The sequence below is a fragment of the Bos mutus genome, chromosome X, assembly GCF_027580195.1.
Source record: "Bos mutus isolate GX-2022 chromosome X, NWIPB_WYAK_1.1, whole genome shotgun sequence".
In the NCBI taxonomy this organism is placed as follows: Eukaryota; Metazoa; Chordata; class Mammalia; order Artiodactyla; family Bovidae; genus Bos; species Bos mutus.
Genome location: NC_091646.1, coordinates 107,326,109 through 107,470,287, shown reverse-complemented (window position 1 = coordinate 107,470,287; position 144,179 = coordinate 107,326,109). Strand labels below are relative to the sequence as shown.

The 144,179-nt window shown below is 46.6% G+C and overlaps 2 protein-coding genes and 1 non-coding gene across 3 annotated transcripts; all 3 read right to left on the bottom strand.

Annotated features, from left to right (window-relative positions):
- Positions 1 to 6,937: 6,937 nt before the first annotated feature.
- Positions 6,938 to 7,010, bottom strand: TRNAW-CCA (transfer RNA tryptophan (anticodon CCA)). The gene has a single exon. It is a non-coding gene; the product is annotated as a tRNA-Trp (tRNA).
- A 2,707-nt stretch (positions 7,011 to 9,717) lies between these two features.
- Positions 9,718 to 32,175, bottom strand: PRPS1 (phosphoribosyl pyrophosphate synthetase 1). The gene is made up of 7 exons (XM_005902501.3): positions 31,904 to 32,175; positions 19,869 to 20,052; positions 17,996 to 18,094; positions 16,752 to 16,876; positions 13,601 to 13,774; positions 11,360 to 11,519; positions 9,718 to 10,774 (listed from the first exon to the last, which is right to left on the bottom strand). Exons 1-7 carry the CDS (start codon positions 32,023 to 32,025, stop codon positions 10,682 to 10,684), a joined length of 957 nt encoding a protein of 318 aa, XP_005902563.1. The 5' UTR covers positions 32,026 to 32,175; the 3' UTR covers positions 9,718 to 10,681.
- Positions 32,176 to 52,480: 20,305 nt separating this feature from the next.
- Positions 52,481 to 123,959, bottom strand: FRMPD3 (FERM and PDZ domain containing 3). Its single transcript, XM_005902507.2, has 14 exons — positions 123,812 to 123,959; positions 119,732 to 119,834; positions 116,073 to 116,118; positions 105,656 to 105,760; positions 100,890 to 100,997; positions 97,623 to 97,754; positions 95,468 to 95,587; positions 87,849 to 87,985; positions 87,421 to 87,547; positions 85,162 to 85,251; positions 82,944 to 83,123; positions 72,070 to 72,214; positions 57,012 to 57,833; positions 52,481 to 55,434 (listed from the first exon to the last, which is right to left on the bottom strand). The coding sequence occupies exons 1-14, from the start codon at positions 123,957 to 123,959 to the stop codon at positions 52,481 to 52,483; spliced, it is 5,217 nt and encodes a 1,738-aa protein (XP_005902569.2).
- Between the last annotated feature and the right edge of the window lie 20,220 nt (positions 123,960 to 144,179).

The following is a 144,179-nucleotide window of genomic DNA, read 5'->3' as shown; positions in this document are numbered from 1 at the left end:
CAACCCATGAGAACAAAATTACCAGTACCAACTCCTTAGTGTTCCCCTGCAAGGCTTTCCTGGTGGCTCAGACAGTAAAGAATCAGCCTGCAATGCAGAAAACCTGGGTTCCATCCCTGGGTCGGGAAGATCCCCTGGAAAAGGGAATGGCGACCCACTCCAGTATTCTTGCCTGGACAATTCCATGGACAGAGGAGCCTGGCGGGCTACAGTCTATGGGGTCGCAAGGAGTTGGACATGACTGAGTGACTAGGCAGGCAGGCAAGAAGGAGGAGAGCTCACACTTACTGTCAGGAACTGTATCAGGCACTTGACGTAATTGATATCCTTTAAGAGTCACAACAGCCCTCACACTAACCGTGGTAATACCTAAGCTGATTGAGGGTTGGTTGGCCTCTGTGTCAAGCGTTGTTCTAAGCACTTCACATGAGTTGTTTCATGTAATCCTCACAGCACCCAGACATAAGGCCCTACTGTTATTACCCTTTTCTAGACCACACAGTCAAGTGGGAGAGCTGGGATTTTAAGTCATGTTTGGGGGCTTCCCAGGTGGCACCAAGAGTAAAGAACCTGCCTGCCAACACAAGAGACATAAAAGACACGGGTTCAATCACTGGGTAGGGAATATCCCCTGGAGGAGGGCATGGAAACCCACTCGAGTATTCTTGCCTAGGAAACCCCATGGAAGAGGAGTCTGGTGGGCTACAGTCTATAGTGTCATACAGAGTCGGACATGACTGAAGTGACTTAGCACAGCTTGACCCCAAAGCCCACATTCTTAGTCACTAAACTTTTGGTAAATAATGGAACTCCAATTTGAACCCAGGTCTGTGAAGAAATTGCAAACCTAAGGTGCCTAGGTGAGGAGGTCAGATGAATAGAAGTTGTGTGAAAAACTCTACCAGCCTGTGCATGAGGGGAGAGGTGTGAGCACACACACACACACACACACACACACACACACACACACACACATACATGCACTCATGCTCGCATGCTAAAGAGAGCTACAAACCAGTCAAGGTGGATCACCAGCTGTTGCTCCTTCTGCTGGACCACCATGTAAGAGCCACAGAGGCAGTAGCTACTCCAGCGTGGAGAATGTGGTTGAAAAGGGCTGTGAGGAGACTTGTGGGGGTACTGGTAATGTTCTTCTTCTTCTTTTTTTTTAATCTGGGTGCTAGGTGGGTTCAGTGTGTGAAAATTCATTAAGCTGTAAACTTGTGAATCGCACACTTTCCAATATGTTACTCATCAATACAAAGTTATGGTTTTTTCCCAAAGGCAAAAGGAGGTTTAGGAAGATGAAAATTAAAGTGAAAGTGTTAGTCACCCAGTTGTGTCCGACTCTTTGCGACCCTGAGGACTGTAGCCCGCCAGGCTCCTCTGTACATGGAATTCTCCAGGCAAGAATACTGGAATGGCCATTTCCTTCTCCAGGGGATTTTCCCGACCCAGGGATCAAACCTGTATCTCCTGCATTGCAGGCATATTCTTTACCATCTGAGCCACCAGGGAAGCCAGTGTAGACTTAATTTTGCCGATTCCTTCAGCTAAGTACAACTGACAACTCTGGACAGTATGTATGAAAAAAACCACAAGAGACTTTGAAAGATGGAGAAGGCAGACAGGCTAGGGGTTTTTAGACTCAAGCAATGACACATGGTGGTGAGTTTCCTGAGTTTTCTTCTTGCCTCATTTTTTCAGCCTTGGAGCTCAAGAAACTGACAACCTGGAAAGGCTAATGGTTGCAGATTAAAAAGCCCCAGGAAAAGTCATCTCTCTCTAGGAGAGGGACAGCTTAGCAAGATAGAACACTTTATTTTCATCTTTTTACTTTCATTTATTTATTTATTTGGGTGCACCAGGTCTTAGTTGCAGCATGCAGGCAGGTAGGATCTTTAGTTGGGGCATGCGAACCCTTAGTTGCAACATGTAGGACCTAGTTCCCTGACCAAGGATGGAACCCAGGCCCCCTGCATTGGGAGCACAGAGTCTTAGCCACTGGACCACCAGGGAAGTCCCAAGACAGACCATTTTAGCTAAGAAGCTCTCTAGTGTCGCTGAACACATCCACCAGCAAAGGCTGAGTAGGGAGCAGAGATTTCAACATCAGGCTCCCAAGCTCCCACCTGAGTCCCTTACCAGACAGGATGCCAGAGAAGGCAGAGGAGGGAGCTAGGTGGTAATTTGGTCCCTGCTTGGGCATCAGTGGAGACCACGTGGGGAGCCAGGACTTCTACACCCACAAGGCGGTAATTTGACTACTACACTTCCTTCCTGGCTGGGTGGTGTCAGATGCTCTAGTAAAGAGTTAAGACTTTCTCTGTCACCCAGCAGTAATAGAGCCATACCCTTTCCACCTGTGATGTCTATTGAGGCCAAGTGGGGAGCGGTAATGAGGAATTCCTATGCCCCCCAGCCAGGAGGTATCAGTGGAGACTGGAACACCCAACCCTGCCCACCAAGAACAGGGAGGTTCCCTACACAGTTGTCTGTGGAGGCTGAGTGGGGACCTGTGTTTTGACCCCCAGCTGGCAGTCCTGTGGTGGTGCCCCAATCCCCTCCCCTTTTTGTGCTAGAGCCCTGTCAGAGGGAGCTAAGCTGAAACAGAAGGCTTAGAAAAGATCCCCCTAAATTTGATCAGACACTACAGCAAAGAGGATCTAGGGATGGCAAGTAAGCACAAGAAAAGATGCTTAACATCATTAGCCTAGGGAGCACAAATGACAACCAGGAGACATTACCACACACCACTCAAACTGGCTAAACACAAGGCGAAAATCCAAATGGTGACAACCAAAGGCTGCGGAGAAACTGGACCATTCGTACACTGCTTCTGGGAACGTTAAAATGGTGCAGCCGCTGTGAAAACCAGTTTGGCATTTAAAAAAAAAAAAACACGAAACATGCAACCACTATAAGACTCAGCAACTGTGTTTCTGGGCATTTATCCCAGTGAAATAAAAAACTTCTGTTCACACAAAAACCTGTACATAAATGTTCGCAGCAGTTTTATTCTTAATAGCCCCAAACTGGAAACACAGATGTCCTTAGATGGGTGAAAGGTTAAACTCTGGTACATGTATACCATGGAACAAACTATTGATAACATGCATTTTGTATTAATAGCCAGAGAATTAGGCTCAGTTTAAAAAGAAAAAAAGTCTATCCCAAAAGGTTACATGCTGTGTGGTTCTATTTACATTACACTCTTGAAATGATAAAATTATGGAAATGAAGAACAGATTAGTAGTTGCCAGGGACAAGGGAGGGTGCAGGGGTGGGAGGGAAGCGGCTGTGAGGGCTCCTGGTGATGATGGCACTGTCTGTATCTTGCTTGTGTCAATATATTGATTCTGTTGTATATTACACTCTAGCTCTGCAAGCTGTGACAAGCAGGAGAAAGTGGGTAAAGGGAGTATGGGATCTCTGAATTATTTTTCACAAATGCATGCGAATCTGTAACTATCTCAAAATGAACATTTTAATTAAGAAGAAAACAAGGATCCTGTTCAGCATGGACACAAGGCTCTGAAGCCTTTGCCCTCCTTTGCAATGAGTCTCTGATTGCCATTCCCTAGCTGGGTTGGTGATGTAGCCTTCTAAATCTGGCCTTGGACCCTGTTAAACTGTTACCATAGATTTTCTCTAGTTCACCTGCTGTTTCCGCTCTTGCCTCACTCATGCCTACCTCCCAAATACACCAAAATCATCATCCCTGTCATGGAGCAGCAGATTATGGGTGAAGGCTTTTTACACACGTCTCCCTAATGGTCACATGCTGTTGTAAACTGTAATTTTAAAAATATCCACCTTTCTTTCCTGTACAGCCTTCTATGTTGGCTTCCATTTATTGTTCTCTTTTAGATAACCTATAATCCAGGTTTTTACCTTGTGCATTTAAAACTCTTTTTACCTTTCTTCACTGTTCCCTAGCTTTCCTCCCGTTACATATCCTCCTCCCACTTTTCCTTATCCTTTGGATTCAAATATCCAGGATACTTAAGGCTGGCCCGGTTTGCAGCCCCACTGCCTCATAACTATCTGGAAAAGGCATTTGGGCAAAAATATATTGATGACCACAACCTCTCCACAGGCAGCCCCATCCTCCACGGTACCAGCATCCACCAGGTTCTGTTGCATTTTGCTGCCCAAGAGTACAAATTGGTCTTCTCTCTACCAATACTTCTCTCGCCCTGGCCACCCTCATCTCTCCCTTGGACAACTGCATGGCTCCATAACTGACCTTCCTCCACACTTAGCTCCACCCAATCCATTCTTCACATACTGCCAGTCTATTTTATCTGTCTGGATCTGATCCTGTCAGGTCCCTCTTCCAACTTTCAGGGGTTCTTCTCTGCTCCTAGAATGAAGTTCACACTCCTTAGTATGTCTTACAAGTAGGATAGCATGTGATAGCTGACTCATTTATCCAAACCAGGACAGCATGGAGGGGGTGCTGTTACTAAGTGCCCTGGGAAGACAGGCATCCAGTCATTCTTATACCATCCGTTATGATCTGGTCTTCCCACCCCCGTTACTCATTACAGCTCCCCATCTTACCTGTAAACACACACACATACCAGCCCCATTCTTGTGTTTTTTTTTTTTTGGCTACCCTGGGTCTTCATTGCCATGCAAAGAATTAGTTGCCCCAGGGCATGGGGAATCTTCCCCAACCAGGGATCAAATCCACATCCCCTGCATTGGAAGAGTCTTAACCACTGGACCACCAGGGAAGTCCTCCTCAGCTGCATTCTTTTTTGCTATTTTTTTGCCTGAAAGACCCTTCTCCCCAAACCCCTTTGGCCAACTTGTAAGCAACTGCTTTAAGTCAAAATGTTTTCCTTGAGGAAGCTTTCCCTGACTTCCACCACTGGCTCAGGTGACCCTCTTGTGCTCCCATCGCACTTGGCTCTTCCCTCATCATAATCTCTATCACACCAAGTTGTAATGCCTTATTTCACCCTCTAGACAAGTGCTTCGGGTAAATAAGAGTTTCCTTTCTGAGTTCTAAGCATCTAGCACAGCACTTGGAATGTGCTTACACTGTGTGCACTTTCCTGTCTGCTGAATGAGTGAGAATTGAGCACCGTGTTGTCACCCTGACTGCTGGCGACATAAAGGGAAAGAGGGGACCTGGAGAGCTCTAAGCTCTTAGCAGGTGCTTAGAGCCCTAAGCAGGTTTGGCTCCCCCTGGTGGCAGCTGAGTAGTAGTAACAGGCCCCGTGGGAGACGGCTGCAGGAAAAGGATGGGAGGGGGAATCCTCCTCAAGCCAGGCTTCAGCAGCTCTCCCCATGGCTGCAGCCCTCCTGCATAGTAAGTCCCCAACCCCTGTCATCAGAGGCCCTACCCCAAGAACTTTGAGGATGAGAACTACAGTTCAGTGGAGTGGCTCCAGGCTGACTTACTGCTCTGTGTATTGCCCGGGTGAAATGGACAAGGCTGACTGTCCTGTTTTTACATTCAAACCATGAATCGAAACCCCAGTATGTGTGTGAGCTCATGGCAACTGTATGGGTGAAGTGACAAGACCTGGCTGGAACAGCAGGTGTGGAGGTGAACTTGGAGAATACAGACACAGAACTGAGCCAGTTGAAAAAACGAAGGACAGAGAGGAATGGGAAAAAGGCTTCTTGTCACTCTGCAGGGCTTCAGACATTTTTGTTTCAAAAGGAGCCTTCCCCTCCGTTTTTTTTTTTCAACATGTCACTCTTTACCTTTTAAAATTTTTACTTTTTGGCCATGCTGTGAGAAATGTGGGAATCAGTTCCCTGACCAGAGATCAAACCCATGCCCCCTGCATTTGGCTGTGTGGTCTTAACACTGGATTGGAAGTTCCCCTTCCCGCCCCTTCTGTTTTTCACAGGTGGCTGCCTAGCTACTGAAGAAATGTGCTGGGGAAAAGACCTCGGGGAAAGGGAAAGATGAACAGTCAGACTCTGATGGCTGGCTTTGGTCTCCCTCGGGGCATGGGGCTGGGGACAGTGAGCTGTCACTGGGGGGGCATATAATAGATCAGCAGCAAAGAGGATCAGCTGGAAGAGGAGCTAGCCACAGGGACTCAGCTGGAAGAGGAGCCAGCCAGCTTTCTGAGGCTCTGGGGCGGGTAAGGTTACCAAGGGTTGGGATGGAAAGTTTCCCTGCCCCTCTGGGTTTCCTTTCCTTTCATTCTGGAATCTAAAAACCAAGGGAACATACTCAAAAACACAGGGCCTAAAGACCTTCATGGCATAATCAATGTCCTTAGGAACATCAGAGACTAAGGGCATCCAGGCAGGAGAATGGGGGTTGGGGGAATGGAAGGTGGTAGACAGGCCCTCAGTGCTGAGACAGGAAAGCAGCCTCGGGAAGGGAGAAGCAGCAGGGCCTGTTCAGCCCCTGCAAGGCCTTTGCAATCTTAGAGGCCAATTCAACTTCCTGAAAGCTTTAAGGAAAGAACCCTACCCTTGCTTCTTTTAACCTCTGTAGGTTGATATCACCCTCTGTATCTCCCGCCCTTCATTTCAATCCTTCTCATTAACATACACTCGAGGGAGGGAGGGGAAGTATTTATACTGATTCATGCTGATGTATGGCAGATACCAACACAACATTGTAGAGCAATTATCTTCCAATAAAAACAAAAACAAAAACATACACTCATGGGGATTCCTGGTGGTCCTGTGGTTAGGACTCAGCTCTTTCACTGCCGGGCCTGGGTCCAATCCTTTGTTGGGGAGCTAAGATCTTGCAAGCCACAAAGTGCAGCCAAAAGAAAAAAGCATACAGTGGGCCCACCACCATCCAAATGAACCAAAAGAAAGTGAAAGTAAAGTCGCTCAGTCGTGTCCGACTCTTTCCCCGTGGACTGTAGCCTACCAGGCTTCTCCATCCATGGGATTCTGCAGGCAAGAATACTGGAGTGGGTTACCATTTCCTTCTCCAGGGGATCTTCCCGACCCAGGGATCGAACCTGGGTCTCCTGCATTGGAGGCAGACGCTTTAACCTCTGAGCCACCAGGAAAGCCCCAATGTTACCTCAAATCAGTCTCCTGGTTATCAGATTTATGAGAAACTGACTTTACACTGCAATTTCCTTGAGATTCGACAACACCCGGCCTTACATTCAATTTTATCCCTGAAATAAGTTTTTCTAACAACAGGTTTTTCTTAACAGCATAAAGGTCTGAGGCAGCTAACATCACTTGTCCCAGCAGAAATCACCCCAGAAGGGCAACCCAAGAACCAATGGCAAGGCCTGATGGATCCTAACTCTCATGTGTGCCTAGTACAAGGGATCTGAACATACCTATTAGCATCTTAACTCCCCTGCAGTTGTCCTACCAAGACCTAGACTTTGGAAAAGGTGATTTTTTAGAAGAAATATTTGAACCAAGCAAGATTTTACAGAACATCAAGTCATCAAAAATCTGTCATAATTTGGAGAATTTGCTTTATTTTTAAACAAGGCGTGTAAGACTTGCAAGAAAAGCCCAAGAGAAAACAAGCCTCAAAACCTAGCCAAAGAATAAAGCAGGAGGAAGAATCTTTAGCTGTAGCTCCGTTTCAATCATGACTGTCAAAAGAACCTGTTTCAGGCTTCCCTTGTGGTCCAGTGGCGAGGACTCCACGCTCCCAATGCAAGGGGCCTGGGTTTGAACCCTGGTCAGGGAACTAGATCCTACATACCACAACTCAGAGTTCACATGCTACAACTAAAGATCCTGCACACTGCAACAAAGATAGAAGATTCTGCGTGCCACAACTCAAACCCAGCACAGCCAAACCAATAATTTAAAAACCCGTCTCCTACAATGGCAGGCGGATTCTTTACCACGGAGCCACCAGGGGAAGCCCCTTTGCAATCCTTAGAGGATCCCAGACACAGGGCCCTCCTATAAGGACCTCTTTTGGTCCTTGATGCACAGGTTGAAAAAGGCCTGTGCCTTTTTTCATGGTAATGAAAATGAATCCCTGGCAAAGGCGGGGCAAGGGAAAACCAGACACAGAGGAGACTGGGGCTCAGGGCTGCAAGAGCCAATCATCAGGGCTGAAGAAGCATCCATCTTAAGACTGGAGGTGCAGATTCAAGCCAGGGTAGGGGGCTGGCTCCAATTTCTGACCGCGGACATAAGGGCTATTCTTGCAAATAGGGTACTTACACTTTTAGTGGTCTCCAGTCCAAGCAGTGGGGCCTCGGGGTGGCAATACAGTGCTTTCTATCCTGCCCCCACAGCCCACAACGTGACTTCTTTCTGGAGGTCTCTTCCCCCTCCCCCACAACCAAGAGCGAGATGGTAGGAGGGCAAGTTAATAGGAGAGCTTTTTCTTTAATTTCAACTTTTACATGATTCTAATAACCCTCAGGTTAAGGGCTACATACTATTGATGGGCAAGTTAAAAAAACTCGAGCAGAAAATGCTTTTATTTCAAATCTGGAAAAGCCCCAACTTGAGATGAAATAAACCTCTGATAAAGACATTAGGTTTGAGAGTTGCCCAGTTCAGCCTTGGTCTAAGTAATCTCCTTTTCTCTGGTTCTAAGGGTAAGGGGAGGTGAGGGCATGTGAAATTAAACCTGGTGATGTCTTTTGCTCAGAAGTAATTACAAAGCTATTAAGGCTACAGTTTCTTCTAAACTGTGCTTTCCTTGCAACTCCATTCAGCTTTTGTGCCTCCTCCCTGGCCCCTCCAGGCCTGTTCCTGCTACTGTTCTCCAGTTAAGAACTGCTTGCCATCCAGGACACTTGGGACTCTCTCACTGGAGGGAAAAAACAGTCCTGGCAGTACTTCAGGCACTGCTGGGTGTCACAGGGAATTGAATCTTGACCTTCCCTCAGGCATAGGAATCAAAGATGGGGGCTAAGGGCCTTTCTTGAGGGCCTCAAAACCTCATCCTAGAAACTGGATTGCCCAAGGCCCAGAGAAGAGGGTCTTGATGTCAAAAAAATTCTGACCTAGCAAACCCTGATTCACTGAACCAATACTTCAAGAAATAGCAGAATCAGCAATTTATGGCATCAGTGTTCCACGTCAGCTGGCCCCAGAGCAAAGACCTGAAATAGAAGAGGCCTAGAGGGTCAGAGGAACACATTTCACAGCTCAATTTGGTTCCCTTTTGAATCACTTTTTCCAAAAGATCATTGTAAATACCCTGATATTCAATATAAAACAAAAACAAAAGCCAAACCAGGCTTCAAAGACAAGGCAGCACCCTTCACAAAGCTCTAGAAGCATTTAGTTTCCCAAAAAGTCAGTGCGCTTATTTGATGATGCACACACACACTCACACACAAAACCCTCATGTAACATTTTGGAATGCATTATAATTAGAAGAGCTGAAATTAAATGCTAAATGTGTGTCAACTACAGATGGAGGGAAGTTTTAACCACATTCGGCAAAACTGGCTCAAAAATGAATAAATTATAAAAACTACTCTCTTCCTCTAAGAAAAGACCTAATTCCTATCATCAGGATTAAGAACCAGAGATCCAACAGGCATATACAGCCTACAACTCAGGTATAATGCGAAGAATTACACTATACCTAGTTCTCAATTAACCCCAGGCATCTTCAATTCTTATAACTGAAGAAAAGTGCAGCTGTGTCTATTCTTGGCTTAACAATACAGTTAACAGCTTGGAAACAAAGAAGTAAGAACCATGATTGGGCGGCCAAGACACCTAAACCAAAGCTTCAGCAGGGAGACCAGTACAGATATAGACCCACAATCAAAGAGATAACTTTATTAGTTTCTTCTACAAGAGACAGTAATACCAACTTTTTTTAAACAGAAATCTCAGGTCATTTGAGAGGCCAAATAGATCCAAAGAAGAAAGATGATAAACAGTTAAATTAATCAAAAGGCACTACACCACAGTGGTAGTGGGCTAAGGAAGATCAAGCTACAGCAAAATCATCTCATGTTAATGTTACAGATCATAGAGCAGGAATTGAGTTTGCTTTCCAGAAAATGATGGCACAACAATCACTTGGGACCAAGTGGATAGAAGATCAGGCCAAATGGAAAGGAATAGGGACAAAAAAGAATCCAAGTAACAGAATCCAAGCAAAGGGTGATGGATCAGGCTTTTTCCTCCCAAGAAGCATTTGCTCTATGGTGGGCTGCTTCCCCTCAGGGTCCTGCCCTAGGGCTTCTCCAGCCTACAGGGGCTCAGCAACCAGATCTGGGTTCAGGTTGCCCTAGGTTCTTTTATAATTTAGTACAGACTTTAGAGAACTTATCACACATTGCAGGGGGGTGGGTGTGCTGAAGCATTCACATACAAAGTAGTCTGAGCTTCCCCAAACATATTTGGACACTCTACAAAAAGCTTTCCAAAGTCCAACATCTTGTAGCAGCCGAACAGTTAAAGCTGCAAGGCTCACAAGATCAAAGAAGCCAGGATGAGACAATACAGGTAGAAAATCCCAGCGGCTAATGTCACTCTATATTTCTCTAACGTATTTGGTTGACCAAGAAGTTCATTCAGGTTTTCCCATAAGCTGTTAAGGAACAACCCAAATGAACTTTTTGGCCAACACAATAGTAGTAACGCTCATATAACTGATGAGGGATGTAGAAAGCTACACTGCAACAAGCTGGGTCTTCTGCTGGATTTTTCATCAAATACCAAAGAAAAAAACAAGGGGTGAGGCTCACTTTATTTTTGAAAAGCCTCAGGAGTTATTCTATTATAAAGGGACATGGCTGAACAGATAGGAGACGGATTCTCCATTGTGAGTTCTCCTGATGGCTTCTGCGAGGATCATGGAGATGTCAATCACCTAGGAAGGCAAGGGGAGCATCGGGTTAGTATACAGACAGAGATGATTGACTGGTCATTGCAGACACTGATGAGCAGCCCAATGAGGGTCCTTCCTCTTAAGACTGTGCACTGTGCTGTTTCCCCAAGTGAGCCCACAACCAGCTGCTCTTCATACTCACATTTTAAATATAACCAACCGCTTAAGAAAGAGTCAAAATGCTAATGGAGGAAACACTCTTGACTCACCAAGATGGCGGTGGGCTGGCATTTAAAAACCAGTTTGAAGGTTTCACATTATGTTTGCAGGGGCTGACAGACAAGAGTGACACACACAAACGGTAAAGCATGGACCTGATGTGCATCACAAACACTGGGAGAGTCTGTTAGAACACAAAATTCTGGGTTCCATCCTCCAGAGAGTCTGAGGTCAAGCTGTTTGAATTTTTAGACACATGATCCTTCCTTTTGGGTCACAGATCCTAATGGTTAACCCTTGAGAGCAATGGAGGAAATCTTCAGAACCCACCCAGACACCTAATTCAACACATGTAATCACCTCCTAAATACTCAGGGGAGTCTTGTTTTGCAAGAATCTCAGTCTCACCTGTATTTTGGAGCAATGCTTCATCTTATCCTCCTGAGGTATGGTATTGGTGACTACTACTGCTTCAAAGCATGCATTATTAATACGAGAAATGGCTGGGCCAGAAAAGATTCCATGAGTCAGGATAGCATAAACCCTGGTGGCTCCAGCTGAGAGAAGTCTAGAGGAAAAAGGAGAGTTGATTAGGAGTAATCTTACTTGTTACTATAAAACCAAAGTTAGTGAAGAGGAATGTTTTAGTCAGCTTGCACTGCCATAACAGAATACCACAGACTGGATGACTTACACTGAATTTTATTTCTCGCTTGTTTCTGGAGGTTGGGAAGTCTAAGATCAAGGGGCCAGCAAGGTAGGTTTTGTTCTGAGACCTCTTCTCTTGGTTTGTTGGTGGCCATCTCACTATGTGCTTATGTGATCTCTTTGTGTGCACAGATTGAGAGGAGGAATGAGGTTGGGAAGAGCTCTCTGGTGTCTCTGCTTATAAGGACACCAATATCATCATGAGGGCCCCACCCTCATGCCCTCACCTAAACCTAATTACCTCCCAAAGGTCCCATCTCCAAATACCATCACACTGGGGGTTAGGGTTGAATTTTCGGGTGATACAGTTCAGTCAATAACTTATCTGAATAGGTTTGGATTAGTGTAAAAGGACTGTGGCACAGACAGCTATGCTCAACAAAATCTGTCTCTTCTTTCTAGTACACAGCTGGACACTTCCCAGCCTCCCTTGCATAGTTAGGTATAGCCAAGTGACTTACTTCTGGCTATCTAAATGTGGACAGATTCTTATAAAAAACTTCCCATGGATGATCCTCCATGCTCTTTTCCCTTTCTGGCTGGCCACAATGGAAATGTTAAAGATGCAATGCCATAAGACTGAAAGGGGCATACTTGCACTGGAGAATACCATGAACAAGTAACTTTACTGTGTTAAGGGAGCTGATCTGTTATGAGCAATTAGCATTATCTTACTAATATGATAAAAGGAGTTTTATAAATGCATACTCCAGGATCCAAGCCAGGAAATCACTCCACATACAAGTTTTGTTTTTAGCACACACATACACACACACACACATATATATATATACACATATATACACACACACACACACACTGGAGAAGAAAATTGCAGCCCACTCCAGTATTCTTGCCTGGAAAATCCCATGGATAGAAGAGCCTGGCAGGCTACAGCCCATGGGGGTGCAAAAGAGTCAGACACGGCTTAGCAATTAAACAACAACAAATATATATGAGATTTTTAAAAATTATGAGAAACAATGCTGTCCATAGTGACTTGGATTATAAGCAATGGGTAGCCACTTACAGTTTTAAAGGAGGCATGAGTGGAATCTAGTTTTAGGAAGATAAGCCAGTGGGGCAGCAATGTGAAAAATGGACTGGGAGGTAAGAGACTGGTGAATGGCAGCAGAGAAGAGAGGCAAGGTAGTTCAGAACAGTGCAGGCAAACGATGAGAAGGAGTAAGAATGAAGGAAGTAGCAGCAAAATGGTCTAGAGGTAAGGCCAGGGCTTTCAGCTTAGATAAAATATGAAAATGGGAATGTATTTCTGTCTGCTCAGGACTCTGGATTTCTTACCTTAACCTCTTTTAAAGAACTATCAAAAGTAGATTACTCAGGGAATTCCCTGGCAGTTTGGTGGTTAGGACTCCATACACTTTCACTGCCGAGGGCACAGGCTCAATCCCTGGTCAGGAAACTGAGATCCCACAAGCCACAAAATATGGTCAAAAAAAAGTACAATACTCAGAGAGATAAGATAGTTTTTTGGAAATACAGTGGTGATAGTTGCACAACATTGTGACTATAACTAATGTCACTGAGCTGCACACTTAAAAATGATTAAAATGGGGAATTTCCTGGTAATCCAGTGATTAGGACTCTGTTTTCAGTGCTGTGAGCATGGGTTCAATCCCTGGTCAGAGAACTAAAATCCCACAAGCTGCACGACACCGCCCCCCCCAAAAAAAAAAGTTAAAATGTCAAATTTCATGTTGTATACAGTCTAGCACAATAACAAGGAAAAATAAAACTAAGAAACTAGAGAAAAAAAAGTAAGAATACTCATCAATTTACATGCATTGCAATTCAAGCCTAGGGTGACAAAACAGTCAGTTAGAATTCCCTAAACTGAGTTGCAAAGAAAATCAACAGGCTTAGGGCAGTCAGGCAGTAGTTTTTCACGTCCAGCGCCCAGCCCCACCAGCAGGCACTCACTTGTCAGCTGCATGGCAGATTGTGCCACAAGTGTCAGCCATGTCATCCACGAGGATGGCCACACGGTCCTTCACGTCTCCTACGAGCACCATGCGGTCCACTTCATTGGCCTTCTTCCGTTCTTTGTGAATCAAGGCAAAGTCCACATTCAACCGGTCTGCGATGGAAGTCACTCTGCAACATAGGGTATTCACAGGTAAAACCTCACTTAAAACCACTGTGTGTGTGTATCTTAAGACAAAGAAAGGAACTAAAGGACGGACTTATTTTCTAGGTGAGAATACTCCATGAAACTCAACAGGTCCCAGGGTTGGAAGAAAGTAACTGCAATTAATTGGCATCACAAATTGGGTTTCATAGACTAATGCCTCCATACTCCAAGATGTAGATGCCTCCCACATCCTAAGAGCAGTTTATGAATTATTAGTCAAACTTAGATTAAAATTCACTCTGGGTTACAGTAGGAGATAGACAATTCTCACCAATCCCAGGAAGCAGTATAATGAATGCTAGGGCATGTTCATTTACTGGACTGGCAGCAGAAGTGGAGAGATATACGACTTGGTTAACTAATGCCAGGAGTGTAGATGGTCCCATTATGACATGCAAATGTGGTGAGAAGTGAACCTGAATTTGGGGGGAGAGAAGCAGTGCCCAGCCTGTTCTGTTGTGCCCTCATCACACTCAGTTCAGTGATCTACCAACTGTCATTGTCAACTGTACCTGGACACCAAGCTTGGGAGTTCCTTTAATGACTGCTAGAAAGAAAGTTATACCAATTAAGCAGGCAAACTGGGCATCTTGCTGTACAGACCAAAGGATTTCCAAATCAAAACAGAATTCCTTTTGTTTAAATTACAAGGTAATACAAACCAGACTAGAAGGTGGGATAGAAGACAAATCTGTCTGGTGACAAAGTACCACGTAATCTCTCAATCAGCAATGACTGCTGCCTGTGACATCTGTGGCCACATTCCACCCTGCCATCTTGTTATATGTGAAGAGGCCTGTGCTTTGGGCTTTGTTTTTTAATGTAGTGCTGATCCAACCAAGTATCAAGTCCTATTTCCCTTGTGACTATGCTCACATATTTTGAGTTTGTGCAAAATATGGGAGAAGCTGTGACCATGTAATAGAGAACAGACAAGACCTGGACCACAACCTAGGCAGCATCTGCACCTGACCTAAACGACCCATATCCTGTGTGCTCTCCACCCCCACTGTGCAGGCACATAACATCAAGAGCTACCAATCTGCTTGGAATGATTACTTAGATGAGGCAAATGCATGATCACTTAGTTCAAGCATCCTAAGCCATCCATACTCAGTGGCCAACAAACTCAGTGACCGACAAAGTGTAAAGGGCTCAAAAAAGTCACTCCCTATATCCTTGAGGGGAGAACTACATGCAAGTCACAACTGCACAGGCATTTCTACCTAGTCCCCAAACCCTGCCAAGACAGATGTGATAGCCACTCACTTTGAAAAGATTCCATCACTAAAAGAAAATTACAGGACTTCCCTGGTTAACAATCTGTCTGCCAATGCAGGGGACATGGATAGGATCCCTGGTCCAGGAAGATTCCACATGCCTCAGGGCAACTGAGCCCACGCACCACAACTACTGAACCTGTGCTCCACGAGAGAAGCCACCACCACGAGAAGTCCACACAGCACAACTAGCCCCCACTTGCCACAACTAGAGAAAGTCCGAGAGCAGCAATGAAGACCCAGTACAGTAATAAATAATTTAAAAAAGAAAACAGTAAACAAAATTATGGAGCAATAAACCATCTACTGAAGGCAGTTTTTCTATACCCAACTTTGGAAAGAAAATTGTGCTTGATTACTTATTTCAAATGAGACTGTTTGCTCAGTCTCTGTAGAAGATGATCTTCACAAGTATGACAACCACTGTGAGGGGATGTGTTTTAGGCTCTATCTCTAGTATTACAGATGGTAACTAGCAACAACAAGGGACTCGCAAAGCCATGCATCTGGCTGGAGAACAGAACTCAAGCTCTCAGCTTATCAGTTCTGTTGAAGTTCCTGAAATAAAGAGGTCGTTGAGAAATAGTCATTGAAAATTTGAATGGCTTTTGCAAAGATGTGAATTGGCATTTCCTAATCATCTGTGTTTTGTAGCTCTTCATTCTATTTCCACAACAAGAAGAACATGTGTCACACTTCTGAATGCATTACTAATGAGTGAGCCACTAAGGAAATGAAAAGCTCTTAGTCTGTACCACGTGAGCTGAAGCACTGCAACTAGCGATCCCTGGCAATCAGTTTGTTTCGAATGTTCAGCGCTTGGCTTAAATAAAATCACCACACTTTCTTTTCCGTCCTGCTTAGTATTCTAATTCAAAAGATCAAAATGGTTTAACCAACAACATTAAGAGATATGTAAAAGCTTGTGCATGAGTGCTAGGCTGCTTCAGTGTGTCCGACTGTTTGTGACCCTCTGGACTGTAGCCTGCCAGGCTCCTCTGTCCATGGGATTCTCCAGGCAAGAATACTAGAGTGGGTAGCCATGCCCTCCTCTGAGGGATCTTCCTGACCCAGGGATTGAACCCATGTCTCCTGCATTGAAGGCGGATCCTTTACCGCTGAGCCACAGGGGAAGTCCATGTAAAAGCTTACTTGTTCACTATCATCATGGGTTTTGATAGCAAGTGGCATTCATTAGAAAATCAAATTGCCTCCTCCTCCTAATGGGTCATAGTGCTGTCACTGACCCTGCAGTGCTGAGTCACTAATGGGTTTTGGTCAAGCCCATGATCCCAGACTATTTTGTGCCCCTCTGCTGCTATCTTATCTTTCAGGCAGTGACTCAGATCAGTAAAAGAGTGAGTAAAACCATATCCAGCCTGTGTCCTAAGCTATCAGAACATCCAAATACTTAAAAACTGTTGCTTCTCAGTATCTTGTAATCACCTATACTGAAAAAGAATTGGAAAAAGACTTTATATATATGTAGTCTTTATAGTCTTTTTCAGACCACTTTGCTGTATACTTGAAACTTAACACTGTAAATCAACTATACTTCGAGAAAAGAAAAACTCAGTTCAACAATAAAAGATCACTTTCTGACACAACTGTCTGAAAACTTTCCCCAGTACATTGGGAATAATATGAATTTCAACCATACCTCTTTGCTCCTCCAGCATCAGGTGAGACAATTGTGCAGTTCCTCCACTCAGAGATGTTCTCCCTTATCCACTTGAGGACCGCTGGCTCTGCATACAAATTGTCGACTGGGATATCAAAAAAGCCCTGCAGAAAGAAAGAACCTGGGTCAGTTTGGCTTGTTTTCCTTCTCTTCCATTTACAAATAATGAACACAAAGAGAATAGTAACTTGCCCAAAGAATATTTTACTGGAACATTCAAACTGATCCGAAAACATGCCTGGTATGGCAGACTGTAAAAGCAGACTCCTAAAGTGTGGGTTGTGCAAGAAAGCCCAGCCACAAAGTGAGCCCCCGGCTAACCCACAACTGACCATAGACACATGAACAAGCTCCTGAGGAAAACACCCAAGTCCAGCCAAGATCAGAAATACCCAGCCAATGTGCAGACCCACAGGGTAATACATACTTACTACCTTCTGCCACTCAGTGTTGGGCTGGCTTGTTAAGAGAGCCAAAGCTAACTGGTAAACCAGTTAGAGATGCTATGGTATATAAACCTAGTGGAAGGCATTTATAATAAATGGTCACAGTAACTAGTAGTCAGGAGATTTGTGTTCTAATACTAGTTGCTACAGATTTGTTGTACTTCACAACTAATCTGTCCCTCTTCTATAAAATGGCTGTATAATCATCTGGCCTATATCTCACTGAATTCCCAGAAGCCTCCAAAGATAATGATTTCAAAGTCTCTTTAAAAAGTATCAACTATAAGGTAGTATTCTGCTCCCCAAACTCTTTTAATGCTAGAAAGTAGGCTCCAACATCTATAGATCTAAATTTAATGATGACAATAACAACTCCCATTTATTTCATATCTTTCATGAGCCAGGTGTTTCACTATGAATTTTACATCTTGTTTGATACTCACGATAACAAAGCAGTGTGTATTCAGAGAAGTTAAATAACCTGCCCAAGGTTACAAAATTTGTAAGTGTCAGAGCCAGTATTCAAACTCAGATTGATGCCAAAGCCTACTACGCTCTTCCCAGAATCCCAAACTGCCTCCCTGTACAACCAGCCCACATGACTAAGACCATAAACTATGCTTCAGTTGAGGATGTTGAAAATGTCATCAATGTCTAGTTTATCTGAGCTGTACTTGGGCAGTTTTTGCTTCCCTGTGATTTTCAGCATTCAGTCCTCTCTAACCCCATGTCTAATCCCTAATAATCCCTAAGCTAATATTTAGCTCCCAATGATACCTGAATTTGAGAAGCATGAAGGTCCATGGTGATAATATGATCCGCGCCTGCTACAGACAGCATATTTGCAACCAGCTTGGCTGAGATTGGAGCCCGGCTCTAAATGGAGGGAAGGAAAGAGGAAAAAAAGCCAATCTGAAAAACAATTCATTTGCTCAGGAAGCATTTATTTATTGTATACCTATTGTGTTTAAGGCACTGAGCTAACAGAAAATTCATACAAAGTGACATAGCCACTGATTTTCACTTCATCACAATCTGGCACAAATAGGAAGTGGAATATCATTTTTCCAAATCAGGATACATACATCAGAAAAAACCTTCCCAATGTTTCACTTTCTTCATGTATATATTTTCAGCCTATTCAAGTCTTTCCAATGCTCAATTATTTATATTAGGCAGACTGTATACAAATTTTTTTGAAAGAATTGTATTAAAATCTCTTTTAAGACATACATACTCAAACCTGTACAACATCTAACATGTCAACATTTAAAGGCACATCAAAGGATGAAAAGTATAGTTTTATTTTATTAATTACACCACTCCCCTTACTCATCCGGAGGCCCAACTTCCAGTAACCTCAATCCCCTTAAATAACAGGTAAACACACCTGACTGCACCATAAAATAACAAGGCCCATGTCCTACACTCTACTCCTTCAGTCAGTTCAGTCCCTCAGTCATGTCCAACTTTTTGCCACCCCATGAATTGCAGCAAGCCAGGCTTCCCTGTCCATCACCAATTCCCAGAGTTCACTCAAACTCACATCCATCGAGTAAGTGATGCCATCCAGCCATCTCATCCTCTGTTGTCTCCTTTTCCTCCTGCCCCCAATCCCTCCCAGCATCAGAGTCTTTTCCAATGAGTCAACTCTTCGCATGAGGTGGCCAAAGTACTGGAGTTTCAGCTTTAGCATCATTCCTTCCAAAGAACACCCAGGGCTGATCTCCTTCAGAATGGACTGGTTGGATCTCCTTGCAGTCCAAGGGACTCTCTAGAGTCTTCTCTACCACCACAGTTCAAAAGCATCAATTCTTCGGTGCTCAGCCTTCTTCACAGTCCAACTCTCACATCCATACATGACCACAGGAAAAACCATAGCCTTGACCAGACGAACCTTTGTTGGCAAAGTAATGTTTCTGCTTTTGAATATGCTATCTAGGTTGGTCATAACTTTTCTTCCAAGGAGTAAGCATCTTTTAATTTCATGGCTGCAGTCACCATCTGCAGTGATTTTGGAGCTCAAAAAAAAATAAAGTCTGACACTGTTTCCCCGTCTATTTCCCATGAAGTGATGGGACCAGATGCCATGATCTTCGTCTTAGCAGCACTGTATTCTATTGAAATAAAAATATCTAGGCTTCTCCCAGGTATTGTACATATTAATAAAATTTGGGCACCAATGACCATGGACCAGCAAAGTTTTACCTGTATGCTTTATCTTCTAATACTCCAAAGAAGGTGAGGTGTGCGTGTGTGTATTCATGTAACAGACTTCAAGTTATACGAAGAGGTCACAACTATAACCAAGAGGGTCCCAGAGGATCTACCAGTTTAAAAAAATACTCTGCTCCATGGGAGCTTGTGCTTAGTCTTACTGATACAATGAAAAAAATATCACTGAGTTAGCCAAAAGTCACATATGTATGACTGGGATAAAACAGACAGACTGCAAATGTGTTGCTTTATACAAACCAATCACATCAATTGTTTAGAAAATCAGGTAATGCCTAAGATAAAAAAATAATATCCTCTAAACATACATTTGATAATTAAGGAAGGTTTTTTTGACTTTGGGCAAGTGCTCCTGCTTCTCCTGATTTAAGAAAAGAAAGAATTAAAAAAAAAAAGAGAGAGATTCCACTCCTACCTTATCCTTCTTATCCTGCCGGGCATAAGGGAAGCATGGGATGACTGCAGTAACCCGGCTGGCTGAAGCAATCTTGCAGGCATTAATCATAATCAAAAGTTCCATGAGATTGTCATTGATTTCACCGCAGCCACTCTGAACAATGTAGACATCTTCTCCACGAACACTTTCTCCGATTTCCACACTATAGGAAAAGGAAGGACAACAAAAACAGATTTTAAAGCACTATACTGTACATCTACAGTAAGGTCTAAAAGTCACAGCTTCCCCACTAGTATGCTATGAATGGATTACAGGAGATTCCCCTGGAGGAGCCCCTGTACCAGAAACCGTGTACTGCCTGTTTACTCCAGTGTACTATACCTGTTTTTATAGGTGACACGACATGAAAAAAATTGGCTAAGGTACTTAGTAATTGGACCATAATTTCAGTAAGCAGGCTGTATCTCATTTCATATGTGTGAATGCAAATTAGATACAGCATCTATGACTGTCATCAGTATATAATAAAGGAATCAGAAAACTCATACAAGGAATGAATCACTACTGTTTTAGAATGATGCCTTCTACAGAAGACCGTACCACGTCTACCACACTGGCAGTTCACTGAACAAATGTTCATATGCCAGTCACTGTGCTAGGTGCCAGGGACACGATGGAGAACAGACATGGTCCTTGCCTTCATTCTATGCTAACTGTACGCTGGTCCAATTAGTAAGTCTTATTTTAAAAGAATTCCATAGGAAGTTACTCTAATTATGGAGTAAAGCTATATTTTACTATAAAATAGTAAAATATTTTATTTACTATATTTAATATTTTATTTTATTTTATTTTATTACTTTAAATAAAATTTTATTTTATTATTATATATTTTATTATTTTAAATAAAATATTTTATTTACTATAAATATTTAATATTTATTTACTATAAAATGCAAGTTTTAATATTTGTACTTGGATCCTTACCAAAAATAACTTCTTAAAAATAACCTCAGTGATACCTCAAAGCAAAACCATTTCCCCAATTAATATCGTAGGTGACGAGGGGGAGAGGGGGGTGTGTGGGTATATGTACGTGCATGCTTGTGTAGCAAGTAGATCAGAACAGTTAATAACCTGTACTGATGAAGAGGAAAACTTCAACAGGACATAATTCCATTGTCAGAAGCTGATATCAGAGATAATTATTATTTAAAACTTATTTGTTCCCAATCCAAGTAACAGTTGTAAGGATCCTACTTTTTAAAAGAATGGGGTTACTTTATATTGTAAAGCAAGAAAAATAAAAGCAAATGGTAAAAATCAAACCAGAAACCAGTTAGAACAGGGATGCTGAAATTCACAGTAGTCCAAACAAAGACAAAAACATATTAGTCTGGAATATCTGGAGAGAAACCTTCAGGCACTGAAAAATGGGCAAAATGAACCCAAAATAAGCAGAAGGAAGAAATCAGACATAAGAGCAGAAACCAATGAAACAGTAAAACAATAAAGAAAAACCACTGAAACAAAAAGCTCTTGGTGGGGGGGGGAGGAATCAATACAATTGATAAACCTCTAGAAAGGCTGACCTAAAATAACTTTACAAGAGAAGCTTACCAAACATTTAAAGAATTAACACGAATTTGGGGGACTTCCCTGGTGGTCCAGTGGCTAAGACTCCAAGCTGCCAATGCAGGGGGCCTAAGTTAGATCCCTGGTCAGGGAACTAGATCCCACATGCCCCAACTAAGGCCTGACACAGCCAAATAAATAAATAAAAACTGATTTTTGCGTAATCTTTTCAAGAAAATAGATGAGAATACTTTGCAACTCATTTTATGAGGCCACTTATTACCCAGATACCAAAGCCAGACAAAGGCAATATAAAAAAAGAAATCTACAGAGGAGGAGGAAGACAAAAATGGGTGTGGTTGCAACAGGGCAACAGGGAGGATCCTTGCGATGACAGAATGGTTTTGTTTTTCGTTGACTCTATCAATGTCAATATCTTGTGGTTGCATTATACAACAGCAACAGCCAAGAAAACTACAGTTTGGAAAAACTAGAGTTGGGAACCTTGGGAAAACTGCATAATGGGTACACAGGATCTCTCTGTGTTATTTCTTACAATTCCATGCTAATCTAGGATGACTTCAAAATTCTATTTTAACAAAATGTGTATTGTTATACCTTGTGTATACTTGAGTAAATTACTGCAACCCTCAGTGAAAGCTGAGGTCATAAAAGTACTGGGTTGACCAAACAGTTCGTTCGGGTTTTTCTGTAACATTCTATGGAAAGAACTTTTTGGCCAATCCAATATATCTTAAAACAGGCACTTCTGTAGTAAGTCAAAAGAAACTAGTTCGATTGTATCAATATTTTCTGAGAAATGAGTTCTAGTTTGAGGTTAACTTGAGTAGTAGCTCATCTGGAAAAATATTTTCTCCCCAGTTTACTAGGCATCAGTCAAACCGTCTTCCTTTACATTCCTTGATTCACCCTTTCCTGCCTTTGCACACATATTCCCACTATCTGGAATGCTCTACCTGCAACTAACTCATTAATTTCTTAGGTCTCCAATCAAAATATCATTTCTGACCATCTTAATACAAGTGACTTCCTTAAGAACCTATAACATTAAAAATGACTTTAAAAATATCAACCAATTGCACTGTGTGAACCTTATGTGCATACTAATTCAAGCAACTGTTAAAAAAACCACATTACTGTTAATTTGTTTTAGGCGAGAAAATGGTATTGTGGTCAATGATATGTATGCAGATGATATGACAGAATATCGAGGTTTGCTTCAAAATAATCCAATTATGGGGAGTGTGGCGAGGTGGAATATTAGATGAAACAAGATTAGCCATGAATTGATAACTGCTGAACCAGTACTGGAGTTTCAGCTTCAATATCAGTCCTTCCAATGAACACCCAGGACTGATCTCCTTTAGGATGGACTGGTTGGATCTCCTTGCAGTTCAAGGGACTCTCAAGAGTCTTCTCCAACACCAAAGTTCAAAAGCATCAATTCTTCGGTGCTCAGCTTTCTTTATAGTCCAACTCTCGCAACCATACATGACTACTGGAAAAGCCATAGCTTTGACTAGATGGACCTCTGTTGGCAAAGTAATGTCTCTGCTTTTTAATATGCTGTCTAGGTTGGTCATAGCTTTTCTTCCAAGGAGCAAGTGTCTTTTAATTTCATGGCTGCAGTCACTATTTGCAGTGATTTCAGAGTCCAAGAAAATAGACACTCACTGTTTCCATTGCTTCCCCATCTATATTCAATGAAGTGATGGGGCCAGATGCCATGATCTTAGTTTTCTGAATGTTGAGTTTTAAGCCAGCTTTTTCATTCTCCTTTTTCACTTTCATCAAGAGGCTCTTTAGTTCTTCACTTTCTGCCATAAGGATGGTGTCATCTGTGTATCTGAGATTATTGATATTTCTCCCGGCAATCTTGATTCCAACTTGTGCTTCATCCAGCCCAGTGTTTCTCATGATGTACTCTGCATATAAGTTAAATAAGCAGGGTGACAATACACAGCCTTGACGTACTCCTTTTCCTATTTGGAACCAGTCTGTTGTTCCATGTCCAGTTCTAATTGTTGCTTCTTGACCTGCATACGGATTTCTCAGGAGGCAGGTCAGGTGGTCTGGTATTCTCATCTCTTTAAGAATTTTCCACAGTTTGTTGTAGTGTTGGAGAAGACTCTTGAGAGTCCCTTGGACTGCAAGGAGATCCAACTGGTCCATCTGAAAGGAAATCAGTCCTGAATATTCATTGGAAGGACTGATGCTGAAGCTGAAACTCCAATACTTTGGCCACCTGATGCAAAGAACTGACTCATTGGAAAAGGCTCTGATGCTGGGAAAGATTGAGGGCAGGAGGAGAAGGGGACGACAGAGGATGAGATGCTTGGATGGCATCACCGACTTGATGGACATGAGTTTGAGTAAGCTCCCGGAGTTGGTGATGGATAGGGAAGCCTGGCGTGTTGCAATCCATGGGGTCACAGAGTTGGACACGACTGAGCTAATGAACTAAACTGAACTGGGTGATGGGAGGAAGGTACCATCCTTGCAAGGTAGGAAGATCATTTATTCTACTTCTGCAGGTATGTTTGAAATGTTCTATAACTGAGTTAAATAAATAAAGTGACTCTCCCCAGGCATTCTCTCATTATCCTGGTTATTCTCTGCAGAACACATCACAGTTTCTCATCACCTTGTATTTTGCGCACTTGTTTATCTGTCACCCTTACTAGAATGCAAGCCAGCCCCATGAAGGCAGGAACCGGATCTGTCATGCCCAACCGGCCAGTGTCAATAACACAAAGAAAGAATGAATACCACTCAGGATTAGGATGCCCCTTGAGTCTGCTCACTTTAAGGCAGAATATGAACCTTCTGCACGCCTGCTGTTGTGAATTCAGAAGACAGTTGATTGTCCCTCACAAACTAACTCACCTCACACTAGAGGTAAGTGGGTCCAACATGTTTCTTCAAAAGGTTTTAACAGATCTGCTCATCCCTTTAACAGATACTCAGCTGACAGATATTTAATGGGGGTGGAACTACAACCTGATGAGTTCACCAGGATTTGATGGCTACAAAGAATTTTATGGTGGGATCCTGAAACAGTGATGCCAAGGAACATAATGAGCCAAACATCAATTTTGTGGACCCTAAGACATAGTTGAACAGACATCTATTAATCACCAAGATCAGCCTTAAGAAACAACTAATGTGGGCTTCCCTGGTAGTTCAGTGGTAAAGAATCTGCCTGCCAATGCAAGAGACTTGAGTTTGATCTGGGAAGACCCCACATGGGGTGGGGCAACTAAGCCCACGCACCACAACTACTGAGCCCACCTGCTGAAACTACCGAAGCTGCAAAGCCTAGAGCCCAGGCTCCACCACCACAATGAGAGGCCCGCGCACAACTAGAGCCCAGCACAGCCAAAAATAATACATTTTAAAAATTATTAAAAAAAAAAAAAAGAAAAGCAACTAAAGGGACTTCCCTGGTGGTCCACACTCCCAATGCAGGGAGCCCATACTCAATCCCTGCTCAGGGAACTAGATCCTCCATGGCACAACTAAAGAGCCCACATGCTGAAGAAGACTGAACATCTGTGTGCCACAACTAAGACCTGGTGCAATCAAATAAATATTTTTAAAAAAGAAAGAAAGAAACAACTAAATCTGTCGGCAACGTCAACTACGCTAATGCCAAAATTGCTTTCGGGAGACGCTGTTCTAAATTCAAATGGGCACGCAGGAGGAGACCAGGGAAAGCTTCCTGGAAGAACAACTTGCATGTTGTCTAAAAGTAGGCCCAAGAGCACTACTGTCCAATGTGGGAGTCACTGGCCTCGTGTGGTTATTGAGCACCTGGATGTGGCTACTGCAACTGAGGAAGGGAACTGAGATGCGAAGTAATATTAACACCATACCTTCCTGTAAAGACAGTAAAAAAATTTTAAATGTATTGATTTTTATATTGATTATATGTTAACTTAAAAAAATACCACTCAAATGGATAGAATTCAGTAACACCTGTGGAGCTAAGCCTGCTCTGCAAGTTCCTCACTGAGGAGGGCCAAACAAGAGGCCGAGGGAGTTTCAAGGTACTTCCAAATCTCCTTTACCAACACTGCCTGCCCTTTGAGAGGTTCCAGGCTAAGAGTCCCTTCTATGCTTTATGGTGCACAACTCTATGGTCCTGACAAAGTAGTATTTCAAATATCTGAGCAACTTCAAAACTCAAGAAAATTTTAGTCCTGCCCACTGTCATCCCCACTACATCATCTCCTTGTCCAAGACCAAGCTCTCCACTTCTCTGGGGGAGAATGAAAGTCAGGCACATTGATTGCCCATAAAGCCAATTGGATCTTCCATATCTGGTATAGGAAGCCTATGGCTCTCGTTTGAGTCAAGAACACTAAGAGAATCATCTGTGCTCCATTCACTCACCAGTCAGACTGCTGGATTAGGAGCCAGGAAAGAGCAGTTTGACAATTGATCTAAGACAGTATAAGGGACAGGCTAATTATCTACTACTCTAAAGCTGTCTTTTTATCAAATAAGGCCAGAAAGCAACATACCTAACACCATGGTGGCTTATCTCTTTTTAACAAATGCCTCCACTATCAAAGTCAATATAAAAAATTGCTTACATTGTTCATTATGTTACTGGGTATCATTATTTAAGGATCCCACCCAAAAACTTCAAAAAATTGTGTGTCTGGAAGTAGTATCTAAAGATTGTTATGAAAATAAAAATTACATAATTTACTGTACAAGCCTTTATGCCTTTATCCCTTTGGCTGCCAGGAAGCCAAGGGATACAGTTAAAGTAACACTAAATAAACTTCAGTAATCACTTTATGCCAAATTCTTCACATAGTTACTATAGTCCTTTGTTCTAATAGGCTTCTGCTGTACTTATCTAACTTTTTGTACCTGTGAGCATCATGAAACACTAAACCTTTCTTGAAAGCAGGCAAGGTATTAATTACAAAATTAAATTTTCACTGCCAACTTGTACCACTTTTGTATTATATCACCTAAGGATAATCAACCAACAGTGCGGCCGTTTCCCAAAGCCAAACTTAGGACTAGCACTTACCTTTCAAGCACAGGAGGATGTTATGACCAGACATGCATTTAATAACTAGAAAAAGTTATTTAACTATATGAAAAATAAAAGTAGCATATGTAAATTAGGACACTGTCCTTGTTTTACGGTATGCAATTCCAATCTCACTAATCAAGACCAATCTTTTCCTCCAGTTAGTACTATGATGTACTTTCATAAAGTCTTTTTCAAAAGCCCAGGAACTACACTTAGATTATACAGCTTGGTCAATGAACAGTTCAATGAATCCTCAAAAAACCTTAATATTATTCTTATGGTTTCCTCTAAGTCTCAGAGATAATAAGTTAGGCAGTGATGTATGGCAGAAGAATTGATGGTGTGCCTGAAACCTGTTTGCTTTTAAACCAGGTAGGAAGACCTGGTTTAGCAACTGAAAGGTAACACTTCTTGCTCTTTCCCTCTAGCTAATGGCTGCTGCTGCTGCTAAGTCACTTTAGTCGTGTCCGACTCCATGCAACCCCACAGACGGTGGCCCAACAGGCTCTTCCATCACCAGGATTCTCCAGGCAAGAATACTGGAGTGGGTTGCCATTTCCTTCTCCTAGCTAATGGCATGTCCTCCAAATTGGCTTTGGGCCAGTGATTCTCTCAGCTGTTCTGGGGAGGCCAGGTGACTAGCTCCATCCATTCCATTTAAACATAAAACAGAAAATAAAGTGAATTTAAAAATGCCTTTTAATTGGTGGTATTTTTAAGAAAATCTCAAGAATTTAGATGGGTGCTGGCACATGCAAAACAAGGATTAACTATAGGAAAATCCTAGGTAACCAAGGTTAGTCACCGCCCTTTCAGCCTATCTAGAGTAACCAAATAAAACAAAGTTATTTAACAATATTGAAGAGAATTGAATCCAAACATTCAGTATATATCTTTTTGCCTTTTCATACTGTTCATGGGGTTCTCAAGGCAAGAATACTTAAGTGGTTTGCCATTCCCTTCTCCAGTGGACCATGTTTTGTCATTGGAAAAGCCCCGATACTGGGAAAGATTGAAGGCAGGTGGAGAAGGGGACGACAGAGGATGAGATGGTTGGATGGCATCACCGACTCAATGGACATGAGTCTGAGCAAGCTGCGGGAGTTGGTGATGGACAGGGAAGCCTGGTGTGCTGCAGTCCATGGGGTCACAAAGAGCTAGACATGACTGAGTGACTGAACTGATTTAGTACATATAATAAAAAAAGAAAAAGACCCAGGGGACTTCCCTGGTGGTTCAATGGTTAAGAATCTGCCTTACAATGCAGGGAGTGCAGGTTAGATCCCTGATTGGGGAACTAAGATCACATGTGCAGCAAGGCAACTAAGCCCACGCACCACAACAAAGAGCCTGCATGCTGCAACTAAGACCCGACACAGCCAAAATAGTTCCGAAAAAGAAAGAAACAGAATCACATACAAAGAACCAACCAGTGGTTACCAATGAAGAAGGGAAAGGGGGGAAGATAAGGGTAGGAGATTAAGAGTACAAACTACTGTGTATAAAATAAGCTAAAAGGGTATTTGTACAACACAGGGAATATAGCCAACATTTTATAATAACTATAAATGGACTATAACATTAAAAAATTATTTATCACTTTGTTGTACACCTGAAACCTTATATAAATACTGCATGTCAACTACACCTCAGGTAAAAAACTTAATACATTCAGAAGTTCCAAAATCCAGATAAATATTGTATCAGCAAAAAAATTAAAGGACTTGCCCCAGAGGTGGGCAAGGTACCCTCTGAATCGTAGTTCCTTCATTCATAAAATGGAGATTGTAAGAGTAATCTCTTACAGCAGTGTTGAGGGGATTAAATGTGAAATGTGTATAAAGTACTCAGCATAGGAACTAGCACATTTTAAGCACTCAGTATTTATTATTATTAGTATCACCATTACTAATAGCAGAAACTTGTTCAACTTTTTTGGAGATCAATTTGGCAATAAGTATTAAAAAGCCTGAAAAGTAGTGTATACCTTTTAACCTAGTAATTCTAGAGATCCAGGAGTTTTCATTTAAAAGCATTAGATCAAAAATTATAAATATTGAATAGGGACTTGGTGATCTAAAATTATAGTAAAATCATGACAAGACTGTACAGCTATTTAAAACAATGGAGACTAAATATTAAGAGAAGTGTTCAAAATATAGTGCTGAGTGAAGAAAGCTATAAACAATATGCCATACTTTTTTGAAAAAGTATATAAACACACAAACACCTGGAAGGTCATAAACTCAAATGTGAACCGTTTGTCTTGGGTGGTAGAATTATTTGGGACATCTTTTATCCTATATTCCCCACATTTTTTGCAATACCATCACCATCCCTTACCAACACTGAGAATCTGTTAAGACAATGTTCCAAGAATTTTACTCCCATCTCATTTAATTGTCACAAAAGACTCTAAAAAACGTGTATGCTCAATCATGTCCAACTCTTTGAGACCCCCATGGACTGTAGCCTACCAGGCTTCTCTGTCCATGGGATTTTCCAGGCAAGAATACTGGAGTGGGTTGCTATCTCCCCATCCAAGGGTTCTTCACGACCCAGGGATGGAATCCGAGTCTCCTGCATTGGCAGCTGGATTCTTTATCACTGAGCCACCTGGGAAGCCCATATTTATTATTTTAAAGTTTTATAGAGCCATTCCCTTGGTCTTCAAACCTAGGTCTTCCACATTGCAGGCACATTCTTTACTGTCTGAGCCACCACAATACTCTGGGTAGATAATATTTTACAGGTGAGATTACTGAGGCAAAGAAAGGCTTAGGATTCAAATCCAGCTTCTCTGACTCCAGAGCCGGAACCCTCAATCTCTTTCATAGCTATCTGTGTGCCATACACCCACATATATGTATGCATGTTTCTCCTTAAAAACTTGACAGCAGGAACTCCCTGGTGGCACAGTGGTTAAGAATCTGCCTGCCAATGCAGGGGACATCGGTTTGATCCCTCCTGAGAAGATACCACACACCACGAGGCAACTAAGCCCATGTGCCACAACTACTGAGCCCACGTTCTAGAGCCTGGGAGCTGCAACAACTGAGTCTATGTGCCCCAACTACTGAAGCCCTTCTCTGACAACAAGACAAGCCACCGTGATGAGAAGTCTGTTCACAGCAATGAAGAGTAGTGCCCCCACCCCACTCCCCTGCCAACTGCTACTCGCTGCAAATAGAAAAAGCCCACTCACAGCAAGGAAGACCCAGCGCAATCAAAAATTAATTAATTAAAAAAAACTGGACAGCAAAGGATGATCCTGACTTCACGAGAAAACTACTCAGGAGAGCATCAACCCCTGAGATTGTGCCAAATTGCAGCAAAACAGTCTCATCTGAGGATGGGCTCTGCAGTTCCCCATCTAATGACCCATAGCACCCACTGTGGGTAGGGGCTATCCTGTCCATGACCTTTAGATCCCAGAGTCAGGGCAGCAATTACCACTTCTGCACTGCAGAAAAGCCAAAGGTTGGGGGAGGGAGGTGAGGGGAAGCTCCATCAGCAACATATTCGATTATGTTCAATGAAGATTTCAGAACATCTAAGGAGCCAAAAAGCTAATGATAAAGCCAGAAACAAAGCAACTGAACCAGTCAGCAATTTTCCACATTGTGCTTAATCTTATCCAGTGTTTCCAAGCATGTTACTGTCTGGTTATTTAAAAATGAAATCAGCCTTTTAGCTCAGTCTCAGTAGACTGGGACTCCAGACAATTTTAGAGAAATCAATCAGTAGACCACTAAACTGTTCTCCTCCTCCCCTCTCCCAATTTAGCCTCAGGTTCTGATGTGGTGCACTAGGCAGAGGGTGCACAGGGAAAATAAAGTCTTTGTATTTTTCCTGGAAGCATAGAAAAAAGATTTAATAGTCACAGTTCTCTAGGGAACAACAAAAAACCTCCAAATGAAAATCATTCTGGTCCCCTAGCTATACTGCCACTTGCAAAGTCTGGTCCCGTTTTATTACAGCCCATGAGTCATAATGGTGTGGTTAAAGCTAAAGACAGCAGCTTGGCGAGCCTTTCGACTAAGGTATTGTCTGGTTACAGAGGGCATCAGGGCTTGCACCATCATTTGCATCACAACCAATGGCATGATGATCAAGCATCCAGAAGGAAGCTGTCCACTACAGATGAATGCTTTTACCAGCAGGGTCTACAAAGGACAGGGGAAGTTACACTTTGGGAAGAGAAAAGGAAAACAAAAGCACTTAGGAAAAAATGTTCAAGGCAATCTTCACTAATTTAACTGACTCATTAGGTTTGGTGTGAATTTTCCCCTTAATAGAGGACTGACTGTGGGTACTGCTCTGACTTGATCAACAGGGTAACAACAAAACACAGAAAAACACTTATCAGAACCAGAAGATTCTAGATTTAGATGGAAGTGGTACTGAAAGGATTTGGTGACCAAGTTATCTCTAAGATGGCCCCAAGGTTCAGGAGCATGGTGGAAGTGGGGGGAGGGAGCAAATGTAATCAGCAAAGCAATGACAAAAAAGTCATTGCAATTAACTATGCATTTCCAGCCTTCCACTCCATTATCTTTCTTCTATTATCTTAATATTCAGGGATAAAAATGTTTCTTAAATCCCCCACACATTAGAAGAGGGCAAGTTCAGGATAGACTTTGGTTCTGAAAAATATGCTTTTGCACTGTTTTACAAACAGCTATGCTTGGGAAGATCAAGGATTCCAGAATTAAGGTTCCCTATTATTTTCTGGATGGCTCAAACCAAGATGCTGGCAATCGGGATGCAGTTAACGCATCATTTTATTCAAGCGACTAGATTTAACTTCGAGTTTAAAGATGTGAAAATTCAACACTCGCCAATCTAAGGAAGTCCTCAGTATTAATTTTGGCGCCCTCAGCACATGATGTCAAGTTCCCTCAACAGTAAATCCGATCAACACGGTTTCAAATTGAAAAGCTGCTTCTCAGACGCTAGGGGAAACACCACGAGGGTTCAGTACGCAGTAAGATCTCCCAAGCGAGCCGGTCTAAGAGCAGAAGAGAACCCAGTCTGGATGGCTCAACAGCTAAGCGGCAAAGCCACGTGTCCCCACCGCGGAGCCTAGGCGTTCTTCCCCTCTAGCCGCTCTAGGAAGCCACCATCCCCGCGTTGGGTCCTCCGGCGATTGGCGTCAAACCCAGTAGCTTCGCCTCCTGCTCCATCTTGACTCCACCCCACCTCACAGTGAGAATGAACGTGACCCTCCCGCGAGAGGTAAAATAACGGAAACAGCCCGTGAGGCACGCTCGTCACAGAGCTGCCCCTTCCCCCCAAACCCGGCCCTTTGGAACTCATGCTGTGACCTCATCCCCCTACCCTCGGTTGCCCTGGCCTCTCCGGCAGGTGAGGCCGGTCGGCGTCCCAACTTCATCCTCACCAGGTCTCCTGGTTGCTGAATTTCTTAGTCACCACCTTGCCCAGTTCCAGGCCCAGGCGGTCGGCAATCTTCTGGGATAGGTCCTGGTGGGAGCTGCCGCTGAAGATTTTGATATTCGGCATCTTGGCCAACTACCCTAGGCTCTCTTTGCTTAACGATCACTGGTGCTGCCTCCGAGACCCGAACCGAGTCGGCCCTGAGACTCAGTACTAAGCACTCGCGTTTCTACTCCGCCATCTTACATTCCCGCCCGGTGCGCGGCTCTAAATCGCCCAGCGCTGGGTAGGCGGAGTCAGAGAGGAAGTTAACACCCAGCCCTCTCCGATTGGCTGAGCGCTAGCGGGGGGGGCGGGTCCTTGTTGTAGTTCCGCCTACCCCCGACTGTCTCGAGGATTGACTGGAGGCCCTGAAGGGGGCGAGGCTAACGAATCGCCCCGCCCCCTGCAGCGAGGCAGTTGGGGAGGGCAGAACGCCTAGAAGCCCGGGTTCGGATGAGGGTGGAGGGATGCTGGTGACGCGTAGGGCCAGATCTTTCCTGCAAGCGGGAAATCAGCCACGCTTTTTTTTTTTTTTTTCCTTCAGCACCTGAAAGTAAGCCTGGCTCTGGTTTACAATTCCTTTTTCTTTTCTTTTTTACAGTTTCTTTTAAAAATATCTATTTCTCAGGATAGCAGCCGCAGTTCTGAACATGATTTTTATCTTTTTGTAAGGATGGAGCTGAACTTAAAGCATGATTGCCTCACAGACAGACGCCCATAGCACAGGCTCATCCAAAGGGCACACCGGTAATTTCACTATCCCCTGTGCCTGATAGACAAGTCCCAAGGGGTAAGTGACTGAGGGCAAGCTACCTGAGTCATCCAGAGACACTGCAAGAGAAGTCACATTTCGTTTTTAGCACTGGGACCAAGTACGTTCAAACAGGTGCTGGAGTATGGATTTTCCACAATATCTGGGTGATAAATGGTCTGATTTATCTGACCCTTGGAAAGGAAAGAAAGTACAGTATACTTATAGGACTTCAGATAAAGATCCCCGAAGGAGTCAGAAAACCTAGTTTTTGGTCCTATCTGCCTGATGTTATCCTCAGCATCATATTCTACCTGTTGCTAATGTGTTGTTTTACACCACTATTTTATTACTTGTGTGATGATACCAGCTAATTAGACCAAAGACAGCCTTTATTCTCACACCACATTTTCATTAAGCATATCCCAAACATGGGTTAGAAGTAAGACAAAACTCATGTAATTTTAGAATCATACAATTTTAGTTAGAAGTGCCATAATACTCATAACTACAAGCTGTAAAAATAGAAGGGACTTCAGAAATCATCTAGTCTACTAGCTTCATTTTACATACGGTTGAAACGGAGACCAGACATGGAAAGGAATTTGTCCAAGTGGCAAAGGCAAAAAATATTTCAGGCAGCACCCTAGCTTTCTCTTCCTGCCATTTTCAGCAGTGCCCACAGAGGACCTCTCCTTCTGATCTTTTGTTATAATGTTATGAGTTCAGAAATTCAATATAAGCCCAGGAGTACAGGAATACTTGAAGAAGGAAGTAGACTACAGGCAGAATATTAGCAGTGTTCCATCACAATTCATTCATCAAATATTTACTGAGTGCTTCATTGCATACAAGGCAGCATACTAGGCATTGAGGGGACTATAAAATATTTGCCTCCAGGGAATTTGCTCATTCAATATTTATTGAAATTTTTGTTGAATTCTTCTAATGTACCAGGCCCTGTTCTGGGCACAAGAATGCAGTAGTAAACAATCAGAAACCCCTGCTCTCATAGAGTTTACATTCTCAAACAATAAACATGTAAGTGAAGAAACTGTGTAATATATCAAGTGGTGATAAACCATATGGAGAAAAATCAGGGGAAATGTGCCATGGTGCTTGTGGAGGAAAGGGAGAGTCTAATTTCAAGTAGGGGAGTCAGAGAAGGCCTATCTGGGAAGGTGACATTTGAGCAAAGACCTCATGGAGATAAAGGAATGAGGCCTGTTGGTATCTGGGACAAGCAGAAGGCACAGCAAAAACTCTAGGGAAGGAGTGCACCTAACTTGTAAGACTAGTTAGTTAGTAGACTAAACTACTCACAGACTAGTAAGGAGATTGGTGTGTCTGGTACAGAGTGAATATTGGGACCACAGGGGTGGAGCACACCTGTAAGAGAAAATAAGATCAGTGAGATAAGAGTGATTGGTGGGAAGATGTCAACCATGTAGGACTGTGAAGATCATTTAAAGGATTTTTGCTATTACTAAGTAAGGGTTTTTACCAAAGAATGCCATGAGCTGACTTCTTTCTTAAAAGGAATAGAGTGTAAGCAACAAGCCTTTGACTGTGTGGATCACAATAAACTGTGGAAAATTCTTCAAGAAATGGGAATACCAGACCACCTGACCTGCCTCTTGAGAAACCTATATGCAGGTCAGGAAGCAACAGTTAGAACTGGACATGAAACAACAGACTGGTTCCAAATCAGAAAAGGAGTACGTCAAGGCTGTATATTGTCACCCTGCTTATTTAACTTCTATGCAGAGTACATCATGAGAAACGCTGGGCTGGAAGAAGCACAAGCTGGAATCAAGATTGCCAGGAGAAATATCAATAACCTCAGATATGCAGATGACACCACCCTTATGGCAGAAAGTGAAGAGGAACCAAAAAGCCTGTTGATAAAAGTGAAAGAGGAGAGCAAAAAAGTTGGCTTAAAGCTCAACATTCATCATGGCATCTGGTCCCATCACTTCATGGGAAATAGATGGGGAAACAGTGGAAACAGTGTCAGACTTTATTTTTTTGGACTCCAAAATCACTGCAGATGGTGATTGCAGCCATGAAATTAAAAGATGCTTACTCCTTGGAAGGAAAGTCATGACCAACCTAGATAGCATATTGGAGAAGGCAATGGCACCCCACTCCAGTACTCTTGCCTGGAAAATCCCATGGATGGAGGAGCCTGGAAGGCTGCAGTCCATGAGGTCGATGAGGGTCGGACACGACTGAGCGACTTAACTTTTACTTTTAACTTTCATGCATTGGAGAAGGAAATGGCAACCCACTCCAGTGTTCTTGCCTGGAGAATCCCAGGGATGGGGGAGCCTGGTGGGCTGCCATCTATGGGGTCGCACAGAGTCGGACACGATTGAAGTGACTTAGCAGCAGCGGCAGCAGATAGCATATTCAAAAGCAGAGACATTACTTTGCCAACAAAGGTCCGTCTAGTCAAGGCTATAGTTTTTCCAGTGGTCATATATGGATGTGAGAGTTGGACTGTGAAGAAAGCTGAGAGCCGAAGAATTGATGCTTTTGAACTGTGGTGTTGGTGAAGACTCTTGAGAGTCCCTTGGACTGCAAGGAGATCCAACCAGTCCATTCTAAAGGAGATTAGTCCTGGGTGTTCTTTGGAAGGACCGATTCTAAAGCTGAAACTCCAATATTTTGGCCACTTCATGCGAAGAGTTGACTCATTGGAAAAGACTCTGATGCTGGGAGGGATTGGGGGCAGGAGGAGAAGGGGACGACAGAGGATGAGATGGCTGGATGGCATCACCAACTCGGTGGACATGAGTTTGGGTGAACTCCAGGAGTTGGTGATGGACAGGGAGGCCTGGTGTGCTGTGATTCATGGGATTTCGAAGAGTCAGAGACTGAACAAGATAAGAAGCAGAGAGTCCAATTAGGAGATGACTTCCTAGTAAAGAAGATGAGACATTTATACAAATATTTAAGACACAGTACAATTTAATACACTACCTTACAGAACTCTGTGTTCGGGTAAAGAGCAAGGTGCTGTAACCTAGACCCTAAAACACAGTGGCTCAAAGAACACAGACTATTTCTCTCTTGTATAACATGCTCCCAGGCTGATGGGACCATTCTGCTCCATGCTATGTCATGAGCACATCCACCTTCCAGTCTGTGGGAAGGAGGAAAGAGAAGAGGTCCAGAGAAGGGATTTCTTTTTAATCAAGTCACGTGGAATTTCCCAGATGGTGCTAGTGGTAAAGAACTCGAGTGCCAATGCAGTAGACGTAAGAGACACAAGTTTGATCCCTGGGTTGGGAAGATACCCTGGAGGAGGGCATGGCAACTCCATATTCTTTCCTGGAGAATCCCATGGACAGAGGAGTCTGGCGGGCTACAGTCCCTGGGGTTGCAAAGAGTCAGACTTGACTGAAGGGCTATGGAAATTGCTCATTTCATTTTCCATCACATCCCTTTGGAATGAGCTTAGTCACATGGCAAGAGCTTAGTTGCAAGTCACACCTACCTGCAAGAAAGACTAGGAAATGTCTTATACTCAGGATGCAGAGGAAAAAGGGATTTTGGAGGTACAACTAGACATGCAACCCAAACAAAGTGATAATGCAGACTCTGGTAAAAAATGTCTCCTCTACCTGGGATATCCTGAGTCTTTCTGGCAGTGAAAGCACATGAGCTAGGCCTTGAAGGATGGGCAGGGTTTTGGCAGTGATGAAATAAAATTCATATTTTGTGTCAAGACAAAATTCTTCTCTGCCCATCTGGGACTCCTCCTTCCCTTTTAGTGTGTATTATTATTATTAACCAGACCTCTCTAGAAGATAAACTTCCTTCTCATTCTTGTGATGGGTCATGATGACCCACTACTCACTTTGTATGCACAGATCAGGATTATGTAAGCTGTCAATCAAACTGTGATTTGATGTATAACTCTATGTCTCAGGGAGGCCTGGCGTGCTGCAGTCCATGGGATCACAAAAAGTCAGCTATGACTGGACAACTGAAAGTGAAGTCGCTCAGTGGTGTCCAACTCTTTGCGACCCCATGAACTGTAGCCTGCCAGCCTCCTCCATCCATGGGATTTTCCAGGCAAGAATCTTGGAGTGGTTTGCCATTTCCTTCTCCAGGGGATCTTCCTGACCCTGGGATTGAACCTGGGTCTTCCACATTGCAGACAGACTCTTTACCATCTGAGCCACCAGGGAATCCCTGACCGGGCAACTGAACAACAACAAATGTCTCAGAAACTTATATAACTGCTTTGACCTGTGATGGGCAGAACAGTCCTTAGTGCTGTCTGAAAGACTGTTTCCCAGATTACAATCCTCAGGTTGGCTTGAATAAAATTTTTCATTCTTTCTTAGGTCGATTGTTGATTAATTTTTTTGCTGACAGCAGACAATGATTGGGAGGAGGTGGTTCTCCCCTGACAAGAAGAAAAGGTGAGGAAGTAGATGTGTTGAAGAAAGGTAAGTAGTCTGCCTTGACTAGCATATCAGGTACCATATTGATTTTATTCTGCAGGTGATGGGAAGCCATTTCCTATTCTGGAATAAGGGAATGACATGATCATAATTGTGCTTTTGGCAAGTTTAACTGTGTGGGTTAATAATAGGGAAGAGAAGATTGGAGGCAGGCAAACCAGCTTGGGAGGGTAAGTTAGTAATGTCCTTAATTGGGCCAGTAGCTGTAGGTTTAAGAAGAGGGATGAGAGATGTAAATCTCAACCTTTTGGATGTCATGGACCCCTTGGAGAACTTTATGAACACAAGGGATCTTCTCCCCATATAAATGATCAAAGAACCCTGGGCTTATTGGATTAAAACTAATAATGATCCCATTAGGACAAAAACTAAGTCACCTAATCAGAGAATTCCAGAATATAAATGTGTGTGGGGAAAATGCTGTTATCTTTATTCAATTTTTCTCTCTCTAGAAAGGTAAACAACCTTAGGGCATGGGGGATGGGAGTCTTAGTCCTTATTTTAGGTAAGGTAATCCTGAGGAGAAAGTTTAAAGGAGACTTGAATTAAAGTCATCCAGGAAAAAATGTCCACAGACCTTTAGGGATGGATGAACATGGCCAAATTTGTTGTTCAGTTGCTCAGTCATGTCTGACTCTTTGTGACCCCATGGACACAGCATGCCAGGCTTCCCTGTCCTTCGCCCTCTCCCTGAATTTTCTCAAACTCATGTCCATTGAGTCGGTGATGCCATCCAACCATCTCATCCTCTGCCACCCTCTTCTCCTCTTGCTTTCAATCTTTCCCAGCATGAGTTTTCTCCAATGAGTTGACTCTTCACATCAGGTGGCCAAAGTATTGGAGCTTCAGCATCAGTCCTTCCAATGAATATAGAGTTGATTTCCTTTAGGATTGAATGGTTTGATCTCCTTGCTGTCCAAGGGACTCTCAAGAGTCTTCTCCAGCACCCAGTTCTAAAGCATCAATCAAAGGTGCTCAGCCTTCCTTATGGTCCAGCTCTCTTATCTGTGCATGACTACTGGAAATTAGGTCATCAGAATAGGAACAATGTATGTGAGGCTGGCATAAGTATCCTAAAATACGAAATTTAGAAAAGAGTGTGCTGAGTTATATGTAAATGGTGATGAGTTCTGTAAGTTTGATATTATTCCAAAGAAATATGCTGAGATCCTTCTATATGTCAGGGCTTCTATATGGAGGGCGGAAATGCAAACAGTACACATTCTTTTCTTCCTAGCATGCAAGACAGATACAGAAATAAGGTTAAATATGGGGGGCAGGGGTGTGAGAAATGCAGTCAAGTTGAGAAGATGTAGGAAGAGTCTTGAAGGAAATGGGTCTCTTAAGATTAGTGAGGTTTGTTGCGTGGGAAAAAAGGATGGTCACATCCCAGGTCTGAGGTGAGTCCCTGGGATGGGCCATGAACTGTGAGTTCTTGGCTTCATGCAGGAAAGAATTCAAGAGCAAGCCATAGTAAAATGAAACTTGTTTTACTTAACAATATACATGCCACAGACAGAATGAGGTCTGTCTCAGAAAGTGAGAGAGGCCTTGGGAGAAACACATTCCACAGAGTGTGGGCCATCTCAGAAAGTGAGAGACCCTGAAATATGGGATGGTTAGTTTTTTTCCAACCTTTTATTTTATATTGGAGTATAGCCAATTAACAGTGCTGTAATAGTTTCAAGTGGACAACAAAGAGACTCAGCCATACATATACATGTATCCTGCTGCTGCTGCTAAGTCGCTTCAGACGTGTCCGACTCTGTGTGACCCCATAGATGGCAGCCCACCAGGCTCCCCTGTCCCTGGGATTCTCCAGGCAAGAACACTGGAGTGGGTTGCCATTTCCTTCTCCAATGCATGAAAGTGAAAAGTGAAAGTGAAGTCGCTCAGTTGTGTCCGACTCTTAGCGACCCCATGGACTGCAGCCCACCAGGCTTCTCCGTCCATTGGATTTTCTAGGCAGGAGTACTGGAGTAGGGTTCCATTGCCTTCTCCGATACATGTATCCATTCTCCCCCAAACACCCCTCCCATCCAGGCTGCCACATAACATTGAAGAGAGTTCCCTGTGCTATACAGTAGGACCTTGTTGGTTATCCATTTTAAATATAGCAGTGTGTACATGTCCATCCCAAACTCCCTAACTAACCCTTTCCCTCACCCTTGGGGTGGTTAGGTTTTATGGGCTGAGTAATTTCATAGCTAATGAGTTGGAGGATTAGGATTAGTCCAACTATTTGGGGAAAGGGGCAGAGATTTCCAGGGAATTGGGTCACCATCCACTTTTTAGTCTTTTATGGCTAGCCTCAGAACTGTCATGGCGCTGGTGGGTGTGTCTCTCTCTCTCTTTTTTTTTTTTTGGCACACCACATGGTATGTGGGATTTTACTCCCCCATCTAGGGATCTAACCCATGCCCCCTGTAGTGGAATTGCATGTGTGTGTGCTAAGTTGCTTCATTTGTGTTAGACTCTTTGTAACCCTATAGACTGTAGCCCTCCAGGCTCCTCTGTCCATGGGATTCTCCAGGCAAGAATACTGGAGTGGATTGCCATGCCCTCCTCCAGGGGATCTTCCCAACCCATGCAGAGTCCTAAACACTGAACTGCCAGGGAATTCCCAAGGGTGTCATTTAGGAAAGTTGATGTATTACAATGGGCATTTAATGAGGTTCAAGCTCTTCTAGTGGAAGTTGACTCTTCTACCATCTTGGGCTTACTTACTTCTAACCAGTTTATATTGTGTTCTCAACATCTAAGTCATTCTTTTAAAGGTTGTGCCCTGCCCCTTTCCTGTCTCAGGTTTATCAAAGGCCTTGGGGCAGGTAAATGCACAGATGGGGAGGTGAAGTAAGGGAAGGTATGTTTGGAGCTCAGGCAAGAAAGCAACTCAGAAGCTTATGATGGTCAGTTTTATGTATCAACTTTTCTAGGCAGTGGTCTTAGTTATTGTATCAAACACTAATCTGGGGGTTGCTGTGACAGTATTTGGTAGATGTGATTTATATTTCTAATGATTGTCTTTAAGTAAAGGAGATTTTCCTAGACAATTTGGGTGGGTCTGATTCAATCAGTTGAAATGTCTTAAGAGGACAATTTCAGTTTCCCTGAGGATAAAGGTATTCCACCAGTAGAATTCTAATCTCCCCTTCCTGGTGACTGGCCTACAAATCTCAGACTTGTCCAGCCAGCCCCTGCAATGGTGTAAGCCAATTCCTTATAATAAATCCCTTAATATACACCTCCTACTGGGTCTGTTTCTCTGGTTGACACTGAGTTATACACAACCAGGTTGTGGAGGGTTTTGAATGCCAGTTTCAGGCTGCTAAGGGTAAAGGACTAGAGTCCTGGTCCCCAAATAGGAGAGAAGGGGAGGGGAGAATTCAAACTATTTTGTTCTAGAAAGGGCTGAGAAATGTCCTCTTGCCTGTTTCATATTTCCAACTAACTCCAAAGCTCAGGGCTAGTGGGAGAATTTTGTAAGCACCTTCCTCACTGAGAGAGTCCCCTCCCTCCTCTATAGGGCAGGTCTGGTTTTGCTTCCTTCTGAGATTCCAGGCATTATGTTGTTATTGCCAGGCTTCTCTGTCCTCCACTGTCTCCCAGAGTTTGCTCAGATTCATGTCCTTTGAGTTAGTGATGCTATCCAACAATCTCATCCTCTGCCACCCCTTTCTCCAGACATTATAAAAGTGAAAGTGTTAATCGCTCCATCGTGTCCAACTCTTTGTGACCCTAAGGACTATAGCCTGCCAGGCCCCTCTGTCCATGGAGTTTTCCAGGCAAGAATACTAGAGTGGGTAGCCATGCCCTTCTCCAGGGGATCTTCCAGACCCAGGGATCAAACCCCTGTCTCACTGCCTTGGAGGCAGATTCTTTACTGTCTGAGCCACCAGGGAAGCAGGCATTATCCATCCTAAGTCACTTCAGTTGTGTCTGACTCTTTCGATACCATAGACTGTAACCCATCAGGCTTCTCTGTCCATGGGATCCTCCAGGCAAGAATACTGGAGTGAGTTGCCATTTCCTTCTTCAGGGGATTTTCGCGACCCCAGGGATCAAACCCTTGTCTCTTATGTCTCCTGCACTGGCAGGCAGGTTCTTTACCACTAGCGCCACCTGGGAAGACTGTAGCATTATTCAGTTCAGTTCAGCCGCTCAATCGTGTCCAACTCTTTGCGACCCCATGAATCGCAGCACGCCAGGCCTCCCTGTCCATCACCAACTCCCGGAGTTCACCCAGACTCACGTCCATCAAGTCAGTGATGCCATCCAGCCATCTCATCCTCTGTCGTCCCCTTCTCTTCCTGCCCCCAATCCCTCCCAGCATCACAGTCTTTTCCAATGAGTCAACTCTTCGCATGAGGTGGCCAAAGTACTGGAGTTTCAGCTTTAGCATCATTCCTTCCAAAGAACACCCAGGACTGATCTCCTTTAGAATGGACTGGTTGGATCTCCTTGCAGTCCAAGGGACTCTCAAAAGTCTTCTCCAACACCACAGTTCAAAAGCATCAACTCTTCGGCGCTCAGCCTTCTTCACAGTCCAACTCTCACATCCATACATGACCACAGGAAAAACCATAGCCTTATAGGAGGGTCTAAATTTATCCATTTATTCAGTCACTTCTTCTGCAGGGATTTCTTGGGCAGCAACTATGGGCAAGATAACAGTGGTCAGCCTTTGGATTACAGAAATGAATAAAACATGACCTTTTCCTTGAGAAGCTTTACAGATTCGTAAATGACTACTTTAACAGCAGGCAGAGAGAAAGTTATGGTTCTCTCCTCCCATCCCCTGCAAGAATATAAGGAAGGAGTCACAGTAGAGTCTCTTCTGGTCCTGCCAGTTCAATCCCAGTGCGCAGGGCTCCTTCTAAGCAGCGGCTTTGACCAGCTGGACTTCCTTGTCATCTTCAAGCAAACTTTCCTGCTCCTTCTGGGTATTAGCATTTCTTTCAAGCTATTTTCTCTTTTCTGTCTCCTGCCTTAGTTCTGTCTCTTTCCCTCTCGAGGCCAGTGTGGCCTCTCATTGTTCATATCCTCACCTTCACATTTTCAGCCAACTCCTAACTCAGTGCCAGGGTGATGGCAGGTGGGTGTCTCTCTTTTGTCAGCACACCAGAGGGCTTTCAAAGGCCACCACAAAGCACATTACATCTGTAGAGACAGCCCGATGTGCTGAGCCCACACTGAGTGCACCAACTCTCAAGAGTTAGCCCTTCTGTGGGCCCTGAACTCCCAATTTATGTTCTCTGTGTCTTCAGTGAGCACACAAACTCTTTGAGGCCAGAGACCATGCATCTCTCACAGCCCTTAGCACAGACCCTTAGAGTGGATGCATTTTAAAGATTTAAGAATTTGAACTGAAAATCTGAACTGATGCCAAAGATATATTACGAGGTGAGTAGTAACAGCTTTTCAAAAGGATTAACTTTAGTAGTCCTTTGAAAGAGCAAAAGGCATAAATGTAAGTCATGGTTTTATTAACAAAAGTCTTCTTTTTTTTTTTCCATGTGCCTTGTGGGATTTTTAGTTCCCTGTCCAGGGATTGAACTGGGGCCCTCAGCATTGAGAGTTCAGAGGGCTAACCACTGGACTGCCAAGGAATTCTCAACAGTTTATCTTTAGGTTTACTTTTTCTTTTCCTCTAATTTTTGGCTGCACCCTGTAGCATGTGGGATCTTAGTTCCCTGACCAGGGACCGAACCTGTACCCCCTGCATTGTCATTCAGTCGCTAAGTCATGTCTGACTCTTTGTGACCCCATGGACTGCAGCATGCCAAGCTTCCCTGTCCTTCACCATCTCCCAAAGTTTGCTCAAACTCATCCATTGAGTCAGTGATGCCATCCAACCATCTCATCCTCTGTCATCCCCTTCTCCTTTTGCCTGCAATCTTTCCCAGAATCAGGATCTTTTCTAATGAGTCAGCACTTCACATCAGGTGGCCAAAATATTGGAGCTTCAGCCTCAGTCCTTCCAATGAATATTCAGGGTTGACTTCCTTTAGGATGAACTGGTTTGATCTCCTTGCTGTCCAAGGAATTCTCAAGAATCTTCTCCAGAACCACAGTTCAAAAGCATCAGTTTTTCGGCTCTCAGCCTTCTTCATCATCCAACTCACACCCGTACATGACTACTGGAAAAAGGTGGAATCTTATCCACTGGATCACCGGGAAAGTCCAACAGAAGTCTTTTAAATCCAGTTCTGGGACTTCCCTGGCACTCCAATGGTTAGGACTTTGTGCTTTCATTGCGAAGTTTATTCCAGTCTATTCCTGGTCGGGGAAGTAAGACCCCACAAGCCATGCAGCAAGGCCAAACAAACAAAAACAAACAGACAAACAAAACGCAGTCCTGTTGCAGAAGATTTATCTCATAAAGCCAAGTTTGCTGCTTTACCTCAGGATTTGCCTGAACCCTTTAGATGGATTTCACTCTCTAGGGTTCTTGTGAGTTGGTTTCATGTGAATGTAGGCTTTATTGTACAAGGTCAGTATTCCAGGGAGTGAGAATCATCTAGGGATTTAAGAAACAGGAGATTTTATCCCCCTTGACAGAAGGGGATTAGATGAAAGCAGCAGGGCCAAGCTGGCTCGGTGGTCTGTTCTGGTGCTTACATTTTATGAGTTGCGGAGTTCTCCCAGTTTAATTACTGACCTGGGGAATGTTTGGGTGATGCTAGAAGTACTTGTCTTTGTCTAAAAAAATGCTTATATGAAAGAATGTAGGGAAAATGTGCTCTTTTAAAGCTAATAGGCCCTCTAGTTCAACCCACTCCTTTTATTAACGTATAGCAAGACACTGATACTCAGGGGAGGGAAGTGAATGCCCAAGGTCACACAGCTAGTTCTTGAAAGAGCTGCAAGTAGAACCCAAATCTCCTGGCTCCTAGTGCCGCTCTGTTACAGAGCCAAGCTAGCATGGGCTCAGGGCTGCAGAAACGGCGAGTCAGATCACAGCCTCTTCCACTGTTCAGCACGGGGAACATCTGCCTGTTTTTGACTCAGTTCTTTGAATTTTTCCAGGTCCCTGGAGGCACTGTACATTCCTGCTGTGCCAGGCAAGGAAAGGGGCAGGAATGCTTGTCCTTGTCTCGGTTTCCTACCAATTCTCCTGTCCTTGGGGGCCAAGAATCACGTCATTGCCATATGGCATTTCCCCCCTTTTCCTCTAAATTGTACTAGGAAGCAGGAATTTATAGGAAATGTACCATTTCCTAAAAATTGTACTAGGAAACAAGAATCTGCAAACAGCTTGCCCATACTGCAGATTTACCTTCAAATTTATATGAGGGAAATTCCCTGGTTGTCCAGTGGTTAGAACTCTGTATTTCCATTGATGGGGGCATGAATTCAGTCCCTGGATGGGGAACTCAGATCTCACAAGCTGTGTGGCTTGCCCCCCACCCCAATATTTTTCATATGAGGTAGGGAGAGGTGGGTGGGTTTCTGAATTTACAAGTAGACAGGCTGAGGGACTGAATGATTAGGATTCTAGAGAAGGCAAAGAGAGCTCTGTTTACCTCAGTGGCTTAGACCATCCCCACTGGCATAATGCCATAACCGAGAGAAGGGATTTCCAATGGCCATGTTACCTAGGTCACAGGCATGCATACAAATTCAAATATCACATTCATTGCATCCTGCACTGGTTATCACTAAAGCTAGCTTTATAGGAAGCCATGAGGCATGGTATAAATTGATTTGTGTGTTAATCAGATGGCTCCGAAACCAAACATAGGCCTGTAATACTAGTTTTTATGTGGGGAGAGGAAGAGGAGGAAGAGGTCATTTTGTAGGGGGGGAATGCCTAGAGGGTTATTACCATGTAGGGCATTGACCGGAGAAGGCAATGGCACCCCACTCCAGTACTCTTGCCTGGAAAATCCCATGGACGGAGGAGCCTGGTAGGCTGCAGTCCATAGGGTCGCTAGGAGTCGGACACGACTGAGCAACTTCACTTTCACTTTTCACTTTCATGCATTGGAGAAGGAAATGGCAACCCACTCCAGTGTTCTTGCCTGGAGAATCCCAGGGATGGGGGAGCCTGGTGGGCTGCCATCTATGGGGTCACACAGAGTCGGACACGACTGAAGCGACTTAGCAGCAGCAGGGCATTGACAAGCTAGAGGAATGCTTGAGGGCCCAGAGTGTCCTGGCAAGGGAGAACCAGGGGTAGGGAAAGAACCAGGGGGTGGGAACCAAAGCCAGCTTTGCCTTCTAAGCCGTCTTGCTGTGATCTGGGAGCTGAACTGCTTCCCCACCCCCTGCCCCCATGGGTCTTCAAAAATCATTTCTCCTGCTGCCCTTGGCCCACTGCCATAGGTTGGCAAACTTCTAAGGTGGGAGTGGGATGCACAGGAGCTAAACACAGGCACTGCAGCAAGAACTCGAAGCTGTCCTTGAGAAGCTGGCTAAGAATCTGAAATGGAAAGTTGTTTCCTGTGAACTAAGCCTGAATGTTGAAAAAAAAAAAAAAATGAGAAGCTCAAGTTTCCTTGAATTATAGCTGCTTTAAAGCAAAGAGGATGAGAATGGAGAGGAGAGGAAGGTGTCAGAGAAACAAGCTGGGGTACTGGCCAATGGCTGAAAAGAGCGTTGGGTCTGCCTGACAGGGAGCCTTGGGTCCAGGATGGGAGTGTGTACTGAGGGAGCAGGTGGGCTTCCCAATTTCAAAAGAAAGGCCCGAGAGGGCAGAGACCTCACACATGCCTTTTTGAGGGGAAGGTGGTTTTTGTCAGAAAATAATGGATATTTGAAGGAAATAGACACCCAATTTCCTAGTGGCAGGCTCTTGGTACAAGCTTAATTAGTTTCTGTGGACTGGCTGCAAACGGAGCAGTTCGATTTGTACTTGTTAAGCTCTACAGCTAGGACTTTTTACAGCTGTTTTTTTCAGTACCACCTCATTAATCCTCCCAGCTGCAGAGGGAGGCTGAAGACTCAGTCATCTTCGTTTTAGAGAAGAGATCCAAAGAGAAGAAATGATTTGTACTCCCATCAGATGACAAGTCAGCGGCCGGGCTGAAAATAGAACTGAGCCCTGATTCTAGGGGGAACCACTCACTTTACGCACATGGCCACCCTGCTTTGCCTGCTCATTGCAGAGGAAGAAATTTTGGGTGGCATAGAATCTGACTTCCCTGTCTGTACCCAGGGCTGTGGTTGGTGGTTTATTTGCAAAGTCGTGTCTGACTCTTAGCGATCCCATGAACTGTAGCCTGCCAGGCTCCTATGTCCATGGGATTTCCCCAGGCAAGAATACTGGCGTGGGTTGCCATTTCCTCCCCCGGGGATCTTCCCGACCCAGGGATCGAACCCATGTCTCCTGTATATTGCAGGCAGATTCTTTACCACTAAATCATGGGACTGACCCTGTGCTAAAGTGTGTCAGAGGCAACACTGGGGCTGAGAAGGAGACTTTGATAATGTACTCAATCTCCTCCTGGCACCCCTTCCTGGCACTCTGTCATGCCAGGTGTCTCATACCCAAAGAGGTGCCTGACCGCCAGGGCCCAGATGCACAGAAATAGGTGAGCCTTAGCTGTCCTCCCCTTGGGGCCTACATCACTATATAGTTCATCTGATGGACTCAGAGCGTGTCCAGCATTTTCACCAACGCACATCTAGGGGTAGAGAAGGGTGAACCTGGACGCTGGTGCAGTAGACATGGTAATGAAGCCAGAAGTATCAACCATGCGTCTCGTCTTTTGAAATGATATGTTTTCTTTACAGCAAGTTCAACTTCTTCATTCCTCTCCAAAGTTTTACATAAAAACATTGAAGATAGGGACGTCCCTGGTGGCCCAGTGGCTGAGACTCTGCACTCCCAATGCAGGGAGTGGTTCAATCCCTGGTCAGGGAACTAGATCCTGCATGCTGCAACTACAACCCTTTTCAGCCAAATAAAAAAATAATAAGTAAAATAAATATTTTTGAAAAGTTAAATATATCATTCATGTGGTATTTGCCTACAAAATCTTTGAGAAAAATGCCAGTGCATAATGAGTATGGGTCATACCCATAGGAAACTCAGATTCCCATTTGAGGAACATGGGGGAGGGATGTTCCCCTCATTTTGATGATGGTGACTTTTTGGACACAGCTGCTCTATATGACTCCACTGCTTCTGAGAGTCACATGGCACTGGGGCCGCTGGGTGAAGAGTCAGCTGGGCTTGCAGTATCCTGCACCTTCCACCCCAACCTTATCAATGACCCACACGCTGCCTGTACCTTGAGCAACAGTTATAGGCCATCCTCTGACGAGTGTGGCTGCGCCTGTGCCTCTGTTTTCAGGGGGAGGGGCTTTAAATTGGGCGCTAGGCTGAGTACTGCAGGGTAGCAGGTGAAAGCTTGGTCTGAGTTTGGAAACCAGCTAGCTTACTGCTTACCAGCTGTATGACCAAGGTAGTGACTTAACCTCTCTAGGCTTCAGTTTCTTCCAAGAAAAGTGGATATGCTTGTGGTATTTCTCTCTAACGATCTTAGAAAGTTTAAATAAGAACATGCATGTGTGCATGTGTGCTAAGTCACTGAGTTGTGTCTGACTCTTTGTGACCCCATGGTCTGTAGCCCACCACCAGGCTCCTCTGTCCATGGGATTCTCTAGGCAAGAATACTGGAGTGGGTTGCCATGCCCTCCTTTAGGGGATCTTCCTGACCCAGGGATCGAACCCATGTCTCTTGTGTCTGCTGCATTGGCAGGTAAGTTCTTTACCACTAGCGCTACCTGGGAAACCCGATAAGATCATGCATGTAAAGTACTTAACACAGTGCCCAGCATAGGATAGATACTCATACACGTTTGTGTGTGTGTGTGCATGCGCACACATTTAAAGGCAGGGATCAAATTTTTCTGTGCTGTGGAAGGCTCCCAACTTATTCATATTCCTTTCAGCCAAAGCAGTGAACATTAGAATGAGGCGTCAGTATGCAGAGGGAAGGACAGTCATCGCAGATGGGAGGGCAAGAAGCTCACAGTGAGCACACTGCTAAGTGGTAGGTCCAAAACCTGCAGCTGGAAAGGTCAGTGAGGGTGCCCGGCAGTGTCCCTGAGATACTGGGAGCATGGGCAGCACCTGCAGACTTACTGGTGTGTGGGCCGTGATCATGAGTGGGAAGCAGAAACCCAAACTGAAACAAGAAGTTCTGTACCTGTGAGAAGTCAGGCCTCCATGGTTTCCATGTAATGGTTGCTCCCAGCAGGTCAGGGCGTTGAAACCAAGAAACCCACCTGGAATCCAGGACATTTTGCCCAGACCCGAGACTGAACCCTCAGGGGTCATTTCCTCTGAAGACACACACACACACACACAGTCTGGCTCCCAGGCTGACAGGATGGGGCATGGGATGGAGTTAGTACTCCCATCCTAGTGGCTCTTTGGAGAAATTTGATCCTAAGACAGAAAACCATACCCCTTCCTAGTGCTGGTAGCCAATCCTCCCCGGTCCCTTTGGCAGTAGAAGTTCTGGCTCAGGCGGCCCCTTTCAATTCATTGTTGATGAAATTGACTATGATCCACAGTGTCTTGATAGCAGTTTGGGAAAAAAAATGTGATTGTGCCAACACCACTGGCATCCTGGGCCCACGCCAGTAGTGTGAACCCATTTTCCTCGAATGGCCTGAAGTTGGAAAGGCAGGAGGCAGGCTCTGGGGACTTGTGTCAGGTACAGGATGGCTGGAGAGGATCAGCTTCCGGCTCCAGCTCAGGCCAAAGATGGTGAGGAAGGTGCTTGTGGGGAGAAGCCTGTGCCACCCCCCACCCAGGTCTCCCAGCTACTGCAGAGAACCACCCCAGGTCAGGAGAAAAGGAGTCCATTGAGCACCTCAGGAGAGTTTGTGAAGCTTTTGGAAAGTAACTGGTGAAACTCAGCTCTGAGTCTGTGGTACACTTTTCCTAGTTGGCACAAAGGTATCTCATAGACTTGTGGGGACCTGTGATTACCACAAGGACCCAGAACAGGAGAAATAGAATCAGCACCCACCATTAGATATCTCTGAAAAACCAGAGATGTCAGGTCTGCTTAGGGTCCTGCTGCTTCTATTGTACGGAAATACCCCTCTCCCTAGAAATCGCCAGAGGCCATTGCAAAGTCTGTAATGAACGTGACTCCTCATCTTTGATAGGAGGATGCCAGGTTGCTGGGCCTCATCCAACTGCACTGACTAGGGTTAGCCATTCCCAGAGAGAGGACCTTTTTCACGAGGGTCAGAGGTCTGGCAGGACTCTCTCACGGCAGTCATCTCATTCAACACATTCATTCAACAAATGTTTATTGAACACCTACTATGTGCCAGGCAGGTACTGTGTGGGTGCACACCCAGACTATAGAACTGAATAAGATATGCTTTCTGACTATAAGGAGCTACCAGTGTGGTACAGGACCACAAGTTTCTGGACTGTCCAATCAGGTCATTTTGAGTGGTGGCCTCTGTTCACACTGGGACTGACTTCAAGAGTCCCAACATTGATGTCATGGGATGTATCCCTGGTGGGTATTTCCCCAAAGAGTTCTGCCACCAGGTCACCCTAGGTAGCCTCCCACATGCAGAGCCACCCAGCCTGACTGCTGTCTCTGGTTCCTCCTCCATGTGTGGCTTCCAAACCACTTTAGCCATGACCTTTGCAAACATGAGGAAAAGCATCTGTGTCCAAGCTTTGGGAGGAAGTGACTCATTAGGGCTGCTGTACACAGTTGTATAGGATGTACACTCGGCCAGGGAAGCAAGTGGGGCTGAAATTACCAAGCTATGTGTCCAAAGGCCTAGCATCACCCAGAGGACTGGATCTGCCTCCCCTAATTCGTCATGGCAGGTGGGTGCAGCAGGGAGAAACTTCCTAGTTGGCACAAAGGTATCTCATAGACTTGTGGAATCTGTGATTACCACAAGGACCCAGAACAGGAGAAATAGAATCACCACCCTCCACTAGGTAACTCTCTGAAAAACCATCTCTGCTTAGGGTCCTGTTGCTTCTATTGTATGAAAATACCCCTGTCCCTAGAAATTGCCAGAGGCCATTGCAAAGGATTGGCTAGCTTTAACTACAGGCTAGTTCTGAGGTAACTGGGTGCAGTTTCAGAGGGAGAGGCCCCATTTCCCAAAGCAACTTGAAAGCTGACCTGAACCTCTGTCTCCTAGCTCCCAGGCTGCCCAGTTCTCCCAGCACAGAGCACATGGTGTTTCTGTGCTGCCCTTGCTGGCAGCCACGGTGGCCAGTGGAGCCAAAGGCCCCAGGGTCAAGTGAAAGGAGCACAGTATCCAACTCCTGTGACCAACAGGAGACTTCTAAGAGGGGCAAAGGGGAGGCTGGAAGAGCAGGGTTCTCAGCTCTCCTTGTCCACCGGGGCCCAGATAGATGGGTGAGGGGCCCAGTGGGAGCATTCAGAGGGCTGCCAGCAATCAACAATTCAAGGACACAAGGACTCCCACACAGAGGCACTGCAAAGACTTATTGGGATAGTAAGATGAATAGATTTAATCATTCTTGTTTGAAAAACAAGACATAAATTAGTATATATATAGAATTTATATATTTTATGTAGTATATATACTATATACAGACATTAGAAAATGTGTCCTCTCCATGAGGTTGAGGGAGAGGTGAAGGATGGCGGTGGAATGAATGACACAGGCGGGACCTAAGTGGTGAAGAGGCAGGATCAAGAGGTTGGGAGAAGAGGGAGACCATGTCAGCAAGTGGGCTCACAGTGGTCGTGGGGGCAAGGGTTCCCCACCTGGCTGCATCTCTGGCCCATTAAACAACTTGGTCCTGTGGGAGGAGAGGCAAGGAAGAGCGGGGGGCGCTGGCTTTTGCAGAACGAGCTCCTCTAATCCTTGCCGGGAGGAATTGCCACTCAGGGGGTCTTTTATCACACTCGGGGGTACCAAGGATAGGTGGGGGTTGAGCACAGTGTACATCTTTATAAAACTCACATAAGAACGGGAGGTTTCACATGAGCCCCTCACAGAACGATGAATGAGGCAGACACAGGGCACGAGCATGTGGGAAATGGGGAATATGGAGAGGTGCATGAGAAGCAATCTATACAGAAGAAACATTGGCTTTCTTTGTTCCCTACAATGGGCAATTAGTAGGGACTCCGTGTCTTCACTCCCAGGAACACTGTGGGGGGACGGTGACGGCAGCAGATGTGTGTCAAGAAGAATGCGAAACAGTGTGAATTCCCTTCCAGATAACTCCAGGGGAGGGGAGAGAGAGAGAGAGAGAAAGGGAGAGAGAGAGGTGCAGGACTGCACCGGGTAAGGCGCTCAGCTTCTTTTCTTAGAGAGACAAATCCACAGGGTCAATACACAGCCAAAAGCATATACTCAGGATTAACATATCACGCTAGCTTCCAGAAGTTTAAGATATAGTCATCGACACCCCCCCACCCCCGACCCCCTGCCCCCCACCCCCCACCCCCCACCCCCAATCTGTAGCTAAGTCGGACTCCTAAGGACAGTCTGTCTGGTAGAGAGATGTTGAGAGGAGTCGCATGCTGGCAGCGACAGCCCCTGTGCTGGGCCGGGCTGGGCAGGGTGGGCTCCAAGGCCTGCACTGGGTCTCCCCAGGGCAGACATGGTCACCAGGTACCTTACCCAGGACGAGCGGGGTAATCCCAGATGCCTGCTCCCTAGTGGACTGAGCTGCCCTGCCCGTCAGCGAGGGACAGGGCACTTTGGGAATGGCTGGTGTGGAGCTACTGGGCCCAGGGGCGAGTGCTCCCAAGGCTGCCAGCCTGTAGAGCTGGCCGCCAACAGCCCAGAGTGGCTGTTTTCTGCAGACCCACCACCTGGGCACCAGCCCTCAGGGTGGCTCCTGCCAAGTGAGTGAGAGCTTGGGCACATCTGGGCTGTGTGCCCTCTCCCCTCTGCTCGCTCGGCACCGCCGTGGCCCTGGAGGGAAACAGGTGCCAAGAGGAGCTCGAGACCCACGGGCCTCTGGCTTCAGGCCTGCCTCCCTCTGACTCCCACGATGGAGCAGGAAGTGGACCTGACGTCACGTCTCAGCCCTAGAGAAGAGAGAAAATACAGCTCTGTGACGGGCGTAGTGACGGGGGGGCCGTGGCCCTCACAGTGACGCCCAGAGGCCAGGGAAGGGGCGAGGATACCCAGGGTGGCAGCTGCCTGGAGCCCTCAGGGACAGCCTCCAATCCAGGGACTTCTCAGTCCCTGGAGACTGAGGACTCAGGGGGGCCCTGACTGGCCCAGCAGACACATATACTCACCACAAGATGCAAAGACCACAAAGCTCAAACCTGGGGCCACGGTTGGAGAAGGGGGGCAGGCCTGGGCAGATGGCCTACTTAATAAGGGTCTTTAAGGAGCGGGTGAATGTGCTCATAACAGTCGCTGAAGTTGGGGAGCCTGGCGGGTGGCCCCCAGCTGCCCCCAAAGCTGTTGCTGCCTGCTGTTGCTGCTGCTGCTGCTGGTTAAGGTTCCGGGCAGTGGACTCTTCAGCTGCACGCAGCAGGAAGGTGTAGTTCCTCACCACTTCCTCCACCTTGGCCAGCAGCTCCTGGCGCTGGGCCTCAGAGCGCACGATGAACACCAGCCGCACAAAGGTCTCAATGAGGCTGCTCAGCACCTGGAAGCTGCCCGTGATGGCCGCCAGCATGTGCGTGGGGCTCTTGTCCACGTTGGCCACACGGCGGCAGGAGGCCCGGAGCTCCTTGAACTTGAGAGCCAGTTCCAGTTTGTATTCAGAGATCTGGGAGACGTAGGGCTTGGGGGCGCGGGCCTCAGGACTGGCCACACACTGCCGTAGGACCGTCAGCAGCTCGTTGGTGTCCAGCCGGGCGGCCAGGAAGCCGTCGGGCAGGCCATAGGCATGGGCCCGCAGGGCATTGATTTTGGCCAGGCTTCCCTCGAAGGTGGACACCCGCAGGTCGATCTCCTGGGTGCGGGATGCCTCGGGGCTGCTGCTGCTGCAGGTGGTGGCATCCAGCACCTGCAGGGTCCTGCTCACCACGGGCACTACCTGCTCATCCAGCTTCATGCCGGGCAGGATCTTCATGGGGATGGAGTACGAGAGCTCATCCTTGCCATCACTGGCATCATCTGCCATGTCACACTTGCGGTAGTAGAAGCAGTAGCGGATGGAGCAGCACTTGCCATTCTCACTGTCCTCATCCAGCTCTGCGGGCTTCCGGTACACCTCTTCTGGCAGTGAGAACACGGCCATCTGTCGGGGCCCTTTGGTCTCAGGGGCGACATGGACGTAAGAGGGGTCTCCCAAGGTCGGGGACTCCAGCGACTTGCTTTTGGGACCCATGCCTAGGGGGAGGCCCGCCTCTACCTCCTTGGCCTCCCTGGGCAGCATGCCCAGGGGTGGGTGCGGGTAGATGTCTGAGGTCAGTGAGGCCCTGTCACCCTGGTCCAGCTCACTGATGCTGTAGCGGCGCATCAGTTTCCTGTAGTTGGGAGCTCCGAGACACTCGCCCCCGGAGGCACACGTGGTCAGGCAAGAAACACCACTCTCAGGGTCCGATCGGCACTCTCGGGACTCCAGGCTGGTGGAGCGGATGCGCCTGACACTGGTGGGGGTGTCGAGGCTCAAGCCTGGGCCGGCCTCTGGCTGCCTCTGGGTAGGGGGGACCCTGTCCCGATCCTTCCCCCGGAGGCTGGGCACTGGCGTCTGGGGAGCCTGAGGCCAGGCCCCCCTGCACATGCGCTTGCAATCGCAGCTGCGCCTCTGCTCACGGGACATGCCAGGTCCCTGCTGCACAGGGCTGCTGCGGAGCTGGCAGCTGCAGCGGCCTGGCGCTGGGGGTTGCAGGTACTCGGCTCCTGGCAGCTCCCCCTGGCTTGGCGGCTTAAGGAGTTCCTCGAGGAACTCCAGCTCATACTGCTTCACCTTCTGCAGCTGGGCCTGCCGCTCATCGGTCTCCTTCTTCTGGCGTGTTGGGAAGGTGGCAGAGAATAAATTACGGAGCCGGAAAGGACCCCGGGAAGATTTGGGCTTGACAGGACCTTCGGAGGCTGACTGGCCTCCATCCAGGGTGGTTTCGATCTTTCTGGAGGGCATAGTGCTCACCTGCCGGTTGATGGCTTGAGGCCTCAGTGGGCTCTGGCCTCGTGTCAGGCAGCTGGGGCTCTGCAGAATCATGGGGTAGCCGACTCTGGGGACCAGGCTGGTCTCCTCAAGTTTGCTGCTTTGGGGGGTGCTCTCCAGCTGCCCCTTCTCCCCATGGCCAGAGACAGTGCCCTGTTTGTGCACAGAAGGCTTGGCACCCTCGGGCCCACCCTTGCCTGCCACCTCCCCAGTACCTTGCTTGCCTGCTGACTCTCGACTCGCTCGAGACAGATAGGTTTTGGGAGGGAAAGTTTGAACAGGCAGCCTGTCCTCTTGTGGGGAGAGGTGCAGGCTCTCAGCTCGGCTGCCTGTGGGTGCTCTGGAGCTGGAAGAGACCTCTGGGCTCAGCTGCTGCTGGGAACTGCGTGAGGTCTCCAGAGCACCGGGGCTCATTTTGAACTTCAGATTCTTAGTGGCACTGCCACTCATTGTGCTAATTTCTGGCCTTACTAGGCTGACCTCTGACCTCCCCATGCTGGCCTCTAGCCTTCTCTCTCCACTGCTGGGAGTGTTCCCCAAGGCTCCGGCAGGGGCAGGTAGGCTCTTAGTGTGAACCACCTGCTGGAGGGCAGCTGAGATGATGGCTGGGGTCATGCTGCCCTTTGGGTCCAGGATAAGCTTGGGGCTCAACCTGACCTCCTTGGGCAGATTCTCCCTTAGCTCAGAGACCTGCTCTTCACTAAGGGATGGCGTGGCTGCCCTCAGTGACATCTCTAGGCCTGCCCTAGTGTGGCCAGGCCCTTTGTCCTCAGGAACTGGGGACAGCAGGCTCAGATTCTTCGGCTCACTCAGCTGTGGGGACAGTGCTGGGTGCACTGCCAGGGCATATGTTCGTTCACGCTGTGGCTGGGCCTCCGATGAGGGCAGCTTCCTCCGAGCACCAGGGGGACCGGGACTCTGACCTGCAACCACTGGCTGGAGGGATGAGTTGGGATCCGGGCGCCCGAGAGAATAAGGGGCCGTGAGAACAGCCTGGGCCGCACAACTCTGGATCCGGAAGGGCAGGTCCTTGCGGGCCAGGAGGCTGTCCTTGTTGAGGTGCTGGGCCAGGAAGTAGGTGGTGTTCTGGTGCTGCTTCATGGCCGACATCATCTCCGACATGTCTGTGAGCTCTGAAGAATTGGTCTCATGGCCCGAGTCCAGTGATGATTCAGGGGTGATTGTGGCCAGCACAATCAGACCTGGGGGGACAGGAAGAGGGGTCTGCAGCACTTACTCAGGTCAAGTCCTTTCCGATCATATGTAGACGGTCTGTGAGGGTAAAGGTTAGTCAATAGGATTTCAAGCTGGGAAAATCCAGTCAGCCCTGGGGGGCCTGCAGGGCTGAGGGTGTGAAGCGGGGAGGGGAGGGGACAAAGAGAGGCAAGCTGGGAGAGGGGTGATGAAGGGCTGGAATCCAAAAGAGAAACAAAAGAGGCCAGAGAGAAGATCTGGGCAGTTTGATGGCAAATTAACATGCAAATCACAGGCAACATAACATGCTAATAATCATCACTATTTTTAGACTCAACAGCCTAGGAAATTTTTGTTAATTGTCCTGAAGAGAGCTGACAAAGAGAGCTCCCTCTCTCTGGCACTCCTCATTTGGCCAGGCCAGCCTACTGTCCCCGCAGCTGAGACCATTTAGCAGACCTTGGCCTCTCTCTGGCTACCACATGGGCCTCTAGCCTGGGAGCAGCTAGTGCTTGGAGCTCCAGACTCTGAGTAGAGAGTCACGCTAGGCCTAGGGGCCGAACACATAGGGGCTGCCCAACACCAAGGATGCTCTTACAGACAGAAAAGGCACACGCTCGCCCTGGTCAGCTAGGCTCCCTCTGACCCCAATAGCTTCACTTTCTGTCCACACTTGTCCTTGCCTCACATGCTTTCCCATATGCCTTCTTCCTCCCTATTTCTTTCCTTTCACTACAGCATTGACCTCTTTTAGGCATATGTGTATGGAAGGATGTACATGTGGCTATGGGTGCATGTCAGACATGTGGGCTTGTTTATAAGATGGATGTATGTGGGTCTATAACAGGGAATAACATGCATGTTGTATGGCTTGCCTACCAAATAATAATAACAATGGCTACAATTTACTGAATCCCTACAATGTACTAGGAAGTGTTTATGTACTTTGCAAGAATGATCTCAATTTAATCCTCACAACACCCCTATGAGATAGGACTGTTCTCAGATCCATTTAAGATGACGAAAGTGAGGCTCAGAGAAGGTTAAGTGGCTTGGAAAAGCAAAGGTGACACCGAAAAGTGGTGAAGGAGCCAGGACTTGGGTGCCTCTGACTGAGAGCCAAAACTCTGAGGTGGGATAAAGGCCTTAGCCCTGAGCAGTGATGGCTCCTGGCTCCTCTGATCCCAGGTCCCTACGTGGTTAGTTGGTCATTTTGTTTTTCTTCCAGACACATGCATGCTGGATGCTCTTTGCCTGTCTTCTATCTCTCTCACAATTTTGCTCTGATCCTCCATCCTGGCCTGGCTCCGTAGCTGTCATGGCCCCAATCCCTGGGGTCCATCCGCAAGACATTTCCAAAGCGATGGGATGGTGAGAGCCAGACCTGTAGTGGGGGCTGAGCAGTAGCTCCCTGTCACAGCATCATCGCTCCCCTGACCCTATCTGAACTGCCTCTGGGCCATCCACTGCCCTGACACACCACGCTGACTTTGACCTCTGCTTGGGAAGAAGAAATGTCACCTGCTGGCCCTGCCTGGCCAGGACAAGGAAGGGGAGGCAAGAGAGAGGAGGAACGGGCTGTTACCTGCAGTCTGTGGGGGTGGGGGATGTGGTCCATCCTCTGAGGCTGCCAGGGCTTCCAGAGCCTGCAGAGTGGACACCAGGGCATCATCTAGCTCCTGGGCATGATCTCGGACTGTCCGGGTCTGCACGCTGTCAATCAGTGTCACTGGAATCTCATCGTACAGGAGCCCCCGCAGGTGGCGTCCTTGCTCTTGGCTCTGGGCAGCCCGGCGCTTGGGGTCATCCTCATCAGAACTGTTGTCTCGGAAACCAGGAGGTGGGGCAGCAATGGCAGGCAACAGCGAAGTGCTCTCATCTTCTTCCTCTTCCTCCTCCTCACTCCCAGGGGGTGGGAGAGACATCAAGTCCACCATATTGTCACGAGAGGAGCCAGACCTCCCACCTTTGCGAGGGCCCAGCTGCTCCTGGAGTTTGGCTTTGCAAGAGTCACAGTAGAAGTTCAGGGCTTCAGCCCCAAGGGAATTGTCCAAGGTGTAGGAGCGGGCCCTGCTGGCACAGGGCTCGTGGTCTAGGCTAGCTGCATCAAAGTCATCAGGGATCGCCTCATAACCTTGGCCAGAGCTCTTGGACGTGGGGTCAGACTTGGTCCGGGGCCTGGTCTCCTCAAAAAAGATTAAGTTTTCATTGACATCCATCCGGCTTTCCTGTTCCTTCCTTTGTTCCCGCATGTGGAGGTAGCAAAAGCTGACAAGCTCAGAGTCGGCAGGTGGGGGCGTGCAGCGGCTCGACTTCCTGGGGCTGGTGCCCACGCTGCCCACATAACTACTCTCCTTTTTCCCCAGGTGGCCCCCAGTGACAGGGCGGTGGGCGCTGTGCATGTAATCTAAACCCAGAAAGAGAATCAACAGATGAGTCCTGGTGCTGAGGACTGTGGCTGAGTTCACATGGCGTCTTGGGCCTGGGTCTCTGGCGCCCAGCTGGGTGGTGGGTACTGAGAAAGAGCATGATTTGGCTCCTAGAGATGAGGGGAGGGGCAGCCAGGCTGCTGCTGACCCTGAAAGTAGAGTGAGTAGAATTGAATGGCCTGGGTGGCTAAGAGCCCCCAGGGATGGGGGCAATGGGGGCCCCCATGGGGGGCCTTTTCTGCAATGGGCAAAGGCATGGGGTGAGGTGGTGTAGGGATGAACACCTTGGTGTCTGGGCACAGCTGGACTCTTACATGGGTATATGTCTGGTCCAAGAGTCAGCTGTACGGGTGAGGTTTGTTTCATGTTCCCTCGGAACTGTCACTGTCTCCAACCCCCTCTATTCAGAGCCTGTGTTATACTTGTGTGAGGTTGTATCTCTTCTAGCAGAAGGAAATGAGTCTGACAAGTTAGTAGTGCTTTAGTGAGAAAGTGTACAACAGGTAGTACAATTCCAAGAGTGTGTATTTCAAAGAGGATGGTCAATGGAGGGCACCTAAAAGAACAGAGCTCTACTAGCAGAATTTGGGGCATCTGAATGTGTCAAGCATATGAGAGAGATGCTGGCATGTATATTATGTGGGAGGAGAGTAGGAAGAGCATTTTTTTCAATTCCTCAAATCACATCACTTCTCTGTATTCATACAGGGCTAGCCTGCCTGCTCTATGTACATGTGGCAAAATATTCTAGTCAAGTATTTATTTTCCTGACCATGCCTCACTTAAGAGGAATCTTAGTTTCCTGACCAGGGATGGAACCCATGCCCCATGCATTGGAAGCACAGAGTCTTAACCACTGGACTGCCATGGAAGTCTGCTACCAAATGTATTTTAGAGACAGTAAGTGCAGGAGGAGTTCACAGAAGAGAGAGAGGCCTTCAGTCTAGAATGATCAGAGAAGACTTTCACAGAGGAGATTTAACAATGGTAAGTATGTAGATCTGAGGATTATTCATAGCAAATGCTTTCTTTCTGAATGGCTTCTCTCTTTTAGGCTGCTTTTTGGCCCCTTCCCATGTTACTTGTGAGAATATACTCAGACAATGCCAGTTTTCTTTGCTATCAGCAGACAGACCGATGGCAAACACTATCTTAGGCTAAGGCTATATACCTGATCCAATTTAATCCTCACAACAACCCAATGACGTAGATGCTATCATTATCCCCATTTTACAGAGAAAGAAACTGATCCATTCATTTTGTGACTTACCTAAGGTCACATGAATTGTAAATGGCAGTCTGGATTTTTTTTTTTGGGGGGGGGGGCGTTATGCTACACAGCTTTTGGGGTCTTAGTTTCCCAACCAGAGATTGAACCCACGACCTTGGAAGTGAACGCTCAGAGCCTTAACCACTGGACCAGCTGGGAATTCCCTGGCAGTCTGTATTTGAGCCCAGGTTTGAAAGACTACAAAGCCCATGTATTTTTTTTTTCTTAAACTTTTTACTTTATGTTGGAGTATAGACAGTTAACAGTGTTGTGATAGTTTCACTTGGACAGCAAAGGGACTCAGGCATATTTATACGTGTATCAGAGCTAGTGGAGGTGATGGAATTCCAGTTGAGCTATTTCAAATTCTAAAAGATGAAGCTGTGAAAATGCTACACTCAATATGTCAGCAAATGTGGAAAACTCAGCAGTGGCCACAGGACTGGAAAAGGTCAGTTTTCATTCTAATTCCAAAGAAAGGCAATGCCAAATGCTCAAACTACTGCACAAGTATACTCATCTCACACGGTACTAAAGTAATGCTCAAAATTCTCCAAGCCAGGCTTCAGCAATACATGAACCTTGAACTTCCAGATGTTTAAGCTGGTTTTAGAAAAGGCAGAGGAACCAGAGATCAAATTGCCAACATCTGCTGGATCATCAAAAAAGCAAGAGAGTTCCAGAAAAACATCTATTTCTGCTTTATTGACTATGCCAAAGCCTTTGACTGTGTGGATCACAATAAACTGTGGAAAATTCTGAAAGAGATGGGCATACAAGACCACCTGACCTGCCTCTTGAGAAACCTGTGTGCAGGTCAGGAAGCAACAGTTAGAACTGGACATGGAACAACAGACTGGTTCCAAATCGGAAAAGGAGTATGTCAAGGTTGTATATGTCACCCTGCTTATTTAACTTCTATGCAGAGTACATCATGAGAAACGCTGGGCTGGAAGAAGCACAAGCTGGAATCAAGATTGCCGGGAGAAATATCAATAACCTGAGATATGCAGATGACACCACCCTTATGGCAGGAAGTGAAGAACTAAAGAGCCTCTTGATGAAAGTGAGAGAGGAGAGTGAAAAAGTTGGCTTAAAGCTCAACATTCAGAAAACTAAGATCATGGCATCCGGTCCCATCACTTCATGGCAAATAGATGGGGAAACAGTGGAAACAGTGGCTGACTTTATATTTCGGGGCTCCAAAATCCCTGCAGATGGTGATTGCAGCCATGAAGTTAAAAGACCCTCCTTGGAAGGAAAGTTATGACCAACCTAGACAGCATATGAAAAAGCAGAGACATTACTTTGCCAACAAAGGTCCATCTAGTTAAGGCTATGGTTTTTCCAGTGGTCATGTATGGATGTGAGAGTTGGACTATAAAGAAAGCTGAGTGCCAAAGAATTGATGCTTTTGAACTGTGGTGTTGGAGAAGACTCTTGAGAATCCCTTGAACTGCAAGGAGATCCAATCAGTCCATCCTAAAGGAGATCAGTCCTGGGTGTTCATTGGAAGGACTGATATTGAAGCTGAAACTCCAGTACTTTGCCCACCTGATGCAAAGATCTGACTCATTGGAAAAGACCCTGATGCTGGGAAAGATTGAGGGCAGGAGAAGGGGACAACAGAGGATGAGAGGGTTGGATGGCATCACCGACTCAGTGGACATGGGTTTGTGTGCACTCCAGGAGTTGGTGATGGACAGGGTGGCCTGGCGTGCTGCAGTTTGTGGGGCTGCAAAGAGTCGGACACGACTGAGTGACCAAACTGAACTGAACTGATACTGTTTCTTTCCTTCTGCTTGTTTTGAGTTTAGTTCACTGATTTTGTTTGTTTGGGGTTTATTTTGTCTATGCCTTGTGGCTTACAGGATCTTAGTTTTCCCACCAGGGATTAAACCTGAGCCATAGCAGTGAACGTCCCATGGCCTAACCACTGGATTGCCAAGGAATTCCCATACTTTGTCTTCTTCAAGTTTTGTAAGGTGGAAGGTCAGGTTACTGATATGAAGTCTTTTTTTCTTTTTAAATCCAGGTGTTTATAAATTTCCCTCTAAACCCTACATTAGTTAGATCTCATAAGTTTTCATGCATTGTATCTTCATTTTCATCCATGTCAAAGTATTTTCCAATTTCCCTTGTGATTTATTTTTTGACCCATTGGTTATTTATGAATGCTTTATTTAATTTCCATGTACATATGAATTTCCCAGATTTCTTTCTGTTATTATTTTTTTCTATTTCTGTTGTGCTCAAAAAAAACATACTTTATAAGATTTCATTCCTTTTAAATTTGTTGAGGTTTATTTTATGACCTAATAATGTATGGTCTGTCCAGGAGAATGTTCCAGGTGTACTTAAGAAGAGTGTATATTCTGCTATTGTTAAATGACATATTCTATAGATTTCTGTTAGGTCTAATTGGTTCATGGTGCTGTTCAGGTCCTCTGTTTCTCCACTGATCTTCTGCCTAGTTGTTCTATCCATTATTGAAAGTAGGGTATTGAATTCTCCAGCTATTGCAGTTTTATTGTGTTTTTCTCTTTTCAATTCAATCAGGTTTTGCTTCATGTATTTTGGGGCTCCATTATTAAGTGACATCATCACAGTTTTGTGATGGCTGTAAGCTCTAGTGAAAAGCAACACTGATTCATTGCCCCCGTCAAACTGGAATTTGAAAGGCATTTGGAAGTTTTTTTTTTTCCCCCAGCATCTAGACCACTATGATGAACTATAGGGTAATGGTTAAAAACATAGGCTTATATAGTTATATGACAGCCTATATGTGAGGAGAGTTTGGGGAAGAATCCATTCAGTTCAGTCGCTCAGTTGTGTCCGACTCTTTGCCACTCCATGAACCACAGCATGCCAGGCCTCCCTGTCCATCACCAATTCCCAGAGTTTACCCAAACTCATGTCTACTGAGTCAGTGATGCCATCCAACCCTCTCATCCTCTGTTGTCCCCTTCTCCTGCCCTCAATCTTTCCCAGCATCAGGGTCTTTTCCAATGAGTCAGATCTTTGCATCAGGTGGGCAAAGTACTGGAGTTTCAGCTTCAATATCAGTCCTTCCAATGAACACCCAGGACTGATCTCCTTTAGGATGGACTGATTGGATCTCCTTGCAGTTCAAGGGATTCTCAAGAGTCTTCTCCAACACCAAAGTTCAAAAGCATCAATTCTTCGGTGCTCAGCTTTCTTTATAGTCCAACTCTCACATCCATACATGACCACTGGAAAAACCATAGCCTTAACTAGATGGACCTTTGTTGGCAAAGTAATATCTCTGCTTTTTCATATGCTGTCTAGGTTGGTCATAACTTTCCTTCCAAGGAGGGTCTTTTAACTTCATGGCTGCAATCACCATCTGCAGGATTTTGGAGCCCAAAAATATAAAGTCAGCCACTGTTTCCACTGTTTCCCCATCTATTTGCCATGAAGTGATGGGACCGGATGCCATGATCTTAGTTTTCTGAATGTTGAGCTTTAAGCCAACTTTTTCTCTCCTCTCTCACTTTCATCAAGAGGCTCTTTAGTTCTTCACTTTCTGCCATAAGGGTGGTGTCATCTGCATATCTCAGGTTATTGATATTTCTCCCAGCAATCTTGATTCCAGCTTGTGCTTCTTCCAGCCCAGCGTTTCTCATGATGTACTCTGCATAGAAGTTAAATAAGCAGGGTGACATATACAACCTTGACATACTCCTTTTCCGATTTGGAACCAGTCTGTTGTTCCATGTCCAGTTCTAACTGTTGCTTCCTGACCTGCACACAGGTTTCTCAAGAGGCAGGTCAGGTGGTCTTGTACGCCCATCTCTTTCAGAATTTTCCACAGTTTATTGTGATCCACACAGTCAAAGGCTTTGGCATAGTCAATAAAGCAGAAATAGATGTTTTTCTGGAACTCTCTTGCTTTTTTGATGATCCAGCAGATGTTGGCAATTTGATCTCTGCTTTGCTGGAGCAGCCGTGAAGAGATACCCCACATCCAAGGTAAGAGAAAACCAAGTAAGAGGTAGGCACTGACAGAGGGCATCAGAGGGCAGACAGACTGAAAGCACAATCACAGACAACTAGCCAATCTGATCACATGGACCATGGCCTTGTCTAACTCAGTGAAACTATGCCATGCTATGTGGGGCCACCCAAGATGGACAGCTCATGGTGGAGAGGTCTGACAGAATGTGGTCCACTGGAGAAGGGAATGGCAAACCACTTCAGTATTCTTGCCTTGAGAACCCCATGAACATTTTGAAAAGGCAAAAAGATAGGACACTGAAAGATGAACTGAAAGATGAACTCCCCAGGTCGGTAGGTGCTCAATATGCTACTGGAGATCAGTGGAGAAATAACTCCAGAAAGAATGAAGGGATGGAGCCAAAGCAAAAACAACACCCAGTTGTGGATGGGACTGGTGATAGAAGCAAGGTTCGATGTTGTAAAGAGCAATATTGCATAGGAACCTGGAATGTTAGGTCCATGAATCAAGGCAAATTGGAAGTGGTCAAACAGGAGATGACAAGAGTGAACATAGACATTCTAGGAATCGGCAAACTAAAATGGACTGGAATGTGTGAATTTAATTCAGATGACCATTATAATTACTACTGTGGGCAGGAATCCCTTAGAAGAAATGAAGTAGCCATTATAGTCAACAAAAGAGTCTGAAATGCAGTACTTGGATGCAGTCTCAAAAATGACAGAATGATCTATGCTTGTTTCCAAGGCAAACCATTCAATATCACGGTAATCTAAGTCTATGCCCCGACCAGTAATGCTGAAGAAGCTGAAGTTGAACAGTTATATGAAGACCTACAAGACCTTCTAGAACTAACACCCAAAAAAGATGTCCTTTTCATTATAGGGGACTGGAATGCAAAAGTAGGAAGTCAAGAAACACCTGGAGTAACAGGCAAATTTGGCCTTGGAGTACAGAATGAAGCAGGGCAAAGGCTGATAGAGTTCTGCCAAGAGAAAGCACTGGTCATAGCAAACACCCTCTTCTAACAACACAAGAGAAGACTCTACACATGGACATCACCAGATGGTCGACACCGAAATCAGACTGATTATATTCTTTGCAGCCAAAGATGGAGAAGCTCTATATAGTCAGCAAAAACAAGACCAGGAGCTGACTGTGGCTCAGATCATGAACTCCTTATTGCCAAATTCAGACTGAAATTGAAGAAAGTGGAGAAAAGCACTAGACCATTCAGGTATGACCTAAATCAAATCCCTTATGACTATACAGTGTAAGTGAGAAATAGATTTAAGGGACTAGATCTGATAGACAGAGTGCCTGATGAACTATGAATGGAGGTTTGTGACATTGTACAGGAGACAGGAATCAAGACCATCCCCAAGAAAAAGAAATGCAAAAAAGCAAAACGGCTGTCTGAGGAGGCCTTACAAATAGCTGTGAAAAGAAGGGAAGCAAAAAGTAAAGGGGAAAAGGAAAGATATAACCATTTGAATGCAGAGTTCCAAAGAACAGCAAGGAGAGATAAGAAAGCCTTCTTCAGTGATCAATGCAAAGAAATAGAAGAAAACAATAGAACGGGAAAGACTAGAGATATCTTCAAGAAAATTAGAGATACCAAGGGAACATTTCATGCAAAGATGGGCTTAATAAAGGACAGAACTGGTATGGACCTAACAGAAGCAGAAGATATTAAGAAGAGGTGGCAAGAATACATAGAAGAACTGTACAAAAAAGATCTTCACGACCCAGATAATCATGTTGGTGTTATCACTCACCTAGAGCCAGACATCCTGGAATGTGAAGTCAAATGGGCCTTAGGAAGCATCACTACAAAGCTAGTGGAGGTGATGGAATTCCAGTTGAGCTGTTTCAAATCCTGAAAGATGATGCTGTGAAAGTGCTGCACTCAATATGCCAGCAAATTTGGAAAACTCAGCAGTGGCCACAGGACTGGAAAAGGTCAGTTTTCATTCCAATCCCAAAGAAAGGCAATGCCAAAGAATGTTCAGACTACTGCACAATTGTACTCATCTCACACGGTAGTAAAGTAATGCTTAAAATTCTCCAAGCCAGGCTTCAGCAATACGTGAACCATAAACTTCCAGATGTTCAAGCTAGTTTTAGAAAAGGCAGAGGAACCAGAGATCAAATTGCCAACATCTGCTGGATCATCGAAAAAGCAAGAGAGTTCCAGAAAAACATCTATTTCTGCTTTATTGACTATGCCAAAGAAACAGTATAGAGGACAGAAAAATAGAGAAACATCAGTGAATCTAAAAGTTGGTTTTTTGAAAAGATCGATAATACCAACAAACTTTTAGCTGTACAGACCAAGCTCAAAGAGAGACAATTCAAATTATTAAAATCAGGAGTGAAAGAAAGGACATTACTACTCACTCTCCATCAATAGAATCATTTATAAGGTGAATATTTTGAATAAGCTTATGCCAACAAATTAGATAAGCTAAGATAAAATGGACAAATTCCTAGAAATACACCAATTACCAGAACTGAATTAAGAAGATAGAAAATCTAAATAGGCCAATAGCAAGAAGATAAATTGAATCAGTAATTAACTCTCCCCAAATTAATCAAGTCAGTCAGTCAGTCAGTCCAAGCCCAAAATGACTTCACTGGTGAATTTCATAAAGTGCTCAAAGAAGTAATTTATAGTATTCTTCACAAACCCTTCCAAGAAATGATAAGGAACAGATACTTCTCAGCTCATTTTATGATTGTCAATATTACCTTGATACTAAAGCAGACAAAAACATCACACAAGAGAACTACAGACCAATATTCTTTATGAATATAGATACAAAATATAGTCCTCAACAAAATACTAGCAATCAGAATCCAGCAACATATATCAAGAATTACACATCATGCCCAAGAGGGATTTATTGCAGGAATGCAGCATTGGTTTAACATCTGAAAATCAATTAATGTAATATACCACGTTAATAGAATAGAGGACAAAAACCACATGATCATCTCAACAGACACAAAAAAATCATTTGACAAAGTCCAACATCTTTCATGATAAAACTCAACAAGATAGCAATAAAAGGAAATGTCCTCAACATGATAAAGGTTAACTGTGAAAAACCTAAGTTAATTTCATACTTGATGGTGAAAGACTGAAAGCTTCCCCCTAAAATAAGGAAAAAGTCCAGGATTTCTACTTTCACCACTTCTATTCAACACCGTACTTGGATTTCTTGCTAGGACAATTATTAAAATGAAATACAGTCATCCAAATTGGAAAGAAAGAAGTAAAACTATTTCTATTTGTAGATCTTATATATAGAAAATCCCAAGGAATCCACTAATAAAATATTAGAACTAATAAACAATCTCAGCAAGACATCCCTGGCAGTCCAGTGGTTAAGGCTGTGCTTCCACTGCAGGGGGCACAGGTTCCATCCCTGGCTGGGGAACTAAGATCCTGCATGCCACACTGTGCAGCCAGAAAAACAAAAAAAGCCCAATATCAGCAAGGTTACAGTATAAAAACTTAATATATAAAAATCAATTGTATGTTTATGCAGCAGCAATAAATAATCTGATAATAAAATTAGGAAACAATTCTATTTACAATAGCATAAAAATAATATACTTAGGTATAAATTTAATAAAAGAAACTGGAAACTACTGGAAACTACAAAACATTTATGAAAGAAATTGAAGAAGATTTAAATAAATGGAAAGATACTATGTGTTCATGGACTGGAAGACTTAATATTGCTAAGATAGCAATACTTCCCAAATTGATCTACAGATTCAACACAGTCCCTATCAGAATTCCAGCTGACTTTATAGAAGTGAAGTGAAAGTCACTCAGTCACATCCAACTCTTTGCAACCCCATGGACTATACTCCATGGAATTCTCCAGACAAGAATACTGGAGTGGGTTGCTGTTCCTGTCTCCAGGGGATCTTCCCAACCCAGGGATAGAACTCAGGTCTCTTGCATTGCAGGTGGATTCTTTACCAGCTGAGCCACAAGTAGAAATTACAAGCTAAGTAGAAACTGACAAGCTAATTCAAAAATTCACATGGAATCACGAGATCCAGAATAACTGAAACAATCTTAAAAAGATCAAAGTAGGAGGACTCATATGTCCTGATTTTAAAACTCACTACGAAGCAATGGTAATTCAAACTGTGGTACTGGCATAAGTTTAGACATTATAGGTCATATGGAATAGAACTGAGAGTCCAGAAAAAAAATCCCTTTTTTATGGTCAAATAGGCCAATTTAAGAGCTTCCCTGGTGGCTCAGTGGTTAAAAAAATCTGCCTGCCAATGCAGGAGACATGAGTTCGATCCCTGGGTTGGGAAGATCTCCTGGAGAAGGGCATGGCAACCCACTCCAGTATTCTTGCCTGGAGAATTCCCTGGACAGAGGAGCCTGGTGGGCTACAGTCCATGGTGTTGAAAAGAGTTAGACACAACTGAGCACACACACACACATGCTGCCTCTCTAAACATACAGTCAATGTAACCACATTGAGTGGGTTTAATTTAGATCACAGTGGCTGACTCTAGGGAACTCTAGGTCAGCGGGAGAATGGTATGTAATGACCTCTGTGCTTTAGGTAAGAAGTGCTCTAGGGGAGCACCAAGCCAGGAGCACGAACTAGCAGTTCAGGAGGTCTCTATCCACAGGCACTGTTCACAGGGCTCAGCCATGTACCAGGTGCTAACTCCCTTTGAGGCAGATGAATAATCAGCATAGCCAGCCTGGCAACAAGCTGCCATCATAGGTGGGTCCCAGGGGCATGTGCACTAAGCAGGTGGTGACTTCTCTCAGCCAAGGTCCTGATGTCCAAAGGTGGCTTCCCTCCCTGCAAGATGGAAACATCTCCCAGCACCAGGTTGTCAAGGCCAGATGAAACACAGCCTGCCACTTGGTGCTGTGATGTGCAGATCCAAGGAGCAGCATGGGGCTGTGTGGCAGAGACAGTGTGCCTGCAAAAGCCCACATCTGAGGACAGAAGGTTACAGATGCCAGTAAAGTCAGCTATGATATGCTGACGGCTGGGACAGCATGCCTCTCAGACTGAATCTGCTGTAAATTGCTCATCAGCTTTCCCCAAGAGGGATGCCCTAGTCTAGCCCTCTGTACTCAGTTACTCTCAAGGGTAACTTAAATGCTTGCAAAGAAATAGGATAGTGATTCAACTGTGCTGTGCTTAGTTGCTCAGTTGTGTCCGACTCTTTGTGACCCCGTGGGCTGTAGCCCCCCAGGCTTCTCTGTCCATGGGGATTCTCCAGGCAAGAATGCTGGAGTGGATTGCCATGCCCTCCTCCAGGGGATCTTCCCAACTCAGTGATTGAACTGAGGTCTCCCGCATTGGTGGTGGTTTGTTTACCGTCTGAGCCACCAGGGAAGCCTGGTGGTCCAACTAGATCACTATATAAGTATATGTGTGTGTGTGTGTGTGTGTGTGCACGTGTGCTCAGTTGTGTCCAACCCTTTGCAACCCCACAGACTGTAGCCTGCCAGGCTCATCTGTCCACGGACTTTTCCAGGAAAGCATACTGGAACAGATTGCTATTTCCTCCTCCAGGGGATCTTCCTGGCCCAGGGATCAAACCCGCATCTCTTGCGTCTCCTGCATTGGCAGGCGGGTTCTTTACCTATATATGCTCAAGTATATCTCACACACATACACACACACACACATACAGCAGGATGTTGACTTAGCTAGCCTCCTATTACTTGGCCTTGCTATATTCTACAGTCCAGTAATCATTACTGGTTATAATAATGACCTAGAGGCTTTGGAATAAGTTCATGTTCTTTCTGACTCATCATTAAAAAAGCCTGTTATGTTCAATCCAGCTTTAGCACTCTGTGCATGTCATGGAGTTTTAACTTCATGAAAATCAGTAAGCCATGCATGGGCTATGTAGTAGCCATTAAGCATAATACTTGATTCACTAGACCAAACTGCCTTATAACCGTGAGAGAAAACGTAGAGTGAGTTCCTCCAACTGTCATCCCAGTTGGGGCCCCCAAACCTTATTTTCATGGATTTCCCCAGGATACAAGGGAATTCAAGGCTGGAGAGAGAAGGTAGCTGCCTCTGGATTTCCCACAGCTGGAGAACAGGCATTTGTCTGAGTCTTTCTCAAGCCCAGGTATTGTTCTGTTGTGTCAGCTGAATTTCCCCTAAATAAATGCAAAGGCACTTACTGCACTGACATTATCCATTTCATCATCTGTCCGTATTCCCCCGCTGGACTGTAAGCTTGGCGAGGACAAAGACCATGTCTGTTACTCCTGGCTCTATCCGCACTGCCTGGCACATAGTGAATACTAGAGAAAGAGTTGTTGAGTGAATAAATGAAATACCTCCTGTGGGGAAACTACTGATAAAACCCAAGAGGTAATCCCTTCCTTCCCACATCCCCATTTTCCTTTTTCATTCAGTCTCAGAGGAGAGGAGGTGCTTTCTCTTTTCTACTTGTGGGTTTAACAGCATCCTTTTGGCCCAGCCAGCTGAGAACTGAGTCGAGCTAGCTGGCAGCCAGTAACTGCCGAGGGACAAGAATAGAGAGCAGGCCAGGGATACCAGGCCCTGAGTGGTCTGGAGCTTTCGTTCCTGAAGGTAAAGCCCAACTGAAGTTGGCAGGATTCCTTTTCCCTATAGGCCTTGGCTAAGTAACACAGCACTGGGCCTTGTGTTCTGAAATGAAAGTGCGGGCCAACAGAGGAAAGCCATCTCAGCTTTGTACCAGGGACTGATGGCCCCTCACTGTAATCTGGGCAGAGGGCTCCTCAGTGGTACCCATTGCTGTCTTTCTAGCCTGTCCTTGGGGCCAAGGGAGAAGAAGTGCACACCAGCCCCTGACAGGCAGAGCCGGGAGGCTTGCCCTGTGCCACTGGCTGAGAACACTGGGTGGCTGTTGTTGAACCCAGCATCTGACAGTCCCAAAGGCCACACAACTAGGCCCTGCTGTGGACTCAAGGCCTTGGGGAGGTGAAGCACTGCAAACAGCAGGGACACCACTGTGGTCTGTGTGGTTCCCACATGGACAAGTGAGGCCCTATGGTAGAGACAGCCTGAGCCCCCATCACTCTGCAGGCCCAAGGGGGCTCTCAGGAATCGGGAAGGACCAAAACCCACATCCAGTTTTTTGGAAACCTCTTTCCAGGCTGCAACACCTCCATGAGAAATGGATTTGCCTTTGGAATAGCAGCAGGGTTGCAACATACAATGTGCTCAATGGAACTGCCAGGACACAGAAGACTGTGCTGCTTACTTGGTGCCATTGTCCCCACAGCAAGGAGAGTATTTAAGGACAGCATTGGCTAGGGTGGGATGACAGAAACACTTTGTCAGGCCGGGTGGGACTGGCAGAGTCACTCCCAGGGTCTTGTGAAAGTGGATCCCTTTAAACAACTGTCATTTCCACACCTGGTCCTCAGCTGGGTTCCAGGCTTTTCTTTCTGGCTTTCCTTTTCCATGTCTCCCTCTTGGTGCTGTTCAGTAAGAGGTATCACTGGATGTGATGACAGAGAGGAAGACCACAGGTGACACTGACAAGGTTAACGCTGGCCTTGGCATCCTTTGACCATCAGAGGTTTGATAGTGCAGATGGCAGCTCAGCCCCTTGGCTCCTTCTATTCTAAGTCACTTCCTATGCTTCTCTACGTAGAACCTCCTTCATGTGCCTTAAGGCCACTGATCCTTTCCTACATCTGTGTTTGGTGGATTGCCTTCTAATTCCTTTGGTCAGGGGCTTCCCCAGTGGTCCAGTGGCTAAGACTCCGAGCTCCCAATGAAAGGGAGCCTGGGTTTGATCCCTGGTCAGGGGACTAGATCTCACATGCCATAACTAAGATTTCACATGCCACAACTTTAAAAAAAAAAAAAAAAGATCCTGCATGCCACACAAAGATGGAATATCCCACATGCTGCAGCTAAAACCTGGCACAGCCAAATAAAATAATAATAATTCCTGTGAACAATGCGATGAGATGTAAACACAGGCTTGTCACCACGTTCGTGAAGAGATCATGAAGTGAGAGGGTGGGTGTGAGTGTACACAGCCCACAGGCTGCTGGTTCATCCCCTGAAAGTGTGTTTCTACTCCTCACTCTACATCACAGGTAACCATACTGCAAACCAAGACAGCCTTAAAGAGAAGAGACAAGCGGCAAGGCAAGCGGATGGAGTCATCAGCATGTGAGGAAGGCGACTCCTGGGCAGTCAGTCTCAACTTCTGCCCACGATGTTTGGGTGCTGGGACAAGGCAAGCCTCGGGTGTAATACATGGAATGTCTGTTCTTTGGGTCTCCTCCCTCTCCTCCTACTGTGGTTCAGGACAGCAGTATCTGGACTGGGCTGATCTGTCCTAAGGCCCCTATGTGTCACATCACCAGCACAGCTCTGGGTGATACACTGAGTTGCCTCACTGGGAAGCCTTCTGTTGGGGGGCAGCCCTTGACTCTATCTGATCCTAGTGATCATTCCCTCCTATCTCTGAGCCTCTTGCTGGGCTTGCATAGCCCTTCCTACCCCCGCCTTCCATGGCCTCTTACTCCAGGCAGCTCCGTCAGTGCCCACTCTGATGAACAAAAGAAAGGTTTTAGCTTCATTTTCAACTGCGCCAGGACATCTGTGCATCTCTCCTAGATCACTGTACCTCTAAAGCTTTGCCTTAGATCCCATGTGATTCTCCAATTGGTTCTATGCATTGCTCATTTGCTATTTTTATGTTATGCTTGTTGACCAACTCAGACACAAAGTATTGTCACCGGCATCCTTTGTGGGACAGGCCCATATGAAGGCCAGCTGTCTTTTCCACTGGCTTGGGCCAGGGGAGACGCAATGGTGTATCAGGGACTCCTGGTAAACCAGGAGCTGGAAGAAAGGGGTGAGCCTTCCTCCATGTCTGCAGGGTCCAAAGGGCCTCTGAGACACTGAAAACTCAGGCTGAGCCCTACCTGCCTTGATCATTGGAGGTGGTAGAGGCTGGCTGGCGGGCCTGGAGAAGACCATCTTCTTGGAATCCAGCAGGAGGCGGCAGTACCCCGCAATCAGGCAGGCAAAGTTGGTGGCTTCGGGCCACTCCATCAACAGCACCAGAGGCTGGGGGAGAGACAGGAGAAAACGTGAGGAGGCAGGAGGGAGGGGAACAGGTACATGTCCAGGAGAACAACAGCAAAGACAAGATGACTTGTATAGTTATGAGAACATCCTTTCTGAATCCCACATTAAGGCACCTAGGCTGACAGATAATTTCTTCTGATTTGAGAATTTATTTATAGTCAACTCTTCCCCAGGTATCAAAACTAAATCAACCTTTAATTACACATTTAATGAACCACTTTTACTGAAACAGACTAAAATTATATAACATCACATGACTGCTGTGTGGCTGTTTGGGTTTACTGAGGCTCGGCAGATGGGCAAGCCTGCTGAGAGAACAAGGCTAAACCTGGGAGTCTAGGCTAGGTTGGGGAAGATCCTTGACAGGAAGTTCCTCAAATGCATGAACTATCTCTTACTCAACTCTATAACCTGCTATGATACCCAGAAGAGCTCCCCGGACATGGACACTCTGAGCAATCCCGTCCTCCCTGTGTCTTCTGGGCCACAAAGTCTTTCTGGTCTGTAGTCCTGCTCAGACCTGCATGCTGGCCCCGCATTTCCCTCTATTTCCCTAAGTGCCCTCACAGTGTTAATCGGTGCCACTTAAAAGAGTTTCTTGGTCAAATATGTATGTGAAACAATGAGTTAAACAAAGCTATGCACACAATTATACTTATGGGAATTCTCAGATCCTTTAATGTGCGCTGTGAAACTGCAAGAGGAGGGCTTTAATACTGCAACTTTTTCCAATTATTTGATCAAAAAAATCTATTTTTATAGAACATCTCATAGTAGCAGGGCTGCTTTTTTTTGGGGGAGGGGGTTGTTTTATTTAACCCACACTGGAAAATACTAGCATACTCTGTTGATTTCTGTTCCTGACCCTAAATCAGTCAAATTAATCTTGGGGTTAGCTAGCTGACTACTTCAAAGACCTGGCAATGATATACCAAAAAAAAAAAAAAAAACACACACACAAAAAAACACAAAAAAAACCCCCAACCCCAAAAAACACCTACACCTTTTCCAGAAACCTTCCCAATATCTGTATTCTTCAAGTGTGGCTTGAAAATAAATTTGGGTCAGACTGAAGCCAGCCATGAGAGTATTTTCCCTGCCATAGGGAAGTGGCCTCCAGGTAAAGACCACTGAAGACTAGCTAAAGAGGAAGCCATGGGGTCATGCATCATCTTGTCTTTTGAGTGTTTCTGGACCAAGCATTAAGAGCAAAAGGAATTAAGAGGAGGGAATGAGCCTCCTCTGACTAGTGAAGAAGCTACTGCAACAGTACAGGTGAGGGGTGATTAGGACCCTACTAGGGGATTTCTTGATAGCTCAGACAGTAAAGAATCTGCCTGCAATTCAGGAGACCTGGGTTCGATCCCTGGGTCAGGAAGATCCCTTGCAGAAAGGAGTGGCTACCTATTCTAGTATTGTTGCCTGGAGAAACCCCACGGACAGAGGAGCCTGGTCGGCTACAGTCCATGGGGTCACAGAGTTGGACACAAATGAGCGACTAACACTTCTACTTTCAGGGCAGTAGCAGTAAAAAGGCACATCACAAACACTTGATGGAACTTGGTCACCAACTTGACGAGCCCTGTTTGGCTGGACCCTCACCTTGGGAACAATTCTGAATCCAAACCAGCTCAGCTTTTAGCTAAAGTTGCAGCAGTCAGTTTTTTTGCTATCTCTCAGGATCCTGAAACATAGCTTGCATTGAATATTTTCAGTTCATATAGACCAGGGATTGGCAAACTTTTTCTGCAAAGGGCTAGATAGTAAATATTTTAGGCCTGGTAGGCCACACAGGCTGTGTTATAGCTCTGCTATTGTAATGTGAAAAAAGCCATAGATAATCTGTAGGCTAAACAAATGGGTGTGGTGGTCTTCTCCAAAAACTATTTCTAGAAACAAGTGCTGCTGGGTCAGGTTTGCTTCATAGTTTGCCACCTAATCTATGAGTAAAGCTACTTTCCAACTAAATACAATAGTCTGTATTCACATTCACACCTCTCAGCTTGTTTCATTTGTCAACAGTGATCTCATAGTCCTTTGGAAATTCTTCTCTGGACTTCTGTTTCCGAGAGATGACACTGTGCTCTAGTTCTATAAGCTCTGACTACATTTGTCTCTCTCTCTCTGGGTCTCTTCTTGTCTCAGGCTCAGTCCTCAGGCATCAACTTTCATTTTTGAGCTAGGGATCCCAAAGTCACTATTTCTAGTCCATTCCCCTCTTGAACTCTTTTCCTATCTCAGAGCTTGTACCGTGCTGGGTCTATATCACACAGTCTTGTGCTGGATCGAATCCTATCTTAAGTTGTTTAATAGTTATTGTTCATCTAATTATACTGCACGCCACAGTAAGACATTTTGGATTCTGCCCCACAGACAGTGAGTTAGTGATGTTCCTGTGGAACTCATTCAACACCATCAGGAAAAAAACAAAAAGGAACCATCTTTACCCAGAAGAGCAATACTCTATTCTCCAGTGATAAAGGGACCAGGGATGAGACACTACCTTTGAATCATTGTTTGGAAGGGGTAGAGGAGATGTTTGTACCTCCAGTTAACACATGCTTCTCAATCACCACAGAATGGTCAACTTTGTGTACAACAAAGCAGAGGCAGAGGGGAATGGGATGGGGTGGTGAGGCAGGGGGAGAATAAGATCCCCTTCCTTTCTGCGTCACCCCCGCCACCAACAGCAGAAGGATACATAGAGTGGGTGTAGATAGCTGCTACTGCCATTACTAAGGCCTCTTGCCATTACTACAAGCTAGGCTGGCCTCTGGAGCATTCACACACATCATGGCCATTGCTTCATTCTGGACCCTCATAATCTTCCTCTAAGACCAAATCTTCTCAAGGTACATGTAAATGGGTCACAAGTGTGCTGAGATCCTGAGCCCCTCAGCCTCTGGCCAAAACTGCCTCATCTGTTTATTCCAGTGGGCCATACAAATTGTGATATTTTCATGATTAAGAAAAGGTGAGGATACACTTAACCTGAGGACCTTTGATAGCCTCCTGATTGGCCTGCCTTTTTTTTTTTTTTTTTTTTTCTGGCCATGCTGCACAGCATATGGGACCTCAGTTCCTGACCAGGGAGCAAACCCATGCCCCTGTAGTAGAAGCACAGAGTCCTAACTACTGGACTACCAGGGAAGTCCCAGCCTCTTTGCTTCCAGTCTCTACTCACTTCACCTCCATCCTGCGGCCTGAGCATCTGTCTAAAACACAACTCTCACTTAAAATCTTTAATATCTCATCACCTAAAATCTACTGCCTTCCAACATCACACAAAGCCTCTCGTGACCCAACCTACAGCTCCAAGCACATCTTCCACTAACTCTGACTCCTCTCATCACTGTCCTTCACCATATGCTACAGCAACACCACATCATTTACAAGGTGCTAGACAGGCCTTGTGTCTTTGCCCTCTCATACCTTAACCTATGCTGTTCCCTCTGGCTGAAATGCTCCCATGCCCTGTCCACCTAGCAAGCCACTACACACTGGCTAAATGGCTCAAGGACCACATGACCCCCTGAGAGATGCAGCCGTTCATCCTAGAGTGGGGCCAACGTAGGTCCTGCCCTCATGGAGCTTATAATCCATCAGGAAATAAGATATAAACGAAGGGAACTTCCTCAGTGACTAGGACTCAGCACTTTCACTGTGGTGGTCTCAGTTCAATACCTGGTTGGGGAACTAAGATCCCACAAGCCTCTCAGTGCAGCCAAAAAATAAATGAAGTAATCATACAAAGGAATATGATTACAAGGTGTGATAAGCACTACGAAGGGAAAGTGTGTGTGCATGCTAAGTTACTTCAGTCGTGTCTGACTCTTTCCGACCCCATGGACTGTAGCCTGCCAGGCTCCTCTATGCATGGGATTCCCCAGGCAAGAATACTGGAGTGGGTTGCCATTCCCTTCCCCAGGGGATCTTCCTGAGCCAGGGATTAAACCCTTGTCTCTCTGTATCCTGCCTTGGCAAGTGGTTCTTTACAACTAGTGCCACCCAATATGAAGGGAAAGTAGAGAGACCGATCAGAACATAGAATGTACTGGACTGGTGGGTGGGTGGGTGTGAATGTGTGCATGGGTGACTACTTTGGGTTCAGAAGCTGGAGAGAGGTTCTTTGTGGAAATGGCATTGACTGACAAATAGAACGAGAGACCACTGGACCAAAGCACAGGCTGACTGACTGATGGACAGACTGATGACAGACTAGCTGGCTGCAAGCAGTCTGACTCACTGATACACTGGCTGATGAGCTGGCTGCAGGGCAGGCAGAATGCCTAACAGCCTGACATCTTGACTGGTTAGCTGGCTAGCTGGCCAATGGATAGATCAGAGGCTGAGTGCCTAACTGGCTGATTGACTGAACTGTCTGCCTTCAATGTCCCCTCTTCTCTCCTACCCCCACTATGGCCCAATGTCAGTAATAAAACAGTATGAAACAAAATCTTATGCCCAGAGAGGGCCAAACATAGCCTGAGTTGGCTCAGCAAAGCACATCAGCATCCTCTCATCTGCATCGCCATACAACCCAATCGGCTCCAGCAGGGGCCAAATGTAGCTCATGAAAGGAACAGAGGCAGTTTTTGCCATCAGGGGTAAAAAAAAAAAAAATCTAATCAGAGGCAGGCAAGCAGAGAGATTGGATAGGTTTTCTTAGAAACCTTCAAAAACAACATTTTATTTTAAATAGGATTTTAATGATCATGACGCCTAATGTAATGCTTGTCCTGACAGAAACCACTAGAGCAATAAGGCTCAAACATGAGAACAGGAGACACACTGGGCCACAAGAGATCCTTTGGGACTTTAGCGTGATGATTTCTTTCTCCCCCTTACGGGTTTCCGTGGTAATGGGGTATGGTAATGGCCCAGAGCCATCTCAGTCCCAGACTGCTGTCTCCTGGAGAAAGATATTTGCAGACTACCTCATGTTTACCTCACTCAGAGCAAGTAAACTGAGTGAAAACTGTAACTAAATAGGCCCAGTGAAAAAGTGAAAGTGACAGTCGCGTCCAGCTCTTTGCAACCCCATGGATGTAGCCTACCAGGCTCCTCTGTCCATGGGATTCTCCAGGTAAGAATACTGGCGTGGGCTACCATTCCCTTCTCCAGGGAATCTTCCTGACCCAGGGATTGAACCCAGGTCTCTGACATTGCAGGTGGATTCTTCACTGTGTGAGCCACTGGGGAAGCCCTTAAATAGGCCCAAGCCATCTTCAAATGGAAAAGAGGAGAATGGAGTTGGAGGCATGGCCAGCCCTGAGAAGGTACAGCAGGGATTCATCTGACATGCTCTAGCACCACCTTCCTGGGGTGCCCTGGGAGTTTGAAGGCACCCAGCACTTGGGGATGCCAGCTAGGGAGGGGACTGGCCTTGGGGGAGCCTCAGCTCACACTAGCATCCCTGAAAACAGGAAAAAATGGAAATTTAGAGGCCTGGAGGAGTAAGGAACAAGATGGTTGTCCTTGAGTCCCAGGGGACTGGTGCCTTTGCATTCTTGCCTCCACAGCACCAGGAAAGGCTAATTGTAATAGTCGGCCAATTCGGGGGCAAGGCAGAATATCACTTTAAGGCAGTGGTTCTCAGGCCAGATGCACATTAGAATCACCTGGGAAGCTTTAAAAACTTATCTACTCCTGACCTCATCCCCAGAAATTCTGGTTTTTAAATGGTTCGAAAAGAAGGGCCTGGGCAGCCAGTGGTTTTTAAATCTCCATACGTGAATCAAATGTGCAGTCAGAGCTGACTGCCTTAAGTGAACAGTCTCAGTTATTAAGGCCCTTCCAGAATATTCCCAAACCAGAATAGCACATCTAGGGGGAAATGGCCAATTCTGGTTTGTAACTTCATGTTCCTTGTTCAGGAAGTTCAAAGAGTCTTTCCTCAGTGTACCTCATGCAGTGGTGTGCTGGTAAACATTTAACAACCAGTTCTCCAAAGTTCTGATTTGTAGCGTTTGCTAACTTCCCTGGCATACATACTCCCACCATGGCTGCTTTCCAGTTATCAATATGACCTCACTGAATGCAGAGTTGGGAGAGATACATATGCCCAATCAGGTCTTATGTGCCTGTGTGAGTTGGGTCCAGCACGACACTGGCCCTACAGAGAGACTCCTACTGAGCCCAGGAAGTCACCCTCCAGTGCAGAGCTTCCCAGACTGTCTTCCCAAATCCTCCTCCTTGTGCACATATATGGAAGAGGCACTGCTTGGTAACCACAGATCCTGCTAATATAAAGTGCCTGCTGGAAGCTTCCTTAATCCCCCAGCCAGAATTAATTTCACACTCCTCTGTATTCTAACATGGTCTTCCCATGTTAAGAACCTGGCAGCCAATGCAGGAGACTCAAGAGACACAGTTTCAGTCTCTGCATCGAGGAGGAAATGGTAACCCACCCCAGTGTTCTTGCCTGGGAAATCCCATGGACAGAGGAGCCTGGTGGGCTACAGTCCATGGGGTCACAAAAAGTTGGATGTGACTGAGCATGCATGCACATACTCTAACATGATCTTGCTACCTCTTCTAAGGTACCTTCTTTGGTATGCATATAAGGGTGTACTTCTTTCTCTCCTACAAGACAGTAAGCTTCTTGAGGGCTAGGAGCCATTTTTTTTTTTCATCTTTGTATCTCCCATTGGGTTTAGTGTCCTTCCAAGCAACAGTAAATTCACAGTAAATGACTGCCTAATGAAACCTGGATCATTTTGTCCCCACCCTTCCTCTTTTCCTCCTACCAGTATATCACCAATTCTGCCAGTTTACCCAAGAAAGGGACACTTCCCTGTCCATTTCATAGGGCACTGACTTGTAAATAGAGATGCTCATGTCAGACATCTCTGAACACAGATGCATCAGATTTTATGTTAACAGAAGTTGGGTTGCAGATGAAACATTTATCAAAGAAATGACACTTTAACGGAGTGAATGAGAGCTTCCTATTTGAAGGAATCTTAGTTTCCTGTTGCTTCTGTAACAAATTAAACTTAGTGATTTAAACAGTACATGTGTGTTCTCTTACAGTTCTGGATATCAGAAGTTTGACACAAGTCTCATAGGCTAAAATCAAGGGTAGGCAGGCCTGCATCCCTTCTGGAGGCTTTAGAGGAGAACAGGTTTCCTTGCCTTTTCTGGCTTCTAGAGGCTGTCCACATTCCTTGTTTTATGGTCCCTTCTTCCATCTTCAAGGCCAGCAAGGTTGGGCTGATTCCTTCTCACATCACACCACTCTGACCTTCTCTTCTGTCTCCCTCTTCCACTTACAAGGACCCTTATGTTGACACTGGGCCCACCTGGATAATCCAGGCTAATCTATTTATTTTAAAGTCAGCTGACTAGCAATCTTAATTCCATCTACAACCACAATTCCCCTTGCCATATAACATAGTGTATTCACAGGATCTTGGGCTTAGGGCATGGGAATTTTAGGGGAGGTGTATGATTCTGCTTACCACACATGATAAACCTTTTGACAAAATAGAAACATTTTAATATAAATTAGAATTCTCCCGTGGTTTCTCATATGCATTTTATCAGCACCTTTAAGTAGAGCCAATCTGATCTATCTACCACTTGATGGTTGTATCATCTACCTAATGATTTGCTGCTTTTCACTCAGCAAAGCATAACCTTCTCATACCCACCTCCATGCACCAACAAGATGTCCTGTTTACCCTGCGATGTAGTGTCTCACCACCTCACCCAGCCACAGTGTGGACCGTCTGTGAGCCGTCTGCACGGCACTGTGCTTCAGTGCATTCAGGATACAGGCAGCAGGCAGCAAGGGTTAGGTATAAGACCTCTGCATTGTGTGTGGAAGAGAGGAATGTGTATGGGGATATGCAAGCAAACTAGTAGTAATTCTATGTTTCACCCTCACTCTTGTCCATTATCACAGCTATTCCTCCAGTTCAGACCCTGCCCTGGTCACTTCACCCTTGTACTTGCACTACTTTCCCCTCTCTGCCTCCCTGGCTTCACATTAGCCTTGCAAACATCCATCTGGTACACTGGTCCCAGTCAGCTTTTGGCCTGTCATTCCTCTCTTCAAGGGCCTACAGTGGATTCCTAGTATTCTAACACATTGAATCTCAATTCCTCGGACTGGCCTTTGAAACTTTTCACCAGCTCGTTCTGCCCACCCCCAATCTCTCTCCAATCTCTTTTCTCATTATTCTCCTCTCCAGCCAAGCAACTATGCTTATCGACCCGCACATATGGCTTACTTATTTCCGTGCTTGCTCTCTGTCTGTGAACACATCCCACTTCTCCTTGCTAATCCATGCCTATCACTTCAAGATCCAGCTTCAAACACTCTCCTGTGGGAAGCAAGTTCTGATTAACCCCTTCCTCTTCTTTTGTTCCAGGTTCCACACCACTGCTGCTGCTGCTGCTGCTAAGTCACTTCAGTCATGTCCGACTCTGTGTGACCCCATAGACGGCAGCCCACCAGGCTCCCCCATCCCTGAGATTCTCCAGGCAAGAACACTGGAGTGGGTTGCCATTGCCTTCTCCAATGGTTCCACACCACACTTAACCACAAAATTGACTTCATATGAACTTTTCCTCAGTGCTGTTTTGCATTGGCAAAAATAATAGGTTGCATTTGTTGAGTACTTACTCTGTGTCAGACAGTGTCCTAAGACATTTTACCTCATTTTCTCATTTAATCCTGAATGACGACCTTTGGAGACAGGCACTCCATTTTGCAGTTGAAGAAATCAGTGTTCAGAGAGGTTAAGACACGTTCTCAAGGCCACACAGCTAGGAAGTGGCAGAGCTGAGATTTGAACCTGGTCCGTCTGATTCCAGAGGTCCATACATGTTCTGATGTGGTATGATTAAGGCAGGTCATGTGCCTTTGTGAGTCTCCCCAATAAGAGTGTGACCCCTCCTGGGTGGCATTCATGCCCACAACTGTGGCCAGATCACTCCTAGAAATGAGAGGAGGGTTCCTCACTCAGGCAACACCCAGCAACTCTGCTGGGGCTGGTTCCTCCCAGAACCACAGATGCAGAGGTCAGTGGTTCTCAAACTTGACTGTACTACCGAATCACCAGGGAACTGAAAAAGAAAGAAATCCTGATGCTCGGGCTGCAGCCTGACCAATTAAATCACAAACTCTGGGAACAGGGTTCAGTCATCTGTATTTAAAAAAAAAAACAAAACTCTAAAGGAAATTCTGTTGTGTAGCCAATGTTGAGAATCACTCTCCAAACAGGAGACTCAGCTGGAAACCCGTTTCTCAGTTTTAAACCCTTTTAATTTCTCAGGAAGTCATATCTTCCCTGTATGTCTTGTCTTTCCTCCCCTACTTCCCTGTCTGTTTTGCTTTTCACCCAACAACATCTGAGGAGGCCAGCAATCATTGGTTGAGGAAGTGGCCACAAGCCAATTAAATACTGGCTCCAGGAAGGTTCCTAAACCAATGGAAAGCCTATGAATCACAGGTGGAAAAAATTAATATATTAAAGCTTCCTGGGTTTCACAAAGACAAAAATAAATAATTTGCTCTTTTAGAAACAGCAAACATTCCACCTCTTAATCTGCTAACAATATCTCCCCCTGGGAAATCCTTTAAGATTAAGAAAGGAAACTTGCACCTCCTCTAACAGCTTCCACCAGCTGGCAGGCAGGCCTGCCCCCCATCCACACTGGTCACTGGGTATTCAAACAGGAGAGCCATAGAGGGGGCGGCTGATCACGGCTGCCAGATTCTGTACAGGCGACAGCTGCTTGCCAGTCTGAAGGAGCTGATCTATGGGAAAGGTTGTAAGATCCTAGAAGAACTTGACTCTGGAAGGTGAAATGGGGACGAGGCTCTGCCTGCTCCCTGTCCCCCCAGGACCCCTTGGTTCTGTCCACACACTCAGACACTCCCCTCCTCGATGAATCCAAGTGTGTGCACCTATGGCACCCAAATGGTGTGCACACATCCCTTCAGCCTTGGGGGAAGCCGGGGGCGGCGGCGGGGCTGGGGAGGCCAGAGTCCCAGGGGCTGGTCCATTTACCCCAATGCCCCACATGAATATCAAGTTCTATGTGTGCTGTGACATGAGAAGGATTGGGAAGAGATGGCCTAGGGGTAATTCCAAGTTCCCCAATCTCTGTGCCCATTGCTAAAAACCTCTCACGGGTAGATCAGACACTTTCTAGCCTTCCCTAGCATGGGCTGACCTTAATAGGGGGTCAAGGGCCTCCCTGGTGGCTCAGTGGTAAAGAACCTGCCTGCCAATGCAGGAGACTCCGGTTGAATCTCTGGTCTTGGAAGATCCCACAACTGAGCCTGTACTCTTGAGTCCAGAAGCTGCAACTACTGTGCCCTAGAGCCCATGTTCCACAATGAGGGGCAACGAGAAGCCCATGCACCGAAACGAAGAGTAGCCCCCACTCATTGCAACTAGAGAAAAGCCCATGCAGAAAAGCCTGTGCAGCAATGAAGATCCAGTACAGCTGATAAATAAATAAATCAAAAATTGTTTTAAATTGCAAAGGTGGTTAAAAAAAAATGAGGTCAAGATAGCATGTCCCAGAGGGTTGAAAAGAGGAAGAAAGATAAGCCCCCAAAGGCCCAGGATCTGAACCACTTCAGAATCACTGAACCTCACCTCATGGGCTAAAACTATTTGTCAAGTTTACTTCTTCCTCTCTTCCCCAGGCCTGTTCCTGGGAAGGAACCCCTCGAGGCTGGACTTACCTTGGCATCCATGATGCTGGTCTCCACCCGGGCCACGCCCTGGTTCTCCCGGAACAGCTGGATCTTGCTGATCTTGCTGAACTCGGACAGCACAGTGGTGAGGTTGGTTTTGAGGTCAATAACATGGCTGATGCCGTGTCGGGGTCCCACCAGGAGGGTGGTGGCTGACTGCTTCTCATCCTGGGGCCCCAGCGTGGTGCACAGCATTCACAGAAAGAAGGGCAAAGGAAGTGGGGAAGAGGAGGTGGAAGGCGGAAAGACAAAACAGGCATTGGACTGGTTCTGTTGGGAGATCTGGAAATATCTGGAGCTCAGGGTCAGGGCAAGAAGACAACCTCGAAGGGAAAATGGTCTGGGATGCCCCTGTTCCCAGGACAGGGCCCTGGATCATCGGTCTAAATGGACACATTAGCCTCAGTAGCAGGGAGAGTGAAGTGGGCAGCAACAGGGCTAGTTCTAGCAAAATCATCAAATAGGTGAGGTCTGTTTTGGTGCCTTTGAAGTACCCTTGTCCTACTAAACCCCAGAGATTTTTCCATTGGTTGCCTTGGGCCACTCAAGTCTCCCTTGGTGCTCTGTCTGAACAGGTGGCATCCGGTGTTTGGTCTTTACCCTCCCCCACCAACAGCTTGCACTTCTCACCTCGTGCTAAAAGCTAAACTGACAAAGTAGCCTGGAGGGGGATCTCCCTCCCTAAGAAGCTATTTGCTGTCTTGAATAGGCACTATGGGCTTCCCCAGTTGACTCAACAGTAAAGAATCCCCTGCAATGCAGGAGATATGGGTTCGATCCGTGGGTCAGGAAGATCCCCTGGAGAAGGGAATGGCTACCCACTCCATTATTCTTGCCTGGGAAATCCCATGGACAGAGGAGACTGGTGGGCTACAGTCTATTGGGTCGCAAAGAGTCGGACACGACTAAGTGCACACACACACGTAATAGGGACCACAGTAGTCTTACCCCAGAGGAATGATCTATAAGAATTTCAGCAGTGGACTTCCCAGGATCCTCAAATCTCAGTACGTAAATGGTCACCTCTGTGCCTGATGGACTAGATTCCCTTAAGTGGTCCTGACAGGCTCCTTGGTGCCATCAAGCCTGAGTCCTCTGCCAGCCCATTCCCTGGCATTAGCATCACCCCAAGGAACCTCTTCCATCTGTTCTAGACACTTTGATAAGTGGCTTTCCATCAGTGTGCCCCACGAGCATGACAGTGTGTTCCCCAGAGCATGACTAACACCTGGATCCAGTAAGCAAATGATTTGAATTTCCTTTCACAGAAGCACACTAGGGTAAACTAGCCCGGGGCACAGTCTTAGGGGGACCACTTATGCCCTACCTCAGGCGAGCATTGCTATACTGAAGGCCCTGGGTGGGGGCTGGTGCAAGGGGCATCCAGGCTGGGGGACTGAGGGAATATGGGTAAGAACAATGAAATAGGGCAGGGGTTGGCAAATTCTGGCCCACAGGCCAATCCAGTCCTCTGCCAGTTTTTGTCCAACCCACAAACTGAGAATGGTTTTGTACATTCTTAAATGCGTGGAAACAATTCCAAAGAACCATATTTTGTGACACATAAAAATCACATGAAATTCACATTTCAGCATCCGTAAACAAAGAGATATTGGAACAGAGCCAGGCCCATTTGTTTATGCACTGTTGATGGCCACTCTTGTGCTACAATGGCAGGGCTGAGTGGTTGCGACAGGGACCCTTGTGGCCTGCCTGCCAAGCCTATGCAATTCACTTATCTGGCCCTTTACAAAAAAAGTTTGCTGACCCCTGAAATTGAGAATAGGAGGCACAAAAGAGCCTGGAGGGATGCTGAAAACAAATATTGTCTCCTACTTTACATTTTATTTTTGGGCTGCACCACATGGCCTGTGGGATCTTAGTTCCCCAACCAGGGATCGAACCCAGGGCCTTGGCAGCAACAGCACCATGTTCTAACCACTGGACTGCCAGGGAATTCCCGAAAGTTTTTACATTTTACTTTATTTATTTATTAATTTTTGCCTCCTACTTTAACCATTTTACCAGAGGTGGGACCAGAACACCACAGGACCCAATGGGGAGAAGGAGGAAGGGGAGGGAAGTCTTTTAGAAATATTCACTGATAGGGAATGCCACCCAAAAGATCTAATGGAGTCCCTTCTGTCCCCCCACCCAAGGACAAGTGCCCCTAAAGAGCTCCCACCCCCTCACTGGCCTCACTTACCAGGCCCACAGTGTTGAACAAAACGCCCGTGAACGTTGGAAGTTCATTCAGAATTCGAAGATACTGGAGTTTGGCCTGAATTGCAGAGCCCTGTGGAAACAACCCACCCAGAAGTGTGAGAAACTTGAGGTGCAGAGGAAAAGCAAACCCATGTTTTCAGGAAGGAGGGTCAACAGCTTTGGATAGGCAGTAGTCAGACCAGCCAGCAAGCCCCACTGTGGGACCTTTGGGAAAAAATCACAGGAAGGTTCCAGTTTGGACAGCTCTTGCCAGACTTTAGCATCCCACCCGCCTTCCTAAACCCTCCTGCTACCTCCAGGTCCTCATTCCTGAAGAATTCAGCTTACTCATTTTTTTCCTGGGTTAATCTCAATGCATTTCCCCAACTTCAACACCCCATGACATCTATACCTCTCTCCTGAGATCCCTGACGACCACTAGGTGCTGGCCATCCCCAACTCGATACCTTTATCCTGAGCACTCCTAAGTCCCCACCCTGCTCTTCCTCTGGCAGAAAAATTTCCAACCGTGGTCCAGGCATTCCCTGGGCATTCAGGCCAGAAACCTGCGAGTCACACTGGACTCTTCCCTCGGCCTCTCATGTCACCAAATCATCTTGATTCTACCTCTTAACTCCCTCTCCACCCTACCATCCCTCTTCTCTAGCTCCATGGTCATTGCCTCAAGGTCTGCCATTTGCATCTGTCAGCCATGTTACCTTCAGTACCAACACTCATTTCCCTTCACATCTTCAGTGAGAGGGAGCAGCCTAAAACTTAAATCACATCAGCTGCCCAATTAAACCCTTTGATGGCTGTGTGCTGCTTACAGGATGAAGGATAATCCCTTTCCACAGCACATGAGGCCCTCCATGAACAGGTTCCTGCCAACCTCTCTGGCCTCTTCTCTTGTCTGCACCCTACCCAGGAAGGTTTCTTGAACCCTCTCTACTGGTTTATGTCAGATTTCTCTGCCTGGGGATGTTCCTCCCTGCAACTCGTCTAGACAAACTCCTATCTGTACTTTAAGACCCATCTCTGGCATTAGATGGCATCACCAACTCAATGCACATGAGTTTGAGCCAACTCTAGGAGATAGTGAGGACAGGGAGGCCTGGCATGCTGCAGTCCATGGGGTCTCAGAGTCGGACACGACTGAGACTGAACAACTGGCATCAAATGCACCAGTTCCTGGCTTTTTCCATCTCCTTCAGGATGGGCTGGCTGTTCCTCCTCTAAGCTTCCAGGGAACCTGCATGAGTTGGATTGCACTGTTGTGACTGCCTCTGGTTTTCCCACCAGCCTATGCTTGACTCAGGGCAGAGACTCGGCTTTCTTCATCTTCATGTCTCTCGCCCAAGTGCTGGGCGGGGGTGCGGCGGGGGGGGGGGGGTGGTGGCGCTCACAAATGATGTTTGCTGAGGAGACGGTTAGGAGCCCTGAAACTCTCCACTGGGAAGAAAACAATCTGATTAAATATGCACAGCAAGGTAGGAATGGCTTAACTCTCCGGGGAAATTTGCATCTTAAAAGAGAAGCTAGTTGGGAATGCAGGGAATCTGGAATGGGTGTGATATAAGAGGGCAACTGTGTCTTGTGTCTCCATCTGCATGTGGATTCTGGGGCCTCTCACCACCGCCTCTTAGGAGGCAAGTGGATTGAGCCTTACAAGTCAGAGAAGGGCCTGCAGGGCTGGGGAGGCAGGGAGTGGGAGTCCCTCAGAGGGCACCCCAGAAAGGGAAGGAAAGTACAGCAGTGACCTGAGCCCTCAACGTGACCTGGAGTGACCAGCAGTGATCTGGAGTCCTGTTATCCAGGTCAGACCTTGTCCCATGGGGTTGGGCTTTTATCTCCCTGTACCAGGACTGATGAACTAGAAAGCTAATGGAGGACAGAGTAGTCATTTCCGTGGGAAATGTGTCTATTCAGGGTTCGGGGCTTGTCCACACAACAGGTGCTTCATCAGCAATGACTAAATCGGTGAAACAACCCAAGAATTTTTTCTGCCTGCATCTTGGTCCCTTTGCTTTGAGGATCCTGGGCTCTCCCAGTAACTTGCCACTGAGCTGTCTCTGGGGGAGGCTCAGGCTTGGGGAAAAATCTCCACAGTCATCCTCCATATCTGGTCAAGCTGGATGTGTATCCAGGTCAAAAACAGCGGGGAGAGTCCCCAGAAGACCAGACTTGCTGGGAAACCAAGCAGGAGTCCCCCAATGCCACTAGTGCCCCAGCAGGGGGCCCCGGGGCTGACTCTGGATACCTTGGTGCCACTGGAAGGATGTGTTTGGTGTGCCTTCAGCTGCTGAGAGAGAGATTTCCGGAGGGTCTTCTCTTTGATGCCCTGTAGGAGGGAGGGGGGAAGAAAGGGTTCCAGGCCCCACTCCTTCCTAAAAGCAGAAGAAAAGTAGGAAATTAGAGGGACAAAGTGAGACAGGAAAGGAAGATGGCAAGACAGAAACGGAGTGAAATTGGAGACAGAGGTGGAGGAATGGAGACTAGGGGGCGGGCAGGAGGCAGGCAAGTAGGAGCTGGAGCTCAAGGGCATCTTGGTCTAGGGGGTTTGAGGAAGTCCAGTTCTCACTCCCATCCCAGGCCCATGGTCCTCAAAAGCATAGCACAGCTCAACCACTGTACCTTCTCCCTGTGTGGCTATGTGCCCCCCTCCTGAAGGGCCCTGGCACAACTCACTCCACATTCTTGAGCGAGATCTTCTGACTAGGTCGAGTAGCTGAGACAGTGATATAGATGTGGAGGGCAGCAAGGCCCAAAAGCATCTCCGGCTTGGGGTCCATTCCAAAGCGTTCTCGGATGACATCATTCCGACTCTGTGAGAGAGGGCAGTCCAAACCCATCAGTTAGAGATCTTTCAGCCACTGCACCACGGACTCCCTTACATCCCAGAAGAGAATCCTGGTGTCACTAAGAATCCCAGATCAAAGGGAAGAGGAAGGTTCTGCCCTTGGGGAAGAGATACTATTTGCTTCATTCAGCAGATAGTTGACTGCCCCCTTCTCAGTGCCAGGTACACACGATGGCAAGGCACAAACAGGTAGGATGTCTAGGGCACTACAGAAGTGAGACATGGCAATACTCCCCTTCTTTCCTCCTGTTCCAAGAGACCTTTCTGCCTTTTCTCTGGGGCCTATACTCACCACTGTTCACCCCCAGCCATCTGAGGCTCCTCTACCAGCTTAGATAAGAACAAAATAAGAGAGACACTGGGAGGGATTCTCTATAGGGCTCTGGCCCAGAAGCCCACAGTGAGAGACGGATGGCAGGCATGGGGCAGATATTCTTTTCCTTGGTGTCTGAAGATCAAAAGCAATAGTGAGTCAGTCTTCCCTCAGTTCAGTTCAGTCGCTCAATTGTGTCCAACTCTTTGCGACCCCATGAATCACAGTACGCCAGGCCTCCCTGTCCATCACCAACTCCCGGAGTTCACCCAAACTCATGTCCATCGAGTCGGTGATGCCATCCAGCCATCTCATCCTCTGTCGTCCCCTTCTCCTCCTGCCCCCAATCCCTCCCAACATCAGAATCTTTTCCAATGAGTCAACTCTTCGCATGAGGTGGCCAAAGTACTGGAGTTTCAGCTTTAGCATCATTCCTTCCAAAGAAATCCCAGGACTGATCTCCTTTAGAATGGACTGGTTGGATCTCCTTGCAGTCCAAGGGACTCTCAAGAGTCTTCCCAACACCACAGTTCAAAAGCATCAATTCTTCAGTGCTCAGCCTTCTTCACAGTCCAACTCTTACATCCATACATGACCACTGGAAAAACCATAGCCTTGACTAGACGGACCTTTGTTGGCAAAGTAATGTCTCTGCTTTTTAATATGCTATCTAGGTTGGTCATAACTTTCCTTCCAAGGAGTAAGCATCTTTTAATTTCATGGCTGCAATCACCATGTACAGTGATTTTGGAGCCCCCAAAAATAAAGTCTGACACTGTTTCCACTGTTTCCCCATCTGTTTCCCATGAAGTGATGGGACCAGATGCCATGATCTTCCCTATGCTATCCTAAAAAGGATCTCCTGGAATTAATGGCCAAAGGTAAGAAAACCCTCAGACCCTGAAGGTCAGAATCCCAGCTATCAAGGATCAGCCTAGGTTAGACCAGTTGCCCATTGTGTTGAGGTGGAACCAGAATAAGCTGAGAGACTAGAGAGCCACAGTGGTATCACTACAGCAGAGGAGAGAGTGTAAAAGGAATGCTTCATCAATGATCATCTATGTAGAAAATCCAACAGAATCAACAAAAAAATCTACTAGAAATAATGAGTTAACAAGGTTGCAGGATATAATCAATATTTCAGTATCAACATAATCAATATACAAAACCAGCCATATTTCTACATGTTTGCGACCATCAGAACCTAAAATTGAAAATCAAAACCATTTCTAATAGCATCAAAAACATGAAATTATTAAGGACAATCTGTCAAAACATGTGAAAGACCTAACACTGAAAAGTACAAAAAACTGTTGAGAAAAATTACGGAAGACCTTAAGAAATATAGAAATATACTGTCTTCATGGGTTGGAAGATTCAAACCAATGTATAGATTCAACACAATCTCGATCAGAAGCACAGCAGGTTTGGGATAGAAACTAACCATCTAATTCTAAAATTCACACACAAATGCAAAGGTCCTAGAATGGCCAAAACAGTTTTGAAAAAGAATAAATTTGGAGGACAAACACTACCTGATTTTAAGACTTGTTAAAAAGCTTCAGTAATCAATAAAAATAATAATAATCAATAAAAAGCCTTAGTAATCAAAAAAGTGTGATGGTGGCATAAAGATCGACAAGCAGCTCAACAGAATAGAATAGAGACTTCAGAAATGACCCACACATATACAGACAACTGATTTTTCACATAAGCACAAAGGCAACTAATGGGAAGAAAGGATGCTCTTTTTAATAAATGGTCTGGGGGAAAGCCAAGATGGCGGAGGAGTAGGATGGGGAAAACACTTTCTCCCCACAAATTCATCAAAAGAGCATTTAAACGTCGAGTAAATTCCATTAAAACAACTTCTGAATGCCGGCAGAGGACATCAGGCACCCAGAAAAGCAAACCCAACTCCTCGAAAGGAGGTAGGAAAAATATTAAAGACAATAAAAGAGACAAAGAGGGAGGGACGGAGTTCCGTCCCGAGAAGGGAGTCTTAAAAAGAGAGAAGTTTCCAAACACCAGGAAACTTTCTCACTGCCAAATGCGTGCCGAGCTTTGGAAGCACAGAGGACAACATAACAGGGAGAAAAATAAATAAACAATTAAAACTCGTGAGATTGCAGCCCTACGGTAACTCCTCCAGCGGAGAAGCAGCGCAGACGCCTGCATCCGCCATTAGCAAGCGGGGTTGGGCAGGGAGGCGCAGCGCGGGCTGCATCGCTGAGAGTAAGAATCTGGCCTGAATACCTGAGCACTATCTGAGCGAAATAATTTGGGCTAGCAAACCAGACTGTGGGATATCTACCATGCGAAAAAGCCAGCCCTAACCTAAGACACCGCCAGCCCACGACGGAACAAAGGACTAAACAGAGGTAGCCGGCTGCAAACCTTCCTCCGGGTGACAGGCAGCCAGAGCCGGAAGGGGGCAATCACAGCCCCAGAGAGACATTATCTATAAAACTGGCTTTTGCTAACTAAAACTTATTGGGGTCTGGACGGTTAACATCTGCCTGAGAAGGTGTGCCGGTTTTACACCCAGATAACCAAGTGGCGGGAGGCGATAAGTTGCAGCATTGGCGCCGCCAAACACCTCATCACCTGAGCTGCTCGGACCTGGGAAGAGCACAAAACGCAGCCCCAACTGAGTCTGCGCCTCTGAGGACTACCTGAGTGCCTGAACCTGAGCGGCTTGGACCTGGGAGGTGCATGCAACCCAGGGCCAGCCTCGGATTGTTCCCGGCGGAACAACCTAGAGCCTGAGCAGTGTGGGCAGGGAGGCTACACGCGCCATGAGCGGGGGCAGACCCAGTGTGGCTGAGGCACTGCGAGCGCACGCCAGTGTCATTTGTTTGCAGCATCCCTCCCTCCTCCCCCATAGCGCGACTGAACAAAGAGAAGAAATACAGCTCCACCCACCAGAACACCGACACAAGCTTCCCTAACCAGGAAACCTTGACAAGCCACCTCTACATACCCACACACAGCGAGGAAACGCCACAATAAAGAGAACTCCACAAACTGCCAGAATACAGAAAGGACTCCCAAACTCAGCAATTTAAACAAGATGAAGAGACAGAGGAATACCCAGCAGATAAAGGAACAGGATAAATGCCCACCAAAACCAAACAAAAGAGGAAGAGATAGGGAATCTACTTGATAAAGAATTCCAAATAATGATAGTGAAATTGATCCAAAATCTTGAAATTAAAATGGAATCACAGATAAATAGCCTGAGACAAGGATTGAGAAGATGCAAGAAAAGTTTAACAAGGACCTAGAAGAAATAAAAAAAGAGTCAATATATAATGAATAATGCAATAAATGAAATTAAAAACACTCTGGAGCCAACAAATAGTAGAATAACAGAGGCAGAAGATAGGATTAGTGAATTAGAAGATAGAATGGTAGAAATAAATGAATCAGAGAGGATAAAAGAAAACGAATTAAAAGAAATGAGGACAATCTCAGAGACCTCCAGGACAATATTAAACGCTACAACATTCAAATCATAGGGTTCCAGAAGAAGAAGACAAAAAGAAAGACCATGAGAAAATACTTGAGGAGATAATAGTTGAAAACTTCCTAAAATGGGGAAGGAAATAATCACCAAGTCCAAGAAACCCAGAGAGTCCCAAACAGGATAAACCCAAGGAGAAACACCCCAAGACACATATTAATCAAATTAACAAAGATCAAACACAAAGAACAAATATTAAAAGCAGCAAGGGAAAAACAACAAATAACACACAAGGAATTCCCATAAGGATAACAGCTGATCTTTCAATAGAAACTCTTCAAGCCAGGAGGGAATGGCAAGACATACTTAAATGATGAAAGAAAATAACCTACAGCCCAGATTATTGTATGCAGCAAGGATCTCATTCAAGTATGAAGGAGAAATCAAAAGCTTTTCAGACAAGCAAAGCTGAGAGAATTTTGCACCACCAAACCAGCTCTCCAACAAATACTAAAGGATATTCTCTAGACAGGAAACACAAAAATGGTGTATAAACTCAATCCAAAACAATAAAGTAAATGGCAACGGGATCATACTTATTAGTAATTACCTTAAACGTAAATGGGTTGAATGCCCCAACCAAAAGACAAAGACTGGCTGAATGGATACAAAAACAAGACCCTACATATGTTGTCTACAAGAGACCCACCTCAAAACAGGGGACACATACAGACTGAAAGTGAAGGGCTGGAAAAAGATTTTCCATGCAAATTGGGACCAAAAGAAAGCAGGAGTCACAATACTCAGATCAGATAAATTAGACTTTAAAACAAAGGCTGTGAAAAGAGACAAAGAAGGTCACTACATAATGATCAAAGGATCAATCCAAGAAGAAGATATAACAATTATAAATATATATCCACCCAACATGGGAGCACCGCAGTATGTAAGACAAATCCTAACAAGTATGAAAGGAGAAATTAACAATAACACAATAATAGTGGGAGACTTTAATACCCCACTCACACTTATGGATAGATCAACTAAACAGAAAATTAACAAGGAAAAAAAAACAACATGTATCTATAAAGCTCACTAAAGCAAAGCACAGTAAAATGAGGTACGGCAATAAAAAAAAAAAAAAATCACCACTGAAATCCCATATTGAGCAGGTGATATGCAGGGCAATTTCACATACTTTGTCTTATTTAATCCTAATGGTAGCCCTGTGATAGACATAAAAAAAAAAAAAAAAAATGAAAATAAGAGAGTAGAAACTCTATGGGTACCATTTCCCGAACTTGTACTTTCAGCTTGAGGACCCAGTGTGGGAGGAATAGGGCATGGAATTGTTGCAAAGAACCCTAAAATCTTAGACATGTTGTGCATTTTCTGAGAATGGAAATGGTTTTCCACTTCTAGACATACTATTGGATTTATTGTTGATGCAACCAATAAAGTGTGAGCTCATCTAAAAAAAAAAAAAAAAAAAAAATAAAAAGAAAACCCTTATAAAAAAAAAAAAAAAAAAAAGAGACAGATGGGAGACAAGGAAGAGATGGGCTGTAAGAAGGACAGGAGACTCAGCAGATGTGTAGGTGGCAGGGTCTACAGGTCTGCTCTGGAGCAGATCAACTTCAAATTAAAGTGTGAATTATCCCTGCATAAGAAAAAAAAAAAAAAAATAAATGGTCTGGAACAACTGGATATCCATATGGAAAAAAGAAAGAAATCTGATCAATACTTTGTACCACATACTAAAGTTACCTCAAAATGGATCACAGATCTAAATGCAGAGCCTAAAATGATAATGCTTTTAGAAAAAAACAATAGCAAAATCTTTGTGAACTTGGGCTCGGCAAAGATTTCTTAAATATGACACCATAAGCACAATCCATAAAACAAATTGACAAATTGGACTTCATCAGAATTCAAACTTCTGCTCTGTGAAAGACACTGTTTAGAGATTGGGATGAAATAATTGCAAATAACACATCCAATAAACAACTTGTATCTAGAATACACAAATAACTCTCAAAACTTCCTAATAAGTAAACAAACAACCCCAACTTAAAAAGTGGGCAAAAGATTTGAACAGATACTTCACCAAAAATGATGCATGATGACAAAGAGGCACATGAAAAGGTGTTCAACATCATTAGTCATTAGGGAAATGCAAATGAAAACCAGAATGAGATACTTCTATACCCTATTAGAATGATGGAAATTTAAAAATACTGCCAAGTGCTGATGAGGGTGTAGAGAAACTGGGACTCTAGCACATGGCTGGTGTGAATGTAAAATGGCACAGCCACCTTGGAAAACAGTATTGGAATTTCTTCAAGAAATTAAGGAAAGATAGATCTACCATATGATCAGGTCATTCCATTCTTAGGTATTTACCCAAGAGAAAAGAAAGCATATATCATACAAAGACTTGTATATGAATGTTCATAGAACCTTTATTTGTAGTAGCCAAAACCAGACAACCCAAATATCCATCAGCAGGTGGACTGGTAAACAAATTTTTGTATATCCATACCATAGAACAGTACTCAACAATAAAAAGGAATGAATTACTGATACACATAACAACATGAGTGGGCCTCAAAATCATGCTGAGTGAAAGAAGCAAGATCAAAATAAGTGTTTATACTGTATGATTTCGTTCCTATAAAATCTAGAAAATGCAAACTAATCTACAGTGACAGAAAGCATGTCAGTGGCTGCCTGGGGATAGGGGTACGAATTACAAAGGAGACTGAGGAGACTTTTGGGGGTGTTGGATGTGTTTAATATCTTGATTGCGGTGATGGCTTCAAGGATATAAACATATGTCAAAACTTACCAAATTGTCATTTTAAATATGTGCAGTTTGCTATGTGTCAATTAGACCTCACTAAAACTATCTTCAGTATAAAAGGAATATAGCTGAACACATCATCATAAAGGGGAAAGGCAAGGTGGACAAGGTCTTGTCACCAAATTCCAAAATATCTGAACCAAACATCCATCTCTGCGCCCAGCAAACATTCACTCATCCTTCAAGGCTAAGAACACGCATCTATCCCTTCCACTGTGAAGCCTTCACTATGCCTCACCCAGGAAGAGTTGGCAAATTGCTTCCTGAGCACCCCTACTGACATTGTAGCCTGCCATCCTCATAGTGCCTGTCACACTGTCTTGTATTTATTTGTGCACATATCTGTCTGAGCTCTAGCAATCTGCGACAGTTCTTTGATCATTGTGATTGCCAGCACCTAGCACAGGGCCTGGCCCAGAGTAAGTGCTTGGCAAATGTTTCTGGATGAACTGATTTGGGAACTGTCTCCTTACTGGAGCTTAGAACTGAGGAGTGGAACCTCCTGGTACCCAAATGCACTTGTTAAACCAGGGTATCCTGCGAAGATGCCAGAGTTACCAGGGTTGCTTCCTCCTGAATGTTGATGGGATCTGTCTAGACAAACAGACAAACAGACTGGCGCCCCAGACAGCCCAAGTTGCCAGGCCAACTAACTTGACCATGCCCTACCATGGTAGCCAAAAAGGAAAGAGCTACCTGAAGGTTGGAAAAATTTACATAGCAACTTCATTGTGACAGCAGAGCAGCCTGCCTGCTTGTTTGTCCATTGGTCTGTTTGTCTGTGTACCCCAAAACCAGACTCTACCTGGATGTACAGGTACTCGAAAGCAGCAGGATCCCGACGCAGCAGCTCCACGGGGTCTTTGGGAAAGAAGCTTATCCGGAAGAGGCATTTCATTCCATGATAGTGTGTCCGCTGCACTACCTGAATCCCGGAAGTGAGAGGTGGGAGGAAAAGAGATCAGGAATCAATGGCTGGGGTGGCAGGAGTCTGCTCAGGGCCCCCCGAACAGAGCTAGGTGCTATTTCCTACTCTGTCTTCTGCCTGGCTGATTCCAATTACCCTCGGGGAAAGTGATGAGGAGCCGAGTCTTTTTTGCTCTTCTGACCCAAAGTGATTAGAATTTTTCAAACCACTGATCCATGACTTGGTCTTTATCAACAACCCAAGGCCCAGGACACAAGGTAGGAAGAAAGAGCTCCCGGCAACTTCTCTGACTCTTCTTGCTGTGGGGCCTTTGCCTTGCAGAGGGGCTCAGCCTCTGGCAGAGGAAGTTGCTGATGAGCAACGAAATCAAAGAGTTAAAATCCTATTTGGAGGTGTAGCTGAAACAAGCCAGCAATATGCCAGTAACTGCTGAAGCTGGGATGGGTAATGAGGGTTCATTATCCAATTCCTTCTACTTTGGTGTATGTTTGAGATTTTTTAAATTATAAATTTATTTATTTTATTTGGAGGCTAATTACTTTACAATATTGTATTGGTTTTGCCATACATCAACATGAATCCGTAATAAAAATGCTTAAAAATCCCATTTGGAACAAGAGATCAGTTGGATCCATAAGCTCCCCTGATGGGCAGGGAGGTGATTAGGCCTCCATCCAGGCAGGCCATCCACCTTTTTTCCTTCATAGATGGGAACCTAAGTCTCTGGACTACATTTGGCTGAGAACTACCCTTGAAGAATTCCTCTCTCTTAAATCCTTTCATTTTGGTGTGTCTCATTTCAGCTTTTGCTTTGCTTCCTTTAGACATTTCTTTCTGGCCGTCCCTCTCCAACTCCTTCTCTCCCTCTCTGAGAATATTCTTTTTTTTAAAGCAAATGAGAGATTCTTTCTTTCTTTGGCCATGCCATGTGGCATGTGGGATCTTAGTTCCCTGACCAAGGACCAAACCTGTGTCCCTCTGCATTGGGAGAACAGACTCTTAACCACTGGACCGCCAGGGAAGTCTGCACTGCCTGGGAATACTGATTGGCCCTGGTTGCCTGTCTTCCTCTTCGTGGTGAATCACCATTAGTGAAACGTTATCCAGCAATCCTGGATTTCACTGGCTTTTTTCCATAGGCGGGGAAGATAAGACACTTCCCCCTACTCCACTGTGGAACCTGACATGGCTGTCACATGGGTGACACGGGTGACACACTGTCCATTCTTGGCTTCACTCAGCCCCTCCTCAGTCCACGTGTCAGCCTCGGGGGTTTCACTAGACTCCACTCGCCGACTCCTCCATATTACAGCGCTAATCTGAAGGTTGAGTGTCCTCTCAGAGGCAGAAACGTCTAGCAGGCAGGGACTCCATGAGATGGTGGAGTTGACACTGCTCTTCAACTCAGCCTTCCACACAATGAATTGCCACTCCATGCCTTCCCTAACTAGTGACCACCAAGACTAACAACCGTCATGCCTTTTTTAGGTTACAAGAGACATTTTAAAGAATTTATTTATTTATTTTGGCTGAGCTGAGTGGCTTGTGGGATCTTAGTTCCCCAAGCAGGGATTGAACGTGGGCCCTCAGCATGGAAAACATAGGGAGTCCTAACCACTGGACCACCAGGGAATTCCCAAGAGGCATTTTCTTTAAAACTTTTTTGGGATATGGACCATTTTTAAAGTCTCTATTGAATTTGTTACAATGTTGCTTCTATTATGTTCTGTTTTTAATTTTTTTTTTTTGGTCATGAGGCATGTGGGATCTTAGCTCCCTGACCAGGGATCAAACCCACACCCCCTATATTGGAAGGTAAAGTCTTAACCACCAGACTTCCAGGAAAGTCCCTCAAGGGACATTTTTAAAGGCCTCTGTGGGTGGTTGGGACAGATCTTGATTGAGAACTGGGACTTCTAGGAGCTGGCTGAGCAAGTCATGATGAATTTTCCAGTAAGAGATTGCCTGGTGGCCTCTTGTCTACTAGAGGCCACTTGCAAAGGTATGAAGCTGTGACAGAGGAATTACTTACATAAGCCAGGGGCTGCTTGTCCTGGAGAAGCAGGAACTTTTGGTTCTGTTCTGGTCCGGCATACTCAAGGACAAGAGCAAAGTGCTCAATGTACCTCAGGGAAAGCCGGTCCTGTAATGTCACCATCACATCCTATAAAGACAAAGGAGCCTTGAGAGAGAGAGATCCCTTCCAGCTCTAAGATACTTTCTGTACCCAACATGGCAGAAGGGGACTGAACATCAAGAGAGTCCTGGGGAGAAGGCTGAGGGTGGGAAAGTGGGTCAGACAGAGCCACTGGCCTTCAGGGTGGCCCAGGCACAGGGCTCCAGGACGAGGAGAGTGACCTAGGAGTGTTGTTCAGAGGCCTAGGCCCTGGAGAACACAGAAGGGGTGAAGGGAGGTCTTCCTAAACTTGGTTGGTCCATGTAGATGGCAAAAGAAGGTCATGGCCCTTCCTCCCCCTCCCCCCTCTCCATTCAACCAATGATCTCCTGAGCCTGTCCTTAGTGCCATGTGTGGTGTGGGTTCTTCCCTCAGCTTCTCACGTAAATGAGGATGTTCCCTCTGGTTTGTCCAGCAACTCTTTACTTAGGAATCAACAAAAGCCAAGGCCACAATTACATGATTTCAAAGGTACATGATTTCTGGATTCATAATCTAAATTGAATGACTTGCAGTTACTGGCAAAATATTCATCTTTGTCACTGGCTTTTAGAGATGATCAATTTACCAACTTGAAAAATGTGTCCATGCAGAGGAACAACATCACATGTTCTATGTACAGTCAGGAATCTGATGACTTCCAAGCTCCGTCTGCTCTGCTGCCTGCCTTTTAATATTAGGGTGTCTGGAACAGATCTGTGGGGGCTGCCCACATGTCAGTTCTGAGACTTCCCATCTACCTGCTGTGACTTTGGCATACACCGACCTCTAACACGTGTGTTTTAGAGTCAGCGTGGCTCAAGCCTCCAAGGGCCAGAGAGAAGCAGACTTGGGAATGCAAAGCTCCCTTCTAGCCAGGGTTGCCAAACAAGCCCCTCAGTGAACACTGAAAGCCGATTTGCTATTCAAATGCCAGGCTGGAAACTGGCGGGTACTTGAGAGTATCTCTTTGTATTATGCAAGTAGTCACAGAGGCCCCAGTGTTGCTGGAGTGCTGGCACAGACAAATGAGGTTGTCTTTGCCTTTCAACTGCAGTGGGACTGTGGGTGGCCAAGCTGGTGATTGCCAAATTGTATTACAAGTGTAATGGCCCCCGTGCCAGGCTGTCAATTCACCCAGGTACCTCTCCAGGACAAGTGGCTGGGCAACCTGTCCAAGTTCCAATGAAGCAGCCAGTGCACCCTGAAGTCAGGGTATGGTCACCAACCAGGGGCTGCCATTGTTTTGGAAAGCTGGGGCTACCTGGAAGCACCAATGGTGGTGACATTGTGAGGGGAGAGAATGCTTAGAGAAGCTACTCAGGCAAAAGAGAGTGGTAAATGCTCCAGTGTGGGAACAGATCAACATGGCCATACCAGTCCATGATGTAACACACAGGAAGATTCTGACACACCCATACCCACTTCTTGGACTTGGACTTGGGAGGGCACTTGGACATCAATGGGTGGCTTAGTTTTAATGTCTGTCCCATAGACGGAAGCCTTCAACAGTCAAGAGACCACCTCAGGACAGCTTTGGGAGTGTGTTTTAGTCCTAGGTTCCCTGGGGAATCCACCCAGGCCTAAGCCTTCCAAAGAAACTCTTGGTTCAACCAACACAGGTTAAATAAAGCCTAGAGTTTTGCAACTTGGCTGCTACTAGCGCTTTGGACAGGACAATTCTTCATCATTTGGGGACTATTCCATTTCTTGTGGGACACTTGGCATCTCTGACCCTGAGACACTAAATGCCAGTAGCACGCCAAACCATGGGGATGACCCCACATACACTCAGACATTCCCAAAAACTACCTGGGAGGGGGCAACGCTGACCCAGGCTGAGAATCGCTGGCAAAGTCAATTCTGAACACCTGGTAACTCCTCTTAGGGAAAGTTTCCTGGCCCACAGCTTGCTTTAGTGCAGGGTTGTATTGGTCTCAGCAGGGGTACCCCAGGAGAGCCCTGGGCCAAGTGGGTTTTCTGGGCAGGTGCTGTAGCTGCCTGGCAGTCTTGTTGTTCAGTCACTAAGTCGTATCCGACTCTTGTGACTCCGTGGACTGCAGCCTGCCAGGCTCTGGGAAGCATTAACTGCATGGAAACATTCACTCTGAGGATGGCATTCTCTTTCTGGAGAGAATCCAGAAGGAGCAGGAACAGATATTTCTGTCCCAGAGCAGAGTAGATCCAGGTGGTTAATGGTACATACTTCTCATCCTCAGGACTAAGGGAATCGCTACAACTTCGCTGCTGCTGCTGCTGCTGCTGCTAAGTCGCTTCAGTCATGTCCAACTCTGTGCGACCCCATAGACTGCAGCCCACCAGGCTCCCCCGTCCCTGGGATTCTCCAGGCAAGAACACTGGAGTGGGTTGCCATTTCCTTCTCCAATGCATAAAAGTGAAAAGGGAAAGTGAAGTCACTCGGTCGTGTCTGACTCTTAGCGACCCCATGGACTGCAGCCTACCAGGCTCCTCCGCCCATGGGATTTTCCAGGCAAGAGTACTGGAGTGGGGTGCCATTGCCTTCTCTCCAAATGCCTGGCTGAGTTGTTAAGAATCAGAGCTCTTTAGTTGCTCTTCTTGTGAAAGGAATAGCCAAAGGGACTGTTGGTGGACTTTTTTCAATCTTGGTTCAGTGCTTAAGAGCTGGCTGTTATTTAAAAAGCAAGGCATGGCTAAGCTAATCTCCTGAGAGATCATTTGTTGATTTCTGTGTGTAAACTTGCATAGGTGTTATTGTAGCAATACAAATCACTTTTGCTTTATAAATGGTTTAATGATCATCACACTCCTTAGCTCCTACAAGTCATGAAGGATGCAAGGTAACATGACACAAAGCAGTTTGTTAACAGATGTGTGCACACATGCATGCCTACCCACATGCATGCACATGTACATGAATGCACACACACACACATTTACAATCACTAGCACACAGTTGGGCAGGCAACTTTCCCCCCACCACAGTCATCCAACAACTGTACGTTTTTACAACCAGGTACTTCCAGGAGCAGGAGGTCAAAGACCAAGAGCACCTTGCTCTGGCAGTGAGCAGCCCTGTGCAGACTCAGAGGAACTCTGAGACCAGCGGCTGTGTGTGCTCCAGAGAGTACAGTACCGACCCGCGAGAGGAGATTTTGTAGGTACCTTAACAGTAGTCCGGCCATCAAACGTGAATGACTTGATCTGCCCATTTTCTAAGAAAACCTTCAGGACATTGGGGATGAGGAGGAGAGCTTCTTTCTTCATCATTTTCTGTGAAAGGACAAGAAGGGGGCTCATTTAGAAGGAGGAGGGAAGCAGAAAGGAAGAGAGAGGAGTGAGTGAAGGAGAGGGAGCCAAAGGTATGGAAGGACAGAGACAGAAGAAAGAACTGATCAAAGATAACATTACACAGAGACCAAAAGCAAATTCTCCAAGAAGACAATGGGCCATATCCAAAGCTCACCCTTCATTTGATGTCACAGCACACCCACGGTCTACTGTGGCTCAAAGCTCCACAGCTCAGAGGGGGCTTGGCCAATAGAGACCACCACACACTGAAGGGCTGATGGGAGGTCTTAGGAGCCCACCTCACTCACCAGCTCCTATCTCCTGCCTCCTTCCTTTCCACCGGGCCCCTCACACATTGAGATCACTTCCATGCCTTTGCCCTGCCAGTCTCCCTCCGTCCAAGCATCTTAGGTCTTCTCTGACCTAGTCCATGCCTACTTCTCCAGTCATGTCTTATCATTCCTGGTACCCACACTGTTCTTTCATACCTGTATACCTCTAGCAACTCATCATTTGAGGACTGCCTCACTCCCCAAAGGACATTTAGCATCTCTGACTCTGAGACACTAAATGCAATAACAAGCCAAATCATTGGGATGACCCCAAACACCCTCCAGATATTCCCAAAAGCTCTCTGAGAGTGGGCAGTACTGACCCTGATTGAGAACCACTTGCAAAGCCCAGTTCTGAACACCTGACAACTCCTTAAAGCTTTCCTGGCTTAGGCATTTCTGTATTTATAGAGTGGTTCATGTTAGGCTCTTGATAAACCTTTATTAAATAAAGACTGTTTCCTCTGCCTCCCTCTTTTGATACCTGGAAAACTTCTACTCATCCTTCAAAACCCAGCTTAAATATGAATTCTGTAAAGCCTGTCTAATATCATTAGGTACTTGAACCTGGTGTTCCCACATTGTTCTTTTAGCAACTTATACACACCTATCAGTTGTTGTCGTTCAGTCGCTAAGTCATGTCCAACTCTTTGCCACCCCATGGACTACAGCATGCCAGACCTCCTTGTCCTTCACACACCTCTCTAAGTGCTCTTAAATATTTAAGTATTTCCTTATGCATTCATTTTTTTAAATTTTTTTTAATCTTTTGGCCACACTGTGTGGCATGTGGGATCTTAGTTCCCTGACTAGGGATTGAAACCACATCCCCTGCATTGGCAGCATGGAGTCTTAACCACTAGACTGCCAGGGAAGTCCCAGTGCTCTTTTTGAAGAATGTGTGTCTTTTGTAACCAAACAGTTAACTCAGCACTGGGACTATGTCCTATTCAATCTTTGTGGCCCTGACATTGAGCAGAGTTCCCAGCACACAGATGGTGCTCAATAAATGGCTGCTGAACATATGAGCAGGAGGTGCTTAATATGTGCTTGCTTGATTAGACTCATTACGGAAATCCAACCATTTCCTTGGGCCAACATCATCAGTTCTAGAGGACCTGAAAAGCTGCCTCAGACGTGCAGTGTCCTGAATTCTCTGAGCCTCTGCTACACACTCAGCACTATACTAAGCCTCATGAGGGTACAGCAAAAGCAGAGGACCAGGGTCTAGCCTTATACTGTTTTTAAAAACATTATTTATTTATGGCTGTGCTGGGTTTTTGCTGCTGCAAGCAGCCTTTCTCTAGTTGCTGGTGAGCAGGGGCGCTTCTCTCGTTGCAGAGCATGGGCTCAGTAGTGGTGGTGCATGGGCTTAGTTGCTCCGTGGGATGTAGGATCTTCCCTGACTGGGATTGAACCTGTGACCCCTGCACTGGCAAGTGGATTCTTAACCACTAGACCACTAGGGAACTCCAAGCCTTACACTCTTACAGTGACGTGGCACACACATGATCCACTAGAGAACAATAAAACCAAAACAAACCAAAAGGTATAAGTTAAGGTCTCCTAGATGGCGTGAATTGGATTTTGATTGTAAAGGAGATGGCAGGCGTGGACTATCAGAGAGGCCAGACAAGAACAGTCCAGATCTAGGGACTGTCATGGACAAGTACAAAAACATAAAGCAAGTCCTCTTGGGTCGGGATGTGGTAAGAGGAGGGGGTGGTGCTGTTGTGACATCAGGTCATTTCCTGATGGAGTCAAGCCACAGCGGGGAGTGATGGGATCTAAAGTTAGAAAAGTGACTCCCTGGTTCTCTCCCTGATCCCAAGATGCTTCACTCCCACCAAGCCCAGAGGCCCCAGATTCCCAGGCTGATGACGCTCTGTGGTGGCAGGTTTTATTTAGCACACTGGGTTGGACTCAGATAATTACTTAATTGATTTTGCTTAAAAATAGAGTTGGCAAGGAATGCCCACAGGATTTATTTTTGCTCTTGTTGCTTAATAAAGTCTGGAACAACAAGAGAAAGGGATTCTGGAGTCACCTGGGCCTGGACACCCCGCCCCACCCCCAACCCTGGACCTAAACAATGGGGAGGCTGCTATGGTCCACGCTGGTGGCAGCGGTGGTCGGGGGGGAGTGTTGTGACATCAGGTCATTTCCTGAGCACAGCTAGGGTAGGAAGGTTGATGTCTCGGTCTCTCCCAAACAAGAGCCTGCCACCACCTCTGGTTTACCTGACCAGGAGCAACAGAGTAACCTGGGGTGGGTTCTAGCCACTCTGCGGCATTTATGTCTAGATTGGTCTGGAGTGGGGGCTTGCTTCTGCCTGTGGCTAGATGTGACATATGGAGAGGCGAGTCATGGTAGAGGGGAGAACACGAGGGAGAGGAAGAAAGGGGAGAAAAAAGGGGGGAAAGAATGGAAGGGGGAGGAGGGATAGGATTCTTCACTGGGTGACCAGGCCTTGGTGGGTTTTTCTGTGATGTTGATAGCTCAGTTGGTAAAGAATCCACCTGCAATGTGGGAGACCTGGGTTCAATCCCTGGGTTGGGAAGATCCCCTGGAGAAGGGAAAGGCTACCCACTCTAGTATTCTGGCCTGGAGAATTCCATGAACTATATAGTCCATAGGGTTGCAAAGAGTTAGACATGACTGAGCAACTTTCACTTCACTGAGATGGGAGAAGCTGCACCTGTCTATTGTGTGTGCTAAGTCTCTTCAGTCCTGTCTGATTCTTTGCGACCCTATGGACTGTAGCCCGCCAGGATCCTCTGTCCATGGGATTCTCCAGGCAAGAAAACTGGAGTGTGTAGCCATGCCCTATCCTTCAGGAGATCTTCCCAACCCAGGGATCAAACCATCTGTCTTATGTCTCCGGCACTGGCAGGTGGGCTCTTTACCACTAGCACCACCTAGACCCTCCAAATTCAGGTCTCATTTCCTTTGGGTGTTCAGGGCTCAGGACACAAATGTACCCTTAGTGACTTGTACCTCAGCTGACACACAAGGACTCCACACAGCTCCCTTTCCTCTCTGTGGCCCCTGCTTTTCCTCAACCTCTTCTGCTGAGACTGACATGAAGCCCAGCCACCAATTATTCAGTTGGCTTAGCCAGTGGGGCCCAGTTGTCCCTTGGGCCTCACAGTCTTCCTCAAACGGGGAGGGAGGAGGGCCTTGGCAGAGTTTGGGGATAAGGGTCAGGGAAATTGAGTCGTAAGACATCTCTGACCTCTATCCATACCATCCTCTGGGTGGTTCTGCCTCAAAGAACTAGAGGGGTGCTGGTGCCCCACTGATTCTCCACTCAGGCTGGGCCTCCTACCTTGTCTCAGCTGCAGCTGTGCTTCACTACAGAAATGCCATGGGCCTCCCGAGAGCCCAGTCCATGACAGCCTGTGAAAGCACACAGCACCTGTTAGCGCTGCTGGCCTCCTCCCACCCACCCCCATGGGATATCACCAACTTCTGCCGACTCCTAGAGGACTTGAAGTTATCATCCATGGCCACCTAATACACATCTTTGTGTGTTCTACCCGCCTCTTCTCATTTGCTTATCTGAAGCAGACAGCTCAGTTCATGTTAACCCCACAAGGCAGTAAGAAAGACAGTGGGCTGGCCATGACCCCTCCAGACTGGCTGCTGCATGACATGGGTGGTCAAACACCACCTGCTCCTCAAAACCCTACCACCCAGGGGTGGATTCTATACTGTCTCAATCTGAGTTGCCTGTCCTCCCAACATCACTGAGAGGAATCCAGAGGCAGGGAACAGGTATCTGTTTTGCATCCCTTGTAGTGCTGGGAACACAGCAGGCATCTAGTATTAATAAAAGTTCTGTGACTTAATGAGAGTCTATATCATTTCCCCTAGACTGCTTCGCCCTTCACTGCCCAGTCTTCTCCAAATGAGACCTGGAGTTGCAGGATCACTTCAACATGCCGAGGGCTCAATTTCGCCGCATTTACAGAAAACCACTACTTCCTTCCTGTTTCTATCAAGTAGCCAAATGTTTATGGAGCACTTGTTCCGAGTACTGTGCTAGAGGTGAAAATTTCTTGAAGTACCATGAAGATTCTGAGTGAATTGATACATATTCCTTCTCCCCATGATGCCCAGGGCTTCTCTGGATGCCACACACCCCTCACTCGCTCCCCACCCAGAGCCCCAAGGTCCCTCCTCTGACCCCTTCATAATGCTGTCCACTTTGAGGAGCAGCAGATGAGCAACTGGCCCAGAGGGATACTTCGACAGCCTGGCTGACTCTGGCCAAGGGCTGAGGGGAGGAGGCGAAAGCTCACTTACTGCATCTGTTTCTCCAACTGCCACCTGCTCGGAAAATCGGACCTTCACAGGATTGGATCTCAGCTTGGCCTTCTTTGCCGCACTAATGAAGGCAGATTTGGGGGACTGGAAAAAACAGAGAGGGCTCATGAGTTCACCATACTTGGAGAAAACCTGACATCTGCTGCATGGAGTTAAGACGTCTCAGTTCGGGTACCCCCTTTTGCCTTGTGGATCAATAAGCCAATAAATAAGTATTGATTCCCTACTAGGTGCAAGACAATGTGCTAAGTGCTTCCTTAGATGATTGGTATGTTCTGAGCAAGCTGGGCATGAATCGAATTTGAGTAAATTGAATCCCATTATTAATGCTCTAGGCCTACGGGAGTTTGCAAAAATTCTTTGTAATAACGTACACTGAAATTTTATATATTTGGTTTCCTTAATGTGAGATATACCTAAATGGTGATTTTTATTACATTTGAATATGAACATTGCAAAGGATTTACGGAAATAATCTTATTCATTTCAAAGATATGTCCTGCCCCTAGGAAGGAGGTTCATAGAAAATATTATTTTAGATGCAGAAGAAAGGAGGCTTAGCATGCCAAAATGATTTATCCACAGTTTCTACACTATTTGACAGAACAGACATTAGCGATTTTACCCAGGTGTCCTGGCTTCCTAGTTCTAGGCTTTCTACTACTTTGTTCATCCAACTCTGTAAGAGACACTCAAACAATCAGCTAGGGTCTCTCGTTTTTGAAAACTCCCACAAATTCAGCAGGATGCATGGTTAGCAAATGCTGGAAACTGAGTCTTTCCTGGGTGTACTGTGGATTTGAGAAAATGCAGGAGTCCTAGGGAGGGGCACCCTCATGTCTCTGGGGCATTTATTCATTCGTGTAACAAATTTTGGGAGGGCCCACTCTGTGCCAAGCACTGTTCTACATGACGAGGATCTAGCAGTGAATAAGATGGACAAAACTCTCTGGCTTCAAGGAGTGCCTATCCTAGCAGGGACAGACAGACAGATAAGAAATACTGAAACACCTCTTAGGAGGCAAATAAGGGCTATGAGAACAAATTGAGCAGACTGAAGGACTACAGCAGAGATTGAAGTCGTGAGGGAGAGAGTGGTGGGGTTGTTATTTTAGACAAGACAGGCAGGGAAGACCTCTTTCAGGAGGTGACATTTAAGCAGAGGTCTGAAGGAAATGAGGGAGAGACAACCATGAGGATATCTGGAGAAAGAGCCTTCCAAACAGAAAGAAGAAGAAAGTGTCTGAGGTGGGAGGAGGAGTGGGGTGCATGGGGAACAGTCAGGAAGCCAAGTGTAGCCACAGCTGAGTGAGTGGGGAGCTGAAGAGGTTGTGCTCAGAGAGGGAGCCGGGGGCTGCGTCAGGTAGGGCCTTGTGCGTCCATGCATGCGTGCTAAGTCATTCTGGTCATGTTCGACTCTGTGCGACCTTATGGACTGTAGCCTGCCAGGCTCTTCTGTCCATGGGCTTCTCAGGCAAGAATATTGGAATGGGTTATCATGCCCTCTTCCAGGGGATCTTCCCAACCCAGGGATCGAACCTGCGTCTCTTATATCTCCTGCATTGGCAGGCAGATTCTTTACCTCTAGTGCCACCTGGGAAGCCCAGGGCCTTGTAAGCCATGGCAAAAACTTTGGATCTTGCTCCACCGGAAGGCTTTGAACAGTTTTGCTCAGTCATGTCTGACTCTTTGTGACCCCATGGACTGTAGCCTGCCAGGCTCTCTGTCCATGGAATTCTCCAGGCAAGAGTATTCGAGTGGGTTGCCATGCCCTTCTCCAGGGGATCTCCCTGACCCAGGGATTGAACCCAGGTCTCCAATATTTCAGGCAGATTCTTTGCCATCTGAGCCACCAGGGAAGCCCTTTTCCTCATCTCAGTATATGGCATCTCCAGTCTTCCAGTTGACTCCTTTCTTTTTCTCACCTCCCACAACCGATCCATCAACATAACTTCTTGGTGCTATCTTCAGAATCTAGCCAGAATCCACTCACTCGTCATCATAGCACCATTATTACCATCCTGGCGCAAGCCTCCATCATGTTTTAACTGTATTCTTGCAGGAGACTCCAAACTAGTCTCCCTCCTCCGGCCGCCAGCCTCTGGTACTATTTTCCACACAGCAGACAGAGGCGTCCTTTTTAAATGCAAGTCAGACCCTGTCTGTTCAAAACCTTCCGGTGGAACAAAATCCAAAGTTTTTGCCATGGCTTACAAGGCCTGGACTTCCCAGGCGGCACTAGTGGTAAAAATCTGCCTATCAATGCAGGAGACATAAGAGATGCAGGTTCGATCCCTGGGTTGGGAAGATCCCCTGGAGTCGGACACGACAGAAATGACTTAGCATGCAGGAACGCACAAGGCCCTACTGGACGCAGCCCCCAGCTGCCTCTCTGAGCAGGACCTCTCCAGTAAGGAAGGAGAAAATCAGGTTTGGGGCTCTTTCAAACCACCACCACTACCAGCCTTGCCATGCAGCCTGTGAGCCCTACAATCAAGCATTCCTTTGTGTTCCCAGCCCTGAAGGGTCCCTGCCAGCTGGGAAGGCAATACATTAAGCAATTTTCTGCCATTAATGCTGTAGTTGAGATTCATTTACCAGATCAGCCACAGGAGGGCAGGGCCCTAAGATAAAGACACACCAGAAACAAACGTCCTCATCAGCTCTTGGGCCCTGGTCCCAGCTGTGTTCTCTTCCGGAGCCAACAATCTCATTCCCCACGGAGGGCAGATTGCAGAAAGCCACCTGTTCAACCCAAGTCCAGCCGAACCTCAGGCAGTGGGTCTCCGTCCTGGCTAGAGGGCAGAAACACCGGAGGGAGGAGCTTTACAAAGCACCAGTACCCAGTCCCCACCCCCGATCAATGACGTCAAATTCCTGAGGATAGGACCCAGGTATTAAGCTTCGAATGATTTCAAAATACAGCTAAGGTTGGGAACCACTGTGCTAAAGGAATCTTAGACTTCTCATCCTGAGCCACAGGGACAATTTGTTGGCAGCAGACAATATAGCACAAGGAAATCCAGGGCTGGAGATGGCTGCAGAAAGTGATTATAGTATCGATTGTTCACAGGAGTCCAGAAATGCCTTTGTGTTACACAGCTTGGTACTCAGACCCTAGGGGCGGGGGTGAAGGGGGCATGGGCTATGGCAGGAACAAGGGAAGGGGCGAGGCAGAAAGATCTGTAGTTCTGTTCAGGCAGCTCTGCTTGACTCGTCTCCACAGTAGTCCCATTTCCACTGGAGGTGCCAGACACAAGGTAGGGGAACTCTTTGTTCCACCCGACAGTCACCCTGTATTTTCTCTGTGATCATCTGTCATCCTCGAATATCCTCATGTACAGTGTGGAATGAGGCATCTCTAGAGACCTGAATGGGCCATGCAGTCCACCCTTCATTTTTACATAGGAAATGGAGCCCAGGGAAGAGGCTATGGTTTATTCAAAGTATCAAAATAATTGAGTAGTGGAGCAAAACCCAGAACCTAGATTTTCTGAGTCTTGGATTAGCTATATAATCCCCTGCAGTGGACTGAAGCTGGAAGTCCATTCCTGGTCTTTTGTTCAATGGTCTGGTTCTATCTTGGTCCCAGCGAATGGATTTGCACAAATAAAGAACCCTAACTGGTACCCTATAGGCAGAGGGGACAGCCTCTTTGCTATCTCTACCAAAAGTCCATGATTATATCCTGTCCTAGAGATACAACAACAAAAAATTCAGATATTTATAGGAGCAAAATCAGAAAGTGGGATTGCCAGTATTTTCAAGGATTTTAGTCATTTCCAGTGTCTGTTGTACAGCCATTTTCAGCTTGTTTGTGCCTCATTACTCACTGACCCCTGCCTGTTGGTTTCTAAGACTCCATCCTACTCTCAGTCTTCAGCCTTGATCACTGACAGTGACTCACTCATTGCCAGCTGGTCTCTGCTATATGTCATAGAGTCATGTCTAGCCTTGTGCTTTGACACAGATGACGCCTGCCTTGCAGTGTGACATGAGTGGCTCTCAAAGGTTGCCCTGTCCCAAAGCATCTTCAAAGTGCAACTATGGGGCCTGAGGTTTTTGATACTAGAGTGGCCCATCTGAACTAAAGTATTAAGAATTGGGAAGGCCCTGGCCCAAATTCAAATGTACCTGGAAGGAATAATGAACACATTTCAGAGGTCAGCAGATTATGGGCCTGTGTGGGCCAGCTCCTGTCTACCACTTGTTTTTTGTAAATAAAGCTTTATTAGAACACAGCCATTCTCTTCATTTCTGCATTGCCTATGGCTACTTCTGTAGTACCACATATGGTCTGCATGCATGTGTGCTAAGTCACTTAAATTGTGTCTGACTCTTTTGTGATCCCATGGACTGCAGTCTGCCAGGCTCCTCTATCCGTAGGATTTCCCAAGTAAGAATACTGCAGTGGGTTGGCATTTCCTTTTCCAGGGGATCTTCCTGACCCAGGAATTGAACCCGTGGCTCCTGACATGTCTCCTGCATTGCAGGAAAATTTTTTACTGCTGAACCCCTGGGGAAGCACAAAGCCTAGAGTATTTACTTTATGGTCCGTTACAGAAGAAGTTCACAGACTCCTGCACTAACTCATTAGCATACTCTCACTCATGTTTCTAAACCTTACCTGATGCTAAAAATCACCAGGAAATGCTTATTAAAACACAGATTTCTTTGGGAATTCTCTGGAAGTCCAGTGGTTAGGGCTCTACACTGTCATTGCCAGGGCACAGGTTCAGTCTCTGGTCAGGAACTAAGAACCCACAAGCCGAGTGGCATGGCCAAAAACAAAACAAACACAGATTTCTCAGCCCATTTCAGACTTCAAAGGTCAGACTCTCTGAGAGGGTAGGGCCGAGGAATTGCTGAAAATGTCCTAATCCACGAAGCATAGATTAATTGAGTACCTTAAAGCTGGGACATCTGAGCTCTTGACTGACCCCATTTTTCCTCTAAGCAGCTGGAAGTCTCATTTTGCAACAGGCACCCTTTCTAGCAAAAATGAATTTTGGCTTGAAACACGGGACTAGAATTTCTAAGTACCTCCAGGGCCATTGCAAGCCCCTTGAAGTAAATATGAAGCCAGCAGCTTGGTGGAATAAGCAATAGAGGAGAGAGTCTGCCTTCTCCCTCAGGGCTGAATTCAGCAGCTGGTGATTCTTTGACCATTTTTTAATTTGGTGACTCTATTAGTACAGATTTCAGGGTTGTGTTCACATATCTTGGCCGAAGACAGGTATATGGCTGAATGTTTTAAGTGTACGATAGGGCCCCACTTTGATAATTGTGAAAGGATTTTAAGAACATGGAGCTCAGGTTCCTGAAGCTTTAACAGCCTCCTGATTTCCCTTTCTGCTGCCTCATTTTCTTTGACACCTGAACCTACTTATAAGCAATTCCCACTGCAACCATTGTGGGAGCCTGGGACTATGGAGGGCCATCCTGATTCCAGGGGTCCACTGATAAGGGACCTGGGGGTCCTTCCTTGCTGCATTCAGGACTGCCTACAGGGGAACATGTCCTCTCCCTGGATTTCAAGGCCCCTGACAAACCACACATAACCCTCACTTCCCATCAATCACCTAATGAGTTATTCTGCCCACAGCTTCTTCCCGTTTCTGTGCCTATGTCATGCTGTCTCTTCACCATCCCCACTCTTCAGGGCCCCCTCGTGTCCCTCTTGCTCAATAAATGCCATCTCCAAAACCCAGCTCAAATCCTACCTTAGTCCTGAATCCTTTCCCAACCTTGCCGTTCCCTTCCCTGGATTTCCTATAGTCCTCCTTTGTGAATCCACATAGCCATTACTTATCTCTCCAACTAGGTTGTAAAAGAAGAGGTGACATTTTGCATTACTGTGTCTCCCCCAGCACCGAGCACAGAGGAGGCACAGAAGAGAAGACAGTCGTTGATTGCAGGGGCTAGTACTGAATTAATTCATCAATTAAGCAAATAGGACTTGAGTACCTACTGTCTGCCAGGCCCTATACTCAAGAAGCTCTATGGAAAACCAGTTCTTCTGCAGTGGTTCCCATGATTTTGGCTTTTTTCTGGACAGGTGGCTTCAAGCAGAGGGGACTGAGACTCTCTGGGTACAGGCTGTTTTCAAAACCAGAAAACTAGTTTCATTTGAAGGGACTGTCTGCTTGCTTTGCCAGGACTGTTCTAGGTCACCAGTCAGTACTTTATTTTAAAATATTTATTGAGGACAAATGATGTGTCAAGGTCTAAGGATACCGAAATTAATACATATTCAGTCAATCATGGGGAATAGTTGGTCACTCAAAGATTAAAGAACATTCTTAAATACATCTAGACTTAGTAAGTGGCTACCTATGCAATATTGTTTGAGGGTCCCTGGGAAAGGATCTCTATGGCCGCTCAAAATACTCCCCAATGGTCTGCTACGGTAGGAGTCACTCTCTTAAAAAGAAAATGCCATCTGAAAGAGACTACACATTAGACCACGCACCTTGGCTACATATCAGAATCATTTGGGGAGCCTTTTTAAAAGATCAATACCTGGGCTCCATCCCCACAGCTTGTAATTCAATTGGTCAGGGCTAGAGCCCAAGGATCAATATGTTTAAGAGTTCTCAGAAAGTTCTAATGTATATATAGCCAGGGTAGAGAACCACTGTGGAGAAGGCAATGGCACCCCACTCCAGCACTCTTGCCTGGAAAATCCCATGGATGGAGGAGCCTGGTGGGCTGCAGTCCGTGGGGTCGCTAAGAGTCGGACACGACTGAGCGACTTCATTTTCACTTTTTCACTTTCATGCATTGGAGAAGGAAATGGCAACCCACTCCAGTCTTCTTGCCTGGAGAATTCCAGGGGCAGGAGAGCCTGGTGGGCTGACGTCTATGGGGTCACACAGAGTCGGACACGACTGAAGTGACTTAGCAGCAGCGGCAGAGAACCACTGTATTAGACCATTGCCAGCCACACAATGTACGAGTGGTAGCAGCCTTAAAGATAGTCTGGTTCAATGTTTCCCAGATTCTACCGAGCATCAGAATTACTTACTTGTGGCTCTTATTAAAAGTACAGATTCTTGAGCCACAACGTGAACCTATCAGGAGGAGACTGTCCTCTGGGAGACTGTCAAGCCTTCACAGGAGAGTTTGATAAGAAGAAGCAGTCTTCATGCACCCATGAGATATCAAGTGTAACCTTGTTACGTGATGCAGGAGCTACAACAGTAACGTCTGGTGGGGGCGGTGCGGTCTTCAAGGAGTTTTCACTTCAGTGTAAGAGAGAAGATTTTCTCACTTGATTTTTGTTATTCACAGTTGTGTTAACACTGAACTAATGAATACTGAACAACTGTTCTTAGGGGGATTGTGTGTGTGTCTCACATAGATTATAATCTTAAATTCTAAAAACAATTCATCCTGGTAGATTCGATTTTATTTCACCAGGAGAAAATGAGGTTCTGAAGTGTTAAGTGATTTGCCTGATGCCGCCCCTCTAACAGGTATCAGAGCTGGCATTCAAACCCCATCCCACTGTCCCCGGGCCGGAGTTTCCTGGACTACACTGCACTGCCCACTACCATCTCCATCCTCAGGACAACTCTGCATGACAACTAAAACAAGACAGAGCATCATTTTGCCTGACCTCAGCTGGGAACAGGTACATTGGGAGACTCAAATTTTTCATGCTCTGCATATGTCAGCAAACGACCAGGAAAGCGCCGTAAGTCTCGATTTTGGAGTCACAAGTAAATTTTAGGAAGTGGGCAAATTGGAAAATATGGAATCTGTGAATAATGAGGACTGACTATACAAGTTTGCAAGGCTGATATTTGGTCAGGACGTGCTGGGATGGCCATACCTATTGTAAAACATTGAGGGACTTTTGCTCACTGTCTGATAAGTAGTCTGTGCCCTAAGCTTTTTGGGTGCCACCTGATCTCTCCCCTGGAACCTCTTTATAAAAGATCAAATAACAAAGGGTTAACACCTGGCACAGTTAGGTGGCCTGCAAGACTCTGCTCCACCGCCTGTGGCTGGCTTACATTCTCACTGGAAGGCCCTTCCTGTACAGGTTGCTAACTGTTTTGACTATCACTTCTGTGTATATGTGCCCCCATACTTTTCTATGTTTCTAGGGTTTAGAGGGGTTTCTCCGGTGGCTCAGTGGTAAAGAATCTGCCTGCAATGCAGGAGACCCGGCTTCAAACCCTGGGTCAGGAAGATCCCCTGGAGAAGGTAATGGCAACTCCAGTATTCTTGCCTGGAGAATCCCCATGGACAGAGGAGCCTGGTGGGCTACAATCCACAGGGTCACAAAGAGTCAGACATGACTGAAGCAACTTAGCAGGAGCAGCAGGGTTTAGAGGGCACAAGGCCAATAACTAGAATGTAAGCTCTCCAAGGGTAGGAAGCATGTTTGTCCTGTGCACTGCTATATTCCCAGCCTGGAAGAGTGCCTAGAATAGTGGGCATTCAGTAAATGTCTGATGAACAAATTAATGAACTAGAAACTCTCATTGAGGTTAGTCAGGCAAAGACGTTTGGAAGACATAAGTCTTAAGGCAGGTATTCAAGGAAAGAGCCATGTGTTACAAGAGATGTGGATCACAACAAGGATAGAAGTCTACAGGGTGGTGAGAACCAAGAAATGTACAAGGAAGAGAAGGACAGCACCCTGGCCATGACAAAGAGGTGTTGGGGGCACTGGGATGAGAGTTGGGACAGAGATGGGGGAGCGTTAGGCTCTTTATTCTGCACCTAAGTTTGGACACTTGAGTTTGATTTAGGTTTCCTTTATTCCAACAAATACTGAGCACCTATTCTATGTCAGATGCTGTTCCAGGTGCTAGTGATACAGCAGTGAACCACAGTCTACTCTCATGGAAAGCAGTCTGGCTGTTTCTTAATAAACTAAACGTACACTTAGTATATGACTGGACAATCACACTTTGGGGCATTTGTCCTAGAGAAACGAAAACTTATGCTCACAAAAAACCCTGTACATGAATGTTTATAGCAGCTTTAATATCATGCTAGCCAAAGCCTGGAAGGAACCAAGATGTTTTTCAACAGGTGGATGACTAAACAGTGGTACATCCATACCATGGAATACTACTCAGCAATAAAAAAGGAGCAAACTGTTAATACAAGCAATGGCTTGGATGAATTTCAAGGGCATTGTGCAGAGTGAAAAAATCCAATCCCCAAAGGTTACATACTTTGTGATTCCATTTATATAATATTCTTGACATGATGAAATTACAGGAATGGAGAACAGATTAGTGGTTGACACGGATTGAGGGTAGGGAGTAGGTGCCCCCAAAAAGGGCAACATGAGGCATCCTTTCAGTAATAGAACTCTCCAGTATCTTGACTGTGTTGATACATGAACCCACACATGTGACAGAGTAACACTGAACCATTCACATCACTGTACCGACATCAATGTCCCAGTTCTGATATAGTACTGTTAGGGATGTAACATGTAACCACTGGGAGAGACAGGGTAAAGGATACACAGGGATGTCACTGTACTAGCTTTGCAACTTCCTATGAATCTACAATGATATCAAACTAAAAAGTAAAAAAAATCAGGGATTCCCTGGTGGTCCAGTGGTTAGGACTCCATGCTTTCACTGTGGAGGATACAGGTTTGATCTCTGGTCAGAGAACTAAGATCCCACAAAGATTACTACGAGGAAGTGACCTAGTAACAGACACAGTGCCTCTGGATTCCAACTTTTGAGAAGGGCCTGGGGACTTCCATTTTTAATAAATAGTCCTGGTGACTATTATGATCAGGCAAGCATGGGGAACACTGATCTAGTCTAAATCCCTCAATTTACAGATGAGGAAACAGGTTCAGAAAAGGGAACTGACTCCCCCAAGGTCATACAGGCAGTTAGTAATTGAACCTAGACAAAGATGAACCTATTTGTCCAACTGCACCTCCCCAGCAACTTTATAGTAAATCCTCCACATACAGTGTTGTGTCTCATACACCGTAGGCCATTTAGTATATACCTGTATAAAATGAATGAATAAGATTAGCACCCAGAGTCTACAAGGATTAATGGAATTGGACACTGGACAGGTAAATTTTGATGGGACATAGCAAAAAAGAGGTAGAAAATATGTCTGGAACTGGGGCAGTGGTGGGGTAGCTTAAGTGGGGGAAAGCAGAGCACACAGGGCAGCACACAGCACTATGGAGCCCTTCAAAATCCTCAAGTCTGGGATGTGAGCATAGACAAGATGTGCAGAAGGTACGATTTTAAGTTCACTCCTAAACCCTTGGCTCACAATAATGCTGGTCCTAGTCTCTCCCGTCTCCCTCTCCCATCACTGTCACTTTCCAATGTGGGAATGCTCTTGTCTCAATCAGGAGGAAGGGTGGATGGCAAAGAGGCTCACTCACCTGATGAGTGTGCAGAACTGTAAGAACGATGAATTCCTTAGCGCTCCTACAGAGAGAAGAGGGAACAGGAGAGTAGTGTATCATGCACTGGGTATTCATCTAGCACAAGAAGGAACACCAGAATTCTCCCCTGGGCTGCATTCAGGTATATGGATTAGGACAGAGGGCAATCTAAATATCTGCATGGCTGCCTCGCCTCCCATCATTTGTGCCAGCTGACATCCACCATCCATAGAGGTTCACACAGGCTTCTGAAAATGGTATTATCATTACCTCTGGGTTGTCATTTTTCAGGTCTTTTTATATTCCTTCTCACATTCTCTCTGTAGAAATCCTCAAACCCTAGGAACCTTTTATCTATAGGCAAAAAAGTTTGCAAGGAAAACGAAAGACCTGAATTAAGGAACTCAAAGGGAGCACAATCAGAGTCCTGGGAACCGTGTACCATGATTATTGGCAATTTGGTATTTAAGTAAGAGGAGAAACTCAAAGGAAAAACCCAAAGGAGGTCATTTGGTCATCATGACTCATACTCAGCAGAGCTGTTTTAATTGAAGGACCAAAAAAAATGAGAGCCAGAGAGCAACAGATGGAAGACAAGACTCTCCAGATAGCAAACATTCAAAAGGATGAAGAATTTGAAACTCTTCAGACAAGAATTATGCCAATGATCCAACAAGCTGTGAGGTATGAAAATTCTCTCCCAAGAATACATCATCCTTTAAAAGAACTAAAAGAAATGGAAAGAGTTCGCCTTGAAGGAGCTTCCCCTCTTTGCTGGTCTTTTTACAAATGTTTCTGGGAACAAAGGTGTTCAGGAAGCAGAGTCAAGACACCCTTGATTCTGGGTATTCAAGAAAAGCCCGGGCTTCCCTGGTGGCTCAGTGGTAAAGAATCCGCCTGCCAACACAGGAGACTCAGGTTCGATCCCTGATCCGGGAAGATCCCACATACTGTGGAGCAAGTAAGCCCATGTACCACAACTACTGAGCCATGCTCCACAACAGGATAAGCTACTGTAATGAGAAGCCCATGCATTGCAACTCGAGAGTAGCCCCTGCTCTCCACAACTAGAAGCAATGAAGATTCAGCACAAAAATAACAAATAAATAAAATTATTTTTAAAAAAAGAAAAGAAAAGCCCAGGGCCCCTGCTCGAGGACTTGGACTGGTACCATATTCAATGAGGCAGAGTCCAGGGATGTTGTCAGCTCCTGGGTCTGGGAAGCTCCTCGAGTAAGGAAGGAGCTGCGTTCCAAGGAAAACACCTGGAAAGTCCTGTCTCTTGGCCAGGGCAGGGAACTAGTACAGATTGAATTATGTGACTCCTGTGCTCCAGCCCCTGCCACGTCTCCCCATATCATGTAGAACAAAGCTAAAGTCCTTGCAGTAGCTACAACTACCCCGTTCCTTACCCCACTCCACACGTGGGCTTCTCCCATGTTCCCCAAACATATCACACACACTCCTGCCTTAGGGCCTCTACACTGGGTTCTTCTTGCCTTCTCTGATATCCTCATTTCCTCCAAGTCTTTCTTCAAATGTCACCTCCTCATTGAGGCCAACACTGGCCATGCTATTTAAAGTTGTACTCTGCACCCGTGTTCCCAGCATTCCTGATCTTTATCTTGTCCCCCTTTCTATTCTTCAATAACATTCATCAACTTCTAATATACTGTGCAATATTTATTTATCATGTTTACTGCTTATGATGTGTCTTCTTCCACTAGAATGTAAACTCCAATGGGCAAGGATTTTTGTCTGTCTTATTCACTGCTGTATATTCAGTGCCTAGAACAACAACTGATGCGCAGGAGACACTCAATATAATAAATATTCACTGAATGAATGAATGATTTGCTAGTCCCAGAGATTATCAAATGTGTGAGCTCTAACTTGACCCAGAAGGTGCTCTGAGCAGTCTCACAAAATTGGGCTACCTTGGTATGGGGTACAAAGATATCCACAAGAAGCAAAGCAAAGACTTCTGAGGGGTCAGCCTGAAAGAACCCCCAACATGCCCTGATGGGGTTGAAAGAATTCACCCCATGGTGATGTGGTGGTGGACCATGAAGGGTAGAGAGTGGGGGAATGCAATGGACAAACTGAACTTGGAGAAGAGCCAAACTAAGGGTCACTAGGGACCAGACACATACCAGGATATTGGGCTGGAGTGGGGAGCCTATGGAGGAAGACCTGCTCTGGACTTCAGGAAGGGGCAGTGCAAACCCTTCCAGAAGTAGCAAGGGGGCGTCACTCCTCTGCCTTTGAAGTGGAGGGAGGGGCCCTGGAGGCAGGTGGGCTTTGGGAGAACAAGAAAGACGAGTGGAATGAAAACACTCCAAATGGAGAAGGGTTGAAGGAGATGGAGGCAGAGATGGAGCAGACTACGTCAGACAGAGAGAGAGAGAGAGAAAGAGAGCAAGCATGTGAGGATAGATAGCTGAGGTCCCCCAAACTGAGGTTATCCCCTGGAATTTAGAGCTGAAAGAATCTAATTCCGTTCTCTCAGTTCTATTGTCTTACTCCTTATCAAAGTGTCTATGCAAGGCGGCGTGGGGTGGTATGTGTGTGTGTGCATGTGATAGGCGTGTGGGGTGGGGGAGTATCTATGGCATAGGTGTGTGTGTGTGCGCGCATGTGGTACCTGTGGGTATGGGTGTATTTTTAGCGCATGGTGTGTGTGTGTGTGTATGTGGTGTGTGGTGGCATGGTGTATGGGGGGGAAGAGGTATGTAGTGTCTGTGTGATATGTGGTGGTATGGTATATACAGAGGTTGTTGTTGTTTAGTCGCTCAGTCGTGTCCAACTCTGAGACCCTGTGGACTGTAGCCCACCAGGCTCCTCTGTCCATGGGATTCTCCAGGCAAGAATACTGGAGTGGGTTGCCATGCCTTCCTCCAGGGGATCGTCACCACCCAGGGATCGAACCTGCATCTTCTGCCTTGGCAGGTGGGTTCTTTACTACTGAGCCACAAGGGAAGCCCCATATACAGAAGTAAGGGAGGGTAAAAGTCAGTGTGATGACTCCATGGACAGTGGTGGTCCTCCTCACATTCCTTTCTCTCTCTGACCTGCCCCCATCTGGGGAGGGCACTACACACACTGTGAGCAAAATCCAACATGGCAGGTTCCATGCCTCAACCTGCTGGCCAGGCATTTGGATTTTATTCTCCTTGTGGTTTTTTTTTTTTGGGGGGGGTGCGGTGCGGGGAGGGAGTGGCGGGTGGGAAATAATGTCTTGCTCACATTGATTCTGCTTATCTCAGAATGTTGTTTGAATGGCTTGTTTATTTCTTATTCTTTACTCACTTGGTCTGTGTCATTGGTCACTCACTTGTTCTCAGTAGTCACTGCACAGGTAAGTTGAAAACCAAAGGGCTTGGGTGAGGGGAGTTGTTGGGTGAAGGGAGGTGAGGTGAACTTCCAGGAGGCTGTTCTTTGTGTCTCTTCACATCACTGAATGAGGTTAAGCCAGAGTGTGTGAGGGCCCTCAGTCCCTGGAAGTTCTGGGTACCCAGGAGCCCTGGCTCAGGTTGCTCTCCCTGGGAAGACCCCTCTCTCTTAGCCAGGGAGGGCTGTGGCAGTCATAGTTACACTACTGGTGGGATGGGGATAGCCGTGCTCAGCTCTCGCAAGGCCCAAGAGGCTCCTATTACCTGATGAGTTCTATGAACCTCTCCCTGGGGGCTTCACTCACGTCCTCCTCATTAATGGCCACAATCTGGTCACCAGCCAGGAGCTTGTCCTCAGAGGGGCCTCCTGTGGAGGAGAGGAGAGAGGCGTGAGGCCTGGGTGGGAGGGAGTTGCCAGTGCCTGAGGGAGTGGCTGCAGGCACTGAGGCCTGCAGGAGATGCGGGCCGAGTGGTGCCACTGACAGGCAACTCTTCGAGCCCTGGGCCACTGTTGCCTGTAGCAAGTGGAGGGCAGAGGGCTGGAGAAAGAGAATGGAATGGCCCTGCCTAGGCTGGGAGTGGTGTGGTAGCAAAGGCCTGGTGCTCAAGCAAGGTTCACCAGTGATTCCCGGCTCGGACCTAGTGAGGAGCACAAACTTCGGTTTCATCAGGAAGGATCTGCTTGGGCACAAGGCATGGCTTCCAGACTACTGGAGGGGTTACAGGTGACAGGAGCGGGTAAGGAATCTTCTTACTTGAACATAATTCATACTTACTGGTCTGGAAGGATGTAGGCATTCACTTCCCTGGAGACAGGGGGATGAACTAAAGAACCTAAAGTGAAAGTGTTAGTGTCCAACTCTGTAACTCCAGTAGCCCGTCCACCAGGCTCCTCAGTCCATGGAATTCTCCAGGCAAGAATACTTGAGTGGGTAGCCATTCCCTTCTCCAGGGGATTTTCTCAATCCAGGGATCAAACCCAGGTCTCCTGGATTGCAGGCAAACTCTTTACCATCTGAGCCACCAGAGAAGCCCTAAAGGCATTTATTTTCTTTCACCTAAGAGACATGCTGCTGTCTGAGAAATGAGAAGAACAAGGCACAGACCCTAAATCACTGGCAGTTGGAAATTTGCTTTCTCTCCTCCTCACGTCTACTGTTGAGGTTTAGAAAGCAGACCTGCCTGAGGGCCCTACCTTCCTGATGGGGGTAAAGGGTGGGTTGGAGGGGCGCCCTGGGCTGTGCTGCCTCTGGTGCTTAGCAAAGATCTCCTTGGAGAAAAGGATTTTAGAGATTTAAGGAGAATGACAAGTAGAACTCAGCTTAACTCAAACCCAAAATAGGACATGTCTAAGGACATGTTTAAGGACATGTCTCACTCTCAACCCAGCCTGGATGCTTGTTGGGATCCACTTGAAAGGGTCAGATCCCAACTGTTCCTCTCTCTGCAAAAAAGTGTGCTGTGTAAATGCAACAAACATGAACAACAACCAGGTCACCATGTCAGTTGAGCATCACTCTGTGGCTCTGGAGAGTGGGGCCTGTGTGCTGAGGGTGAGGCCTGTATGCTCAGCGAGCAGGATTCCCCACTCCAACTGCAAAGACCCTCAACCCACTCTTCTGACAGCACAGGGATGTCAGAAACAGGAAGCCTGCTGGTGAAGAGCCCATTCTTTGCAGCAAGTCAGGCTTGGACGCTCAACTCAAATCTACAACTCAATGGCTGTGGGACCTCGGATGAGACATTTCATCTCTCTGAATCTCTCTTTCCTCATCTAAGAAATGGAAAAATAACAGCAGAAGAAAGATGGGAGGATAAATGGGATGATGGATGTAGAGCATTTAAAACAGTTGATTGATGTTGGTAAGAATTCAATAAATGGTACTTATTATGTCTTCCAAGGGACAGTTCCTTCCACTCATTTCATTCCTCCTATTTGTTGTCGTTTAGTCGCTTCAGTCATGTCCCACTCTGTGCGACCCCATGGACTGTAGTCTGCCAGGCTCCTCTGTGCATGGGATTCTCTAGGCAAAAAATACTGGAGTGGGTTGCCATTTCTTTCTCCAGGGGATCTTCCCGACACAGGATCAAACCCACATCTCCTGCATTGGCTGTACTGTGCTTATTTACTCAGTTGTGCCCAACTCCCTGTGACCTTTGGATAGCAGCCTGTCAGGCTCCTCTGTCCATGGGATTTTTCAGGCAAGAATACTGGAGTGGGTTGCCATTTCCTCCTCCAGGGGATCTTCCTCACTCAGGGATTGAACCCATGTCTCCTGTGTTTCCTGCATTGCAGGTGGGTTCTTTACCCGCTGAGCCAGGTAGATTCTTCACAACTGAGCCACCAGGAAAGATATTCCTCCTATCTACTTCTGCCAAATATGCCAATCTTTTAGGTGCAGACCACTCTACCTATTCCCTCCCTCCCTTCTTTCCTTTCTCCTGTCCATCCATTCATCCCTCCATCCTTCCTTTCAATGGAGGAGGTCCTCATAGAACTTGGTCTCCATCACAGGCCTTGGCTCTCTGATGGCAGTGGTAAGCTCAGTCTACTTACTATTTTCATGGAATTGTTTGTTGGCTTGTTCAGCCTTAACTGTTCCTCTCTGCTGCTGCTGCTGCTAAGTCGCTTCAGTCGTGTCCGACTCTGTGCGACCCCATAGATGGCAGCCCATCAGGCTCCCCCGTCCCTGGGATTCTCCAGGCAAGAACACTGGAGTGGGTTGCCATTTCCTTCTCCGATGCATGAAAGGGAAAAGTGAAAGTGAAGTCACTCAGTCGTGTCCGACTCTTCTCGACCCCATGGTCTGCAGCCTACCAGGCTCCTCCGTCCATGGTATTTTCCAGGCAAGGGTACTGGAGTGGGGTACCATTGCCTTCTCCTGTTCCTCTATAGGATGCATCTTATCTTTTCTTGTGGCCTCAAAATCAAGTTTTCTGCATTGGATGGAGGGGCACCTGGGTTGGAGGCAGGTCTGAGATCAGCCTGCTGGCCCCATGGCCTCCTGTGGTCTCCTTTGTGGCTTTTCTTCTCTCCACTCCTCCAACCCCTTCTTATTCATTCTCAGACCACCTGCAGCAACCCTGTGAATTCTGTCTCCTCTAAAGTTAAACCAGGGTCTCCTGGTGATCTGTTACTAAGTTTTATATGGTCCCTCTTTCCCAGGATAAATTTGATTTTGGATCAGAGACTCAAAAACCTTTTGCAAAACTGCATGACTACCTCAGGAGCCTTAGGTCAGCCACAAACTCCTGTACCGAATTGTTTTTTTACTTTATGCCCTCCAGTTGAAGAGCAAGCTTACAAAAATCTTTTTCTTTTCCTTGGAGGATTGCAAAATTCATCAAATTTCTGCTAGACCAGTTTGTACTCCGGCTGCTCCTCTTGACTGAGCAAGAAACTGTTGTAAACATCTAAAGCCTCAGGCCCAGCAATTCAGGAATAGAGCTCCTTTCCGTCTGTCTTTTCTTGTCAATGCCTAGCAAGATTTGGAACAAAACAGTGCTCAGGCCCTTTCCCATTTCATTCACAACAGCAGGCTTTCACAGTTCTGGTGGGCTCGCACTTGGTCCACCCCGTATGGTCCCATTCAAGCCCTGCTTCCCTCCCCACCCCCCTCAGTGGCATCACACAGGCACAGGTGCAAATCCTAGCTCTGCTACTTCTTAGTGGAGTGACCCTGGACATGCCATTTCTCTTCCTCTCTGCCTCAGTTTTCTCATCTGTAAAATGGGAATGGTATTACTTACCTTGTGGACATAGCCGCAAGCACTGAACAAGATGATGTAAATTTGTACACTCTAGGGGGCTTCATCAATGGTAGGTGTTGTATTGCTACTGTGGCTTCAGAGATTTCACTTCCTCTCCCTTTCTCTGCCACCTATGGTCTATATCCTGACTCCAGCCTTCACTGGATGACCTATTTGGTGAGCGTGTACTGGTCTCCACAGCCTGATGATTAGATTCTTGGGGGCAGGAACTCTGTCTTGTTATTTCCCTATAACCTTGCTTAGAGTAGGCAGTCAATACATACTTGTTGAATTGAATCAGATCGGTATGTCTCACTCAAGGCAGTATGGCTCTTCTGTGAAGGTTCTATGCAAAGGGAAGTTTTGTTAAGACCCAGACCCTACTAAATTATCAACTGCAGCGTCAGTGTTGTGTGTGGATAAATCTTTAAAAACCAGCTCCCTCACACAGTTATTGGCTGGCAAGTCTTCACCCACTCTTCATGAATTCCTTGGCAACACAGTATACTTGGGTGCTCTTTTCTCTGGGATGATGTGTGGGTGTTTGGTGGGGGTGGGAGCCAGGGCCAGGGGGACACTCTGGGTGACACCTACCTGGCCTCACAGATCGCACCACCACAGGCCTCTCACTGCCAGCCACGAAGCCAAAGCCATATATAGGGTCCCGGTGAATGGTCACTTGTCGCAGCGTCTCTGCCGGCAGCTGCTCACATTCCATATCATTTGCGTTCTCTTCCTGCATCACATGACTGAGGGGGAGGGGAAGATGGGAGCAAAAGAAGACGCAAAGGCAGCTAAGCCTCAGAGCAGCTGGGAAGGATGCTGATAAGGGTGCTGGCCATGGCACCTGGGAGTTCACGCACATTGCTTCCTACATCCTCTGGCACCAGCAGAAGGGATGACCAATGCATATTTCACACTGGAGAAAGAAGAGTCTAGAAAGGAGAAGCCACTTGTCTATAGGGCCAGGGCCAACAGAGGACATGGGTGCCATGGAGCCTGACATTAGAGTCTGTCCTTTACTCAAGATACTGGGACTCAGAAGGAGCCTAAAAGCAAATGTGTTGTTGGAAGGTTAACCAGTATCACCCATGGAATCGGCTATTAACTCCCTGAGAGAAACCAAAACCTTGAGGGAAGGGACTGCAAAACAGGCAAGGCCGTGGGGAAGGAATGTGAAGTCATTTCAGAGTGTGGAGCACCTTCACGAAGTCCTTGTGTAATTTTAAACTTTAAAATCCCTTAGGTCATATATAAAAAGAAAATATTGAGATGCCATATGAAAACAAACAGGCTCACATGGAGGACCAGTCCCTTACACAACTGTGCATAATGCTAACTTCTGTTTTTTGTTTTTTTGGCCACACCAAACAGCATGTGGGATCTTAGTTCCCCAATCAGGGATCAAACCCATGTCCACTGCAGCAGAAGTGCAGATTCTTAACCACTGGACCACCAGGGGAGTCCCAATGCCAACTTATTTCAGTTAATAGGACAGCTGGAGAATAGCTGCCAAGGGCAAGTGGGAAGAGCCACCGCTGGAGGCTGTCAGCAGACCTGAACCCAGGTGAGCTGGGAGAAGAGAAATCGCTGCCCTGATACTTGGGAGAGATTATAGATGGCGCTCCAATGCCCGTAATAGATCTTACTGAAGCTTCAGAATTACGCCAGGACTTTATAAAGGGTTAACATCAAGGGCAAGGGTGAAGCATATTGCAGGCAAGGATGGGTCTGAGCTCAGTATTTGAATGAAGAGCCCTAAGGAGTGAAGGCATGGGGACCCTGGGCTATGTGAAGGCACTGGGTTTAGGGGCAGAAAAGAGGAGAAAAGGGAAATGAATGACCAGGAGGCAGGATAGGGCAGGTGGAGGTGGAAGAGAGGGGACCAGAGCCAAGAGGCTTTCTGGTCTAATAAATGAGGTTGAGTTTCCTAGTCTCGGCGTGTGTTTCTGAAACACTAAGGTTCCAGGCAGGGCCCTTCTGAACAAGATACAGAGGGCCAGGAGCTAATTAATCAAACTAGTGCAAGATTTGGAAAAGAAGTGGGAGGTTCTGACACTAGGAGAGTGATTGTTGACTAACTAAGAACACCAAATTCCTCAGGAGCAAATGGTTGTAAGCAATTAGGTTGTTTATCAGGACACAGATTTGCTAATTAGAGAGGAGCTTTAGGACTATCGATGGGGAGAGGGTGGGAAGATTTAGAGTAATTGTGTAAAAGAGAAATTCATACTCCCAGACTCATCTCTCTCATTGAAGAACTCAGGAAGAAAGATGGACCGTGGCTGATTGGAATCTGACCACATCAACTATGGCTGCACCCAAGCGGACTTGGGCTCTGTCTGGTGTCCCTTAGGGAGGTGGAAGGGGCTTCCAGGGCTAGGTCAAGGCTCCTGAAGATGAGTTCAGGAACTGGCTTCTTCCATTTCACACTGGGTAAGACAAATGGTCACTCTTTGACAGAAAGTTAGTTGGGAGCTGGAATATGGCTAGTTGGTGTTCTAGAGAGGTACCCTTCCAGGACAAGGGCTCAGCGACGGTGGCCTCAGGCTGGCCCCTCTCTCATTTCTGCTCCTGGGGGCAGGTAGGCACTTGAAGGCTTGAAGGGAGCCACAGAGGATCTTCCTGTGGCTGCCATCGTGCCTCACCATGGAGGCTGCTTCCCAAATGAGCCCTTGGCCTGCTGTTTCCTAATCTCAGCTCACTGGCCCTAAAAGGGCCTCTGCTTGGGATGACACCAGCTCATTTCTGCCATGGGCTCCAGCCAGGGCACCCTGGACAATGAGAGCCTGTCAGGATACACAGGCTGTGGCGTGGGAAGCAAGGACACCACAAGGAAGACCCACACATGCAATGAGAGCGCTCGACACCCTGTCCTTTGCTCAGGGCCCCCTGGTCACTGCAACCTTCCTTTTGGTGCCTTTTTCTTTTTCTAAAGCTAGGGACACTCCAGTCTCCACTGGGCCTTGAAGTACCACCAATACTCATGAAAAGAGACACTCCTGGTGCCAGGGGAACCGACAAGCTAAGAGCCTTTTGTGACCCAAGTGTTCTGCTTTACTGTTTGGACTATGTTAATCCATCAACAAGTATTTATTGAGTGCCTACTCACACAGTTGGAGATTTGGGGAGGAGGCACAAGAAGTTACAGATCTCTGCCTTCAAAGATCTTCCAGTCTGGGGTTGGGGGAGGGGGAACACACAAGTGTACACTGAACAGGAGAAAGAGAGTGGTAACTAAGAATAGTATAAAAAGTCAAAGTGTTAGTTGCTCAGTTGTGTCCCAATTCTTTGCAATGCCGAGGACTGTGGCCCTCCAGGCTCCTCTGTCCATGACATTCTCCAGGCAAGAATACTGAAGTGGGTTGCCATCTCCTTTTCCAGGGGATCATCCCAACCCAGGGATCAAACCCAGGTTTCCTGCATTGCAGACAGATTCTTTACCACTTGAGCCATCAGGGAGCCCATGAGAATAGTATATGAAGTTCATAATTAAGGTCCCAATAGTATGTTCATAGAAGGGAGTGAAGACTGAAGGGCTCCCTGGAGGAGGTAGGACCTATGCTGTGTAGTCAGAAAATGGCACTGATGGGAAGAGAAACACGAGGCTAAGCTCTGTCCATGGGTGGCCCCCATCTTTTCACAGGGGACCCAGCTATTTCTCCCACAGCCACAGGCATGTCTCCAGGTGTGACTGGAGCACTTCATCCCTGGGTTGTGTCTGACAGAGCTGGACTACCTGTCCCTAATTGGTTCTTCTTCCTTGTGCTCAGTTGTGCCCCCATGGGTACCCATGGGTGACCCCCCATGGACCGTAGCCTGCCAGGCTTCTCTGTCCATGGAATTCTCCAGGCAAGAATACTGAAGTGGGTTGCCATTTCCTTCTCCATGGGATCATCCCAAAACAGGGATCAAACCTGTGTCTCCTGCACTGACAGGCAAATTTTTTACCATTACCATGGTGCCAACCACTAGATCCTCCCCCAATTCTGCAAGGAGTCCTTTTTTCACACTGCTTGGGCCTTCCCAGCATCTGTGGTCAGAGAAGAAACCCCTCCTTTAACACACTGGAAGGCCATTTTGCAGTGCAAATTGCAGCTGTCCCCACCCTCCTGGGGTTGGCATCTTTCAGTGTCTGAGGCTCAGTCAGTCCCTCCGAAATTTGCTCAGTGCATAGAGACTTGGGAGTGACATTGAAGGCCAGTGGTGATGGATGACAGCAGCTCAGCTGTCCACGGGCCACGTGACTGCCCTCCTGGGGGAAATATGCACTTTGACTTTGAAAGATGTTTGGCTTCTGGTCTCATCAAACCGGGCAACTCTGAACAAAATTATGAAGCAGCCACAGCTTATGGTCCTCTCTCCCCACCCTCCACCCAGCTTTGTTTCTGGGATTGGCTATTTTGTTCTTCAAACCACACAGTGCCTTCAATCTGTCCTGTTCCTACCCAAGGTCTCCAAAGGTATATCCCTTCAGCCTGCACCAGGCTTGCCCTCTCTGGTCAGTGACCTGGGTAAAGGTCTAGCCTTTTCTCTTCTGCCTAATGATAACACTTTATAGCCAAGTGGTTATTTCTTTTTTATTCTTAAACCCATTATCTCATCCAACAAAAAGATCCTTTCACATCCATTATCACTTCCTAGTCGCCAAACAGACTAGGTCTCTGCCCCTCCTCCAGCCCAGACTCCAAGGCGGAGGCCAATGAGGGACTCAGCTGGGGCCAGATTTCTTGGACAGGGCTCACAATCCCAGTACCCTCATCTATACCCACCCAGGGTCCCGGACCTTCTGGCTATTTAGTCTCCATCGCAGGATTGGCCTAACCCTGCAGCCAGCAGCTCTCCACATCCTGGCCAAGTCTGACGGGCTGGCCCTCATCTTAATTCATCTGTCTTGGATCCCATTCACTCAGCGTCACTGGGAGAAGGAAATGAGATCATAGTTACAGCAACCCTTTAGAAGGTTAAACATATCATGTAGATGTAGAGGTGGTGATCTTACCAGTGGCATCATTTGGGGTGGCAGGCAGAGCAGAGAATAAGGGCTGAAGATAAACTTCGCTTTCTACAGTCCGGGCCCTTCCCCCACCAACTCCTGGCCTCTAAGTGGCAGCCCCAAGAAGTGCTCTGCCCCCTCATTTTCCAAGCAACTGTCCCCACTATCAGATGACCTGGCTCCCTATGGACACCCTGGCACCAGTTCCTTTGTGGGCTAAATTGATCCCCTACACCACCACCACTAACAACTCCCACCCTCCACCCCGCATCTCTGTCTAAAGAGGAGCTGGTGGCTGGAGCTCATGCTGACAACTGTTGCTAGGCAGGATGTGGTTGAAGGACAGGTGAACTGAGAAGATGGACTGATTGTGAGCTGCTGCTCTCTCCCCTGCACTTCTGGGCAGGAAGATAGAAATGTTAACAGCTTAACTCCCAGGCATCAGCTTTGAGCTCCCCATCCCTCCTTGCCTTTGGCTCCTTCTTCTTTACATTTATTGGCTCCTTGGGGAGTCTTGTTGCTCCCCTCGAAACTGGCAGGCTGTGGAGACACATGGGGCCAATTAGCCCTCTGCTTCCAGTCATAGGAGGCTGATTCTCCTGAAAGCTCCAGAGATCCCACGTGGCAGCTGGGACCCCAGGAGATGCCATCTTCTCCTTGTGGTAGGAATGGGAGATCCTGGGTGAAGGAGCTGCTCTGGGTGCCCTCTTTTCAGGAGCTTGAACACAAAACCCTTCTTTTGCTAAAGGAGCCCTCACTTGGGCTCACTTACTCTAAGCAGGGTGGCTCACCCTTGAGTGTGTAGTTGCACCACCTGGGAATAGTACTAGAATGATTCTGATGCAGTAGGTCTGGAGTTAAGTTTAAGATTCTAGCAAATTCCAGGGTGCTGCCCAGGTGGCTTGTTCATGGACCACACTTTGAGGAACAAGATATAAAAGAACACCTTTGTCAGACAATGGGAGGGCCACAATCAAGTGGGAGGGATAAGGTGCTTTCATTCCGTTGGTTTATGGCATTGAAGGCACAGTTAAAACACAAATGCTATCTTGGGGAAACGATACAGAAAGCCATGCAAACAAATGACTGACTGGCTGAATCAGATTTACCCCAGGAGAGAATAGCGAGTGATCTATAAGGATAAGAAGTGACAGGTAAGGCTGAATTAGGGGAAAGGAGAGAAAGATCTGGAGAGATGGGGCACCATTTACCCTGAAGAGTCTGGTCAGTCAAAGAACAGCCTGAGGTCTCACACAACATCTGGGAGTAAGGTGAGGACAATGCTGAGAGAGGACAGTGCTGAAAACAACAGCTACCATTTACTGAGGACTTGTGGTGTGCCAGGTACTATGCACATATTGCCTCACTCCAGCCTCACGACAACCCCATGAGCAGAAGATCTTATTGCCATTTTACAGATGAGGAAACCGAGATTGGGGAAGAGAGATTAATTTACTCCACGACATCCACCTATTTACACTGTGGTGTAGCTACAATGTCAACCCAGGTCCGTCCAACTCCAGAGCCAATTTTCTCACACGATTTGGGCCAAGAACCTGTGGGTAAGTAACGGGCATGAAGAGATGTTGGGGGAGGGTCAGCAGACTGCTCCTCTGCCAGGGAACAGAAGGCCACGCCAGTGCTGTGTGTCAGAGCAGCCTCCCCTGAAGCCACCACAGCAGAGGGGACAGGTGGGAGACTCCAGCCCCAGAACTGACTTCCTACCTGCCTCCAAGTCCACCCTCCTACATGGGAGACTCAGCCCAGGGGGCCTCCCATGCCTGTTAACCTCAGTCACCACCAGAGAGAAGTGCACTCAACTCTGGTCATCCCTCAGAACCCAGGGGTTCTCATCCCCGTGGGCATCTGTTCACCCTCTAATGCCACCCTTCTCTTCTCTTCGAACTCTTTTGCGGTGCCCTCGGGAATTCTCAGTCAATAGCAAACTCCTCTGTATCTTTCACTGACTCTCTGAAAGTGCCCTTTCGCTTCTTTCTCAATGGAAGCCGGCTTTATTCCTTGAGGACATCACTTGCCCACCAAGCCCTCTCAACAGGAAGCTGGACTTTTTTCCCTCTCAAATCTCAAGACCCTCAGGGCCTGTGTGTGTGGGGGGGGTGGGGAGGGCGGGTAGGTGTCTCCTTGCTTGCCAGTGCCATTCCTCCTCCTTCCTTCTGCCTAAATCCTGCTCCCTTGTGGAATACGCCTGCCACCCACCTCTACCTCTCCCTCTCCATTGCTGTCTATGATATCCTGGGTAGTCCCCACAGTGACATTGATTTATGTTACTAGTCATATGTGATCTTCCCCTCTGCTCTAACTTTTTATTTTATTATGAGAAAATGTGTCTAACATAAAATTTATCATCTTAATAATTTTTTAAAGCACATAGTTCAGTGGCATCAAATACACTTACACTGTTGTGCCACGATCACCACCACCTGTGTCCAGAATTTTTCATCATCCCAAAGTGAAATTGTGTACCCATTAAATACTGACATCCTATTTCCCCCCTCCCCACGGTCACTGACAACCGTTATTCTATTGAGCTGGTCAAAAGTTTGTTTGAGTTTTTCCATTACATCATATGGAAAACTCCAAATAAAGTTTTTGGCCAGCCCAATACCATCTCCACTGTCTGACCACCACTTTCTCACTCTCTAAGATGACCATTTTATAGGTCTTCCTCTCCTCCATCTGCCCCACCTCCCCATTTATCCCAATGAATCTCATCTGATGACCTTGTCCTATATGTTATTGAGAAAACACAAGCCATCAAATGGGAGCTCCTTTATCTTACCACCACTAAATCTATACACCACCCTGTCTGCATCTGTACCCATGACTCTGTTTTCCCTCCTACTAAAATGGAGGATCTTTAGTTTCTTGTGTCAATGGCAGATCTGCTCAGTTATGCCCTAGTACCATAAAGAAGACTCTTGTCTTCTCAAAGACTTCCCTCCTTTGGCCATTCACTCTCTTCCCTAAGTCATCAATCTCTTCATCTCTCCAGAATCATGCTAGCATACTGATGGAAATCATCTATCCTTAAGAAAACTAACAGAAATGACCTGGTTCCACTCCATAATCCCCTTACACTGCTCCCCGTCATGGCAAAATTGCTCAAGTTTTCTACAAATATTTTCTCCACGTCTTCATCTTCTACTTGCTCCTCAATCCACTCTAATCTGGTTCCTACATATCTCAACTCCACAGAATCACTCTTGTTAAGGCCACCAACGGCCTTCATGGTTCTCTCTCAGTCCTTATCTTACTCAGCCTCTAACCACCCTTGGACACAGTTGACCACTCCTTCCTTTTGAGGAGGCTCTCCTCCTCTGGTTTCTGTGGCTACTCCAACTACCTTTCTGCCCAATATTTCTTAGTTTCCTTTGTGGGCTTCTCCTCCTACACCGAATCACTGGATACCACAATTCTTGCGAACTCAGAACTTCTTACCAACTTCCCAGACCTTCTCTCTAGACTCTCTTTCCCAGGTGATCTCATCGGTCCCCTGGCTTGAAATACAATCTATGTGCAGACAACGCCCAAATTTCCATTCTATCCACACCTCTTCTGTGAGCCCCCAAACTCCTACATTCCAACGATCTACTTTGACATGTCTGCTCCCATGTCTCAAGGGAACTGCAAATTTAACATGTCCAAAACTGAACTCAAATTTTTCCCCCTCAAGCCTAGGCCTCTCTCAGCCCTCCTCATCTCAGTACATGGCACCATCATCTCTTCAGTGACTCAAGCCAGAAACCTCAGAGTCATTCTTGTGTCCTGTCTCTCTGTTTCCCTCACCCTCATCTCTAACCTCTCAGTAAATGCTTGCAGCTATTCCTTCAGAATCTGACCAACTCTCTCAATCTCCATGACTGTCACCCAGTTCAAGCCACCATCATCTCTCTCCTTCATTGCTGCAGCAGCCTTCTTTCTGGTCTCCCTATAGACATTGCTGCCCCCCTTTAAGCCTGTTCCCTATAGATATTGCAAAAGCCCAAATCATATCCCGTCATTCTTCTGCTTAACACCCTGAAGACATTTCCCACTGCAAGTGAAGAACATCCAAAGTTCTTTTCCATGGCCTACGAGGCCCTGTTGTGATCTCTTCCTTGCCAACCTCTCTTGTACGTGTGTGCTAAGTCACTTCAATCATGTCCGACTCTGTGTGACCCTATGGACTGTAGCCTGCCAGGCTCCTCTGTCCATGGGATTCTCCAGGCAAGGACACTGGAGTGGGTTGCTGTGCCCTCCTCCAAGGGATCTTTCTTACTCTTGCCTAGAACAATCTGGCCCCACTAGCCTCCTTTCAGTTTCTGATCAAGCTCTATGCTACCTTGAAGTCTTCCCAGTTGGTACTCCTTTCTTCCTGGAAACCTCTTTCCCTATTCTTCACGTGGCCAATCATCCTTCCTTCAAGTCTCATGTAAATATCACCTCCTCGAAGGGGTCTTCCCTGAAAACTCTGCCCCTTGATAGTCCTAACACTGTAAACTGATCTGTTTCCTTCATGATATTCATCAGGATCAGTAACTATAGACTCATTTCTGTGATTATTTGCCTGTAAACCTCATAAGAGTATTATGTATCTTTTGTTCAACAGTATATCTCCACCTTCTAGTGTGTACATGGCACATAGTGGGTGCTATAATAAATATTTTATAAATGGCTTGATGGATGGATTTTGAGGCATAAGGATTAGAATCCTCTGGCTAGTCCATGTAGTTCATTATCAAATGCCTACTGGCTCTGCCTCAGGTTTCTAAATGGGGAGTCTGGTCCATGGAAGAAAGCTTTCAACATCTCTGACCAAAGACAAAAAGAGGGAGAGAATGGAGTAAAAGCAAGCACACAAGGAGGGCTACAGTTTAAGAAGAAATGGCTACAGTTCTTAGAAGAGTATCAGGGCGGGAAATCTAATGACTATTCCTTCCTGGGACAGAAAAGTCTCTTTAAAGGGCAACAACTCTTCTTTCAGAATGGCCAGAGGCCCAGGGGTGGGCAGGATGACTTTGGATAGTCTTTTCCCTTCCAAGAGCCTCTAGGCAGACAATTCAGTCGATTACTGTCCCAGGGCTGCCTCCAGGGCTTTCCGCCCTCTTTCCCTCCAGGTCTTCATGGCCCTGACACTTCTTTCTCAGCTGAGACTGGAGAGGCATCTCCCGGAAAACCTGCTGGTGTCTGGATTTATTTTCTCATTGTCCAAACAGTTGTTCTTCCCCAGAGGGCTGGAATGGAGACACCTGTCACCCATTCTAGCAGGTCACAAGGGAGCAGGTAGAGAGACCAAAGCCATTCGTCCTTCCACAAATACCCGTGAACCTGGAGTCACCTCACAAAAGACCATCCCCATGATCCTTCTGAGAGGAGGCTGCAGTGGACCCTCTGGGCAGCCGCCTCCTCCCCTCCCTACTTCTCCCCCTCAGGGGCTACACATTCAAGAAACTCAGACATGTTGTCTAATAGGCCCAGATATGCTCCTCAGCCCTCCCTGCCAGCCCAGTGACAGATGTGAGGGCTGTGCCAGTTGTGAGGCTGGTACCATATGGCACCATGGGTCACAAGGTCTGAAGCTGCTGCCACTGAGCTGTGGCGGAGTTTGTGGGGAGATCCTTGCATTTTAGCCCCCACTCACCTGTCACTGGCAGAGGCAGTGAGGGGGAACTGGAGCTATGAAATATTCACAGGAGCTTGCAGGAATTGTCATGTCACCCCAAAGAGCACCCTGGCCCCCACCCTCCACTTACACATGAAGTATTTCTGAGGAAGGCTGAGAGAAAGACTGACCGAGCCAGTGCGGGAGAGGTGAGGAGTGGAGGGGAAGACAGGAGTGGGGGCCAGACAGAGCCAGGAGGGAGAAGAGAGGTGAGGTGAAGCCCAGAAACCCAGACAGAAGCAGAGATATGAGATAAGAGGAGGGCTTTGGAGACAGTGAAGAAGAAAAGACAGGGCTGAAGAAGGCAAGCCTGGCAGAGAAACTGTGCCCGCCAACTCATTTGCCTTAGCTTTTTGGAGGCCCACTTCTGTGCCTCGCCTGTTCTCTAAATACCCTCAAGCTGCTCCCAGCTCTGTCCTCAGGCTCTGGCAGTAGGCCACACGGTAACAAGAGCCCTCTGTTATAGGACTTCCAGTGCTCCATCTCTCTGGGGAAGGGTACTGCTATTCTGCCACACTGACTGCATCCATTTCATGGATGGGGATGTGGGTGAGCAAGGGGCAAATCTGAAGTAGGCTGAAGAAGAAAACCCAGGACACTGTCCCAACTGGGGCCAATTCCCCAGCCACAAGAAGCTGTATTTTTTGGGGGAAAGAGATCAAGAGGAGAAAATAGGATGGAGAGAACATTCCAGAAGGTGGGAGGGAATGGTCATGATGGGAAAAGTGGAGCTGGCAGGGAAGGGAGCAGCAGGCCTGAATTCTTCCCCTCAGCGAGCATACCTCTCTGAGGCCAGGCCGGGCTGCAGAGCCCTGGCACAGAACACTAAGCTAGGAGAGGGTCCCTGGCCACCCAGATCTTTCTCTTTTCTTGGATCGCAGTCTCTAGTCTGCCCATGGCTGAACTGTAAACAAGGCTTGGAGGCCAGAGAGGGGGAGCAGGTGTGAACAGGGGCTTCTGGGAATATCCCCATAAGTAGCTACCTCCAGCAGCCAAAGACCTGGGACTCCAACAGTGGCCCTATGGGGTCTGCTTGGCAGGCACCAGCTGCACAGGGCTCCAGGCAAAATCTCCTGAAGCCAAATGAGGGCCCGCTCCTCGGCAGGCTGGCTGCGCTATCTCCCTCCACTCTGTGAGCCTGCCAGGCATCCATGGCCTGGGCCGCCAGCCTGAGAGGTCCCAGCCTAACTCCAATTAAACAGCTGGAGAGTCTTGGAGTTGCCAGGGCCCTGGGAAGAAGTTATTTATTTCACCTTTATTCACTCTCTGAAGATTTGCAGAATGACAGGGGAAGGCTTTCTGGAGAAATTGCAGCTGGGGGTTATAGGAGGGGCCAGATTTGGACCCTGAGATAGAAGTGGGTGGTGAGGGGCTGTGGCAGGAGGCAGAGGAGACAGCCCAAGTGCAAGGCGCTGGGGAGAAGTGGGCCGGGGGAGCAGGCAGCTGGAGCTGACCCAGAGAGACAGTGGGTAAACTTTCTCCTCCCTCCCTTGCTCACGTCTGGCTCTGCTGGGGCATTATGTCCTCTCTGCAGTGCCCTCTTAGGGAGCCAGTCTAGTTGTGGCTGGACAGAGAAAGGCACATCCATCCCGCTGCTTTGCCTAGATGGCCCATCTGCCCCCTCTTTGCCTGAGATGATGCAGGTGGTAGCTGAAGCCCAGGCACCAAGCCCAGCAGGCACCAGGCTCACCTCTTGCGAGGGAACAAACTGGAGCAAGCCCCGGCTTCCCCCACTGTGCACTGGCTCCAAACTCTGTTCATTGGGTCCATGGGGGGAGGGGTGGCAGGGCAGAAATCAGGCCAAGAAGCAACTCAATAAAAGAGGTTATGTGAGCAGAGGCCTGGTAAATTCATGTCACCCCGTCTGGAGGCATCCAGAGATGCCAACTACAGCTTCAGGGCAAAGAGATACCTTTTATTCTGCCTAATTGCATCTTCCTGCAGAGAGTGAGTAAGAAATTAGAAGGTTTTTCCTAAAGCAAAGAGAAGATTCTATGGGATCAGAGAAAGGGAAACAAGGTTGGTGAACCCTCCACCTAAGAATAAAAGTAAAGGGCAGGTACTTCCCTGGTGGCTCAGTGGTAAAGAATCTACCTGCCAACGTAGGAGGCACAGGTTCGATTCCTGGTACAGGAAGACACCACATGCCTTGGAACAACACTGTGTGCAACACTATTGAGCCTGTGTTCTAGAGACTGGGAGTCGCAATTACTGAGCCCATGCGCCGCAACTACTGAAGCTGTGCACCCTAGAGCCTGTGCTCTGCAACAAGAGAAGCCATCACAATGAGAAGCCTGTGCACTGCAGTGAAGAGTAGCTCCGGCTTGCCATAACTAGAGAAAAGCCCGCGGAGCAGTGAAGACCCAGCATAGCCAAAAAATAAAAATAAATAAATAAAATTATTTTTAACAAAGTTAAGGGCAAGGGCAGGTGCCGATCTCATAAGGCGTGAGTTAGCCAGCACCTCCTCCACGTTGTTAGTTGGTTTCCAGGATGTGAATGGCAGTAAAACTGCAAAACTCAAAGGGCCTGTAGACTTGTTTTTGACTGGCTGTGAGGGTGATAAGGAGATTACACCCAACTATGCAACCAGGCTTGAGGGAGACAGGATCCTAAGGAATTCCAAGAACCCACAGGCTGCCTACTTGGCAACACTGCTTCAATGGTGGACCCCCCAGATTCAACTCATTATTTCTGGTTTTAAAACTAGACCCAGACATTGTAGAAAGAACAAAAAAGGGTAAGAAAAATAGCTTTTTTTTTAACCTAATCCTCAGTTACCCAGAACATTCTATTAACCAGAAAAGTCCTTCCCCAAGCATTCAGGTTTTGGCATTACAGGGTATTTGTATTTTTTCAGTGATTCACATATGCAGAGCTGGGACTCTTTGTTACATCATAATGCCAGCTCTGCTCCCACCTGCCCTCTTGTAAGAGGAATAATAGCAGAGCTATTATTATTAGCCATTATGTGCTCAATCACTCAGTAGTGTCTGACTTTTCGACCCTATGGACTGTAGCCCTTCAGGCTCCTCTGTCCATGGGATTTCCCAGGCAAGAATACTGGAGTGGGTTGCCATTTCCTCTTCCAGGGGATCTTCCCAACCCAGGGATTGAACCCATGTCTCCTGAATTGCAGGTGGATTCTTTACCAGTGCCACCTGGGAAGCCTTATTAGCTATTCTCCTCGTTGTAAGTCAGGGGCTCCCTCCACAGGCTCTTACATAGCATTTATTCATACAGACAACAAAAATTTACTGAGCACCTACTATGTGCCAGGCACAGTGCTGGGTACTGAAGAAAAACTAGGGCCAGTCTCTCCCCTCAGGGAGGTTGCAGTCTGAGGTGGAGGCAGGTATGTCAACACACAAATATAAAACCGTGTGTCACCTGGCACCACAGGGGGAAGCAGGGGATGCCATGGGAAAGAGAGGAGGGCTCTTCCCCCGGCCCTATGACTCCCACCACAGCCCCCTCACCCCAAGCTGAGTGGTGAAGGTGAGGAGTCCAGCAGACAGACAAAGCAGAGAAAGGCATTCCAGGAAGGGAAAAGATTCAGTAAAGAGGGAAACCTCTAGCTACTGAAGCTGCTATAATGGAAAAAAGAAGTCATAGGAAAAAAATCAGGCATAACTCGTCAGTCTTTAATTTCTAGGTATGGGAATGAGGGCGGAGGGCTAGTGCTACCCAGTGGCTCCTTTCATGTAGCCTTCTGAGATGATGCACTGAACTCAGAAGAGGTCACAGACACAACCAGGGACACAGCCCAACACTGGGTTACCAGCCACATATCTATACACCAGCCAAAAGCTACACGTGGAAGACCCCTGTCTCATGGGAAGGCAGAAAGGGTGGCCTGCTAGTGGATGCACTGAAATCCAGCCATAGTAATGGAGACCAAAGCTGCAAAGCTCAAACGCCATTATGCCCACATGGCAGCAGGTCTGTGGAAGCCAGCTCTGTGAACAAGACAGGGCTAACAGTACGAAATGACAAACATCCTGACTGCAGGGCCACCTGTGCCCCAGGAAGAGCCCCTCCAAACCTGGCTACATTTCATTCAGTTCACAGGGGCCATCCTGGGGGAAGGAGGGACAAAAATCAATAGAAACAGCAATATTTCTACACAAGCTACAGTCTCAGTTATTGAAGTCCTGCCAGGAAAAAAGGCCCCCTCTCCCTCCCTGGGAGGTAAAGAGATGACTTTGCTCAGCACTGCAAATCAGGCTCTAAAAACTTTTTAGAAAACAATTCTGAACAGAGGTACTCAGATAGAGCCATAATGTCAGATTAACAGCTCCAAACCAGCAGAGCAGACACTTGTCTAATTAATAAAACTTATAAAGCATAACAACTTATTGATGTTACAGGCCCAGCACTTAGTACAACAACAAAACCCAAATCCATGCAGAACGCTCCATGTTCCTTAGGAAACCCTTTCTCCGCCAACTTGTACAATCCTTTCATCAATGCAAACACAGGGCTGGGGGATGGAGGGAACAGTGCAGTTGTTGTTCAGTCGCTCAGTCATATCCAACTCTTTGCCACCCGATGGACTGCAGTGCACCAGGCTTCCCTGTCCTTCACCATCTCCCAGAGTCTGCTCAAACTCATGTCCATTGAGTCAGTGATGCCATCCAACCACCTCACCCTCTGTCGCCCCCTTCTCCTCCTGCCCTCAATCTTTCCCAGCATCAGGGGCTTTTCCAGTGCTGAGCAGAGCCCTGGGCAACTGGCCGGGGAGGAGATGGCTCAAAGAGTTGATGCACATCTGCCAAAGGTCTGGTCCAACCTGGACTTTGGAGCCAGGGGATCTGGGCTGGAATCCCAACTCTGTGGCAAGTTACTTAACCTCTTGAGCCTCAGTTTCCTCGTCTATAAAATGAGGCTCATGATAGTGCCTACTTCAAAGTACCTACATGAGGATGAAAGGTACAAAGTAAGTGTCAATTACTAATGGCTATTAGCAATGACTGTTATGGTTGTTATGTTTAGATACTAATAGGACCTGCTGTCCTGTTACAGCCTGCTAGGTTTGCCTCTCACCACAGAATGTAATGAGGATGATTTGAAATTGTTTCAAATCTCTGTGGACCTTGGGCCCTGACTTCAGATCTACAGAATAAGCAAGCTTTGCTATGGGAAAAACAAAGCCTGTATTATTACTTCATTAAAGTCAAGTTCTCATCCTATTAACAGTGGGGAGTGAAGATCATGGTGGGGCAGGGTAGGAAGCCCAGCTCTGCTTCTCACTAGCTGAGGGACCTTGGGCTTGTCCACCCCTCAGTTTCTACCACTTCAATTTCCTCATGTGTAAAATGGGGAAAATATCAGGTTTTATCTCACAGAGTTGTTCTGAAGATTAAATACAGGTAAAGCACTTACAACAACTGTGTCCCCATACACAGAAAGCACTGAGTGAACACCAGTTACAGTTCTTATTGTACACGACTTCTCATTACTACCTAAAGAGCTTAGCACAATTCTTGGCATATAGTAATAGTGATGGTTGGTACTCTTGAACTCACCTTTGTGATTTCACACACTACCCTCCCCGCCCCCCAACTGTACACAGCTCAAGAAAAAAATGTGACAGGTACAGGCCTACATATTCCCGCCTGCCAAGCTTTCTACAAGTAAGCATCATCTCATAGGGCGGTCTCGTTTCTCAGCCTCACAATGCTTCCTGAACTCGAGAGGGCAGGCCAGCCTGGGTGCATCCGCCCTTGGGAAGACTAGGTGCTGTGAGGAGGGCGGCTAGAAGTCCCCCTCCGGGTCCCCCGGTAGTTCAGATACCCGGCTCCCTCCTGGGGGCTGAGCTTTGGGGGCGGGGCGGCAGCGGGGAGGGTGGGGCCGAGTCCCCTGGAGGGGTAGCCCCTGCTCCCGCGGGCGCGTGCGTCGCGGTTTCCAGCTCTCCTTCCCAACCCCCACCCCCCGCCCCCCAGCCACCCCCACTTCCAGCGGAAAACTTCCCGCTTGCGCTTCCACTGTTCCAGCGGCGTCCAAACCCTCAGCCCCGCGCATCTTGTCTTCCTATTTCATAGCGAGCGGCACTGCGAAGAGGCACGCGGGTGGCCTGTCGACCCGAAGGGTTCCCTGGGGACCCAGGATGGGAGGAGGAGAGATGTCGGCTCTAGACGCGCCAACTCTGTCCCCTCGTCCATCGACTGCTGGCGCCCAGCGGACGCACACCCTGGACCAGGGACCCATGCCAGTGCCGCCCGGAGTCACTGTGTGGCCGGCGAGGACCCCCAGCACCCGACTCCCCCAACCCCACAGACACCGGCCTCATCAGCTGGGCGCCCCACTTTCTGGTCCTTTCCTAGGCGATCTCAAACCCGGCTGCTCAGAGGGCTGTACTTACTGTCGGGGCCCTTTTTTGGGCCGGGGCTGGGCAGCTGCCTGGCCCAGGGAACCCTCTGGCCACCCTCTGGCTGTCTCCCCTCGCGCTACCCCCGGCTGTGCCCAGCACCGACGGTAGCACGGTAGCGGCAGCGGCGTCTGTAGGAAGAGAAAGATCACGCCTGCCTTAGAAACCCAGCCCCTGCTGTGACCAGAATCTTAAAGACAGAGGCGACTGGCTCGGCCCCAGAGGCGCGGCTGAGCTGAGGTGGCGAACTAGCGAGGCAGCTGGTAAACACGGCGTCTGCTGCCTCTAGCTCGCCCGCAATCCGCCGCGGAGGAGCTCCCCCCTCATCCTCCCCCTTGGACGGGCCCCCGCGGGGGAGCAGAGGAGGGGGGCTCCAAGTACTGTGACAGGCGGGTGATCCAGCTGCCGCTGGGTGGGCACTTACTAAGTGCCCGGCACTGTGCTTTCTAATCATCTTCTCATCTCAGCATCCTCCCCATTGTACAGAAAATAAAACCGAGGCTCAGGGGAGCAAAGCAAGTAGACCCAAATGCAGGAGCTGGGAATAAGTGGTGGGAAGCCAAGTTCAGAAACACGAAGAATGGCAAATTCACCGCTACCTGCCTCAAAAGCCACTGCGCTGCTGCAAAGAACTTATTTGAATACCTGTGTCCCCACCTCCTCTTTCCCCATTTTCCAGACAGGACTAGGGACAGGTGGCAACTCCAGGCCAGTTTGCTGGTGGAGGTGGGGGGTAGAGGCCCTGGGAGGTAGGATCCTGACCATTGTGCTAGTGCCCAGGAGTGGGCATCCCTGCTTACAATTCACCTGCTAGTGCCAGGCCTTGTGGAAGACAAAAAGGTCAAGGAGGTATTCTCCAGGTGTTATTCAGGAGACAGCCAGTGAGTCTGTGAGGTGTGGGTTATGCTAGAAAGATCAAAGGTGGCAGGGGTAGAGGCCCTTAAAGGAGCAAGTAGCCAGTGTTCTCAGACACCCATGGGAGAATCTTGGGGAACTGCTGGCAGGGACCACACCATCCACTCCTCTTTAGAGAATGCGTGGAAGGCAGCCTTCTGGGGAGACTGAGCCCCACAGGTTCTTAATAGGAGCTACCCTAATCTCCCTGCCATGGCAATGACATCTGTGAAATGGGAAAGGTCTCTTATTCCTTCCTTCCTGGTTAAAATGATGAAATAACACAGTATTCTTGCCCTTCTATTCTGATCATAAAAAAGAGTTCAAGAACTTGTATTCTTCCCTCCCTTGCCCTGCTTATTCACTCAGTCATTCATTTGGCAAATGTTTATTTGCATCCACTCTGCATCTCCACAGTTCTGTGGGGGAGTCTACATGGGAGGTGGAAGGCACACAGGGCTGGTAGTTAGGAAACACATTTAAAGTCCTAGTTCTTTCGACTAAATAGCTGTGTGACCCTGGATGAGTCATGTATCCTTTCCGGACCTCAGTTTTCTTGTTGGTCAAACAGGGATAATAACACCTTCCCTTCCTACTTCATGGGGGTGTCTTGAGGCTCAATGGAGATAATGGATGTGAAGGAGCTTTGAAAAGTATAAAGCCACTAGACAAATGTCAGGGATTAGTCTGTCTCCAAGGTGGGAGGGGGCTGCTGGGAAGAAAAGCTTAAGAGAAATCCTGGCTGACGCTCCCAAATTGATTGCACTGAATTCCATCTTCCCCGAATCACTGATTCTGCACTCACAGGAGTCTCTGCTCTGTGAAACATCGTCTTCCATCAGCAGTGCCCATGACATCAAGGTTAGTGATGACCTGGTTTTAAGCCAGGGAGATTGTTTGGGGGACTTGAGTGGAACCGGGGTGGGTGGCAGTTTTGCCTCTGGGTCTCTAATTCCCGGCAATGGCAGCATCCTCCCCCTTCCCCACCTCCACTGAGCCCACCAGACGTATCTGGGTAGAAACCATTTGAGGCCCCCAGAGACACCCTTTCAGGAAGCAAAGGGTTCATGTCACACAGCAGTGGTGGCCCTCAGGGTGAATGCTCTACACTTTGGGAAGCTAGGCTTTCTGGGTTCAGTCTAGCTGACTGAAATCTACAACAGAACTAGTGGAGCCTCTGGGAGGGTCTTAAATTTGCTCAGTTCTCTCCTGCAAGTGCCGTCAAATAGACCTATAATCTAAATTACAATAGTACACTTGCTATGCAATACAGTTACGAGACATATTCCCAAATTTCCAAAAGTACTCTCCCCTACCCTCTGCTACCCCAAGTAAACACACAGACTAAGGAAACACAGGGTCTTTCCAGGAAAACCATTTCCAGAAAAATCTGCTAGCCTCTTTCCTTCCTTTCCTTCTTCCCACCAGACTGTCACCCCAAAGCTTCTTCCATATAAAAATACAAAACCAATGTGGAACGGGGAGGCCTCTGGGGACCATGGCTGGCTGAGTCCAGAGCTGCACCCCACAGCTCTGGGGCCAAACCAGGATGGAAGTCAGAGGCAGCGATACAAAGGAGCCCAGCCTTGGGCCAGGGCACCTTCAGTCAGCAGGTCCCTGGGGGAGGTGCAAACTCTACACCCAGCCTTCTTTGGAAGCCTAGAGGCTCCACTCAATGTCTTCACAGATTCCTTTGCCACATCCATTTCACCCAGACTGCTCCTCTTAATAAAGTGTTCCTGCGACCACTCCAGACAGCCTGATGTTATCCTTCACTCTCCCACCCTTCTCCCCAGCATGGGCCACACAGCAGTGATTCAGGCCTCCTAGGTCACAATACAGTTTCCTGAGCACCCAAGCCAGGCTGTGACAAAAGCTTTGGATGTGGGTGTATCAAGTACTCCTTCCTTGCCCGCTCAGGGTGGCCTGGGTGCTGGATTGAGTCTCAGTCCAAGTTCCCACACCTACACCAGCCTGCATCCTCCTCCCTGAGCTGGCTGCCACTGGTCTACCCCCAGCTACATAACCTGAGTCCAATTTGCAAAGTCTTTCCTAGCTGATTGTCAATAAATCGCCCATCCCCCTGAAAGACCAGAAAGCTTCAAGATCTGAAGGAATGAATCACCGATGGTGAAATTCCAGGCACTGTGACAGGCAACTGAGGAAACATATTTGATCACATCATGTTTACCTATGTGTGAGGCTGGCCCTGAGAATATTCTGGCATTTTTCCTCGACTATAATGAAGACTTGGAATAACAGCAAAGGAAGACATAGAAAATACACCAGGCTGGGAGCAGGGACATCTTCCTGCTCATCCCAGCTCCATTAGTAATTAGATATATGGTCCTATACTTTTCCTTCCTAGGGCTCTGTTTCCCCATATGTCAAAAGAGAGCACTGGACTAGCTGATTTCCCCTTCGTGTTTAACAGGCTCAGGTTCTGGGCAATCTGGCATGGAGATAGACTGATGTTCCCTCCAGAGTGGGCCCCTACTAGGAGGACACTGGGCAGGGCACTGTGTATGCACGGGCATCAGAGGGGGCAAAAGGGTTGGCACTGTGTGCATAAGCTTGGTGCTGCTATTCAACAATGTAGCCAGTGTTTGACCCACCTTTGCTAGGAAGCAAAGAGAGGATTTATTCACTGCCCCCACCCCATCTTGCCACCAGGATCCCTCAGGTTCCTAGCTGCATCTTTCTGCCTGTGAACCCCCACTATACCTCCCAGGACTTATTCCAGCTGCCCCAGGATCAGGATTGACATTCTCCAGTGAACACCTGTGCCCCGTCACACGTTCCTGATTGAGTGATGGGTAAACACTGCCCCAAGTTTCCTGAGTGCCCTCCAACTGTCTCCACCACCTTTGGATCCAGTGTGTGTTAGTTGCTCAGTCATGTCCAACTCTTTGCAACCCTATGGACTGCAGCCCGCCAGGCTCCTCCATCCATGGGATTCTTGCCATTTCCTTCCCCAGGGATCCAGTAACTAAAGGGTTAATGCTTGGCCCAGTAAGGGGTGCTGACCATTCTGCCTGTT

Excerpts from the sequence above, each read along its gene's own strand:
- PRPS1 (XM_005902501.3), bottom strand. The coding sequence starts at position 32,025 with ATGCCGAATATCAAAATCTTCAGCGGCAGCTCCCACCAGGACCTATCC. Across the intron at positions 20,053-31,903 it reads TTCAGCAACCAGGAGACCTG|TGTGGAAATCGGAGAAAGTG; the intron begins GTGAGGATGAAG and ends CTTTTCCTATAG. Across the intron at positions 13,775-16,751 it reads GATGCTGGAGGAGCAAAGAG|AGTGACTTCCATCGCAGACC; the intron begins GTATGGTTGAAA and ends CCTATGTTGCAG.
- FRMPD3 (XM_005902507.2), bottom strand. The coding sequence starts at position 123,959 with ATGCAGGAAGAGAACGCAAATGATATGGAATGTGAGCAGCTGCCGGCA. Across the intron at positions 119,835-123,811 it reads GGTGCGATCTGTGAGGCCAG|GAGGCCCCTCTGAGGACAAG; the intron begins GTAGGTGTCACC and ends TCTCCTCCACAG. Across the intron at positions 55,435-57,011 it reads CCCACCCCCACAGACTGCAG|GTCTGATTGTGCTGGCCACA; the intron begins GTAACAGCCCGT and ends CTGTCCCCCCAG.